The sequence below is a fragment of the Notolabrus celidotus genome, chromosome 9 (genome assembly GCF_009762535.1).
Source record: "Notolabrus celidotus isolate fNotCel1 chromosome 9, fNotCel1.pri, whole genome shotgun sequence".
In the NCBI taxonomy this organism is placed as follows: domain Eukaryota; kingdom Metazoa; phylum Chordata; class Actinopteri; order Labriformes; family Labridae; genus Notolabrus; species Notolabrus celidotus.
The window spans coordinates 18,690,324-18,807,584 of NC_048280.1; the positions used below are offsets into that span (position 1 = coordinate 18,690,324).

Genomic DNA, 117,261 nt, shown 5'->3' on the forward strand with positions numbered 1-117,261 from the left:
GTTACCATTAAAAAATAATGACACCTTGACTGAGTTTCACTTGGTGCCTTTAACTGTGCTGTTTGTCGTATCTCATTAAATACATCTGACACAGTTTGGGGTTTTTCGTTTGTTCTGGTTTCCTGGGTTGCTATCAGTGTCACACAGTACTATTTTCAACACATCACACTGCTGAGAATAACACACCCTTATCTTGTGTTTGTGCTCATTTCTTCATTCGTTTATAGGTGATGTGAACGTTCGTGCCCTGCAATAAGGATCTTTATTCAGTGGAGATGTGCTTGCATTATTAATTAAAGGCTCTAATTTCACATTCCTGCACTCTGTTGAAAGCAGGGTATACAGACGTTAAGAACAACTGTCATGTCATCTGAGCTAATTTCACAGACCAGTTTAATGAGATACTTGCTGCTGTTCAAAGGCCAAAAGCAAAAAGAACCAGGGAGGAACTGCAGACACTGACTAATGTCATCGACTTAGATGAGACACATACTTTCAAGTGTTTTTTTGTTGCAGTGCCTCACATCTGCCAAAAGCTCCATCTCTCGTCTTGGGTCAGCACTGTCTCTTGTCTTGTATTATGAATGACTGCAGCGTGAATGACGAGTGACTCCAAAGACAAAGGACAGCTGTAGAGAAGGGCTGTGTGTTTGTATATTTGAAAGAGAGATAGCCCAGAGAGCATTTATTAGGTTTGTCTCTTGCAGATATATTACATGAAGCCTAGAGACTAAGACAAAGTGTTTGGAGTAGGATTTGGCAAATATGACTAGAGTTCTGTCTAGATTAACTTAATATTTGAGCAGCTTTCATAGGAATTAAAATAGGAAGCAACTCTTTATGACGCCAACCCTTTAATGGTATTCACAGCAGGGGACATACGACCAAATGTCACACTGGCAAACACAGAGAAATGCAAAGGTCTCTTCATTTACTGTCAAAATGACTTCGTTTATTACTAAGTAAAGCACGCAGATTAACAATAATTGAAATCTAGCTTCACAAACCAACATCATCTGATTACTGACATCAACAACACAAACACTAAGTAACAACAAGCTTAACAAACATAAATGCAGTCTAAAATATCTTGCTTGTCTTCTTTTTTCTTTTTAAATGTGTGTGTCTTCTTATTGTGGTTTTATACGGGACCTGAGAAACAACATTTTGTTCCACCTCATGCGACAGTTTGTGTTGGTATGACATAAAACCTTAAATCCTTGAACCTTGAATTCTTGAACCAGCCCTTTAGTCCATAATAGAAAATGAGACATGGTTGGTCATCACTACAATTTGTTTGCATTATCATGCTTTAAGAAAATAATCCAACACTCTTTGGTGTTGCAGCTGTAACCAAGTGGTTAAAGTATATTGATTGAAGGGCTGGGCGATAATTCAATAACGATAATTATCGTGATATAATTTTTCTCAATATAAATATAACAAATGTTCGATAAAAAAATGTATATATTTAAACGCCTGTAATCCATAGTAACCTTAAACGGGAGTGCACTACTCACAACAATACTCTATAAACTGATACACAGCATACAATGTGATGTATCTTTGTTGTAAATTTAAATCAAAATATGTAAATAACCTCAATCTGAGAAAAATAAGAATCTACAAACTAAAACTTCACAAAAATCCTGTCTTACACAAAAAACCTGCTTCCTGTTCAGAAAAGAGGGATTCAAGAAGCTTTTCAGAGAACTAAATCCAGATACAAGCCAACAAACCATCGGATTTGTAAAACTGTAAAAAATCTGCCTTTAAATGTAAATGAAATAATGATTTGATATTCATCGTGATAATTATCAATATTGACTGATATGAAAAACTTTATCGTGATAACTTATTTTTCAATATCACCCAGCTCAAATTGATAGCAACGATAGTAATGAATAATAGCTGTCTCCAATACCAAAGTTGTGCCAGCAGTAACAGTACAGTATCTGCACAGGACTTTGGATACTGTCTAAAATGCTTCATTTGCAAGTATGCCAGCCAAATACAATGACCAGTGACCACATAATGACCTCCCCAACCACCACCCTCACCACCCCCCAAAAAAGGAAGATATCAAGTGGTTTGTGGTAAATTATCAGATGACAGCAGCACACAATGACAGTGTAATGCTAGCAGAGTGTAATGTAAGTCAAAGCAACCAAAATGTCACCAGTTAGCATTATCACATCAATATCACAGTGGTTTTTTTCATCTAACTGTATCAGAGCTGTACTCTGCATCTGCAAGTCAAGTCAGGGCATCAACCATCTGCATCAACTACAAGTTTAAAGCAGTCTTTCTTCAGCAGTGTATTTTAAACACCAAATTGATATATGTGCAAGAGATGTTACTTTGCACCTACCGTCATATAAAAATATCCACTCTAAGTAACTTTCAACCTTCTTTGAGCAATGCTGGTAAAAACCACCTTCAGTAAGAGAACACTATCAAGAAACACCTCTGCAACATTATCTCTGCCTGGGAAAAACACAATGAGGCTATAAAATACAATTACTTCCTGTGTTGTGAAAACTAATTACTATGATGCTTCCCAAATCAAAACCAGTTTATTGACTTTGGCACATTTGCCAATCCCCAACCTACAGTGCATAACCCTACTTTACAGAAACAGAACACTTTCTGTGATCATTGGCACATTTGATTGTTTTGCAGTGTAACAAAAACACTGCGTGTTAATTAGGCTTTTTGTCTCTTTAGGGAATTGCAGGGTGTCAAATTTTGTTGCCAGACCTCAAACAACAACCTTTACTTATAATTAGAATTCACTGAAATCATTAACGCACTCACACTTTCCCACATAGTGTGCCAATAAGATAAAGATTGCATTACAGGCATAGAAGTTGTGAGGTGTCTAATTACCATCTTTCAGTTTGTTCTTCTTTTTTTCAACTGCTTCTACTAAAAGTCTACATTTTGAACAGTCACATATAAGTTTTTCAAGGATATCTGTTTTTTATGAACACATGCTGAAATATTCTACAGCAGCTGTCAATTGGCAGCTCAGTGTTGCCACTATCATCCATTCTGAGCATGCCCAAGAGAGTTGACCCACTTCATGGTGCAATTCTTTGCAGCAACATCCTCCTTCACTTCTGTCTTTTCCTGCCACAGTCCCCTTAAATAAATTCAGATGACCTTAAAAAGACAAGGAGGTTAAATTAAGTATTTATCCATCCCTGTTGACACTATAACATGGTTAAATGTATACAGATCAACAAGAAACAGATCTGCTTAGTGTTTGGCACAGTTAATTGGTAGGACATATCCTGTGCTCAGGGCACAATGTCAACTGAAATTGCTTTTTTTTAATGTCTGCTACTGCATACTTAACTAATCTTTTAATCTGTCATTCTGTGTCGTCTTCTTGAGAAAAAAAAATCAAAAGCCAAAGGGAGAAAAACCTTTTTGTGGTTTCATGAATATGCAGATCTTGTTTCAAAACAGCCCACTAACTCTTACATGAAACAGTTTTGTCAACACTTTCACTGTCATAGTCTGAGCAGATGGTCACACTGTCAGTGACAGCAAACTACTATGCGCACCTACACTGGGGTAGAAGTTTTACAACATTGTTGAGTCTTTCTTTGTCGATCATTCATGAAATGTCACACTAAAGTCAACTGGGTGCATTAGGTGGTCATCTTAAAGTCCTCATTAGTTTTAATGCCCCCCCCCCCCCCCCCCCCCCATAGATTTACCTATGTATGTATGTATGTATGTATGTATGTATGTATGTATGTATGTATGTTTGTATGTATGTATGTATGTTTGTATGTATGTATGTATGTATGTATGTATGTATGTATGTTTGTATGTTTGTATGTATGTATGTATGTATGTATGTATGTATGTATGTATGTATGTATGTATGTAAAAGTAACTCTATGTAAGTGATGACAAATTAGGTATGGTTAGTGTTATAGTGTAGTTAATTCAATTTTCAGAAATTAGTTAATGAAATAAACAAGCAAACAAGGAGACAATATCTATAGAAAATGTAAGGTGAAAGTAACACGTCAAATTTTACCAGGATAGTGTTCTACAAAAATCCATTTGAATTCAAAAAAGGACAAGCAACACGATACTCAATCTATAACACGAGAAAATGTTGAAAGGCAGTCAGAAGGGGAACCAACCTCTGGGATAAATTCAAGTCCTTGCGTTCTTATGAAAGCAGAGAAGACTCTGAAGTTTCTGTACCTGAAGCAAAGGAAAAGAAAATAGAGAGATGAGGAAAAATAGTCTTCATTGTAGTGATAGCAGACATTTTGGAGAATTAAAGACAGACAGTCCCTTTGTGACTTTCTATACTTATAAAATGAATTCAAAACTAGTTCCATGCAAAGTCTAATGAAGTTCTTTATACAAAGTTATATTGAGTTTGCAGCAGCACAGCTGCAGTTTGAATCATCCTTCAGAATGCACAAGGCTAGACTCCAAAAAGTAATTAATTGGAAAGCTATCAGATCTCTGCAGTCCGGGTGTATTTGGTGGATCTTTCCAGACATGCCTTGACTCGAAATCTCCCCACATTTAAGTCTGAGGTCAATTGCAGACTCTTTTTTTGACACTCTAAATCTAATGTCCCTGCACTTATGTAAATAAGCTAATTCAATGACCCAAATGATACATGATAAAAGTAGTCTTTTTTACAAGAGCAGCATGTAAGGGATAATGACTAGTGAGTTAGTTGTTATAGCAGAATGGGACTATGACAGGGTGAGCAGGAACCCAACATGAATCAGAGGGAACTGTCCCCTGAAGGGGTTAGACAGGCCACTGTCAGAGACTGTAACATTGTCTTTCATTTATCAGTTCTCATGCACCACCATAACCCAAACCATGTTTTTGAAGTTTTAACTTAATGCAGCATCTTCAGTTTTGTAAATTTTTTTATAACCTGCAGCTTTTGTGTCTTAAACCTTGTAACAAAATACATTAAAAATATTGTTCAGTACTCAATATCCAAAATAAATCAGTGAGTCATGCTAATCTGCCCGCTTGCTAACATGTTTACTATGGTTATTATAAATACTCGGTGTAGTCCCTTGTATTGTGAGAAAGCAATATCAACAACCACCATCATTATTCCTTGAAAGAAAACACTGACTTTGCATGAGGACACAACAGCAGTTCAATTTTGGGAGAAAGGCCAAGCGATGCCCCCAGCTGTAGCCTCATTACCAGCATGGGGGAAGATCTATTTATGGGCAGACTTTATGTATGCACATACCAAACAGCCTCAAAGAAACCTAAAAAAAATCTCATTAAACAAAGCCAACTAGTGCAGCAGGGGTGCGCTGTAGCATCCAAACCTCAAAAGCTCTTATCTGCATATGAATAGTTGGCAAGATATGCTCATTAGCATTTTAATGGATTGAAATGGAAGACATAAATTGGCAAACATGTATATTCAGAAATGCTGGACAAATTCTGTGTGCATTGAATACATACACTGTAATGTTAAATCTTAGAATTGGCTAAGCATATGTAAGAGGTTGAAAACATTTAAATTCAGTGGGATTAAAGTCAACAGCAGTTTACATCCTTATTCTGTGAAATTGAATCCAAACATTTAAACCTTTGTTTTAAATGTTTTTAGAATCAGATTTCATGCTTCTAAATTAGTAAATACAATAACACACTTTTCAGATGTGTCATGGTTTGTTTTTGCAGAGTTCAAATGCAAATCATCAACCACAACGAAACTTGATAAGAAAGTACTCATGGATAAAGAAGTGAAATTTCAACAATACTGCACAAATACATGAACTTGTGAACCCTAAATCAGTCATGTGGATACATTTCTACTAATCTGTGTGAACAGGAAGTTCAGATTTGGATTGCAGGTGGTAATGTTTTTTCACACTACAACAATGTTCAGTTATCCTGAGAGCGTAGTTAAAGCTCAAGTAATGACACGTGCAGCCGAAGCTGGGAACAATGTTATTGTAACAAGTAAATGAATTCAAGAAGCATACAACAACAACCATGAACTAAATACTGGTCATCCCCCTATAGCATTGCTTTGGTTGGACACTACAATCATCTGGAGACCTGTCAGCTGTTCAATGAATTGCCTCTGGGAGCAACAGCCAACTTTCAGTGTAACCAGCAGTTAGCTATAAAGGACTTCAGCCCAAGTCTCCCTTCTTTGTGCACTGCCATTGTTTACACGTAAACTAGAAACTTGAGAGGCAAAAATCAAGGTGAAGGTGACAGGCAATGTCTGCGAGTTCATTGTTAGCTGAACTTGCTTACAGATTTCTGTTTATAAAATGAATGAAAGGCTAATTCATCATCAGATGATGTTTGATAGATTTTTGAATTGCATTATAGTGCATAAATTCCGCATCTACTTAGCTGGACTGTTTCCAAACATAGAGCAAAAGCCCTCTAAATTGTTTATGGCTGATACTACTTGGACTGCAAACAGAAACCAGAAAAACAAGTACATCCAAAAAATGTTGCCATCTGCCAACATTTTCTAAAGAGAATCTGTTCATACAGTTAAACTTTATGGCTTATCAAACATCAGTAAGGAAGCAGCAACGCACACCTCCTGCTGGCTAACAAGTGTAGCTAACCTTAGCCAGAGTAAAACAGCACTTGACTGTTATGCCTTACTTCCAGCACAAGACATTGAAACACTATACTTAGGCAGCTCAGTCACAGTCCTTGTCTTCATCCTCCTCGTTATCCTCCTGTCGGGCAAAACAGTGTTTCCACCGCATTAGCATCCTCACTGGTGGTCTGAATAACAACATGCAGGTCAAGATCAGCTGAATAGCTTTTCTCACAAGATCACAATAACTTATTCAACTGACTCTGTTTAACACTTTGAGTAACCTCCAGTCCAGAGAAGATTGGTGTCTGTTGTTCAACAATTGTGGTCAGGCTTGCTATGACATGAACCACCCAATCAAATCAAAAAATAAGCAGCAAGGGTCAAGGGTCATCATAACTGTCATTACTGTTATGTTATTCAATATAGTTTTTACTATATATGTAAGAATTCGAGCCAGAATGACTTCTTTGTATGTATACTTATTAAATACATACATTTTAATCACAACATTATTGGGGGAAGGAGGCTTTAGGGCTTTTTTTTGTGGTGTGTCTTAAAAACCTTTCCCCAGATGCGTTTGGCATCATGTAAGTAAGGGGAAAGGTCAGTGATGAGGTAAAACTCCACTCTTTAGATGTAGTTACTGACTTGATCATCCTGAAGCAGTGACTAGTGGCAGTATTTAGTCAACACTGATTACTGGATTGTTCAGACACATACACACACTCCAGATTAAAACAGATTGCATACGTGTCGCTTCACACGATACACTGTAAGTAAAACACAGAGTGAAGCAAGAACAGAGAACAGTAGGGTGGGAAAACCCCTGCTAGAAAGTAAAAATGTTGCTGTTTTGAGTTCCTGCACAGTCTGACAGTTTCATGTCCTCTTTTTAAATCACTGTTTTGTCATTACACTCAGGATAGTGTGTATTTGTTGAGCAGTGATGATTAGTGGATTCCCTAGACCACTGCACAAATTGCCTCAGGAAAGGTCAGACGAGATCTGAAACATTTCCATCACGAGGCTCAGCTCAGGTCTCACTGTTTGTCTGGCACATAGTCTTCACACACCACGACAGGAGTTAGATGATGACCAGTCTCCCTCTGCATTGCCCATTAAGAACAACAAGACACTTTTCGTCTGCTACAGAACCATTAATTTACTGCTGCCAGGGCTACACTGTCTATGAACATTGATTATCAGCACTCTCAACTCTAATTTACTGCCCATGATACAGTCTGTCATGACAGATGCAGGAAGGGAGTATTGATTCAAGTACAGTTCTGCACAGGGTGCTGCTGCAGCACCACTTTGCAACAATGATCTAATTAAGTTCCAAACCCCAATGCACTGCATTCAGATGTTATCTGGCTCTGCTCTCTTTCAGTCTGACTGTGTTTTGTGATTAATTGTTTACCACACTGAAGAGTTGATGGTTGTGCTGGTACAGTTCTCAGTGGCATTCAGTTCTTACATACATGAGCTGATGGAACTATTTGGCAACTTTAGTTTCAAATGTGTTGCTGTAAAATATTTTGTATATTTGAAAAGAAAAGAATAGAATATATATGTTTTGTTGCAAAAAACAAAACTCCCAGGTTTAATTTATGTTTAGAACAAAGAGAAGGGCCGGAAAGTCTTGGCAGCTCTCAGCAGTTGTCAGGAGGAGTTATTTAGTTTTAATTGTCAGAGTGATGTACTGTAGCTCAAAAAGCCTGAGACTGTTTCTGATTCTCTGCTGTTTTTCTTTTCTTTCTTTGTTTTTTGCTGCTATGCTGCCACCCAGTGACTCTCTGAGGAAGTGATCAGATGACGGACATATTAACCAAATCATTCAATGACACCAAGTTAAAAGATGTTTTTTTATTTTGAAAAAATGTTAGAAACCATGAATCTAAACACAGCAGAAACATGCTAAAAATGTAGTTATTATTATTCAAAAAACAGCATTAAATTTGATTCAGTGATGAAAGATATTTTGTTCAATAAAAATATTGACACAAACATGAAACATGAAAAAACTGACATTTCAGTCTTACAATTTAAAAGAAAGCTGTCATTTATTACAAATATCAAGTTTATTTGCATTGAGTCAGATTAACATTTCCATCATTATGAGAGATCTTTGCACGTTTCACTGTAGTTTGCAGTGTAACAACATAAAGCTGTAACAGCTTTAGTAAAAGCTTTGAGGCACAAGTTTGAAAAGTGCTATGTGTATTTTAAGCTGGTGTTTGTTCCCTTTGATGAAGGATGATCAGTCATGCTTGATAGAACGAGAGAGTCTGCATGTATTAATGCAGCAGCTGATGTTGCCACAGACAGGCAGAGCTGATCAGCTGACCAACAGACCAGAAAGTGTGATTAAATCAACATGGAACCTAGACTTTGTACATCTTGAGATACAGTTGTACCTGAATCACTCACAATTTTTAAAGCTATAAGATAATTTGTGTAGAAGTGTATGAGAATAAGAGGCCAAATTTTGTGCAATGCCATGTTAGTGCGAAGCACAATGTCCTGTGCAATCCATTTATGTCTATGTTAAAAGTCCATTAAGTTTGTTCCTATAGTAAGAACAACAAGTAAACAAAGGCTTCTTGTGTTGTTAAGGAACTTCTAAATATACCCTCACATATTTCAAATAGCCAATACAGATCATGAGAAAGTAAAACCAGTTGTTGATTTCAAAAAGATTATCACAGAAAATACACATTTTTCATGAAAGGCACACTGGAGATATGTAACATAAGGTACAAACTAATGTGTGAAGATAAAACATTTCTTTGGACTAAAGCTTTATTATTCTGCTGAAAAACAAACATGTACAAACCGGAGGAGTGATAATGTGTAAAAAAAAAAAAAAAAAAAAAGAAAAAAAAAAAAAAAACACCTTTCACACTCATGCATATCTGCTGTGATGTTTCTGTCACATCAAATATTAACCCCAAAGATTACAGGTCTAACCATGGCTGGACTTTTTCTTCTGGTATTGAATAGAACTTGGACTCAAATGTTCTGTAACAATCTGTGAAAACGTACAGCTCTCAGGGACAGGAGAAAGAAATTATCTGGCATCAAGGTCTCTGAGTTAAAACTTGTATTTAAACAAATATGTTCCCAAGAAAATAAACTCTTTGACTTGCTTTTCTGATAACAAAGTCGAGATACAACAGTCAGTGATTAACTGCTGGTTTTGGATCAATACGCTATTCAACTTTGAATGGAAAGTTTACAAAACACCAGATTAAGTGTTGCCCTACTGAAGACTATTTACCCTCCCAGCCCAATCCAGCTATATGTTTGTAGTTCAGAGGAATCATTTATAATTTCTGAAATCTAGGTGAGGTTAAATTGTTGCTAAATGTAAAAGAAAAAACATAGAACTCTTTCTTAACTGGCAAAAACCAAACAGACTCAAGCTCACATTAAATGTTGTCCGCCTGGGTGTAAGATTAACCTGCTGCCTTTATCACATCACTCACAAACTCAGTATTAAAGTGAACACATGATGGTGAAATGATTCTCTGTCTAACAGTGCATTTAAGAAACAATAGCAAAGTCTGAACAGCCATAATCTTAGATTTAATAACCTACATTTGTCAGGCCAGCTTTTAGGATCCTGAACCTGCTGCTCCAACAAAATGTCAAGACTGTCTCGCCTCGAGGTCAGAAGCATGGTACATTCACTCAGTACATGTTGAACGTAAAGTTAAACATTTCTCATTCTTGACTGAGGCTGCTGCCCTGAAGTGAACAATGATGTACAAATACCAGGAACTAGAAAGATAGCTAAAACGTTTCAGCTCAACACAGTACAGAGACCAACACACGGTTTCACAGAGGATTAGCCTACATATTGATTTTACTTCTCTTATTCTGCTTTGTCTTGGGAAGAGCAACACATCAAGGCTGCTCTCAATAAAAAAAAGAAAAGAAGTGATTATGTAGTGGCCAATTTGAGGTGATGAAGGTTGATGGTATGATTTGGGCCCTACTTTGTTCAGTGGTTGAATGGTCTTCAAAGTATTCAAACTATAAAGGTAATAAGCTAAAAAGCATGTAACCCCCTGATAAGCTTTGTCAGCCAAAGATGAGAAACCACTTTCAAATAACAGTCTTTGGTAAGTTGAAGTTGACATAAAACAAGTTAAGGAGAAATCTATATTATTTCAGACTGCCAGGAATGTTCAGATAGAGACCGTTTCCATGTTTTGTGACTTACAGGGACAAGTTTGTCGACCCCTAGGTCAACAGAGCTGGGGCTAGTACCAAAGAAGACAGATGTTAAGATAAGTTTATGTGTGTGTACAGAAGACCTGATGTCAACAGAAGTTTGTGGGTGTGAGTAGTATGTCACCAGCACTCAGATTATTTAAGACTGTCTTTAACAGCATTCGGAGAGTCAGCGGATTTGAGAGCTGTTTATTTATTTATTTATTTATTTATTTATTAATTAAAAGGACCATGCATATTAATTAACACTTCTGTAAATATGACAGAATTAGCCAAAAGGCTAGTTTACATCCGTAGTCCCTTGCCAGATGTTAACAAGGCTCCCTAAAAAGATCAAGATTAAACAAAGATAAAATAGAGTAAAATAAGATCAAAATAAGAAGGTAGTGGAGAAACCAAAATACAAACAAACAAACAAACAAACAAAAAAAGAGAAAAAAGAAAAGTACAAATAGCACCATACGATTAAAATTACTAAAAGCTACATAAGGACATGATATGACAGTCTTTGAGAAAGTGACCATGGACAAAATACATGGAGCAAGACAACAGGAAGCAGCAATAAGGAAATGTTAAAGAAGACACATGCAGACACAACAGGACAACATTTCTCCCGCTGTTCTCCCAAGCATTCCGGGTGCATGTTCGGTACTGGTGTTGTTTCTTGTAATAAAAATATTACTATGCAAGCAAGCCAGTGTCACCAAGATTCATTCTACACGAAACATCACGGGCGGTCAAGATATGACAAAGTAAAAACCTGTGTTATAAAAGCAGAGCACATGCTCACTCATAAATAGTTTTTAAAAGCTTCAGTTGTCTGACAAAAATCTCACATTTTCATTATAGGATATGTTGAAGAAGACTTATTATGAGTTTTAAAGTTCAATAAACGTACAGTGAGAAACAGCCCCATGGCAGAACATACAAAATACAATACAATATCATCACAAAAACTTAAAGACTGTGTGTCAGTGTAGATATAGTTCTTTACATCACTAAATACACTTTATTAAAACCCTCAGCACATGGTTTACTATGAAGAGATGCACACATTGATTTAGCTCAAGTCCCACTCAGGTCTTTGAATTAAATAAAGTTTCTGAAACCAGGTTGTCTTGGTTCTGTTTTTCCAGCAGGTAATCATCAGCATCAAGGTCTAAGGTGGAAGTCATAGCTGTTTTAAGTCTCTGATGATTACAGAAAAGCAGAGTTTAGTGACAGACACACTTTTTGGAAATGTCTGGTGAGCTAGAGCAGTCAAACAAAGAGAAAAAATAAACTAGCAAAGGTGATTACTCAGCTTTAGATATGTATAATTATTATACTATTACACTGAGTAACACAGATCTCACTCTAACACTTAAAGTAATATCATGAAATCTATGTGTGCTAAATATTAACATGTTAGCTATGTAATAATTAGCATGTTAGCATCTTTATTGTCCCTACTTCCACAGTCGTGTCAGAGGAATGAGTCATGTCCTCACCTGAAGAATGGAGCCTTTGTTGTTTATCATCTCTTGAATGGCTCCAATTGGGATCCAAACTATGGAGACCAGTGAGATGCCCCAGCCCACATACTCAGCCCACAATGGGTATGTGTACGTCCCATAGCGAGCAGGAGTGTACTGGGCAATGCTGGAGGTCAGTATACACTATGTGAAGAAAGGATAGTCTTTGTTAAACAATCATCATTAGGATTTTTGTTTTTGCAACAGATCTGTAAACCTCACCAGCACTAACATGGGACAGAGCACCTGCCAACAGGCACGGAAGAAAATGTTAGGAGTTTTTCCAAGCATCCTCTTCACCATTAAGGAGATTTTTGGGACACCTGACAGAAAATAAGAAATCGTATCAAACACTTGTAACCAGCATTCACCCTGAATACAGATGTCCTCGTATTACAGATATGCAAGATGATTAGAGTTTAGTTTATTAATTACCAAGCCAGCAAATCCTGGTGGTTTTAATAAAAAAAAACTGTTCCTCTTTTTCAGTTATGTTAAAAAGGATTCCTAGCTTTTAACTTGGGAACTTTGTGTTGATCTTACCAAAGATCCAGCAGACAGCTACAACTTCAAAGAAAGCTAGGAAAACGAGGGACACCACTGCAGTGTAATGGTCCATCAGCTGAAACACATAAATACCACCCTGTGCAGGATGGAGAGGGCAGAAAGAGGAGGAGACAGGAAAAAAAACATCAGGGGTAACACAACAGTCACTACATGTAGCCTACAAATTCTCCTCTTTTTGAAGTCAAACACTCTGTCACACACTGTACCTTTGTAATGTGAGGAATCCCCAGGATAAAGCCAACGATGCACACAGCCAGGGTAACCAGCTCTTCTCTCTTGAGGAAGCGAAGAAGGCTGGGGCCAAACTCGTCTTTTATGAACGTTACAGCGACATCCACTGTGGCAAACTGTGAAGATTATATTTACTATTTATAATACGAAATTCAATGTATTAATACCTGTCATGCCATCTGCTGTGTAAATATGGTTCTCTCTTGATTTGTTTTTATTTTAGATGGGTGGGAAGAGGCGGATAAATAGGACAGGGACAGTGTGTCACAATGTTAAAGATACACCATAATGTTGACTAAAATGTGTCAAATACATTGGTTTATAACCAAATATCTGTAAAACCAATGCCTTGTATGTCCACCTGAGAAGTTTGTAAATACTACCATGCTAACATGCTAAACAATGAAGAGCATTAGCATGATACCTGCAAAACATCAGCATTGTCATTGTGAGCTGCATATGTTGCAATTCAATGCAAATAGCAGGCTCTCATAGGTTTGATTGTAGAGGCTGTGTTCATTGGATAACAAAAAGCAAAATGACTGCCTCATAAGTCACCTCTACTTCTTGGATTTTATTATGATTCACACTCACTTAGGTGAGTATTTACAGCAGTGGTGTCCAAACTTTTTTCAAAGAGGGCCACATTTGATGTCAGAATACCTCAGGGCCAGTGGCTCCTACTAAGACTTAGGATCATAAAAGTTATATATGAGATCTCTATCTAATAACAAATTTTTTAATGTTTTTCTCAATAAAACAGTAACTAGGTAGTCCTCGGTTATCCACAAGCCATGTAAACATTAACAAACTTTATCTTCTTCTGGAGGAAAATGTTTTTCATTAGGGTCGGGCAATGTGGCAAAATATTGTATCATTATTTTTCTATGGCAGGATCACGATCTGGATTTCCTCACACTTCTTTTTCATGTTGTTTTTAAGACTTTTCTGACAAGCAGACAGCATTTTATAACTAAATAGTTCTTTTCCTGCTTTCTGAACATTTTTTTGGGCCCAAATGTTTGCCTTTTCTGTACAATTTCATAATTTTGATCTTGTTTTGTGTTCTCTTTTGTGTCATCTGAACTTTTGGTGTTCATCAAGAACATTTTCACATCATGATAAAAACATTAATTTGAAAACCTGTCAACTTTAAGAGTTCTTGTGTTTCTTCTTTATTGCCGAAAGAAACTGCAAATGTGCAGATGATTCAGAAGGTGATTCATTTCTTTGCTATAAATAACACAATTTAAGATGGAAGCTTGGGGCCATAAATAAATGGACCTTGGGCCGTGATTGGCCCCCTTTGGATATGCCTGATTTACAGGGACATGACCAGCCTGGATGTGAACAGTTGTTTCAAACTGGAAGATCTTTACTAACTGTTTTGCTTACAGTAGTTGAGTAATGAAACATCCGTTTTGCTCTATTTCCCTGTGTGCCTTCCTTCTGACCTGCTACAGTCAGAGAGAAAAAAACTCAGTTGTATTGGAGGTTAGAATTTCCTCCTCTCTGTAGTGTCCATTTATACACAGGGCACACATGGGCCACGGTCAGAAATGTTGTTATACTCAGATATCCAACAGTTGTATCCAATCCAAGGATCACACTGTAGTAAATACAACACATCATATCACACACACAAAATGGCATTAGATCATTAGATCCTTGCTGATCCTGTACGCATGTCTGAAGTTTAAAATTATCAAAAAAGTTATGCTGCTGTGCCTCATGCATAAACACACACAGTGTCTCTTTAAGTGAATCTGCACTTATTGTTTCTGCTGGGTTGGAGTCGTTGCATTGGATATTACTGCAATCTGGGCCTCAAAGTAAAAAAAAAAAATGTCAGTGGTCTTTGTGAGCTCTGGGTGTACACAGACTGAAAGACAAAGTTACATGTGCTGTTCAATTTTTAAAAAACTGGTTAAACTGGTCATATTGAAAACAATATACCATATTTATGTTTATAGCTGGCTTTCAAAGTAAAGGAGAGATGGAAACTCTGATTGGGTAATTGATGTTACACCCAAGACACATCTATGATTAACCAAGAAATTTTGTACAACCTGTTTTGTCTTGTGCTGTATTTAAAATCCAAATTATGCAGGATTTGATGAGATTGGATTTAGCCAGTCAGTCAGTCAGTCAGTCAGTCAGTCAGTCAGTTAGCTAGTTAGTTAGTTAGTTAGTTGAAATTCATCTTCACAGTACATATATCACAGACAAACAGTACCTATAACAAAGTATCCTTGGCGATCCACGGATGTGGGAATCAGGCTTTGTTCTGTAATGGGCCCTCTTGCATATTGGGATTTTGTACCTCCTCCCAGAGCTTAATAATGAAGTGGCAGTTGAGTGTGCGAGTGGTGTCTTGTACTATAGTGTTTGTAATGCATGTTATAGCCTTAGTGTTAAACTCTGGGCACTTGTGTCATGCAACTAAACTATAATTGATTGGGTTTTTTTCTTGTTTTGTTTTATTTTGCTGCCTTGCTTTTCTCTGCTTTTTTTTTTTGCACTGTTTTCCTTTGCTTTTATTGTATAATTTTATTTTCCTGTAAAGCGCTTGGAGAATCTTTTAAAGCACTTTTATAAATAAAATGTATTATTATTATTATTATTATTATTATTATTATTATTATTATTATTATTATTATTATTATTATTAAGCAAATAAAGAGTCTTTAGAGGAGTTTACCTGGCTGTCCAGACCCAGACACAGCAGCATGAAGAAAAACAGAGGAGCCCACAGCTGATAGACAGGCATGGTGGAGAGTACTTCAGGGTACACAACAAACACCAAACCAGGACCTGAAACACAACAGAGGAGAATTTTTTTTTGGTTCTTTAGGATGTCAATTTTCACAAATGTTAACTACATCAGCCAACAGCCTAAAACAACAACAGAGCATGCTAATAAGTGAGATTAAGAGGTGCAGGCAGGCAGCACTTTATTATACCTTTAGACACTTATACTAACCTTAACTTTTGTCAACGGACAGTAGAAATCTAAGCTTTTACAGAAGTACTTCAACACTTAAGGACAAAAAAAAGCATACAGCATACAGAAAATCCACTATTGACTGACAACTTTGTCTTTAAAAATTTCCATACAGCCAAAATGAGCCTGCGACATAGGCTCTATTTGAGTGTCATTCTCTATTTCTCATACATGACATCACGTCCATGATGCTGTCTTCACAGCTGTGATAACATGTGATTTTCAAACTTTGTGCTTACCATCTGTAGCTATATTGTCTACTGGGAGATTATGAATATGAGCCATGTAGCCAATGGCTGAGAAGATCACAAAGCCTGCCAGGATACTTGTAAATGAGTTGGTGCATGCTACAATTAAAGCATCCCTGAAAGAAGTAGAACAAAACCAAAAGTATCAGTACAGTTTTAAGTCTGAAAGGAACTGAAAAAATAAAGTTATGAAGCAGCCTTTTCATCATAAAGACACATTTTCAGTTTTAATTCTAGATAAAAATTCTCATCTTTGACAAAACTGGAAGAAAATGTCCGTGTATAAACACTGTAGGGTTGTAATTCCTGATTCCCTAGCTATGCTGAGTGGATGGTTGTGAGTCTGGGCTATAGGGTATATTTCACTGCAAGATGTGAGTGACCTTGCTGTAGAGCAGCTGGTACATGTATGCACACTGTCAACACAGCATATTTACAAAGACAGGACCAAAAATGGAAGGTTTGTAAACAATACAACCCTTTTTTTCCCCTCTGCAGCTGTTTGCATACAGAAGCTGCTTTTACAGCAAAACAAATTAAAAAGCTTTTGTTCAACTCATAAGATGGTGTTCAGGTGATGGATGATGCTAAAGTAATTTGTTTCAAAGGTACAGTACATTATAACGTTATTGTGAGGTATTGCACAGTCATTGTTTCCTTTTGCTCCGTAGGAATTAACTACTGACTCAGTCCATTAAGAGTACAATATAGACATGAAGGTTAAATAAAGTCATCTTTATCTGAAGTCAGCTGAATCCGTGCTTTATTCCTAAGTCTTATCTATTCACTGAAGTAACCACAAAAAAAAAAATAGCTGTGCTGTCATCATGTTAAGGTTTGACAGCACTCAATTATTCATTACCTGAGAATGTTGTTGTTAAACTTGTTGTAACTAGCCATGGAAATCATGGAGCCAAATGCTATTCCAATGGAGTTAAACACCTGAGCGGCTGCATTAACCCAAACCTGTGATAGATAGAGATAGAGGAGAGTATGACGATTAGTTCATCACAGTGTATTTCATTTGGTTAGGGAGCTCCAGATTCTTTTTTTCAATCAGCAGTGTCACTCTAATCTGATCACACCTAACATTATGATCTTGGGTTTTGAAAAAACTGTCTTATTTTAAAATGAGTTAGATGTTTACATTAATTAACAACTTTCTTTTATACAGCATTTTTCTTAATAATTACATTAAACATCCTGAAGATTGGACTTTTCTCACAATTTAAGTGTCCAGCTAACTTTTTTTGTGCTTTTAAGGGATCAAAAAAGACGAGAGCAGCAAAAGTATCAAAGTCCAACTGATCAAATACTTGGAAAAACAAAAATATGAGCAATATCAAAGCACAAACAAAAACAAAAAATATTAAATTTACAGCATATCAACATTATAATTTAACTTTAACTGCATATGTGTCTTTTGTGTGTGTGTGTTTAGTCATGTGTTCACCTGCTGTAGAGGCATTATCATTATCTTTTCTACTCTTTTGGTTGGCATGAATCTCGAAGGTTTCTGCTTTTCTAGTCTTTGGTCACTTATCTTTCTTAGATTTCATTCTGTGAAAGTTGAGAAATTTGCCACAAGTTTTTATTTAAAAAAAACAGCAACATTTATATTACTGTGGCTTTCAGTTTCCTCTTTCAAATATTCCAAAACAACTTAATTCACTTTGTGTTATCCTTGGATTTGCTCTGATCACTGGTTTAAAGGCAATTTTGTGATGAAGCTCTTGTGTGTGTGCCTGTGAAGGACCAGTGTTAGGATAGGGGGGCTTTTTGTTGTTGTTTTTTTTCAGGTCTGAGTTTGAGGAGCTTTAAGATAGAGGGTGTTTCAGGGGCATTAATGTTACATTCATTGCACCTTGTTCTCTGACATACACTAACAAGTTACATATTAAGATTGGTTTTAAACGGTGATTCCAACACAGTATTAAAGTCCTGTGTGTTGTCTTATATACTATCTAAGGTTACTCATTCACTTATGGACAGAGTCTCACCTTCACTTCAAACAGTTTGCTCCAGACCGGTGTCACAAAGTAGAGGATGCCATTCTTTGCTCCAGGAAGCCGCACATTATTAATGAGAAGGGCGAATAAGATGAAGTATGGAAAAACTGCCGTGAAATATACAACCTGTGAGTCAAAAAGAGAAAATGGTAGAAATGGATCTATGTGTTAGTTAGCTGTTAGGTGCGGTGCAACAGGTAAAACACTTTTTTAAGTGTATTTTGAGGTATTTCATGCCTTTATTGATGAGAGACAGAAGATAGAGTGGGAGACAGTGTAGAGAGAGGGGAATGACATGCGACAAAGGGCAGACGGAATTAAAATTAAAGAAGGTTTTGTCTTCTCAAATCAACTTATGGGACCAAAACAATGATAGTCATAGCATAAACTATATGCATAGTTTCGTTGAGCAGAGAAGCAGCATTTTTCTGACCTTGCCGGTGGATTTAACTCCTTTGAAAATGCACAAATACACAATGACCCAGGAAAGAATAAGACAGCCGAAGAGTTCCAAGCGAATACCACCAAGGTCCTCAATGCCACTGGTTTTCTGCAGAAGTCTATGGCTGGAAATAATAGAAAAGGATGTGTAAAAAGAATAGTAACTAGTGGTTTCCAATACTGAAAAAGTTATTTCAGGTCTTGAGCAATTTCTCAGAAACACAAAATATTTCTGACAAAACAAAACAACAGGTTTAATTTTTTAACTCATATTAAGGTATCATTTGTTAAGAATTAAAAAATCTAAAACTCATATCATCGACTCAAGCAGAGCTGTAGGGCAACATTTGATAAGATTTAAGACTGAGTCTTGCCTCTGAGATGGGACTGTATCTAAGCCTGTCTTGATGTTGGGTCTTATAAATAATATAACATAAAGTACGGTCTATACCTGCTCTGTTTTTAAAGTGTCTTGAGATAACACTTGTTGTGATTTGGCACTCTACAAATGAAGATTGATTTATTGATTTAAATGAAATAGACTAAGTATCAACACAAAAACAACTGCTGTCATCATATTCTGACTGCCATTTTATGAATCATCTGATATGTGTCTGAGCATTTATCATCACATTTCCTTGGCTAAACCACACACACTTTGGATTAACGATTAGATAAAAAACAAAATACAGAAACTGTAATATGAAATGACTTATCTCCAGCAGAACCTTGAGTGTTGTTTCAAAACAGACAGAAAGATTATTACAAACTTACAGCACAGGACAGGGATTGTGAACCAAATGCAAAAATATTACATTGGGCTCCACCAATTTACTACTCTAAATACTGTTTTCAGGGGCCCCTGAAAGTCATGGTCCCCTAAATTTGTCACATTTTTTTCCCCGGCCTTGCCCTGGCTGTTTCCTCTAGCATATATAAACCCAGATAAAAATGATCTAGAGGAGTGCTTAATAGTATAAATATATGTATGGTACAATTCTGCAGTTATAAAAGTTTTGCTCACTCAAAGAACTGCTGGCTGGCCGACTGCAGGTCTGTTGCATTGCCGGGGAAACCACTGGAACAGTTGGCGACAACATTCCAGGTGTTGTTGCAGGTGGTCCAAGGGAGGGTCGCTCCAAATGTGTTGAACAAATAGAAAAGTGCCCAGCTCATGAGCACATTGTAGTAGGTAGAGTACACGAAGGAGATAACAACTGTGGCCAGGCCGACACCTGCAGAGTGACATGTGAAACAGATTTTTAACGCCTGTGAGGAAGACGATGTTCATTTTACTTTCTAAAACTTATAGTACCTCATAATGCATACTTTGCTGGGAAATATCAAATTCTTGGGCCCAGTAATGGGGAGTGGTTATACATCTCATATTAAGATAGATGACAGAGAAGAGATAAAAGGCATTCCTGGAGATTATAAATTCCTCTGTGTCAGGTGGCATCTGAATACAACAGACTTCTGACTAAATGAGTAAAGGAGAGATCAAAGTTCTCCAACAGATGTTAGTTATTCAGTCTTCTAACATCTTTGGCTGCGTGTGTTATCACATTTAAGGTTGAGGTTTGTATTTCTGAGTTTACTATGTGCGTGCGACTGTGGTTGTTTTCAGTCTCCTCCTCAGAGGAATCACAGCAATGACTCAGCAAGGAAGCTTGGCCTCTAGAGCAGGTGGAGGAGCTTCATTATATAGCTTGGATATGTTTGCTGTGTGTGTGTGTGTGTGTGTGTGTGTGTGTGTGTGTGTGTGTGTGTGTGTGTGTGTGTGTGTGTGTGTGTGTGTGTGTGTGTGTGTGTGTGTGTGTGTGTGTGTGCGCATGTGCGTGGCAGTGGGAGTATTATCTTTGACCTTGTTAGTAAAGTAAAGTAACCTCAACAAGCATTTTTACAGGTTGTGCATGCTGGATAAAGCAGCTCAACTTTAGCTGTATCTGACAGGTATCATCAAACCTCACCTATTGACAATATACTTTCTACTCTGTGAAAAGACTGGAATGCCATGCCCCACTGATCCTAATGTCACTATCTGATGAGGGGAGGAGAGGTGACTGAAAAACAGGTCTGTGTCATCATAATGACAGACCCAAAGGAAGGTCCTCTGAGCTCTAGGATCAGCTGAAAGCACTGTGTATGCTCCAAGCTGAGTGTAACTTCCTTTGTGATTGTCTGTTTGCCTATTACCCCATACATGGTTGACTGCTCTGATACAACATACAAAGACCAATGGGGAAGTAATGTGACATTTCAAACTGCTATAAGCCAGCTGCAGTTAAAAACAAGCCAGAGCCAAGAGTGTGTTCACAATTGACTGGAGTGGACACTGACTCATGCTTCTGTGGCATAAAGTAAAGAGTGGAAATATACATGTTCAAGAAGTATTTATTCATCCTGTACTTCTCCAATAATCATGTCTCTTTTAGCCTTAAACATCACAGTATTGTACAGTATTTACATTCCTGCGTATAAAGGCTTCTGTGCTACATTCTTTTATGACTCCAACGGTCAATGTAAAAAGTACCACACATAAGAAAATATGTTGCAAAAGCTGATGCAATAAAGCCTAATACATCTATTTGAACTTTGGTTGCCTCTAACCAGGCAGATAGCCAATCAAAGTGTTTAGTGTGACCTAGGGTGGCTGATCAGATTTTAGGGGACCATTCCACCCCAGGCCACTCCATGGAAGTGCCCTTGGATAGTGTAGACAAAGATAGACATGATTAGTAAGAGCTATCCTCCTTTGTCTCTGCCTATCCATTCAAAAGCAGTTACCAACCCTCTCAATCACCTCAGTAGAAGAAATACCAGAATCAAAGTCCTCTGTGACAAAAAATGTAAGCAATCAAAACTAAATACATATATTCTGTGGTAAAGCATATCAAAGTAAGTAAGCATCAAACATATTAGTTGATTTTTGGGATATTTGTGGGAATTTAAATCATGGATCACATGTTAATCACAGAAAACTGCACTGAGTTGCACAGGGAAATACATCAAAAGAGCATACAGAGAAAAACTACCTGCTTTTGGCCCCTGTTTAGCACAGAGCATTAACCAGGAAGAAATGATCGATAAATCAAGTGAAGGAGCCATATGTTTTGACCGGGTAGATAATCTCTGTTTTTAAAGAGATAAGAAAACTATGGAGAAAAATCTTCAGTTAGAACAAGGCAGGATTTCATTTCAAACCCACAGGTGCTGGTTGTTGATGGCTGGGCTCTTGTTTGATTTGGTCAGTGATAGGTTTGATAAGCTCTCGGGTGACTGCCAGTGCCCTCTCAGCCAACACAGTTGAGTTTATTTGAATGTTTGATTACTATTAAACAAATTGTTCCTGTCATGCATGATGTTGCATGAGCAGTGTAAGCTTTCAACAAATAAACTTTGTGAGCATCCACATGATTTGTCTGCAATTCCCAATTTGAATTAAGGTGGACTGGGAGAGCACATCTTCGTTCACCCATTTTGACTTAATGATCATTCATATTAATCAAATTTAGGTCTATGTAGTTCATGGTTTATTAACCAGAGATTGTTAAAAATGAAAAAGACAACAGAATAGACAATGATTGTGGCTGTGATTGAAATGTTTTCTAAACAAGTTCTCAACCATCAACAAATGAAAACAACTCATTCATCAGACAGAAAAGGTCATATTTCATTCATAAAATAAATAAAAAGGATCCCAACATGCACCAGAGTCCTCAAAACAGATCAACCAGATCTGTTTTGTTTTAGGCTTTAAGCTTTTGAAAAGTAGTCTTAATAGTTATTCCTGGCTTATACCATCCAGGTCTCAAATGAACACTTTGTTGGACTGTAATGATGGCAGTGCAGGTTTAGATGGAGAAATGAGGGGGACTCTAAACTTTGGTGCACAGCATAACACAACAACTTTAGGACTGAATTGACTATGTGTACTGTGAATGAAGGGTACTGTATTAGATTATACAATTCATACTGTGCAGGAACAGCTACTTAAAAAGTTAGAATTGTTTCTCTTTCTCTATATTTTCTTTTTATTTTTGGGGGGGCATGTCAATTATTATGTGAAAGATAGACATTTGGCGTACAAGTCAAACAAGGAAGGGTGTTACCTGACAGATCAGACAAACAAGACAGGACAAGACGAGACCAAACATACAAGAAAAACAGACCAAACAGACAAACGAGAAAAGAGTAATTATTAAAACTAATATTGATGGATAACAAAACCAAATGAAATTATATCTGCAAGTGGCGATGAACGTGCCCTTGCACACCTGTCTCGACTACCTGATTTGCAGCAACTGCCTTATATGCAGCAGGATCTGCCTGTGCAGCAGGTGTTGCTGTGCTGCACTTAATGAGGCCTATGCTCAAACAGTGGGCATACAACCACAGTCATCTTGCATGTAAGTTTTGGTCCTGATACAACATTGTTTGTGAGAGATATTAAGGTTTAAATATACCAAAGGATTTTGGACTTCATTTTGTAGGTCTTGGCCTGGTCTATATAGGAAAACAATCTTGCATGTAGGTTAAAGATTGGAAGGGGCATCACTTTAAAATCACTAGGGGGCACTATGGACAGGCACTTTTGTGAAATCAATGAAATCACACATTTTTGGGGGCCTTTTCGTGCACATTCAGGCCTTCAAAACAGGGAAAGAAGTGGCAGGAAAAAGAAAAATAATCCTAAGAGTTCCAATAGGGCTTTGCTGCCACTGTGTGTCAGTGTTTAGGCCCTAACAATTAAAACAAATCAAATTTGTGAATGATAGCAATAGAAAAAGAAGGAAAGTATCGGATACATGGACATACAGTACATGACGAGTGATAGCAAAAGAGAGACTTTACATATTGGAGTGAAGGAAACACAGGGGACTGTTTGTGAAGACAAAGAGGAATCAGCATAGGAGCTGCCACCAAAAAGGGGGACTAGATATTTTCATTGGAAGTGATGTTATTTTCAAAAGATGCTGAGGTTGTCCAGATTTGAGTGGCCTATAAATTAAGCTAGTGAAATATGGATATTTTGGTTCTGTCTTCCCAATTCAGCAAAAATAACTTTTTAGCAATGGTTAATGATATTAGGATGAATGGTTTGAGTTGTTTGGGAATGGATAATGAAGAAATTTCACCAAGTAGTGCAATGATTGGACACATAGTGATGCTGAGACTGAGGATGTTTCTCTTTATCTTTTTGCTGGATGTGGGGACACTTTAATCTGAATGTACAAAAGTTGCTCATAAGGATAAGAACACCTGAGGTTACAGTTTAACACAGAATAGTACATGCATAATAATAATAATAATAATAATAATAATAATAATAATAATAATAATAATGTTAATAATGATTAAATTAAAAGTGTCTCTCTGTCAGACTTTCCAAAAAAAACCAAAATGAACGAAACCAAAGCAGATATTAACCCCCTCGCATATGGGGAGCCTTTGGTCTGGAGGTCACTCACCTTTTAACAATGGACAGATCCTGGTGAAAGCATGCACTGGCCCTATGCGAGTGTGCTGCCCAATAGCATACTCCATAAAGAGCAGAGGAAGACCACACAGGACCACCATGATAAGATAGGGCACCATGAAGGCACCTGAACCAGAAGAACAAAACAGAAGGAAGCATGACTGACACTTCTACTATCTCTTGAGCATGACTAACTTCCAGATAAATGAGAAATATAATGAAGAAGCGACTGTATTATGTTTTTATTATGCATTAAAAGTTTATAAATGCTGTTCAAATCTTACATATCTTTTTGCTATTCACATGCAAAGACGTGAGGTTCAAAGCTCACAGCTCGGTTAAAAAAATTGTGCATACATGACTTATTGTTTTTCTCTAAACCTGCCAGCTTAATGGCTTATTTCTGTACACCCACAACTTAAAAAACTGAGATTGAATCAATTCAGTGATAGTGACGGGTTCCAAAAGAGGTCAAGAGCTGAAGATGTTCTTGACAAAACTTTATCACTGTTATGCTGAGTCATTCAACAATCATCAAATAGTAGCCCCTTTGCACTTTTTTTTCCACAGTCTGAAGTCGAGACAAATGGGGCCAACGCTTAATTTACTGGAAGACCTTACAGTGAGTGCAAACCTCAGTCAGTATGTCCGTTGATATAGTTTGTAATGATATAGTAAATAAACACGTAACTGCGTGTTTTGGTCACTGTGATTATGACTGAGACTATTGTGCTATGCATAGTCAGGCACGGAGCATACAGCTCATATCAGTCCCCCTGCACATGACTGCTCTGAATGCTACAGACGCTGCAGGCTGCATAAGGGAAATACTTATCTTGGAAAAATCTTACAGGTCAAAATATGGAGCAAATAAAAAGTTTAGCTTTTGATTCAAAAAATGTAAACCCAAATCCATGCTTATAGTCTCAGTTAAGGCTTATGTTTTACTGGACTAGGTTTTTGGCTGCATTGACTGGACTGGGTGTTTTTGATTTCTTGTCCACCCTGTATTTAGAGTGATGCTGTGACTTCTGAATACAGTGGAGTCCTGTATATCACCATCACTGAAAACGTACTGCATCAAAACCTCACTGCTTCAATATTTAAATTCAGTGTGTTAAATGGACTATATGGGCGTCACTATTAATAGGCTACGATGAAAAGGGAAAACTTGTCAGTGCAGTTTAAATACACTCATCCTATTGTTGATAAAAGCTGCTTTGTGAAGTTATAGTGTGGTTTTTGGTGGCTTTCCAACCAACATCCTCAAGTAGCCTATGCAAAGTAGAAACATGATACACATAAACCCCATTTGTATAACATTTGAATCAGTAAAGCATTGCCTTCTGATTCACCCTTGCTGCAGATTATTTTGCAGATGGAGATTCTTACATTTCAGCCAACATCCTAAACCTCTTTACAGTCTTACCTCCACCACTGCTGTAGCACAGGTAGGGAAACCTCCAGACATTGCCCAGTCCCACCGCGTATCCCACCGATGCGAGGATGAACTCAAGCCGCCCACTCCACGTGGGTCTCTGCGCCTCCGTCTCCGCTGATGGCTCGGTCATCACTTTAAGGTCCATAGGTTTCAGAGCAAAATCTCCGTCCTCAGTGGGTTTCCTTGAATCTTCAGCTTCGACCTCCATTCTTGGATAAGAGTAAAAGTTTTTAATCATGGTAACATACAGTGCTCTGCTTCACTAGGTGTGTATGCAAACTGAAAATACATAAAAACGGATAAAGATTAAGTATACGATTCACAGCTACCGTTCAAACACAGCTTGGCCAGGGTCTCATTTACAATTCTGGTTTTTAAGATTAATTTATGATGATTATACCGAAAAATAAGTTCCTGAGTGTGCTGTACTTAATAATGAATGCTTCTCATTTCAAATGGTGTGCCTCAATGAGACAGACAGGTTCCCCTCCAACACGAACCTGTAACTTCTCAGAAGCCCAGTCCGTCTATCCCCCTGTCATCCAGATGAGTCTAAGGCACTGGCATATCTGCCACTGTCCTTTCCATTATCACCACTTCGGCTGCAGTCAAGTCAGCGAGTTTTACACCCGCCTCTTTCCAAAATAAAAGCCGTGTAGAATTTTCTTTTGGGTCTATGTAAATCGATACTCCCGTCTCAAGGACGAAAAGCCATTATATTCATTGTTTGTGCTGGAGGCAACCAAGCAATATCTTCTACAGGTCCTGCAGTGATCTGCGAAGCTTGCTGTGGAGTTGTAGTTCTTGCTCTTTCACAGTGGCATCATTTTTCAACTCTGAAGGTTGCTGCTTGGTTGTAGCCTTTCTAAATAGCAGTTGTCCGTGTTGGTGGTCCCCCTATAGCTTTTTGGCTCACTCAATGTTTGTAAAACATTGATCAGTGGCAGCCAACCTTTTACAAAGAAACCTTTAGAAAGTATTGGTATTACATTTAGCAGACAATAAAAAGAAATCAACAAAAAGGCAATTGCAGCTCGATCAACAAGAATTGATAATAAGGCTAGATATCAAAACATGGTTAATTTTTACCATGGTGAACGTGATCTATTCTGCACTGTGTTCTAAAACAAGGAACTACTCTTACCTTAGTCAAGATGAAGTGTATATTTCTGATTCTGATTCTGATTGTACAGTACACCACCATGTCACTAGCATTTCTGTCATACATAGGAGTTGTAGTGAGCCTAGGGTGAAGTTCAGTTCGGACCTTGTCTCATGAACGGGGCCAGTCAGGACGCTATGTACTCTAAACAGTCATTCTAATCAGACAAAGAGTTGTAGTATTGCTCTGAGGAAGACAGTCTGAGACCTGATTTACTCAGGTTTTATACCTGGCTAAAAAAGTGACCTAAGGATATTCTGTATCAAACCCAGAAAAAATGAAGGAAATGCGCTTCACAGTTTGAATAATCTCTTATTTTTACTCCCCTGTCAGGCAACTTTGATCTACCATGTAAGTTCATTGTGAAATATTTCCCTTGTGTTGTAAAAAAGATTGGTCATCCAAATGGCCACCCTAAAATCTTTAACAATGATTTGATATTTTGCCTTATTTGTGTTAAAATCAACTATGTGGGCAGTATTACAACAGGCTGCTGTGGGCTATCTTTGTATTTTAGTGAAGCACATTCTCTTTTGCTGGTGCTTTGGACAAACATCTCCCTTTTGAGTCCTTACAGATTTAGTGACCTGTTTCAATGAGGCAACTGGCACAAATATGTTAGACTAAGTCCCTTGAAAATTCACAAGTGTGTTCTGTACATAACATAAACCAAACCAATGAGAGTCTTTTCTCATTCCTTTTAAGGGTCAGGTGATCCTGCAGGCAGGTGTGATGTTGTCCACATGGCAAATTTCAGTCTTCTGCTTAAATAAACAGGGCCTGGGCCGATACATTTAATTCCTTTCCACCCAATCTTCCAATGAACATGCAGAACACACTGTGTGAATTATTCAAATGCATGGATTGAAGTTGTCTTGACTGAAACATCCCACTGCCCTGCTGTATAGACTTGATGACTTTATTGAGAAATATGAATTATTGAATTACCATTAGTATGGGTTTAAAAAAATCAATTGACATATTTAGGGGTAATTGATTTTGTAGAAAGTATAGCAATAGCAGTAGATAAAAAAACAACACATTTTAGATGTATTTATTGACTTACCTAAAGCGTTTGACACAATAGACCATCCCTCAATTCTACATAAATTGGACGGCTATGGTGTCAGAGGTGTTAGACAATGGTTAGGAAGTTATTTAGAAAAGAGGGTACTACAGGGGTTATGTAAAATTTAACGAAACTGAATCCCATTTTAGAAGAGTAACTTGCGGTGTGCCACAAGGATTAGTATTGGGAACCAAGTTTTTTATTCTTTATGTAAATTATATTATGGAGTTTCTGATAAGTTGAAATTTGCTATGTTTGCAAATGAAACAATTTTATTTTGTTCTTGGGAGAACATGACAGGGTTATTGAAAACAGTAGAAACTGAGTTGATGAGGTTAAAAACATAGTTTGATATAAATAAGTGATCACTAATTGAGGATAAAACAAATGTATGTTGTGTGGTGGTAACAGGGTTAATTTTGAAATAGAATTGAATTTAAATAGAGGGGAAATTGAAAGTGTACATGATATAAAATTTCTTGGAGTTGCTATAGATCATGAACTCAGTTGGAAACCACACATAGGACACATCAAAACTAAACTATCTAAATCTATTGGTATCTTTTTTTTTTTTTAATTGACAATAAAGCATCACATCTTCATCTTAATCACATATTACATAGATTTTACATTTTAGCCCACACACAAAATTAACACATCCATCCTTTAACAACCTCCCACCCCATCAACACATTTCTATAGACTTGTAAACAAGGCACAGCACAGTCTTAAATCACTGACTAGATGACTTATCAACATGGAAAATCAAACACACAGTAAACATAGATATACACACAGCGAGTAAATCGATACAGACAACAGAGCCTCTCCTTATCTTTCAACTATCACTCCTTGGTCTAGGAAGCACCCTCCAGAAAACATTACATAATCTTGGCCCCATATAATCAAGAAATGGAGTCCATACATGATTATTATTCCAATTTCCCCTTTGGACCAATATGTCAAATACTCCATGGGAAGCAGGTCAAAGATAACCTTGTGCCAGTCTGAGAGGGTCGTGGCTTTTGTGAAATCCATTTAACTAATAAACTTCTCTGTGCAGCATAGGTTAACACATTCAGCAGTTTTTGATTATGGGTGTCCTTGATTTGTGGATGTGGCATCCCTAACAGAAGGCATACTGGGTCCATTCTCAAATCCTTATCTATTGATATCTTATGTCAACACATCTGTTGAATAATAAATGTCTACATATCTTGTAGTGTTCACTCATTATGCCAGACAAGACATAGTGTGTTGAGGGAAATGTATATAAATCAAACATAGATAAATGTAAAGCTAGAACCAACGTAAAATGCAGATGTGTTTCAGTTTTGGGAGTCAAAATATGGAAGAGCCCCAGTGATGAGTTGAAATTGTGTAGTTCTTTGTGGGATTTCAAAAAAGGTTTAACATATAAATTAATTAATGAATACAATATGTAATGAATACGAATTAGGGAGTATATTGTATAGAAAATCAGCTTTTGTTACTTTCTTTTTTTTTTTTTTGTGCTGTTGTTTTGGGTAATATCATGGACACAGGATAGGCAGAAGTAAACCTTGGACTTCAGCCTATTCCTTTTTTGGTCATTGGTCATTTTTTGTGAATTTTCATTGTGTGAAACAAATCCATGTGAACATATAACATGGTGTTTTTCTATTATGTAAGACTACTCACACAAACTGTAGACTATGGTTCTTTTGGAATTAAATGACCGAAATATGTGTATAATATAAAAACATTTGTATGTTATCCGAGGACAATGCAACATTTATTTCTCTTTTCTGAAATCTGATAACTAAGACAGTAAAATGTGTTTGTTTAGTTCTGTTTGTCTCAGTGGTTTAGCCATTCCTGCATATCGTGCGTCTCCACAGTTGAACGTGGAGCAAACACAGAGCAATTTCACTCAGATCAGGCAGTTCATTTAGAGATGGTAATGATGGCTATAATTATTCACCTGAGCACCCATGGCCATATCTTCAGCCCATGTTAGAGGTTTTTAATATGCAGAATGATACGTATCGTTTTAAATGTTCTCCCTGTTTCCAACTCTGCCCAAACATACAAAAATTCACTGTCCAACCTGAGAAAGCGTGTTGAGCTACGTAACGTTTGTTTCATTCAGGATGAACATTTCAAACTAAGTTGTCTGTGCTTGGAGTAACTTAGTTTCTGTTTTTATTCTATTGTATAGTTTTTAGATATTTCAAGTAATGGTTTCTAAATAAACATGATGTAATAGAATGTACTTATATGCATTCTTGATTGCATTTATGTATTGTGAAAATACAATGTTTTGAGATTTTTTAAGAAGTACTTTGAATACTTAAGTATTTTTAAAACCAGGTACTTCAGGACTTTAACTCAAGTAGTAATTTGACAGAGCAACTTTCACTTGTACTGGTGTAATATTTGACATGGAGGATCTATACTTTGACTAAAGTAATGAAACTGTGTACTTTGTCCGCCACTGGCCATAGGTTGAATGTATAGAGAAAGTGCAGGAATGCAGGATTCAGGAAAACTAAATTAAAACAAATCTCTATATATGTCAAGTCTCTCTGTAATTTGGACCTTTTTGTTGTCATTAAAGTTTTTATTAACTTTTCAATGTATTACAAATAAAATAATAATGAAAAGAAAGAACAAAATAAAACAGAAACACAAAATACTGGGATACATTGCACAGGCCAGACAGATAATCACAAACATAGGATAAAGGATATACAGACAGGACAGGCATTCAAAGAGAAAAAGTCCATTGTATGTTGTGACTGGAATAATACAGTGTTAAAGTAATAGTTATACAGGAGATCCTTATACTGTTGGGATCTGCACAGTGTCTCGGAAAGTTATTATGTGAGCCCAAAAGCAGTCCCAGGAGGTGGTCCCACCTTCTGTATTACCTTTTAATCTGTGCAGCATGGATTCGTAAGATGCCGTCTCTATCATTGCATCTGCCCAGTCTTTCAGACTTGGGCTTGTATCAGATGTCCAAAGTCTTAAAATAATTCTGGATGCATCAAACCAACCATAATGACAGAAAAAGCACTCTTTGAAACATTCTGTACTTGAGATTTATCACCCAGAAGACATAGATCTGGGTGGACCTTTATATTTGATATAAGGCAAAGAGATTCAATTTAATTGATTCATAATATTTAAATTGAACATTGCAATGCTCTGATTTCGGCAGCAGGTGGCGCTGCTGTTGTTTCCTTCCAGTTTGGGACCAAACCTCGGGTTTTCCTCCTGCTTCCAGGTGCTGCAGTTGATCCCTTCCGCTCTCCGTACAGGAATTTGTTGACGGCATTACGTCAGTTCTCCTGGTCGCTAGCGGCAGAAAGCAGGAGGAGGACTGCGGTTTCTGTTTTTCTGTAGAGAATTAAAAGGGTTTGTGTTTTCCTTTTTTTATTATTCAAAGTCTGGATACCCGTGAAGAAGACTCAGAGGAATGAAAGTTTGAAGCCACACTTCACAGATCTTCTGCCGCTTCAGTATGAAAAGTTTGTGAAAGTTTGTGAAGTCGACGACGCGCTCAGAGAAGAGATGGAGGAACCAGAAGGTGAGGATTCCTTATTTTGCAGAGGTTACCGAGTAGTATAATGCTGTTGTATAATCAATGAGGTTCAATGAAGAGTTTAGAGCTTGTATTTTTCAGCGCCACAGCTTATCTAACTCACTTTCTCTCAACGACTCAGTTTAACTATTGAAGCTGTAACTTCAATCTGTCAGTAAATTAAATGAGTTGAAGTGTTGAGTTAAAATGTTGAGTTAAAACTTGATGATGTCTTTCAGTTACAGATGAGGGTTTCTGTGCAGGCTGTGGGGGAACAGTCCAGGACTCCTTCCACATTAAAGTCCTCCAGGACACCTGGCACAACGCCTGCTTTCAGTAAGTACTCAGTTTCTGAAACACGCCTGCAAGCACACTGAACTGTAATGAGCACAAGTCCAACAGAGTCTGAGAAGTATCTGCTTTGTTTTCATAGAAACAGTTTGCATTGATAGGCACAATTGTTGTTTTTCTGTTGGTCAACGTGTTGGCTGCTTTTTCAGTGGGAAATGGCCTTGCAGATAATCCTGGAAGCTTCTGTCTTGTAGCCTCTACATGGGCTTAGATGTGTGCTAACAATTCACCATTGTTTTTTAGTCTCCCTGCACAAAACACGCCATGTAGGATGTCATTCCTGCTACTGTCACAGCAGACAGACCTCTGTATGGGGATGCTTCTGGTTCTTGGACACAGATTGGTCAGTGATGGGGTCTAGCTCTCCTGGAGGACTTTGCCCGGTCCCTCTGAGGTTTAATGATTGTCACAGTGGTGCTGGTGGGAGCTCTCTGGTTGTCACAGGTCACTGCCTCGTAAATCTCTGCGTGGGACAGTGATCCTGTGACTGGTTGGCATAGCGTAGAGGCCATCATTATATAACAAACACAGGGTTTAACCCCTCTGTAAACTGTAACATTCACATGTTTAAATGTCGGATTTGATCAGAGGTGTCAAAAGTATTCACATTCATTACTCAAGTAGAAGTAAAGATACTAGGGTTTAAATGTAGAAGTTGAAGTATCAACTCAAGCTTTTTACTTAAGTTAAAGTGTAAACTTACTGATTTCAAAACTACTTAAAGTATAAAAGTAATGTAAGGGGGAAAAAATGTCATTAAGGACAAAAGCTTAGGCTGCGCCACAGGCAGGGGCCTATAGTGCACTACACCACCTCCCAAAAAACATGTTTCTAAAGGCCATAATGACTATAATGTTATATTAATATGTTAATGTTGAAATACTTGGGTTGTACCTGTTTCCGCCACATTTATGCCCATTGAAAATGAACGCATTTTAGTACAATGCAAACACATTAAAGAACCATATATGTGTACTACTGAGCACATATGTTAATACATGTTTCATGGAGCGGAGGATATGATGACTAGTTGCCTATAAGTACTGTAATGGTGCAAAAAGTCAAACTTCACAGGCATGTTATCAACAGCCTGTGGAGTGTTATTGGAATTTCAATGCTCATAAATGTGTTTTTTTTTAATGATGACAAGCCGGAATGAAAACAAGCCGAAATGAAATAGGAGTCTAACTGTTACAAAACAGCCACATGAGAGGTGATGGCAGATCACATCTAAGAGGATACCTTCAAAGGTTGCAGCACTGAGTTCCTCTTAAATTCTCATAAATACCCTTTAAGAAATAAGTCTGCATGTTGCTGATTAAAGCACAGCTTTTCCCTGAAGAAGAAATCCTTGCTTGTATGACAGAAGCCTGGCTCTGGGGGACTTCTGGCATGTCCAAAAAGCCTTAAAATAGAGCAAATTTAATGCTGACTGTGATGTCTGACTGAAATAGCTTTCTTGGAGTTTAGAGCCAGTATCCTACAGCATTTTGTCCTTACATAACCTGGGATTTCACTCTTTCCAAACTCTTGACTCCTCAATAATGCACACACAGCTTGTTGTGTCATCATCTTGAAGAGAAAAGTAATGTCCCAGCTGTGATACAGACCATCAATCCTCTACCTCCCTTTGTACTTGTTGTACTCCCTCACATTCTGTGTCATCTTTCTTAATGGCAGCATTTAAACATCAGCAGTAATGCTCTTTAACTTGCAGATATGAAGTACTTGTGTGTGTGGGAAGCAGACTGAAGTATAGTTTGATGTTTTGCGTTCAAAAAGGTCTTTTTCATCATAAGGTTTGAGATCTCCACACTATAATCTAAATCCAAATCTCCAAATACTACTCTCTGAACCTTTCAAAAATAAACTTGCAGCCAAAAATAACACGTCCTTGACAATGTGGTAGCTCCCCTGTGGTGCTCCCATTGTCCGTTGTCCACATGCTGCCACTCTGCCCTCCTTGTACCTCCACCTTGTGTAACATTCTTACAAGCTGACGTCACTCTTGTTCCAGTAAACCTGGCAGGGTTTTTGAGGCCTATAGGTAACGGCACCCTCCACTCTGCTGCCTTCTGCATTCCTAGACAACGATTCAGAGATGTGAGTCCGCTGTCTCAGACACAAACTGCAGACTGCTTTGGGGGTTTTTTTCTCCAAAGAAATGTCTTGTACTTGCTGCAAGTGAACAGTGCTGTAGGTGTTATCATCATACTTGTTCAGTAAAGAGGTTTTGCATTTAATTTCTTCACATACTAAAGGATTGTGTGATAATACGTTGATATATAATTTTTTCTTTATCTGCAGTGAAAAAAAAAAGAAAATACAAGTATGTCAGTTTGTGTGTGAATCAAGCGGCAACCTCCAGTCTAAAAATATGAGTCCAATGCGGAAGTGTTAAAAATTGTAGGTTCATCGAGGATCTGCTTGAGCTCCGGAAGAACCGGAAACCACATACACACTCACTCAAAAAAGCCAATCTTTACAGCAGAAATAAACATGTTTACAGCCTGGCACAAAAGACGAGTGTAGTCTGGATGGCTCATTTCTCGATCGGCACACACTGTACAGGGGGTGAATTTTTTTCTAATGCGACAATTTCAAAGATATTGAGATTACGAGTCTTCCAATGAGAGGCACAGCTGACTTGATTGACAGGCGGGAACAATGTAGCTGTTGTCTAGGAGGTTCAAAGCCCGCCTCTTTATGTCATAATCGCTCAACAGCAGCAATATGGCTGCCGTCGATGATTGGCCTCAAAGCAGTGCTTCAGAAACAAGTGGGTGATGTCATGGTTACTACGTCCATATTTTATACAGTCTATGGTGAATACACAGATAAATTCCTTATATAAATTTTTGACGAACTTAATATATAAGTACTTTTTTTTGCAACAATATGATAATTGGTGCCACCTCCTGAGACCTGTGCAATCAAGCTCTCAAATCGTGTGCAGTACAAAACCAACAGATTGGTTAGTAATAACCTATAATTGTGAAAAATTAATCTGATACAAATCAAAAGGAAACACATCGTCTCGCTGGTTCGAGCTCTTCAAATGTGCAGATTTGTTGCTTTTTTGTGTTGTTGAAAAGCAAATAAGAAGCACCACATTTTTCAAAGCTCTGAGGACAATTCCTTTGTTCCTGACTTGTTTAAAATAAAACAAAGAATTACATAATTGAGAAAGTAATGGGCAGGTTAATGGTTAATTACAGTATTGTGAGTATTGTGAGTTCTGCACGCCTTGTCACGTTCACAACACGTCGCCCATGTGAGAAAAACTGTCGCCTTACACTCCCTGTAAAGAGGTTGTTATGGAGAATATCCAGAACACAACAGTCACACACCCAAAGTAAAACACTCCCTTGCCAGGTCCTCAAGGCCACAGCTTAAGGTCACTCTCTCTTACTATCTCCACTCCATAATTCAACAAAGGAATTTGCTCCTGCAGGAATGCGGATTTAAGGAAATGAGTAATGTTTACTCTGTAGTGTTTGTGCAGCCAGTTGCATTGTTCATTGAAGAACCACCTGAGTCTGCTCAACCCCCATTCACTATTCCACATAGAAGGAAGTCAGGGGTTTTTATAAGCACACTTGCATCACTTTATCTCCATATATTATACAGACAGAATGGGCAATTATTGTAGCTTATCAGCTGGGTTTGACGAGGAATGCTTTTTGTTCAGAACACGGTGGACAAGGTGGAGGTTTTCGTTTTTCCTGCCGCACCTAAACAGATACTTAACGTCATACTTACCAGTTAAAATACAGCTCTTTTCATGAGTCTTTCTGTCCTTGTGCCCATTTGTTTTTTTCATTAGTTCATCTAATCAGTTTGGTCCATTGATATCCCCAGAAGGTATCAGTGCTGATGCTATTAATATGGGAATCTCTGTACAGCGTTGAGTCATTTTGTTAGCAATATTTTGGAATCCTGGTGTACTAGATCGGTATTATAAAGAATAGTGTTGTGCAGTGTTTTCCAAATCAATGTATGACATTAACCATAGTCCAACCTAGCGATGCCGATGGATGAAGATTTTGTTCAATTCAGATAAACTATTGGAATCCTTTATTTTCAGAAAGCTGGTATCATCACAGGCGTTACCGAAACCTGCTAATGAAAGGCCTTGTTGTGTTATGCATAATTTAAAACCTGGTGGCGTCACACATGTTGAGACCCCTGCTTGTGAACATTAAACATCTTCTATCATTATACATGTTTGCCCATGGTGGTGCTTTTGTAAATCCCCACTTGTGTCAATTTAGTCTTAAGATGTTTGTCATATATTTAACGCCTGATGTCATCACAACTGTTTGAACATCTTGTGGACCTTTTTGGACACAAGGTAGCATCACCCTTGTTTGAAGCTAGCTAACTTGTATCAAATGCCTGTTTGCAGAGGTGTCAAAAGTATTCACATTCATTACTCAAGTAGAAGTATAGATTCTAGGATTTAAAAAGACTTCTGTAGAAGTTGAAATATCAGCTCAAGCTTTTTACCCAAGTAAAAGTGTAAAAGTACTGGTTTCAAAACTACTTAAAGTATAAAAGTAAAAGTAATGTAAGGGAGAAATAATGTCATTAAGGACAAAAGCTTAGGCTGCGCCACAGACAGGGGCCTATAGTGCACTACACCACCTCCCAAAAAAACATGTTTCTAAAGGCCATAATGACTATAATGTTATATTAATATGTTAATGTTGAAATATTGCACCTGTTTCAGCCGTATTCATGCCCATTGAAAATGAATGTGTTTTCACACAATGCAAAATACATTAAAGAATCATATATGTGTACTACTGAACATTAACATTTTTCATGGAGCAGAAGATATGATGACTAGTTTGACAAGTATTGTAATGGTGCAAAAAGTCAAACTTCACAGGCATGTTATTAACAGCCTTTATTGGAATGTCAATTTTCATAAATGTGTTTTTTTTTTTAACAGTGACCAGCTGGAATGAAAACAAGCTGAAGTGAAACAGGAGTAACAAGGCTATATTCAAAATGAAAGGAATAGAAAGTACAGATATTTGCATGAAAATGTAAGGAGTAATTACTCCAGTAAAGTATAGATACCCAAAATTTCTACTTAAGTAAGGTAACAAAGTATTTGTATTTCGTTACTTGACACCTCTGCCTGTTGGGGTGGCCCATGTAACCTCTGGTGCCTATGCTATAAGTTAAAAAGCCAGGTGGCACCTCCTTGTGGTCATTATGTAATCTCTTTGTGACTTTTTTATAGTCTGCTAGTCTGATGCTCTCTGCTCTGGTGATGATGGTCTGTGAAGGCGGCTAAACCATTTCTATAGGCTGTGATCTTAGAACTAAATATAAGCAGATTGCACCCTTTTTTAGAAACTGTGAGCTTTTGGATGGTTTTTTTCGTAAAGATTTGTGTGTGTGTGTGTGTGTGTGTGTGTGTGTGTGTGTGTGTGTGTGTGTGTGTGTGTGTGTGTGTGTGTGTGTGTGTGTGTGTGTGTGTGTGTGTGTGTGTGTGTGTGTGTGTGTGTGTGTGTGTTGGGTGATGACATTTATGCCTTTTATTGATGGATAGCTGAAAAGGGAAAGAAAATATTGTAGTTAGAGGTTGTGGAAAGACAGTAACAGTAAAAAAAAAAAAACTCCCAGAGCTGTTTTCATTGTATGTGTTCAACCCTCCTGTTATGGTTGTTTCTCTGGAACAGCAATAATGTTCCTGGGTCAATTTTACCCGGTGCATATTCAATTATCCAAAAGTGTCCAAATAATCCGAATAAACATTTTTTAAATCTAATTTTTAACTCCTTTACTAACCATTTAAATCAAGAATTGGTCCACTGGGGTTCTTTAATTCTCACGGATCATGGTTCAATGAGGATAACTCACTCGGTGATCATTTTTTATTAATGCTTTTTTTGTCATTGCTAGATTATTGTTGTCATTGTTTTTTTGTAGTAATGAAGCTTACAGGAATGCAAAGAGAGAATTTATTAAAAAAGTGTGTTCTAGTGTGATAGAATGTAGTTTTTGTCTCAATGATGCTAACACAGTGGGAGTGACTGTAGATTACATACGTACATGATATGGTAACCTGCATTTGTTACTTAATGACACTGGGAAGAATGCACACCCCTTCAAAGCTATTCTGCGTAAAGAGTGTGTGACATCTTCACACACATACCACACAGATCAGATGTGTGGTGTTGGATGCAGCTGTGTCCCCAGCAGCACACTCATTACTCATGTAACCTCAACCTCAGCAAACTTTCAGCTCCGCTTCCCATCATTATGGCACGGTGCGATGAATCAGACTGGAGTCATTATTTGATACACTGACCTCGTGTCTGTTCTTCATATTTGCTGCTTTGATCCCAGAAGAACAGACCGTTTATTGTTTCTTCACATTATTGTTCTTTATGGATGTTAAAGACATGCAGCGCTTTCCCCTTTTTCCACTTTCCACAATAGACACAGAAATGTGATCTCCCTCTTTGAGACAGTTCCCTCTATACTAATGCCAGAAAACTTTGAAATATGTGAAATCTGTGCCAGAGTCAATAATAAGCCTGGATCAACTTTACCTGCAGTGCAGAGAACAACATGATGCACGGGGCTCAACTGAAGGCCGCTGCATGTTCTGCACAAGAAGATGAAAAATACAAATTAAAGAGCGACCTGAAACTACTTCTCCTGTTTTATTATTTTAGATTACATTCTTGAATTGGTTCCAAAAAAGTAAATGGAATCTTGATATCACCCCAGCTTGTCTGCAGAGCTCCTACAGTTCTGTAATGTGCAACTGTACAGTGTTCCTGCCTGTCAATCAAGTCAGCTGTGCCTCTCATTCGAAGACTCATTATCTCAATATCTGCAAAATTGCTGCGTTAGAAAAATGTTCACCCCCCGTGTGCCGATCGAGAAATGAGCTATCCGGATTACACTCTTCTTTTGTACCGGGTATTATATTATTTATTTCTGCTGTAAAGATCGTCTTCTTTGAATTGGTGTGTATGTGGTTTCCAGTACTTCCGTAGCCAGCCTCAAGCGGATCCTCAATGAACTGAAGTTTTTAGCACTTCTGCATTGGACTCATATTTTTAGACCGGATGTTGCCGCTTGGACTGTAGCCTTGAATTGAAAATTGTTGATGATCAGGAATTGGACATAGTGCGATTTTAAATTGTTTTATTCTCATAACTCATGAAAGAAATCTGTTTTTCTTCACATCTGCCTCTTTTTACTTTAGAGTTCTAGAGAATTTAATCCGGCAAACAGTTACTTTGCAATCCCATCAAACTGTCAAACAACATCCAGTGTTTCTTTTGTCTGCACTCCATCAAATTAATCTAAAGCCTCTCTCTTTATTGTCCTAATTACTTGAAAGCCAAAGTGAAAACTGAAAGGCTGAGGAACATTTGAAGCTGTTGTAAAGACTGATTCAAGCACCTAAAAACAAAAAGATCAGCAGCCGGTTGCCCCAGCTGTGCGCAAGTTTTGTCCTAAGTTAGGGTGTAAAGTCTACCCTAAACCGTACGTTGAAACTAGTTAGTTTGTAACTTAAGTTGTCATTCTTTGGTTTCATCACAGAGACGTAAGGTTCATCTTAACTAGTAGACCGTAACTTCCAAATTAGCCTCAACATTATTGCAGATATAATGTTTGCACTTCCAGCAGCCAATCAGAGGAAAGCACCAATTTTGATGCAGTGGTTGTTACATTTTCCTTTCGTGCCTAATCATCTCAGAACTGACCAACAGCTAAAACGAACTTCTGCCAACTGCCGCTACAGTCGCAAAACAACAACAAAAATTATGTAAATCTTGATAAAGTGTCATAGTGTGATAACTAAAGCCTAAATCCTTAATCTACCAATGATCTTGGTCATTATATTTTTCCGAAGGATGTAGGCTAATCTCTCGCAGATAATGTGTTACCATAGTAATATAGCTGGGAGAACCCTCTGTATCTCCTCATCCTCCAAATGATCCCACCTTTCAAAACGACGCACCAAGGCAGCCGATATACAGTACTCTACAGAGGACTTTACACCTACTAGGAGCTAAGTGTAAGAATTAAGATGTAGCTTAGGCTGACGTTGGAACTATCTCAGCTGGTGCAACGCCCAAAATCTTGTAGAGGGTAAACTCCATCCTAAATGAGAAATTGCGTTCAAACTAGACTACGCTTGAACTTACACACAGCTGGTGCAACAGGCTGCAGGACTGTTGACTGCAGACGTTTCTTTCACCTAATCCCTGACAGAGCAGCTCATCCATGGCTGAGTTCTGGCAGGAGAAACTGCTGCTTCCATTTTGCATAACCAGTGCAGCTTGTTCAGGGACTGCTCAACCTGCAGGTGTGATTGAGGCTGCTAGTAATGTTGGCATTCCTCAATCTGAACACATTGTCCCACAGTCACAGCCATGAATGTCCCTTTAAGTTGCCTTTACTCTGAGATGAGAGCTTGGATTGATGCATCAGAAGAAAAAGTATATCTTTCTAAAAGAATATGTACCTTTTTTTAAAATCTTTTATTTTTCACTTTGACAAAACGTGTGTGGTTTGCACCTTTGACCTCAAGGCAATAGATACCTCATTATTGTTTACATTGACGTAGATAAGAAAATGCACCAACTCAAGAGTAAGTATCTTTGAGTTAAAACTGCACAATCAACAACCAGGTGATTGAAGGACTTCGCTCCTTCAGAGTTTTTCAGCTGGGTTTTAACAGGCTCTGTTGGTTGTTGTCTAAGCCATAGTTCAGTTTTCCCTCAAACAAGTGGATCTTATTAAGGTGCTCGATTTGGGCAAAGTATTTGGCAGCTTATCGTTATTGTGCACAGGCTAAACAGCAAACGCTCCTCTAATCCTCGTTCTGGAAAGGCTTACAAGATTGTCCTCTGTCAAATATGAAACAACTGAATGTGCTGTCTGTCGCTGTGAACCTGCAAACATGCAGACCCAGCACATCTCAGGAATTTACTGTGCCCTATACACCGCGTTAAGAGAAGAGTACATTCTGCTGTCGTCGGGAACATGCCCCCAGCTAAAGTTCCTCAACCTCTCAGTTAAAAGTGTCTTGTTCAGCGGTGTGATTTATAGTTTCAAGGCTCGCTTTCATAAATCAATGCCATTCATGCAGTGTAATGTACGTAATATAGCATGGAGGTTTTGAGAGAATGTACAGAAATGTAACCTAGTTACATGGTTCAAATTTTGACCTCATCGAACTAAAGAGGCCTTCTTTTTCACTGTTTTTTGTACTGTTTTTGTGTCTCTAAGTTGTTACCAAGTCTGTTATATAATGCATAAACATTCATACCATTAACATATTTTTAGAGACTTAGTTAAGTGCTAAAAATAAATAATTGATGCCTTTTTAGATCCATGTGCTTTGCATACAAAGTGCTCGTGTTAACCTGTAATGAGACAGATTGAAGACAGAGAGGACCTATTATTATTCAGTGCTCCATGAGAATTTAGTCAGACATAAGCCACAATGCATACCTGTACAATTACCAACATGTCTTTGAAATAACATGCCAGGCCTTTTGAGTCTCTACCATAACACCTTGAAGCCGATCGTCTCCCATCGAAATAGTCCGCGCCCAAAGCCTCTCTGTCTTCTTCTTGTTTATTTATTCTGTGTGTCTCCCTTTGTTCTGCTCAAAACGTGACTCTGACCTGTCACTGTCCTCTTAGGTGTTCTGTGTGCTGCGATCACCTGACCAACTGGTACTATGAGAAGGACGGCAAGTTGTACTGCCGCAAACACTACTGGGAGAAGTTTGGCGAGCTGTGTCACGGCTGCTCTCTGCTCATGACTGGACCTGCCATGGTGAGTGTTGTTGTTCACTTTAATACCCAAAGATTTACAGGCCGATGTTGGCCCGAGGCGTTAAACTGTTGAATGGATTAATGATGAAACTTATCATGCTAATTCCAACCTGGTCAGCTTTGATTACACTCTGAGATTAAAGGCTGATTTTACCATCTATGTTATCTTTTAGGAAATGTTTTCCATGAAGGCTAAATGTTTATTGTAGAAAGTTACAAAGTAGGGGTGTGGCATGGGAGAGACATTGGTATTTACCATGAAGGGAGAAAGCAATGAAGAAACTCTCAGGTTGCATTGTGGGAAGTTAGGTATCCATTGCTTTTAAGTCTCACTCACATTGGGTCTGCTGCTTCGATGTGGCTGCAAATACAGACTACTGCCCCTGCCCCATTGGCCCTTTAAATGACTTCATGTCATTTTAATGGATCATATTTATTGTTGATGTATGCCTGTTGAGTATGTGGTTGCTGCTATCTGTACAACAATTGACTCTTTAGGAATAATAAAGGTATCTTTGACCTTTGACATTCCAAGGTCAGCTCATCTTCAACTATTTTTAAATGATAATCACTGACAAGTCTCTCATCTCTATAGCCTTTCCATATTGCCAGTTCAAGGTGCAGTCAGTGTCTAAGCCTCTGTAATGTCTCAGCTTGAGTATGAATGTCACAGATGGTGGAACAAAGTCATCCCACCTCTGTGCCAGCATTGGAGACAGTAACAGAGGTATTACAGAGGCAAGACAGGATCAGAGCAGCTGTGTGTGTGTGTGTGTGTGTGTGTGTGTGTGTGTGTGTGTGTGTGTGGTGTGTGGTGTGTGGTGTGTGTGTGTGGTGTAAGTGTGTGTGGTGTGTGTGTGTCTCTGTCTCTGTCTCTGTCTCTGTGTGTGAAGCTCCAAGTGTGTGTGAAGCTCCAACTGTGTGTGAAGCTCTCATGCTTCCGCATTGCTGTAACAATGTGAAATAGAGTGGTCCCACCAAGGCACTGACCTCTGTCAAGTCAAGTTTATCTATAAAGCACATTTAAAAACACAGCAGAAGCTGACCAAAGTGCTGTACAATACGTAAAGAAAGAAAGAAACAGACAACAAGGAAAGCACATCATTGGGGATTGAAACCTATTCGGGGCTAGAGGACTCAGTTGCTTAAGTATAAAAGTGTGTTTTGAGGTGAGTCTTAAAAGTCTTCTGTAGGGACAGCCAGGTGTGGTACACATTAGGAGCTTACCTTGATGAGGGAGGATTATCTCTGCTAACTACATCAACATTAACTTATAATATAAAACAATCAAAACAATGTTTTATTCTTGAATATCATTTTGAACTTTGAAAGGTAACTCAATAGAGTGGCGACGTCTAAATCTGCTGAACTCAACTCTCTAAGGAATCAAAAAGAAGATGTTTGCTCAGAGTCAGAGTTTAAAGTACCAACAAAAGAAAGTGTTCCACAGTAAAATGCAAAGCAGCTACTAGCAGCCTGCTGAAACTCAAAACAAACGGTCGATTTGAATTTAAGTGCCACCTCTGACGAGGCAAATAGCCAATCCTAGTTTAAGACCTCATGGGGGCCATCCCCCAGACCATACTTGAAGTTTTGTTTTATTCTCCCTCTAGTATATTTAGACACAAATATACAGGACTCGTCTGCCCAGTTTCCTTCATAATATTTTTTTATTTTTCTGGATTGTGATTGCGCGAGGCTTCAGTCTAATAAAGCCAGACAAAGGGTCAGAACTATTAGACCAATGTTGCTAGATGTCACTGCCAAACCTTTAAAGTCTTGCCTTGCCATGATCGTATAACAACAATTGCCAACAATTTCCTCCTCTCCTTAAATAATACCAGAAAGCCCACAGAGCGCGTTAGTGCTCTCTGTGTTCCAGTTTCTGCCCACTGCCCCAGATTTAGACTAATCTGGAGGGGGGGCATTATTGCATTTACAGAAGAGTGATACTTTACATTGGCTGCTCACTAACATAGCACATGGGGCTCTAGACCTCACTTGTGAATTCCCCCCTTGAGGCCCCATTATGTTCCCTCTCAGTACAGAAGTTCTCCACAGTTCACTTCCCCAAGTACACACAGGATCTAGTGGGGAGACGCTAGAACATGAGGCGGTTTGGAGCCCATCATGCGCAGTCCTCTGTGGGGATGTGGCTTTGGAGATATTACCCACAATCCACCACTCATATCATCATCTGTACTGATGCTGTTACACACATCTGTTGTAAAGCAATACTTTGGAACTTTTAAAGGAGAAAAAATAATTAATATTCTTTACAAATTAAAGCTTTGATGAATCAAATACAACTTCACTTAATTCATCACTGCATGGGGTTCTGTGGAAAGCTGTGCATGATTTGGTGTGACTAATAGCTTATCACCTAAGCTGGTAAACTCAAGCTAGACATTGTTATGTAACTGACTCATTTCTGCTTCTGCTTGTTGTGTATGCTGTGTTTAAGCTTTTAATTATGCTATACCTGCTATTGTCACCACAGTCTTGCAAAAGTTACATAATCTTGCTTTGAAGGAAATATCTTCAAATTCAATAATTATTCTTTAAAGTAAGTCAAAATCCTTTAAATTCGAAAACCTCATGTAATGAAACTTCTTAGACTGACATTTAGTCTGGGGTAGATTTGAAATACCCAAGAAATAACAACAGACGTCATTTGTACATGACTGAGCCTGGTGTGCGTTGAATTCAACTCTGCTTTGATTTAGTGTCTGCAAGTAGAAACATGAAATTCAGAGTGGCAGCGGCTCTCGCTCGTCACAATCGAGGTCACTTGAGTAACAAGGAGCCAGACTGAAGTTTTTCTTTTTGCCACCAAGCAACAAACACAATGAACTCTTCTATTTAGTATTGGCATCCTGCTTTATCAGCCGGTGAGGCCAAGTGTTTTTGGCAGAGCTGATTTGGCAGCGCAGCCCCCTCAGTCAGAAAGAGAATCATTGTGGGCCGTCAGCAGAGGAGGGTCATGCAGAGCTGCTGCAGCTTGTTTGGCATTCAAGTCGTGGACACTGCTGTTTTTGTCCCGCTTTCAGTTATTTATTTGTTTATTTATTGGTTGAAGAGGTTGTTTGTATATTAAAGTGACATTTTTGGTAAAAATGGTATGTAACTTGTCTTTATCTGCTGTCCAGCTTTACACTCAGTACCTTTCCAAAGTTAAACCTACTTAACAGTTCTCCCCCGTGGTCTTGTTTTGCCGGGAAATGTCTGTCTTGCTGTTCCAGCCTGAGGCAGGTCATGACTGTTTGGTGGAGGTGGTGGCTGTTCTCTTGGCTCAAAGGCAGGGAGTTACAGACAGACTCCTGAGATGTCACAATGATTTGGCTTACATCACACTTTTATCTCCATAGGAGCAGGGGAGCTTTTCTCGACACTGACTCACTGGCTTAGAGCTGTGGGAAAAATACTGCTTTCAACTTAAGATGTGTCAAAATAGCACAAAACTGAATAAAGACACAGATTTCCCAGAATGAATTGAAATTAGTAAATGGTAGGGGCATTCTGAAGCAACCATTTACCTCACTGTGAAACAGAAACTTTGCTGCTGAACACAGAACCAGGAGTCTACAGGGGAAAAATGTCAAATGAGTTTGCTGAGTGTGGCTAACACTAGCAGAGCTAGCACTGGTTCTGACCAAGCGGCAACCTCCGGTCTAAAAATGAGTCCAATGGGGAAGTGCTAAAAACTGCAGTTCATGGAGGATCTGCTTGAGGCTGGCTCCAGAAGTACCAGAAACAACATACACACTCATTCAAAAAAGCTGATCTTTACAGCAGAAATAAACATGTTTACTGCCTGGTATGAGTGACGAGAAGACAATCGAGTCAGGATAGCTCATTCCTCGATCGGCACACACTGTACGGGGGGTGAATTTTTTTCTAACGTTGCAATTTTGAAGATATTGAGATTCCGAGTCATCCAATGAGAGGCACAGCTGACTTGATTGACAGGTGGGAACCCTATAGCTGTTGGTTAGGAGGCTCAAAGCCCGCCTTTTTACGTCATAATCGCTCAACAGCAGCAATATGGCTGCCGACAAAGATTGGCCTCAAAACAGCGCTTCAGAAACAGATGGGTGACGTCACGGATACTACGTCCATATTTTGTACACTCTTTGGTTCTGACTAGTGATAGTAACGTTAGATCGTTCAGTTGATCCAATGCAGTGAAACAGTTCTGAGAACATCAAAGAAGAGACTTTATCAACAGGATATTATTTGGAACTACTTGCAGTTTTCTAAGGGGCTTTTTCATAATCTAAAGAGCTGGTGATGAAAGCATAAATTCAAATTTCGTCATCTTTCTTGAGGCTTTTTTAGAAGTTATAAGAGCTGTGGCTTTTAAAAATCTTATTTTGATTATGTTCTACAGTGTATAATTTACTGTTTATATAAAATGATTCAGCATGGTCTGGCAACAATGAACCTGCAAGAGCAAAATCTACTTTGACAATATGTGATTGATATAATGCTAAGATTTCTCTACCAAACACATTAACATCCACTGCCTCCTCAATGATGGAACAAGATTAGTTCAGGTGAGACGAATGTGTGGCATGTGGCACATTTAGGTTTGTAGTTCCACAGATTTGTACACCTTTTTTATCCATACTTGTACAATTTGCTTACTAGTTTCAAACTTAAGAAGACTATGTTCACACAGTGATGCACAGACAGAGTGTTTGCAGGTGGGGAGTAGCCAGTAGGTCTAATATGTAATTATTATATTTTCTCCAAATGAAACGATTGGAGATTGGACCACCTTATTACAGAGCTGTGACAAACACACAAAGTATTGGATTCATATTTAAAAACATTTGAATTAATCTGCTTACCCTAGGTCTAAGAATATGGATCTCTTATGCTGTATTTCAATATAATATATACCATAAAGGTTGAAAATTAAGTTTGGATACATTAATAGAAATGATGTATTACAATGCAAAGAGTTCTTGGTGTAGTTTTTGACTCCAATCTCACCTTTAAGGAACACATTAAAAAATCTCAAATATCATCATGTTCAACCTCTCAAATTTCCATCTTATAAGACCTTTTCTCACTTCAAGGTCAGCAAAAGCATATATGCACGCAATGATATTTTCTCATATCACCTATTGTTTTATATCTTGGTCACACAACAGCCAGCACTTTACAACCCATTGAGTCTCTCTTTAAGAAGACCATCACAATTTTAGACAGGAAACCTCTCAACTTCCATTATTGCAATATAGTCAGGAAGTATAATATTTTAGACATTAAACATTTTCAAACCTACACTGACATCTGTCTTGTTTTTAAAGTTTTAAATGGGCTCGCCCCTCCATCATTGCTCAAATTTATTAAAAAAAAAATATATATGATAAATACTAGAGCACAAACTAGAGGGGACTGTGATGTACCGGGACAAAAAAAAAAAATTCAGCCAAATGGCAGTGTCTGTCAGAGGCACACAGTCCTGGAACAAACTACCAGCACACGTTAGGGAGCTTGAGAACTATGGTACCTTTAAAAAGAACACTTAAACATTAAAAACAAACTAGTCATGCACACATGAATAATCTGTTTTCTCTCTTGATGCGCGTTCCCAGGGGCTTTGGCCTCACCTTCCATCCTGTTTTTATAATTTCACAAATGTTTTGGATGTATGTATATAAAATCTCTTTTAAGTCAGTTTGTGTAATGTCCTGTTAACTGTTCTGTGACATCCTGTAATTTTAAAATTACAACAAAAAGTTGTTTTATGTTTATGTGAGTACCTGCCTTAGGACTACAGATTAAATTTAGCTATTGTGCTAATTACGGCATATTTACATTGAGGCATACTGTTGAAATGTTAAATAATGTGCATTGTCCTAATCAAATAAACTCAAACTTAACTCAAGAAAGTAGGAACCCTAAAAGCTGTATTCAGAGTCCTCCCTACATATATATTTGTTTTTAAATAACTACATAACTGTCAAATATGAAACAAGACAAACCAAAAACAACACATAATATCTTTATAAAACCCAAAGAAGAAAAGAAAAAATTAAGACAACACACAGAAGAAAATATAAAATGTATGCCATCCTGGAACTATGCTTCATAAAAAAAAAAATCTGTTTTTCCCTCCTCACTTTACCACACAACTCAGGTGCATGTTTAAATGTTCCACTCAGCCGTGTTTGAAATGTAGCTTGAACACTTGAAGTACATAACCAAACCTGAAATCATCATGATTTGTTCTCCGGTATGTTGTTGAATTACCTCTTTTGTAATGAGTGAGAAAATGATCCTGCATTGCATGAGAAATAGAAAAGGCAGCATCAATTAGAGGGTAACACAAATCTCAGAAAGGGAAATTGCTCGGGCAGCACTAATGAGAGAGAAAGCACATAACAGACAGTGAGGCGGTTTCAGAGGGTTCAAAGAACGTCAGCGAGACGAGTGGCTCAGACCTGCTGAGGGAGGTGACATCATAGCAGATTCCAGACAGCGTGCGAGTAAAGCAGGTGTTAAGACTGTGTCAGAGCAGGAGGAGGGCAGAAAGCAACAGGCAGCCTGACACACTCATTTCAGCACAGAGCCAGACACGAGAACAACCATCAGCACATCACTTCTCTTGGCTTTGAGTCGGGTGAATGTTTTGAAGATCGGCTCGTTTTTGTTTGTGGTTCCAGGTGGCCGGAGAACACAAGTATCACCCTGAGTGCTTTGTGTGCCTGAGCTGCAAGGTGGTGATTGAAGACAGGGATACCTACGCCTTAGTGGAGCGATCGAAACTCTACTGGTAAGAGACCTGCTGTTGACCACTTTTACTATGACATCATGTAGTATGGAAGTAAAGGTTGTAAAGTTCTTCATACATCAGATAAATAAGGGAAGTGAATAATCAACATCTCCTTTTGTGGTAGTTCCAGTAAAAGCTTGATAGAGGAACCATTGTTACATGAATGAATGAATCACCCTTTATTGTAATACATGATACTGTCTTCATATTTTTTATTTTTTATTTGTTTCTTTAACTCAATCTGTAGAACATTTAGAGATAGAATCGACAAATAATAACGTCTTCTTTAATTTAGCGTATGGTCAATCATTTTTGCCTCAGTTGATGAGTTACTCAACCAGCCTCTCTTCTCTGTTGTGTACAGTGGGAAGTGCTACAAGCAGGTGATTCTTACGCCCATGTTGGAAAAGCGCTTGCACGACTCGGTCTTGGACTCTTACCCTCACACGGTAACTCTCATCTCGATGCCCTCTGCAGCCAACGGCAAGAGGGGCCTCTCCGTCTCGGTGTTGAGGGACGTCAACGGCTCAGCTACCGTTCAAGTGAAAGAGTAAGTGGGAGCTGATGGACACCAATTGCTGAGTCCATGTGGGAAAAGCAGTGATTAATGCTTTATGTAAGACTGATTATAGCTTTGCTAAATAATAGGACATTGGTGTTTGTGTTGGTGCATGTTTTTGTGTTACACTGCAGAAAAGATGATTATCGATTATGTGTTTGACCCAGTTTCCCCTCAACCTGCAGACTTGAAATAAGCATACCATTTGTACAGAGCTTATACTCACAATGAAGTGTTGCTGTGCTGCTGTTGCAGAGTCAGAGGGATGCTTATTAGTCCGGAGGTGAGAAACGCCATCCATGTCGGGGACAGGATCCTGGAGATTAATGGCCTTCCAGTTGGGACACTTATGGAAGAGGAGGTAAGTTAATGCCACACGCACACACGCACACACACATACCTTACACTGATGGATCAAGATGTGACGTGAAATTCCTCCAATCGGGTCAATCAATGTAGCTGTTAAGTGCAAGTGCATTCCTTATGTGCATTTTGCACAGCTATGTTCTCATTATACAGTGACTGCACATGTGATTTTTAACATTCCTCAAATTCCTCCATCATTTATTCATTCTTTGGGTGGGAGAGGACGGTATGTGGTATGACTGCACTTACGGCTCATTCCCACAACCTCACCCTATTGTATTCATACCAACTCTGTCATCATTCACTACTTTTTTTCTATTGTTTTGCTTCCGTATCCTGTTGCCCCTGTGATTCATTTTGATATCATATTCCATTTCAGAAGTTTCCATTACATTTCCTGCAGTTCCCATTGTTAATTCTGAGTCCTGCTAAATCATTGAACTCTGCTACTGTCTGACATTTGAGTAGAAGGGAATCTCTTGCCAGTTTATTAGGTACACCTAGCGGAAACAAATGCAGTCTGTACGGGATAGCCCTGCAACAACACACTTCCTCCATGAAGGTTGCAATGTTCAGTTTCTGTTGGAATTGACTGAATTAAGGTCTAACTTGTAGTATAATAGTACAGAAACTTGTTGACTTTAATAGAGAAGTCTCCATACAACTTACATATCCTGCTCTTAGGGCAGTTAAATCATGTCTCATATACTTATTATGAACTCCATCAGAGCTGAGTAAACATTTTATTACAACAATATGATTGATTTTACCCACTTCAAAGATAAAATACTAGAGGTAGTATTTTTTTTCATGATGTATGAAAATGAAAAAATGTGTGTATATATGTCGTAGAGTTAATTTGCTGCAGTTTTAAAGAGTAAAATAACTTGGAGAAATCAGCACTATCACTGCAAGATTATGGCATAATCCAAGGATCTAACTCCTAACTCTTGTTGTCATGTTCAGGTGGATGATCTTATTCACCGCACCAGCCACACTCTACAGCTGCTGATAGAGTATGACCCCGTCAGGCAGCGTCTGGACCGGCTCCGGCTAGGATCCCCAAGAAGCCGTCTAGGAGTCCCAGCAACCTCCCGCATGCGTCTGTCCTCACCTTCTGATGCAGTCCTGGAGAGGACTGATGTAGTTGATGAGGGCATACTGAAAAGAAGGTCTTTGAGGTAGGTTAGAGCAGCGAAATACCAAACCCCAGACATGTTGCATGGATGTTAGTGACATGTGATTATTGTGCACAATATTTAATCCACCACATTCTCTCCATCCAGGCGCAGTAACAGCATCTGTAAGTCACCAGGGCCTAATTCTCCCAAAGAGATGCCTTTTAGCACACAAGTTGGGCGCTCTGAATCTTTGAGGTCCTCCAGTAGCTGCTCTCATCGTATTTTCCGACCATGTGACCTCATCCATGGAGAGATCTTAGGAAAAGGCTTCTTTGGACAGGCTATCAAGGTGAAACTCCAGCTCACAATACATTTTCATATTGTCTTCACTCATTTGTACCACTGTGGTTCCTCTTAAAGTGACACATATATTGATTTTTAAACCTACAGGTGACTCATAAAGCCACAGGAGAGGTGATGGTAATGAAGGAGCTGATCCGGTGTGATGAGGAGACACAGAAAACGTTCCTAAAGGAGGTTGGTAATCGGCAACAGGAGGCCCTTACTTCCTTTGAGTAGAAACAGTCTTTTTACTCTGCAAAGAGCTGTGATTTATAATACAACTAAACACATGCCACATTTGACCACAATGTCCTCTTTGTACCTTTCTATTTTGAGGTTTGCATCCCAGTCGTGTGGGAAAGATTAGACTGACTTTTATTGTATTTAATGTGGGAACTGATCGCAGATTATCAGCTTACAATTATAATGCAAGATTCCCTTTAACTCTTCCTCTGTTTCAGGTCAAAGTGATGCGAAGCCTTGATCATCCCCATGTTTTGAGGTTCATTGGTGTGCTATACAAGGACAAGAAGCTTAATCTGATAACCGAGTTTATCGAGGGAGGCACTCTGAAGGATTTCATCAGAGACACGGTGAGTTAAACTAGTTGATTCACTTAACTCTCTCCCTCTCCTCTCCTACAATAGAGCACAGAAAAACCCTTCAGTGTTCACAGATGGCGGTTAGAAGGGTGGGAGGGTGCTGACCTGAAGTACACTCTGATAGACGGCTCTGTAGTGGGCTAGCTGGCATGTCAACAGGCCAAGATGTGGAATGAGAAAAGTTTTAGAAAGTGTTTCCAGGTGAAATTTAAAGAGCTGTGCTCCCCTCCTCCACAGCTTACTGTTTATGTGCAGCAGTTCAGTTAAACAGACGACCCAGTGAGGAGAGGAGTAGGCTTTATTTGTCTGTTTAAAGAAAGAGGGGGTGAGCAAGGTTTGAATTTTATTCATAAAGGATTCATTTTGTTATGGATTGGATACTGTTTCCTGTCTCTACTTTGGTGCCAAATCTTTAAATATTTACTTATGTTTGGCATTACAGCCTCTAAAGGAGCTTCTTTTCATTTCATTCTTTTGTGCTTTTTTTTCTTCTCTCTCTGCACTAACAGGACCCGTTTCCATGGGAGCAAAGGGTGAGCTTTGCAAAGAGCATCGCTTCTGGCATGGTGAGTTGGCCTCCTGCAAAGACAATTCCAGTAGTGAAATCGTTGGCTTCTCTCTTTCAGCTGCCTAAATGTGTGTAAATCTGCTCAGAGGCACATTTAGACAACTTGACACACACAGGACCCCTTGTGGGCATAGTGAACTACACATCAGGTCCTCAGATAAACCAAGCATGAAAGAGAAAATGTTACATCACTTTTTTTTATTATTTAACTTTCAAATGAAGTTAGTCAAATCATATGTTTTTATCTGAGAATGATAAATCAATCACAACTCTTAGGAGAGCAACTTTCATAAATTCAAATGTTTTGAAGAAATCTAAAGAGTAACGACCTGCATTGAAAAACATTTTAGATTAGGTTGCAGAGATTTGCTCTAATTTAAATTGAGCCATAAACTCTTAATTGAGACACTAGAGAAGATCTGCACATCTTAGAAAGTTTTACAAAATAAAAGGAGCACATGAATAAAAACCATCTTTGACTTTCCTCTTTTTCTCCAGGCTTACCTTCACTCAATGAGCATCATTCACAGAGACCTCAATTCTCACAACTGCCTGGTTAAACTGGTAGGTGTCAGAATATCTTCCAAGTCATTACACATCATAAAGTTTGTACAATAAATCATTCAAGGTTGGAACAATTTGTCTCCAGTCTAATGAGCCGAGTAATAGTTTGCATGCATGAAGCTGTGAGATGGAGCTGTGCCCCGCCATGTGATCCACCAAGTAAAGCATGAATTCAAGACAAGACAATCTTGAATAATTTAAGAGGACTTTGGTAGAACCTTGCAGAGCATTTAGTTTCCACAACCCTGATTCTGAAAGAGTTGGCACATGTGTAGAATGGTAATAAAAACAGAATTTGATGATTTGCAAACCATTTAAATCTTACGCTTAACTAAAAATACTGCAAAGATAACATATAAAATGTTAAATCTTAATTTTCTTTTTTTGTTTCATGAAAAAAATATATACTGATTTTGAATGGACCAGCAGCATGTTTCTAAACAGCAGGGATGTGTGTGCATTACCTCATCTTTTATCAACACTCAACACAGTGTCCCAACTTTAATGAAATTGGGGTTGTATAAAGATCATGTATTCTTCCTGATATACAAGTAACTGGCCAGTCATTGCTTGTTATACATGAGATGTTTACTTCTGTGGGCCTCTGTACTGATATTTAAGTTGAAATTAACCTTTAAATGTCCTCTTTACACAGGATAACACTGTGGTTGTTGCTGACTTTGGACTGTCACGACTCATCGTAGAAGACAAAGTCAAGCCTGCACCAGAAAAACCCTCCAACAAGAAGAGAGTGTTCAGACGTGTTGACAGAAAGAAGCGCTACACTGTAGTGGGAAATCCTTACTGGATGGCCCCAGAGATGCTCAATGGTAAGCTGCTCACCAGAAAATTAATTGTGAGCATAATTAACTGTGAATAATGATTATTTCAACTTATTATTCTTTAACTTTGTTATTTCAGGTAAACGCTATGACGAGAAGGTGGACATCTTCTCCTTTGGAATTGTGCTTTGTGAGGTAAGATCAAGCTGCTTTTCGAAGAGTATTTGTAGTGATATTCTAATATGTTTTGTGATTGCACTGCTGTTTTTACAGTTTATTCAATAGCCCTGAGGCAGTGAGTACATAGAGTCAAGATTCTTTATGTCAACTTCTCCTCACAGCTGTATCATCAGATTGTTACAACACAGTTTTGATGACATGTTGTGTAACCAAACAAGTTTATGCAACTCTACAATGTAATCGTATGCTTTGGAAAAAACGTCAACAACATGGAAAGTAGACACTTGTGTAGTCAACAGGCTCTAACATGTTATAGTCTGTGCTCAATATATTTACACTAATATTACTTTCTTTATATGAATGTATTGACACCTGGGTCCTCCTCCTGTCTTATGATGTAGATCATTGGAAAAGTCTATGCAGACCCAGAATGCCTCCCCAGGACTCTGGACTTTGGTCTGAACGTAAGAAAGTTTGTGGAGAAGTTCCTCCCTGAAGACTGTCCACCAGCTTTCTTTCCACTGACTGTAGCCTGCTGTGACCTCACACCAGACAACCGGTGAGCACCTGCTGCTGTTGTTATGTATTGCCTTGTCACATGTCTATAGTCTGTTTCATTAAACTTAAGAAACTGAAAGTAAATGACACAATAAGTTTGGAAGAACCGACACAGGCACAAGAAATAGAAAAACAAAAGCATCAAATATGTCAGGCTTGTGTGGAAGCATAAAAGATGTTTTAAAGATGATCTAATGATGTCACAATAGCTAAAAACCTCTGGGAGAAATGACCCATTTTTTCAGATCACTCATTGTAGAGGGAGTCTAAGGTAAATCATTTATTTTCCAGTCTCTTTTTCAGCTGCACTCACATGCAGATGTCTAGTCATAACAATTGATAATAAGCTTATTATTTAATAGACGATAGCCAGTGGGTTCAAGAATTGCATAACAGCTGATGCATTCTGCCTTTTACTTTTCAGACAAACTGTTTTCCAACATTTAACCAATGCCTGCAAAGATGCTATCAGACAATACTAAAACTCTAACAGGAACCAACACTAAATAACTTGTCTCTTGCCTATGTATTTTGTGTTCATGGAGATTTTATATAGACATTTACCAAATAACATAGACATCCAAACAAATGCTGACAGATTAAGTTGAAGTTTAGAAAAGGACCTGTGAGTGGAGAGACCCAAGATGTGGACAGGCACAGAATTCCATTGGCTTTAAGAAGGCGTATTTCCTGAGGGCAGATCTTGTATAAAAGGGATTTTTTTGCACAGTTGTGTAAAGATTGAGAAATGCAACATGTGATGCAAACTATGCACCCTCTGTGTAATGAAGACTACTCTTAGATGCCATGTAGACCTGCCAGCACAGGACCATGCCTCTGCTGCAAGATTGTTTCCTCATGTTTTCTCTCAGCCTTGTCAGTCAGATATTAACCTCCTGCCCCTCTGTGTGCCCTCCCTGCTTTCCCCCCTCCCCCTTTTCTTTCAGTCCTCCATTCCAGAAGCTGGAGGACTGGTTTGATGCATTGTCCCTGAACCAGGAACTGGGGATCCCCCTGCCTGCTGAACTGGATGAACTCCACCAGAGTTTGAGTCAGCTCCTCTGGCCTAAGAACAGCTCTCCATCACAGAGCAAAGAAGAGCCATCCACCCAAACAGCAGCCCCTACAGATTCTCCCAGCATGACGAACAATGGCACCTAGGACCTGGGCCTCTTTGTCTGCCCCCCCCTCTGAACTGCTGCACTAACACTGTGGATGAAAAAAAAGAGGAAAGTCGCTTTAAACCCAAGCCATGTTAGAACTGGATAACCTGATGTAGCTGGAGCAGTTTCCTTCTGTGAGGACCTTAACTCCTATGTGAGTCAATGAACTGCAATGTGAGTGGACAGACACATTTCAAAAAGACTTCAAAAAGCACCACTTAACATATGCAGGCTGATCTGTTTACTGTGCAAAAAGACGATACAAAACTTTTTTTGATCCTTTTCCAGACAGAGGACAAGCATCTTTATAAGGTGAGAGCATCCATATGACAGCAGTTTTGTTTTTCTGATTCTGAACTTGTTTGCCATGTGTGGCATGCACAGATCAGTCATAGATAATTAGAGCGCTCGCTTCAATGCTGCAACAAAGGAAACAAAGATGATGACAGTTTGGCTGATCGACAAGTCTAAGTGAATAGAGGGCCAGCTTGAAGAACACAGGTGTGACTTCAGGTACCAGCTGAAGAAAAACACACTGACCTTTAAGCTCCTTCAGATTTGACACAAGAAGGCAAAGGAATGTTCCAATTTTTTCTTTTGAGCACGAATAAACTTATTTTTGACAAGATGGTTACAAGTATAGTTCTGTACTTTGTAGTCACATGATGTAAAGAAATTTCTTAGATTGATGAACGAACACTTTAGATTTTTTTGTTTACCACACTGACATTTCGTTCATAGTTCCTCTCAAACATCTGATACAGGAAAGTTGGTGTTATTAGTACTCGTGAGACACAATCATGCACGACTTCACCATGAAAAGTTGCTTTGTACAGAAGAACTAGATTTGTTTTCTTAAGCAGTGTATATAGATGTGTAAATAGTCAACCTCCAACTGGAGGTTATTTTCTAATGGGAACTCCAGATTTGTAGATTTTTAGACATTTCGTCAACAATGGACGTTTTTGCCATTTTGCTCTGATCATGCAAGGTACTGACGACTAGTTGTAACCACCATTATTTATATCACTGTAGTGTTTCATAAATAAAGCTTCTGAAAGTTGGATTTTTGTTGTCTTCATTCAATTTTGCACTTCAATAAAGAATGCCAAGAATCATTCCTCCTGTTACAGTTCAAGTTCAAAGTTAATATGTTGGGGATCGGTGAAATCAGGTACCCTATGTACAAACGTTTAAGTCCTAGAAGCAGGCAGCTGGGTTCAAATGCAACTCGCAGCCCCCTGCCAGATGTACTGTAATTCCCTTCTCTCTCTCCCCAGCATCCTACTATCTCCACTGTCATAAAGGCATCAAACGCCAGAAAATGTATAACTCCACTACTACTAATACTATTGGTCTCATGACCTCTCTCTCTCTCTCTCTCTCTCTCTCTCTCTCTCTCTCTCTCTCTCTCATCCCTCTTTCCAACCCCAACTCAGTCTCAGAAGAAGTCTGTCTAACATGAGTCTGGTTCTGCTCGAGGTTTCTGCCTGTTAAAAATAAGTTTTTCCTCGCCGCTGTACCTAGCTAAATACTGCGAGGTGCAAAGCTCAAGGCAGATAATGATGAGATAAGACTGAGTCCCGTCTGTAAGAGGCAACTGGCTCTTATCCTGTCTCAGTGTTGGCTCTTTGTTAATAATTTAACATAGAGTACGGTCTCGACCTGCTCTGTTTGTAAGAGCAACTTGAGATAATGTTTGTTGTGATTTGGCGCTATAGGAATAAATATTTATTGATAATGATAATAAATGAAATAATTTGTGGAATGGGAAACAGGGTTTTATTTATTTTTCATACAAGATGACTTGAAAAATGTGCTGAGATGATCAAATTTCCTTTTTCAGGGACCTACATAAAAAAATGAAATTTTTGAAAAAAGGCTAGTTGCAATCAAAGGTAAATGAAAATATTCAGAATTAATTAATTCAGGTATTCAAGTATTCAACTGCACAATATCTTGATATCATATGGGATTTTTGGAAAGATATTTTGAAAACAAAATCAGATGTCACTTTTGATCATAAAACAGCATTTCCATTTTTTTCACATACTTTGGAGTAAATGAGAAATAGGTGAGAGGACAAAACATCTACATGTTTATAACTCATTGCCTTTTGAATAAATCTCATTGACTGTAATTTATATTGTCCTGAATTACAGCTGTGGTTCGTCAAATAACTTGAAAGCACACTATCAAATTAATTGTGCTTCAAATTTTGTTTCAATTCAACTCATAAGAGGGTGATTAAAAATGTGTTTCTGTTAAAGTATATGAACGACATCCTGAGATCCAAGCTCCTGTACAACAGGTTGTTTTTCGTTTTCTGTCAGATGTCCTTGAAGCCTCTTCACATCTCTTTGTTCTCTTGTTCTTTCTACTTTGTTACTGTAACCTACTTCCTCAGGTGACTCCAGTGAGTGCAGATTTACTTCAGAATCGCCAACAGAGGGAGCTGCTGCAAAACATTCCAACAGTGAACCAAACTTGAATAACAAGTTTGAAAGAGTTTGATGTTATAGTGGGAAAACCCACTTACTTATGATTCTAAATTCTAAACATATATAAACAACAAATTATATTGTTTGATTTTTTATTTCAGTCTCAGCAGTGAAAATCTGCATTCATACACATACTTAATTCAAACGCTGAACAACAGTTTTTCAAACACATTGCCTATGTGAAGAAACTAATGTTCACAACCAGCACACACGTTTAAAATAAAAGAGCAGCCAACCAAAGACTAACAGTGATTTGCATCCTGTTAAAACAGGATCATCTGAAGTGATAGGGTGATAAACAAATGTACAGAAAATACAAAGAGAAGTAACGATGCATCACGTGTAACAAACTGCACTCTGGCGTGTATGATGATTTCTATTATCAGGCAGGTATTTTCAAAATGTCATCTTTAATCAGTAGTTTTACAAAAAATGGCCCCTGAGGACAAACATACAGCAGGTAACCATGCACATGCATTCATATTTTGATTGTTTTCTGAATGAACATCAAACTTTGGACTGTTTCTATTCTACTCCATTCCTGAAGCATCAAGTGCATATTTCAATGGTCTGAATCTAATCGAAGACACCAGGCTTCTTCAGCACGTCACACACTCACAGTGCTGCTTTGCAAAGACAGGATGTCACATCCCGTCTGCTCTGTGTAGTGGCAGTGCTATTTTTTGTCCTGAAGACTAACTACCGTCTCTCATGCTTCCTGAGAGCGCTCTGTTATATTTCCTGTCACTACTTAACCTGTGGAAGAAAAGGGCAAGTCCTCTTTGATGTCTTCCAATGACCGTTGTCATGCTTTGCATCTGCATCGGCCCTTTAAGTTGAGTACAAAGAGAAAATGAACCATTGGGTTGTGATAACACTAATACATTCAAAAGTATCATGCTAAGGCAGTTTCCCTTGTCTTCAGTGGGCCTGTTCACCTCACATTCCTTCTTTCTGGTCAAGAGGAGGTGGATTCAATTGTAACACAACTGTTTCACGGAGATATGTCACTCTTTATACATAAACATTTGTCTGCATCTCCCTCGGCACAGCCAGCAAGTCAATACAAAAAATATCTCAAATTAATCATGTAACCTACACCTCCTGTGAAGAGCACTTCTTCACATGGACACACTAAATAATGAAAAAGTGATCCACTTTCTCCCTTTTTTTAAAACACCATCTCATCATGGAGACGTGGTGCATTACACACCATTTTAAACACACATCCATTTGATACTGTTTTTAAAAGGGGGGCAGCCCGGGATCTCCTTCCTCTTCTTACAAATATACCAGATATGAATATTAAAGACCTCTGAATTATCTTTGTTGTGATCTCTAGGTGTTTAGACAGTTTCGAACATGTTAGCTTATGTTTGTTTGTGCCTTCAATGTAAAGGAAAAAAAAGAGGACACAATGAACACAGCATACAAGTTCAAGTCTTTGGAGTCAACACTGTTCTCCTACTCCTTAAAAACAGAGCTGAGAAATGTCGAAAGGAGTGTTTTGGTCCACGAAAAATGTAACAGTTCTGTTGGAGGACTAGCTGCCTGCTCATGCACCAGGGGTTCCAGCTTGCTGGCCCATGAGAGGGTCCTCGCCCTCTACGCCCTCCTGGACGGGGGTCGTCTCGTGCTCTGCAGTGATAACAATGGTGTTTTCGTCGACCAGCTCACAGGTGGGGTTGGAGAAAGCAGAGAGGGGCAGGGTGATCCTCTGCATCTCACGCTCATACACTCGCTGCTCATGCTGCTTCTTCAAGTCCCGTCCCCTGAGGAAAAACACAACAGATATTTAAAATGCTGTCAGACACACCAACCAAGTCGACATGGCAAAACTGTGTTGTTAAAATTGTTAGTGATACAAGCAGCAGTTAAAAAAAATCCATTCATTTGGAGTACTATTTCAGACTACATAGCAACTCCCTGTCCAATAGTCACACATTTGTTTACTCTGTTTTGCTCTCCACCACCTCCTGATGGAAATATCTAGCTCTGTATCTGTTATATCCTCCCCCATGTTAAGTAGGTAGTTGTTTGTTGTGTCTAGCTGCTGTTGAGAGTTCAAGCAAGAATTTTTGATTGATGCCAGCCTCCGTAGCTCTGAGAGAGGCTAGAGTAAACAAAAATGAAAGTAATAAATCTCTGTAGGGGAAGTGCTCAAAGTATTCAACAGCAGTGATTAGGTTTAAAAAAAATTACAGTAGCACCTCAAGTAGCCTTGTTATAGTAGCCATATACAACCCTATTTTTGGAGACTACCCAAGCTTCAAGATAAGGAGCTTCAGATAAGATACTGTATGTAGAAAACAGAGCCTATCATAGGAGGTAAGTACCCAGTCTGCAACAAACACAAGTGGCAGATGGTGAAAGGGAACACATAAATGACACCCTGGCAAAGACTTTATCTACTCCAGGGCAACATAGAGATGGGACACGGCACGAGGTTGCCTTCTACTGATCTGGTGCCAAAACAGGGGAGTATATTTGGAGTCAAAACACACCCTCCTCCGGTGCAGCATATTGTGTAATTCTGTTTGCCTGTACATCACCATCTGTTTTCCCAACTGTTGGTTGTGGTTTCGTTTAGTTTTGAGCATATCTTGGGGTGTTATAACTCTGTTTTTATACATTTTCAGGGGATTTCTTCTGCTTATTTCAGCAGGTATACGTTATTATACCAATCTCGTATAGATATGCATTAACAGACTGTATTAGCAAGCCTAGTTCAGCAAAAGTACGGAAAACAAAGAGAAAAAGCCTGGCTTTATCCAAAGATAACGAAATCTGACTGTAAGAACCTTTGAGGTTTATGAATTAGCATGTTACAGCATTACTGTTAACCTGTACAAGAAATGAAGAGTAAAATTTTATTTGGGGTTCTGTGCCAGGCTATTTCTTGGATGGGATCAGACACTTTCAGAGGCTGGCTGTTTGGCCTTGTTTCTAGTATTTGTGCTAAGCTACACTTACTGTTGCTGGCTCAAGCTTCATATCTACCAGAGAGATATTAACCTGATATATTAGATTGATTTTCAAAGTTATGTAACAGTGCATTCATTTGGGCTAATTGCATGTATCTCCTTGCTGCTCTCTGCAGAGCCTCAGCCCTCTCAGGGGGCTATTTGCATGGGATCAGTGTCTTTGGCAGTTCACAACTTTCTCCTACTGGTTGGCCCAGAGCCTGTTCCTAAGGTAGGAGCAATATGATCCTCTGCATGCGTTACAACCTCTCTGGCTTGTACACGGCATGACTGAAATTGTACATATTGTCTCATGGTTGTTTACAACAGCTCTTGGTCTGAGGAGGGGAAGCTGGATTGTATTGAGGTGACAGATATGTTTGACACCCAAATATCACTTTACAGAAAGTGATGTCAGTGTAGGCTGAGGGGGAGTATAAACCCCTCTGACATAACATGCTGCTCCTAATTAATAATCACCCTCTAAAAATAGAAAACAAAGACTAATCAGATTTGAAGTCCCAACATCGATCCGAGAGGATATTTTGTGCTGAATGGAATCACAGTCTCTCCTTTCCTTATTTTGGATTTTACATAACTGCAGCAAATGTGAGAGCTTCTCCATCTGAACCAACCCCTCCTCTTCGCTCTCTTCTCTTTTAAGAATATCAAATAAAGATGCTCAAAATAGACAGCAGGCCTTTTATATCCTACCACGGTCCTCCCCGTGTTCTGCTGCGGCTGTCCTGATAAAGACTCTACAGCAGTTGCATTGCATTCATATGCAGCGACAGACGGCATGATCAGGCTATGTAAACAACAGCTGGAGCCCTGAACACAGAAGACTATTAACATGCACGTGTTTAGCTAATCATACTGGCACTTCTACTGTGTATCCTATTATTTGAAAATAATATTGTGTGCCTGGATGAACAAGGGGGCTCTAAAGTATAAAATTCAGCCTAATGCCAGTTACAGTAGATGTTCATACTGTCAGTAGGGCTTCCAAAAAACAGATACAATTATTTAAAAAATTCATCACATTGTATCTATTCTCTTATGATTTACTAATGGTACATAAAATGATCACTGATATGGCTTTGCTTCAGATACTGACCTCTTATAGAAGTAGCCAAGTGTGATGCCTACTCCCAGGAGGACTATGATGGCCATCATGAGAATGCCGATGACATAGCCTGAGAAGCAACAAGAAAACACCAAAGATAAATAGAAATGTAGAAGGTACATGAATTTAAACTGCAGTTTAGTGTGTATCACCCACATCACATTGTCAGAGTTATAACTACTGCAACATACCGAGCGTGCCAAGGTCCTTTTTCTGCTTTGGTCCTGTGCGCACTCTTTGGCTGATTCCCATCACCGGCTGCACTGCAGCAACTTCCCCCCGAGAAGCTCTCGACTTGGCGGGCTGGAAGCTCTCTGTTGAGGGAGTGGTTCCTATTTGGTTCAGGGATTCAGCCCCAGCTGGTGCAGCAGAAGCTTGTTCTACAGAGACAGTAAACAATGCATGGATCAAACACCAATGGTAATGAAGGTACTGTTAATAAAGTGTCACTATCAGTGAATTCTCAGGGTCTATTAGAATCTAGAGGGTTAAGATGTGTATCAACAAGCAGCTGTATGGTTGCAGCTGACTTCATTTTGGAAAATTGTTATGACATTATTCCCTCACTGTGATAAAGTACCTGTTTTTGTCAGTTATTGAATTTGCTGATTTAACTACAAAAAATGTGCCTCACAGATTTTCTTCTTTTGTTTTGTCCTGATAATTCCTTTGAGGGGACCAAAATCAAATCAATACATCTAATTAAAATAAGTTAAATCACTGTTAAAATATACACTCAAAGTATTTCTTATTACTTCCAGTGTTTCATTATCATTTTTCTAATCTTGTAATGTTGCACTTTAAATACACTTTGAACAGACTAGGAAATATAATTTCGCTCATCTGTACAATGCGCTTTCATGCAACCAAAGCAGCCAAACAAAAACCCCTGACAGACTCCCGTGAAGCTGTTGGAATGTAAACCTGTTCAAGGCAAGGATCACCAAGTGAGGGACTTTTCAATTTGTAACAAAAACAGGAACCGCAGTCGGGACTGCTTTTAAAGAGAGAGGAATGTTCAGCGGCAGATGTCAACATCTGCTCTGTAAATCTTTTTTTTTTCCATCCCGGCTATACAGGTTGTTGTTTACGAACTCTGTGGGAGTTAAATGGCATGAAGTCATAAAGGGAAGCAACCAATAAAAAGCTGTCTCTAAGGGTAGTCTGTTTTTCCCTTCCAATGAGCTCTGCTGTAGGGCGTGGTTAACGCTTTCCTTGAAACTAAACTTTCTGCCATGTGACTGCAGGGCTTTGTTTTTTTGCTACTTGGGTTGGAGTCAGGAGAGGAACAAAGGGCAAAGTAGACCAGGCTTCTCAGTGGCTTAAGCCTGACCAACTGACCTACAGTACTCTTACACGGAAAAACATAAGCAAGGTATCTGTCATTGATCCAAATCTCAAAAATCACCTGTAAATGGATTATTTGTGGAAAAAAAACATCTAGAAAAACCTTTTAAAAACTTTTGGATGACACAATAAGTTGGCTGAATTCTTGTCAAACTTTCATTTCGGTGTTGACTAATTAGAACATTTGCATAGAAAAAAACATCTCCCCTCATTATTTCCCCCAAGTATTTCTCACAGTTAAAAATAATGAGAGCTTCACGGAGAAGAACAGGAAAAGAAAGTAATTGCCAGTAGCGTCAAGAGGGCATTTCAATGTTTTCTGGCATTAATTTAGAAGATGCATATTTTATCTTTGCAGATGAATTATGTGCAGCTTCAATAGCTGTTATACTTAATTTATTTTCTGTGTCAGCCTACCTTTGCATAATTCAATTGCACAGAATTGTCTCTGGATTGTCCCATCTGGGCCAGCAATGTAGCACCAAGGCTTCTCAGAGGAGTCTGGGTTTCGGCAGTAATTGTGATCTCCAACACCTACAGAAGGAACGGAGGGGGAAAAAAGAGTCAGAGACTGTTATTGAGGTCTGCTGAAAACACAGGCATGACTCTATAAGTGTGTTGCCCTGCTGTCTGGATGAACCACTGGATTCATTAATCATTAACACTGCTTCATCACACTACAATGAACAAGCCACCATGGGCACAAAGAAAGAAAATGGCAGGGGAGAAGCCATTATACACCATTAACAGACAAATCACCAGCACAGAAGCAGTAATCAGAGCTGTAAATATCAACCCTATGATTATAATTCTGCATGACTGCAAGAAAAATCTTATCTGCATTTTTACTTTCTATCAACATCTCAACAAAGATGTAACTAGTCCTGGAAGGAAACTATTGTACCTATCAGCAACTATGATATTTCACAATCCCATCATTTATTTGATATGATATTCACTCTGCATAAAAAGTCAATTTAAGAAGTTTACCTGTCTGTGAATCAGATTGGCTGTTCACATCATAGTCTCTGGTAGAGTTTGTCCAGTTAAGACAGGACAGGCCTGAGGAGGAGCTTTGTTGTTCCCCTCTATAGTTCACACCATTGGATGTCATGCAGTCTGAGAAAAACAACAGAACAAGTGAGAACACATCAGTATGTCCTATTAGAAAGAACTGAGGGAATACTATAACTATTTGGCAAATAATTCAAATGAAATATAGGTATTTACTTTACAACTAAAGACAAATGCAAAAAAGAAAAGCGTATTTATTGTAATATTTACCTGTTTGACTTCCATTTGATGCACTGCTCTCCACAACCACCACGCTCAGAAAAACAACATGCAGGGAGAAGAACATTTTGCAGAGCTGGCGGGCTGAATTTACCGACAACATGGTGCCTTGATACGACTTTTCCCTAAAAGATTAAATTAGGAAATAAACGTACAAAATGGACGAAGAGCCTATGCTGAATGTGCATCAGACACACTGCTCCTGCCTGATGGAGTTCCAGCCCTTGTTTTTGTCAGAGGAGCTCAGCTTTCTTCGTAAACAGCCTTCAGTGGGAGGAGGTAGAGGAGGAGGAGGAGCAGCTCCTAGCAGGGGCAGGACACACTTCCTGGTCCTAAATACTCACCAGGTTTTCTCAGAACGCAAACACAAGATGCTGCAAAATTGCTCGAAATAGTTGTGGCATGCAGCCTTTAAAAAACAACACACGATTAAACAGTCCGCATGGAAATTCACCAGAAACTCACTCACATTTAAGTTCAAGCTGCAAATAGGGTCCTTTGCGATTTCTACCCTTACTTTTTCCTCATGCTTTTCCAGCAATAATTCTAGCTTTATTACTTTAAAAATAGCACTAATGCTTTCCTATTCCATTTTTAAATGCGCTGAGTCAAAACTTTCCACTCCATTTAAGTAGTCTTATCTGGCATTGAGTGCCTCGCTCCTGTGTGAGATATTCTACGGTCAGGGCTTCTTCTTCCCAGACTGGTCCCTGTACCAGAAGTCTGTTTTCTGCTGTGAACAAACATACTGTAATGAAGAGCATTGCAATGTAGAACTGCAGGGGGGGGGGGCTGTGTAATTGTTGGTGGACTGCTAAAGAGAACAGCCAACCACTGAGTCAGTCAATGTTCACTTTTCAAATAAATGCTTGCCCAGCTTTCAGGCTTTTACCAGAGCAAACAGAATCCATCCAGCATTTTCAATCTCATCCTGTGCTTTCAAACCAGTCAGAATGCTCCCAGCATGCAGTGTATGTAACTTCTGCTGCTAGACTGAACACAAATAAAGTTAACTGACTGCTTCCCCCACTACAGGGGAGAGAGAGATAAATTATAGAAAAAGTTTCCACAACATTGAATCTTAAAATTTAAAATTAGGAGGTTATATGTCCAAATAAAAATCCCGGTTTTAAGCTAAGTGTACTCTATATATGAATACTAATACTAATACTAATACTAATTATAATAATACATTTTATTTATATAGCTCTTTTAAAAGACTCAAAGACACTGTACAACTGTTAAAATCAATACAAGCAAGGAACACAAGTCAATCCAAATCAAACAAAACAAAAGAAAAGTACAATCACAAATTAAAAGCTAACTTCAAAAGGTGAGTTTTTAATAGAGACTTGAATGTTGAAGGATCTGAGCAGTTTTGGATATGAGTGGGCACTGGGGGTGAATTCCAGAGGGTGGGGGCGGCTATGGAGAAGGCTCTGTCCCCCCAGGTTTGGTGCTTGGTTCTGTGAGGTGGAGACAGGAGGTTGGCATGTGAGGAACGCAGGTTATGGGAAGGAGTGTGATGGTGGAAGAGGTCAGTGAAATATGAAAGGACCTCCATAATATAAATTTGTGCTAATGTTAGGTGTCTCTTCAAGGATGAGCTGCTCAAAATTAGTTTGCTTTCCCTCCGTTATAAACTCTTAAACAGGCTTCACTTTGTCACTGAGTGGCACTACTCGTGTAGAAAAAAAAATATCAGTAGTTAACTTATTATATTTTCTTTATTGTATTTAGAATTAACCATTTTGTTTAATGATAAAAAATATAGTTAAATTGGAAAAAAAAAATCAAAAAGCATTTCATGCATCTAGACATTTGTAAAAACATGTAAGTTGGACATTTTGAACCTACAGAGGTAGCCTTTAATGGGGGCATGATGAATCAGTGGAAAACACTCTTTCAGCTCCTACTAGTGCACACAGTCTGTATGCATGCATACACACAGTGAAAGTAAAAGTGGTTTGTACCTACTTGGCCTTGTTCCCTGTTGCCATAGTTAATCCTTTAATAAGCAGGATGCAGGCTTTAAGAGAGCACAGAGCCTCAGCAATCTCAGTAACAATAGCAGATGGTCATTTTCACAAGTTTTACACAAACTCAACCTTCAGGAAATACCCAGCCTTGTTTTTGTACTGACTTGACAGACATTGTTCCCAAGGTTGAGGCAGAAGACGCAACTTGAACTCAGTGTTCTTGCATAATCTGAATAGATACAACAATGACTTTTGTCTTCCCTTTAAAATCATGCATTTTTTCCCAGCATGCTGATAAGTTCTGTACTGACCTTAAGTCACGTTTCTCTTTCTTTTGATTCAAAGTGGAGTGAAGTTCAAGCCACTATTTACATTGTAAGGTGTTGGTGCAATGAGGCTCTCAAGTAAGGTTTCTTGTTTTTGCCAGAATTTTTATAAAGAGGGTTCAAGGTTTGTCTATAACTCGTTATCTATGATTCCTGTTTTTCTCAACATTTTCTGATGCAGGAAGAGCTGCAACACCAGAGGGACGAATTGTGACATTTTTGAAGTGTGTAAATTTAATAGAGGCACACAAGGAGTTAATTCAGTTGTACATTATAAAGAAACAAACTTCATAAGCTTTATGTCTGAATCATTAACATAAGATTGATTTCATAGCTGTTGAATAATCTAGATTAGAGCATGAGCACAACGCTTGATGCAAACAGTGGTAACCATCACAGAAATAAAGGAGCCTAATACTAACATATGAGGTTTGTGGATGAGTGTAAAAGTTATAAACTGTGACTCTTCCAGTAGCAAAGTAATATGTTGATCAACTGGTCATCTTTGAGAGAACATGTTCTTAGGATTGTGGAAAAGCTTTGAGGATACAACAACAAAACCTTTCATGTACATTTAATTAAGAGCTTAAAATGGTGAACCATAGTATGTATAAAACTCTTTCATGAAGTGTTTGTCGAATACTGAGAGACGCCCATCTCAAACAAAAGCAGAGAGCTATCAGATGATGTAAGACTGTTGTAGTGTGCACTCCGTTGCAGAGCAACGGTCAGCTCCCCATCAGTCATCATCTTCAGCCCACATGTGGTCTGAAAATGGATCCTCACCCAGTTAGATTGCCTCTAATGGAGCATTAAAATACACTATATTCCCCTGTTGAGCACCAAGCAGCCAGATCTCCTGATGCTGTTGGATTACATCACTGCATCAGTGTGAAATGTGTTACTGCTGCAGCTAAGACGTGACAAACAACCGATGTGGAAGTGAGAGTGGGTGATAATGCTTTTAGCGAAGATGATCATAAAAACAGACCTGTGCCTTTTGGGCGTCTGTACCTCTGCATTAAAAAGCATTATTCTAAAAATGAATAATGCTTCTGCAAGTTTTATGGTTGTGAATTTGTATGAACTCTGGTGTGAATGCATTGGCACTCCACCAGTAGGTCTCTTCTCTGTTTAGGTAATATGATGACAGACACATCTGACTGCAGCCTCTCAGCTCTTACATAACCAAGCCAGCCTACCAAGTGCCAGTGTACTGCAGCATCAGCAGTTGAGATATTCATTCAAGAATAAAGCTGCACTTGAAGATGTCACAAGCATTCTTGAAATATCCAGAGGTAATTTCATCCGACTGTGCTCAGTCAATGTGCTGTGCAGTAAAAGGCTGTCACAGTAGCAGCTCTCCAGCAACAGTAGCTGTTAAAGTGGCAGGAAAGTGGATACCATTCTGACTGAGAAGGCTGCAAACTTCCTGCAGACTCCTGTGTAACGATGAAGAATCACATAAGTGTTGCACATCATCTGATGTTTTTGAAAGCTGGAGGAGAATGATAGCCCTGGAGAGCAGGCCGGACAGGGTGTTGTGGAAGTTAGGCTCTCTTAGGAGAGCCAACCATTCAGAAGTCAGAGTCTCTGCTAGAAAAGGAACAAAGAATGGCATTGTTACACAGAAGATCAAGATGTCACATATGAGTCTCTTATTAGGAGTGACAGGAACATGTGTTACCTGGCTGGATCTCTTTACAGAAACACAGGCTGTCTAGCACCTGTGCAGCATTATCTTCTGCCCATGCAGTTAGGCTCTGCGCCAAAGCAGACGATTCTGAGTATTTTTCAGCCATCTGCAGCAGGTAAGGCAACACATGTGCAGACATGACAGAGGGCTCCGAGAACACATTGGCCTCATCCTGCTCGTACAGGCTGGAACACCTGAGTGAGAGAGCAACAATCACTGTTAAAGCAAATTTCAATCAGGGTTGTTTCATTTGTTCATGAGTAACAGGTGACATACGCTGTCTCTGAGGCCTCGTTCAGCACAGATCTGAGGTCAGACTGAGGCAGGTGACACAGCAGCACATCTAGTGTGATGGTGGTATCCCAGAAATCTTCAAGTAGAAGGTCCAGTAGGAGCGGCAAAGCCTGGTTCACCTGCATCACGTAGACACTCCTCCTGGGTTCACCTCTTTTCACATGGTGCATGTTGGAGGCAAAACAAGCTGCTTTCATCCTCACCTGCTGGTTTTGGTCCTGCAGCAAGTACAGACCTGTGCTGATCAACCTGAAGCAGAAACATTCAACTTTTTAATTTGTGCTCGTCAGGGTGTTTCCTTTGATTGACAACTGTATTTGACTTTCTTCGTACCTGATCATGATGACAGGCGGGGTGCTGTTTTCCCTCAGTAGTGAATCAACAGCCACACACAGAGCTTCAGCACACGCTAACCTGAGCACTTCAGGGGCGTCTGGGGACCGCTGGATTTCCAGGACATTACACCAGCGCTGGAGCATGGATATCTTTAGACTGAAGTGCATAAAAGAAAATAAATAACAGAGCTGCAGCTAGAAGTGTCAAGAAGTTGTTAGAAATTACATCAAAATATATAACACCTTGAGTCTGATAGCTGGGAAAGCAGCAGACTTGCAGCACACAGAGCCTGGGACAAAAACTCTGGCCCCCCACGCTGTTCCTCCAGATCATTGAGCAACAAATCCAGACACTCAGGCGTGACTGGTTCCTCCAGCAGGGCTGACTGAGGAAGATGTTGGGGTGAAGTAGAATCACTTCCAACTGTTACTGCCACCAGGGCTGTGAGGTAGGTTTTGCGGTATTCCACATTTTGACTCAACAATGCCCTCCTCAGGTTTGTCTGGGGATAAGGAGGATAAGTAGAGTCCTTTAATTGGCTTGTCAGATAATCAATGTGCTTTTAAATGCCAGACAGGTAAGCCCTAACTCAGTCTCACTGGGCATCACTTAGGGGATGAACAATTTGAATTCATGCATTACACAAAAAAATTAAAAACTTGATAAAAATGGAAAGAAAAGTATGTTTGAGTATGTTTTGAGAATGACATAAAAAAGGGTTTTCAAATTGAACGACATAATAAAGGCATAGACACCCATTTATTTAAATAACTAGACTATATAAACAGTAGTATCTAGACTGTTTTAAAGAGAGGTGATTAACACAACTATTTGTGGTCTAAATCAAGTAAGATACTGGAGAGCTTATCTAAATGACCTCCATGAACAGCAGGTAATAAAATGACAGACTGAACCGGAGTCTACAAAACTGCTTATAAATACTCCCTTTGCTATATCACAGGGAGTGTAAAGATCTCCAGACAGATCTCAGCCTGAGATTGAATTATAGTTAAGCCCATCTCTGCTTCCTTGGTTTCTCCCCATTGTGCTCTAAACAGGTTATCATACTGAAAGCTGCTGGACAGGTTTTTGTGGAAAGGTTGTCTTCTTCACTCTGAAGTCTGGGGAGCAGCTCATGTCTCACCTGCAGCACCCTCTGCATCACCTCTTTTAAGCTGGTTTGCTGCGAATACCACCCATCCACCACTAATGTGACCAATGAGAGCCTCAGATCGGGGCTCAGTGCAGGGAAGCTATCCCAGATCTCACATGCCCACTTTGGATCGGCACACAAGAAGTGGACGACTTGATGATGGAAGGATGACAGCCCGACCTGTGAGAGAGGACGTAAACAAAGCATGAGAAAAAATACATGCTTAGCATAGGAGGAATCATGGGGTTTACAGCCCTTGTCTGAGTTATATTTCCCATAACTTTTTCCTTATAAGTATACAATGTTCTGAAAAATAAGTTTGAATATAATTCTAAGCCATATTTTACGGAACTATACAATCTTGAGCATTTCTGGATGACAGACTCCTAATCTATTTAAATCCATATTAGAACTAAAAGAGAACAACAGACTGAAATGTCTACCTCATATGTCTTTTATGTATGTGTGTGTGATGCACCTGTAGCTGCTGTTGAGGTTTCTGGAGGTCATAAATGAGAGTTTCACTGAGTTTTGACAGGAAGGTCTCACAGAAGAATTCTCTTAGTGAGTCCACCACCTCAAGGTAGGCTGCTCTCACTGGGGGGCAGCGCTGAGCTTCAGTCACCAACCACACAGAGGCATCCACATTGCTCAGCACTTCACACAAGTCAGCTGAGGTGGCACTGAAAGCAGAAACACAGCATGATATTAAAATAAATCCTCACAGTGTCTGATGAATGGATAAAAGTTATCTTTCTAGTCTCACCTGTGTGTGTTGAGAGCTCGGTCTAAAACAGCTTTGATCTGCAGCAGCTGTCCGTGGAGACGGTTGTGGCAGATGTGCTCTCGTGGACCGTACAACTGAGCGGCCAGTTTGTTGAGAATGGTCATGTACTCTGAGGGGGGAGTCATGGCAACCAATGCCTTCGAAGCTATCACTCTCACACTGTAAATGGGGCTGGCGGACAGCTGGAGTAAAGGAGGCAGGAAGTCTGAAAGAGTTCTGGCATGAAAAAAAAAGAAAGAGAAATGACAATCACATGGTCAAATTATTCCAGTGTTGAGCATCAGCGATGAACAGATCTTAGTTATTCCTAACTGCTCTGTATAAATACAACATTACTCAGCATCTTGCGCTCTGTCTTACATAAGAAGATTGATGACACTTTTAAGTTTACCCACTAAATACAAAGCTTCTGCTGGCAGAATAAGACCTGAAATAGGGGTAAACAACAAGCTCTGCCAAAGGTAACATAATCCACATGCCAGCACCGCAACGGCTGATATATTACCACACTATATCTTGTTTGTTTATCTGTGTGTAAATAAACTAGTCATAATGACAATATAACTGTTTAATTAGGGTAATGTGTTGGACCATTTTTACACACGAAGCAGATTTGCAGTGTGAATATAACATGGTAGATTTTGAAACTTTTGCAAACAGCCAGGCGAGCTGTTTGCCCTCTGCTGTCAGGCTTATGCTCAGCTAAAACACACTGGATTGATCTTGCTCCTCTTATCATACTCTTAGCAGGAAAGTGAATGATCATGTCTCCAAAATGTCAAACTATTCCCTTGTATTCATTTGTATTTCAATGATCCTCAACCACATTGTCATGATTGGGTTCGTGTCACTTTGAATCAAACACCACAACCACTCATTTATCAGCTAAGTTCATTGTTACCAAGCAAAACTGAACAGAAAATATAATTTGTCCATAATGACTAAATACTGGTGAGTAAATGGTAGTAATTACTCTGTTGAGTCTTGGACACCAGGCTGGAGTTGAGCTAACAGAGTGAGGACAGGGTAGAGTGATGGTTGGAGGTGTAGCCTGGCCTCATTAGAAGGACCCTGGAGGTCTCGGGCCGCCCCCCTCAGCTCGCCCAGGAGGAATGTCTGGAGCTCAGGGTAGTGGATGAAGAAGGCGAGGGGGGACAAGCCATGCTGGGCAGACACCCCCTCCTCACCGCTGGGCCGCTGACCGAGCATACGGGAGCACAGAGAACCTGGACAAAGACTCTTTTAATGACTGTAGGATCAGAAGAATTGATTTAAGTTCAATCAGAAAGTCAATTAAGTAAAAGAAAATTACTGTAACTTCATTGCAACTACTTCAATGAATGAGTTAGTGTCAATAGTAATAATATTACAATAATAAAAAAATAAAAAAGAGCACACAGGAAAAGTAACCAGAAAGCAGTTCAGACAACAGATGCCCACAGTGATAGTTTAGCTTTTACAGTCACAAATAACCAAAGACAGATTCAAAGATGAACTGTCATTGTAATGCAGTTCTTCAAATTAAAGCCTGAAACAAATTTGTCAATGTCTTACTGTAAAGCTGCAGAGCAGCATTCCTCATGGCCCAGCAGGCAGAGCTCAGCAGAGTAAGAGACAGGATAGCAACTGATGGAGCAAACTGAAGGACAGCAGCACCCAGACCTGAACCCCGCACCAGAGCCTGCAGAGTGTGAACTGCACACACCTGCAAGGATAGAAACAACCAAGTGAGTACATTTGCCATTATAGAAACACTCTTTTGTTTCTTGTTACCATGTTAACAAACCTGTGGCAGGTCCAATGTTTGGTCCCAGTTCTCAGGCACAGGGGTTTTTGCCGTCTCCAGTAAGGTTTGCATACTGTGAGCTAACAGAGGTCTCGATTTAGTGGCTTCCTCTGCTGACAAAACACACAGGATGAGCATTGGCAGCCCTGCAGCCCGCCGGGTCACAGATGTCAAGCGAGGGGAACGCAAAACCTGCAAACCCTAGACAGATATAAGAGAGGACATACATCTGTGAACTAGTACAGCAGGTGTATTCACAAACATATAACAAAAACACAAAAGCATGGGTCAACACTCACTTGTTTCAACATGTGAGCTGGGATTTCCCTCAGCTCAGCATTACTGCTGCTAAACAGAGAGGCACAGAACCTGGTGAAGCCCACACAGCATCCCTCTACTGCCCCCTGGTGACAAGAAGTATTTTGTTGAGAAAAGAACTTGAGAGTTGTGGTAACTTAGACTAAGAGCTTCAAAATGGATTTATAAATATTACCCAGTGGCGGCATTTGAGAAGAATATTCTTAAATACTTTGGATGCTCTCATCAGATCCTCTTTTGTTAGAGGGCACTGGTCAGGTTTGGATCCGGCTAAAATTTTCTCCACCAGAGTGCCTAAAAAGATTCCTATTTCCTGATAGAAAAAATACAAAAGTATGTAAGTGAGGGAAGAACTATGGTGAGTGTCAAGTGTCAGCTAACTAAATATTAAAATCATTTAAAGATGTGTCTATTTTACTTTGAGTGAGACCCAGCAGCATGAGAGAATAAGGCTGTGCTCTTCAGACAGCAACACAACCTCCTCCCCGTTCACTTGGCCTCCTCCAGATGCCTGGGCTACCAGAGAGCTGATGGCATTCCCCATGTCATAAAAAGAAGGCGGGGCATCTATGACAGAAGACAGCCAATCACTGAGTGGTTCATAGATAAATCTGAAGTGTTGTGTACCTCGTCCCCAAATGTAGTGTAGTATCTACCCTTTTCATTGGCAGGAGCGTCCAGGTCTCCGTACAGAATGCCCAGCAGGAGCAGAGAGATGTTCTCCACCAGGACCAGCACCTTCATGGTTAGACTGTGGCCGAGTAAGTCATATACACGGCTTGGCGCCTCAAGCAAACACCTCTGAAGAGCGCTTAGAACACCTGGAGAATAATTAATGACAAGATTTAAAGAGCTGAACAACATGTTTGAGGGTTAAACATCCGTTATTATGGGTGTCAGAGGTGTTGATCTAAAAGAATCACCATGTATGGGCTTCGTTCTGGCAGCAAGCATCATGTCAGCTTTGGCTGTCAGATAATGCTCTTCCAGCTCTGTCACCAGGAATTCAATCATGCTGGAGGTCTTGGGGATACTTCCACTGCCGATGGAAATGTCACTGTTCAGCCTGCAGTCCTCAGGAGGCTCTTTTGATCTACAGGTTTAACAACAAGTGACAACCAGTCACCCTTTGGATCTACAGAAGGCATAATTCTGAATGATGATCTTAAGGGGAGAAGGCTTACTTGTAAATAGCAACTTTCATCATCAGTGCTCCCATCTGACCCTCCTGCACTCGAGGGCTGCACAGGAGCTGTCTGGTCCTCATGAGTAACACCGCAGCGATGTCATCTGGAAAACTGGGTGGGAAGAATCTCAACAATAACCCAGCTGAGAGTTCCCGAATCTGTAAAAAAAAATATCATCTATCCTGTAAAAATCTTCAACATCAAAATCAGGCTTGAGTTATATAAACCAAGCATGGGGCAAGGTAAGGCGACCCTACCTCATTTGTAGAATCTTCTAAACAGCCGATGAGGACCAGCTGTTTTGTCCTGCATAAAAAATCCCACTGTCCTCTTTGTCGGGCACAGCCAATCAGAGACCCCATATTGGCTGCAGAAAGGATTTCATGAAGCTCATAAAAAGCCAGAATCACATCAAAGAATATAAAAGAAAATCAATCATTTGAGAGAAAGTCCACAGTGCTAGCATAGGATAATATTACATGTAATTAATAGGCTTTTTTTGGCCCATATCTTCCAGTCATTGGTTTTTAAATCTGACCTGGAGGTTGTCCTTTCTTCTTGTCTGGGCTCCAGCTGTCTGTGCAGGTCTCCAGAACCGCAGACAGCAACAACAACACAGTCTTTTTCCTCTGATAGCTGTGTCCAGGTGCTAGATAGCTGTATGGGAGCTGACCCAACCATTCCACAAACCCTACATGGTAAACAGAATTAATGAGAAGAAAATTGACAAAATAAAAGATAAGTAATGCTATAAAGGCAGATAATATCAGGCTGGATATATTCATTTATATTTTTTTTAGTGTCCAGCTTCTTGAGATTGATCCCCTTGATGTGTAACATTCTTATTTTAAGCTATTAAATTTTTTGTAAAGGTACTGATTGTAAAACACAAAGAGCGTGATTCAGAAACCATTCTTAGGAAGAAACTTATACTAAAAAAATGATGAGTTTAAACAAAAAAATCAGCAGTTGACAACCAATCGGTGTACCACAAAAAGAGAAAACGGAAAATGTAACAAATGAGGCATGCATACTTTAGACACAGTTAGTATAGCAAATAATAAAGCAAACAAGTGCAGAGTTATAAATGTATGTAAGGCAGTACAGGTGAGCAGTCTGTTGTTGTGGTTTTAAAAAAAAAGAGCTGTAGGTTATCTCACCTATTCCCTGCCCCAGTGCATCCTCTGTCGTCTCTGAGTCTTTGGTATCTCCTTTCTTTTTGCTCTTCTGTCCTTTGATATATGCCAAACAACCGTCTCTGATACGAACCAGAAACTTCTTTAATCCAGCCTGAAAATGTTGACGAAAAGGTGAGGACTCGCAGTTGAGGTTTTGAGGGATAAACCTCCTCATTATTGACATCTCCTCTGCAGTTGGAGTGTCTTTTGTCTTTGGGCTGCAACAGAGGAGGTTGAGAGCAGCGAGGCGGACTTTGTCATCTGCAGATCCGAGAGCTAACTTAAGGGTCTGAAAAGTTGAGGTCCCCTGCAGAACCCAGGGAAAGCCTCCAGTCACAGCTCGGTAGGAGCTCAGGATGCAGGCCCAGGCGTAGAGGTGACCAGGGGTGAATGGGTCCAATGAACCCAGAAGGGGATCCACAGCAGAGGGGAAGACCTGAAAGGTGCAGGGTAATAAGTATGTCGAGCTGTTGTTCTGGAGAAGAGCCACATCAGATGTCAGAGCCTCATGGATGACAGACTGCCAACGCCTCGCCCACTGATTGGCCAGATCCAGCTCCGTGTGTGAGGCTTTACAAAGCTCTCGCCTCTGCTGTTGGATCAGACACCAGTAGAGCTCTGAGCCGCACGGTGACAGATGATTGGCTGACAGGCACTTCAGGATATGACTAGGTAATTCTGCGTATTGATCCAGCACCTGATTTATAAAGGAAACATATATCAAAGTCATCATAATGGCAACAGTACAAAATTATTAACATAAAGGCCTGCTGAATTTAGTTTTTTTAAATCAAGGGAAATCCCCCAAAAGATATCAAGTAAGGGTTGATTTTGCACTTGGAAGTGACAGGGAGATTATTTGTGAGGTATGGGTTTTCCACTGTCCATATTTAACCTCTGGTTTTATATTTTAATTCGTTCTCCAGATTATTATCTGAGATTCTCTGAAATATTATTATATATATTTTACTTTAGACTTAAATATAAGCCTTTGCTCAATACAAACCAAATTCGAAGAGTCATTTGACCATTTTGGCAGGATTAGAACAATAAATCAAACACATCCTTCCTAGCACCCTGTGTGCCAAGGAGTTGGCAAACAGCTGTCCCTCAATCCCACAACAAACCATGTTCCTCCTCCTCACCTACAAAGCCCCCCATAACCTAGCTCCCTCCTACCTCACTGACCTTCTGCAGCCATACAATCCCTCCCTCAACCTCCGCTCCACCAATGCAAACCTCCTTACCCCTCTCACCAAACCCAAGCACCGAACGTAGGGGGATAGGGCCTTCTCTGTAGCTGCCCCCACCCTCTGGAACTCTCTCCCCCAACACCTCAGATTCTCTCCCTCACTCACAAACTTCAAATCGGGACTCAAAACCCACCTATTTACAAAGACTTTTAACCTATAATTGATTTTTTTTGTTTTTGTTTTTGTTTTGTTTCATCTTGTTTTGTTTTGGTTGCACTATTTTCCTTTACTTTTCTATTGTATTATTTATTTTCTTGTAAAGTGTCTTAGAGAAACTTTAAAAGTGCTTTTATAAATAAAATGTATTATTATTATCATTATTATAATTATAATTATTATTATTATTATTATTATTATTATTATGTGTCATAGGAAAAGTAAACACGATCTGATGACCAAAACCTACAGCATAAGTGATCCCCAGTTCAGTTTTACTCAAGCTCTTGTTAGCATAGTGACTTAGCTTGTGACTAATACTGCCCAGCTACCGTTTTGGGTTTGGTTACAGGCCCTGTTATCACTGTATGACCTTTGACCCTCACCATGTCAGTCCCCAGGTATGGCAGTAGAGCACACAAGCGATGATATTTGGCTTTGGCTTCCCATGGTAGTTTGATCATTCTCTCAAGAAGAGTCAAATAAAGAGTCTTCTTTGTGTCACAGAAGTGCTCACAATCCATATCATAGAGGTCCAACAGAAGACCAAAGGCAGTGCGCACAGACTCTGACACACCTTCCACCTGTCAATATACAGTAGAATCAATTTATGCCCTTTAACTTTCATGTATATTTGCATTCTTTTTTCTAACTGTAATAAAAAAATGTGATTTTGACTCACTGGACTTTCTGCATTGGTCCAGATGACGTGAATGAGCTTTTGGAGTAGGCTGCTGTCATCATGCAGAAGTGGAGCACCCATCATTTTCCAGATTTCAGCCAGACATTCTTTAACCTTCTTCAGCCATAGTGTCAATACTGCAATAACATGTCATGTTTGTAGTGGATTTGAAAACTTAAGCTCATGAATGAACCACATGCACATTACTCACCTTCAAAGGCAAAGTAGTGGCAATCCAGCTTTTCCTCACATAAAGTGTAGACAAGGGGGAACAAACCTTTCAGTAGTAAACACGTCTGAAAAAAAGAACATGATAAGAGCAGACACAAGAAAAGTATAACATGTTTGTGATATGAGCTTTAACTAGATTTACTTCTGTCGTATCCTCATGTGAACTGAGGTGGATAGGAGGTCGACAGCAGGTCAGGAGACCCCTGCAGACAACCAGCCTGTCCACTCGGTCCTTCCCAGCAGGCTTGCAGTGAACCTGAAGAGCACCGACACTCAGAAGCCAGGGCTCTGAGGGAGAAGGGGTAACAACTTCAGTATCTAGAGCATTTATGATCTTTTTGGGGTGTCTTTTGCAGTATTGTTGTTTACCTACCAGAGTTTGAGACTTGTAACAGACTCCAGGCAGCAGCTGCACAAGCTCTGCTCTCTGGCGCTGAGTTGATCAGCATGGCCACAGCAGTGCCCGCCAAAAGACGCGTGTCCCTGTTGCTGCACTGCAAGAGAAGACACAATAACTCATGGAATAAAACGCAGTGAACAAACAGGTTCCTGTTTTCTGAATAACTTCTGGAACAATAGGAAACCTGTCCGAGTATGATGTCCATAAGAGCCTGCAGGATGTTCTGCACTGCTGGGCAAACGTGCTCCTTTTCCCATACTAAAGGAGCCACTTCACTGGACAACAGCTGAAATATTTGCAAGCACACCTGCAGAGACAGATCAGTAGAAGGGAATCACACTACAAGGCTTCAATAAGTGCAATGGACTGATTCAAGAAACGAATGGTAACTCATGTACCTTGACAGCCAGATAACACAGCTGTCCATCTCTCAGGGATTCTTGTTGCAACACAGCCACAAATAACTCAGACACTTTATTCAGGAAGGACATGCGAGACTCTATCCACACCTCACGACCAACAGTGCTGTCCTCCAGGAACATACAGGCTGTAAAAGGAGGGAAAATAGGTGTTGTTGTTGTTGGGAACAAAAGTAGAAAATACACATATATTTATCAAGATATCAAGTTTAGCCATCACCAACCTGTCTGTAGATCTTCAAAGCACAACATCTGAAAAGAAGACATGGTGATATTTAAATGTTGTGCTTTTAAGCAAATATATGAGGAACATCAGTGACCTGAGAGCTCCTCACCTGCTCAGTATGGAATATGTTGTGTAAGCAGTGTTCAGTTTCTTTGAAAACCAAGTTGTGGTTCACCTTTACCAACTGTAGCAACATCTGCAATCCAAATAAGACATTTCAGTGAGATTTACATGTATTTATTTTTTTACTTTTTACAGCGAACAGATATAGTGTTGGGCTGACCTGGTCCACTTTACGACAGGCTGTGGAGATGTTGATCATCTCGAGCTGCAGAGAGAGCAGCAGCCTGACGAGAAGCTGGAGTTGGCTCTCTTCTAAAGCGTGAAGCTGTTCCTCTGAAATGTGTCTCAAGAGCTGGACTGCCTCCTCTAAACAGCGCTCCTTGCATCTTTTAATACTATTCCTGTGCATACATGCGGAATTGACATTCATTGGGTTACCTCATCATATGTGTGACAAGTGTTAACTGAGCGTGTTGAGGTTAGAGGTACCAACCTGGAAGCTTCAGACAGTTTCCCGATGAACAACTTGAGAGTTTGGCTGACCTCTTCAGATGTTTGGTCCTCTGAGATGACACAGTCCTGCAGTCTTGTCATCAGCTCTCCAAACGACAACATTTCCTTAGGACTAAAGTGACTACACTTCTATGTTGTTTGACACATCGGCAACACGCTGGACCACTGGTCACGTGACAAAACTCTTTTTCTACTACTCCTAACCAGCAGTAGTTGTGAGTTCTTGTGACAAGCTGCCATCTGGTGGTAGGTTTTAAGATTTTAGATTTTAGGTATTTAATCTTTTTATTTTGGGGCATATTAAGTTTTAATTCTCTGAATAACAATCAGTTACAATCATACGGAAGAGGATTAGGGCCACTGAAAAAAAGGTAAATTTATTTTTTATTATTATTATTATTCTGAGAAAAAAAAAGTCATAGTTCTGGGGGAAAAGTCAGAAATCTGAGATTAAAGTCAGAAATCTGAGATGTATGTCAGAATTCTGGGAAAAGAGTCAGAATTCTGAGATTAAAGTCAGAATTCTGACTTTTTTTCTCAGAATATTAATAATAATAATTAAAAAAAAATGACCTAAACATTTTCTTTTTCTGTGGCCCTAATCCTCTTCTGTACAAACCCTTATTAATCAATGGCAATGAAATTAGATATGAAAAACTTATCTCTTCAGAAACCCTGAAATTCTATAGCCAGCTATAGTTCCCAACAGTTCTAAACATTATGTAACACTACCCCTCCGGACCTGAAGAGGGCGCTGTGCGTAATGTCAGTGTAACTTGGTTTCTTATATTTCCCAGAACAAGATCTCGTTGCTAAGACATCACAATGGTTTACAAACATGTCGGCTTCATAATCTGAGATGAACCAAATGGCTTCTGTGGTTAATATGATCTTTTTACGTTCAGTGTTACTGTTCACGTCCTTGGCTCACACTCAAAACACCGTGGGTAAGACCTTAGCAGAACTTAAACGCACTATTCTCTCATTGTTGAGTTAAAATGGCTAACTTTAGTTCACCTAGCTAACGCTAACCTGCAACAAATTAATTGCTGATTATATAACTTATAATAGAACTAACAGAGCAGGCCTGTAAATAGAAAGTATGCCTTGTTGTTGAACAGTTTTCCAGCCGTCATATCTCACTACAACCGGAACAAGTGTCACTGCACTCCTGTTGGGAAACACGGAGGATGTCTCTGTGTATGTGACGACTGTCTCTCCCTCCAACACAACAGGTAAAGATAGTGAGACTCCCTGATGATGTCTGTAACTACGAGCCATATCCTTTTATTAGACCCGTTTCTGTAAAACTGCAATGTAGCTTAGTTAAAGTAAGTGAACAAGACAATATTTTAACCAAAATACACCAGGCTCACAATATCAGACAGGGAAAGCAGAGATGTGGTAAAGCTGTGTTTGTGTCTTCTTAGGGGTGTCAAACTCATTTCAGATCAGGGGCCACATACAGCCTGAGTTGATCTGAAGTGGGCCGGACCAGTAAAATCATAACATAATAACCTATAAATAACAACAACTCCAAATTTTTCCCTTTGTTTTAGTGCCAAAAAGTCCAAGTACATTCTAAATATGTTCACACTTAATGAACTATCTTTCTACAAAAACAGCTGTTGTATTTTTCTCCATGATGAGTCTTAAAGTCGATTATGATATTCTTTAAGCCCTGAAACCTGCTGCAAACACACCAAACACACAGGCTACCCAGTCACCTGACACAGTGTGTAATGTTAACAGCAAAAGAACAGAGATTATAATAATGAAGAAGCAGGTAAAGTTGACTATTTTGGACCCCTCAGCTCCAGCATGAACAGTTTGCTTGCTGGACAGTGTTGTATGCAGGGTTGTAGTGCTAGTGTTAGTAGTGACGGAGCGCACCTATGACGTACTCACATGTATGGTAAGCATGCACACGATATGTGGCTCCCTTTGAAAATAGTGGAACCACCGCTCCTACCGAGACGAGTTTACATATAGGAAAACTTTAGTGTTGATTGGATCATGAAGTGCTCCATAAAGTCTATGAATTCCCATTCATGCAAACTGCAAATATTCTTTTTCCTCACTTTTGAGATAAAAAGTCCCGAAGCGCCGTTCCAGTGCAATCGGTCAGCACTATGATTGTATGTACCCCCCGAGGACACATTTGAAATGGCTGTTACTTTTATTGACAAATTGCAGTTAATCTCTTCTCTGTAATTTTTTCACTTTGAGAAGTCATCTCGCGGGCTGGATTGGAAACTCTCACGGGACAGTTTTGGCCCGCGGGCCGTATGTTTGATACCCCTGTTTAAGGCAAATTAACTGGCTGGTTCATTATCTTTGTTTCTCTGGCAGGAAGCATTGGTCCTTCATCATGTGAAGCTGAGGCAACACAGTGGACGCTCACAATGGAGCAGGTGGGAAAGGTAAGAAACCTAACAGATAGTGGACAGTCATTTTCCTCACATGTACTCATTGATAAAAAGTTCATGTTTAAAATACGTTGAAGGCAAAACGTGATGGATGATATATACAGGGTTCCCACGCGTCCTGGAAAACCTGGAAAACCTGGAAAACAGTTGACCAGTTTTCCAGTACTGGAAAACACCTGGAAAACGGAAAATCACATATAGTCCTGGAAAATTATTCCAACATGGCTGCGTTTGACCTGACCCTATTAACAAAACACATCCCCGTTCATTGAAAGTTGAGTGCACGCAGTGCTGGAAAAAACAGCGACACTGCGCAACTTTTTTCACATCTTTTCTCCTTCACTTCATAATCATGCATTCACAGAAAACGGGGGTATATTGTTTATGTTTTATGGTACATTTGGCTCAAATACCGTACTCTAGCTCAGTTGTTCTCAAAGTGGGGTCCTGGGACCCCTGGGGGTCTGCGAACCATAGCCTGGGGTCCGTGAAATAATTTGAATACATTTCTAGTAAATCATAAAATTGTGCTGTGTCATTACAAAACAACATACACCATTGTTATGATACCATTTGGTGGCTCGAAGGGATATGTGAGTCTTGTTACTGTTAATTTTCTGAAAGTGTTTAAGATCAATTACTTGAAAAGTATAAATGTTGTCATGTTGAGTCCGCAAGGAATGAAATGACCCTCTGTTTTAAAGTATTCAAGTGGTATTTACTTGATTCAAATTGAAGTGTTATCTGTTTTTCACTATGGTACAGGTCTGAAGTATTTACATTGATATGTTTTACAATACAAATAGTTCCAAGGGCAACTAAGAGTGCAAATTGTAGTAAGCATGTGCTTTAGTGATGGGAAGTCGGGCTCTTTTCAGAGAGCTGGCTCTTTTGACTCGGCCCCCAAAGAAGAGCCGGCTCTTTCGACTCCCGAACGGCTCTTAGTTTAGGATCTTTTGTAGCCGTATATTTTACCTTAACTTTGCAAAAACTAATGGTTTGTGTGTTGAAAACCCTTGTACGTAAGGTGTTTTTATGAGAAGCCTTATAATTGCCCAATTGTGTGCATTTATTCTGTTACAAAATCATTCTCACCCTAAACCTAGGGTTATGATTAGGGTTATGGTTTTGATTAGGGTTAGGGTTGTGATTAGGGTTAGGGTTGTGATTAGGGTTAGGGTTAGGGTATGGGTTGTGATTAGGGTTAGGGTTAGGGTTGTGATTAGGGTTAGTGATTGGGGTTAGGGTTATGATTAGGGTTAGTGATTGGGGTTAGGGTTATGATTAGGGTTAGGGTTGTGATTAGGGTTAGGGTTAGGGTTAGGGTTGTAATTAGGGTTAGGGTTAGGGTTGTGATTAGGGTTAGGGTTAGGGTTGTGATTAGGGTTAGGGTTAGGATTGTGATTAGGGTTAGGATTAGGGTTGTGATTAGGGTTAGGGTTAGGATTAGGGTTAGGGTTAGAGTTGTAATTAGGGTTAGGGTTAGGGTTGTGATTAGGGTTAGTGATTGGGGTTAGGGTTATGATTAGGGTTAGGGTTATGATTATGATTAGGGTTAGGATTAGGGTTAGGGTTAGGGTTATGATGATGGTTAGCATTAGGGTTAGGATTAGGGTTAGGGTTAGGATTAGGGTTAGGATTAGGGTTGGGTTTAGAGCCAGAACTAAACTTAAGCATACAGAACCAGAACCAAACTCATGCAAACAGAACCAGAATCAAACTCAACCAGAACAATCCAGAACAAACCAGAACCGAACCAGACCCGAACCAGACCCGAACCAGAACCGAACCAGAACCCTACCATAAGATCAGAACCGAACCAGAACAGAACCGGACTAGAACCGAACTAGAACCGGAACCGAATCGGAACCGAACCAGAACCGAACCGAACCGAACCAGAACCGTACCACAACCGTACCACAACCGTAACAGAACCGAACCAGACTTGAACCAGAACCTAACCAGAACCGAACCAGGACCGAACCAGAACCGAACCAGGACAGTACCAGAACTGAACCAGAACCGGAACCGAACCGAACCATACCAGAAACGAACCAGAACCGAACCGGAACCATACCAGAACCGAACCAGAACCGAACCAGAACCGAACCAGAACTGAACCAGAATCGAACCTGAACAGAACTGAACCAGAACCATACCAGAACCGTACCAGAACCGAAGCAGAACCGAACTCAAGCAAACAGAACCAAAACCAGAACCAAACTCAAGCAAACAGAACCAGAACCAACTCAGGTTAACAGAAACAGAACCAACTCAAGCAAACATAACCAGAACCAAACTTGAGCAAACAGAACCAGAAACAAACTCAAGTAAACATTATTTATGTCCTCAGTTGGCATTGAGAAAAATCAGATGCCTCAGCTTGGATGGGCTGATCCGATTTCTTCTCTCAGTGAGTATTTGCCCAGTCTTCAAGAAGACTCTCTCTGAAGGAACACATGTAGCCAGGATACACAGCCTCCCCTCCATCACCTGTATCCTATATCCTCACATATGATTGGCCGCATGGCCGCCATGCTGACCAATCAGAACAAAGTTCTGCTGTGAGCAGAGCTGGGGCTGAGCACTATAAAGCATCGGCTCTCAGAGCCGCAGCTTTTGATCATGACACATCACTAATGTGCTTAATCTGTGTTACAATTATGAGGGGGCCATGGTCAATTTTCTCACCTGTAAGGGGTCCCTGGCTCCAAAAAGTTTGAGATCCCCTGCTCTAGCTAGCAGGAGTGCAAACTCCCGATAGTGAAAACAAACGGAACAAAAAGAGCGACACAGCTGCACAGAAACTCCACGTTGTAGACATCGCTGATCATAATAGACATCGCCATGCAGGAAGACAGTTTACCTTTTTAAATCTCTGAGAGATCTTCAAATACAGAGTGCGTTTTTACACCGGTGCGATTTTTTCAGAGTTTACGGTAACTCAAATAAAAAAACGTAACATTTGCTTTGTTTCATATCGACCACTTAGCAGGATGAATATCATGATGAAGCAGGTATATTTTGAGTTTGAGTTGAGTTGAGAAACATTTGTGGCCATTTTTGTCATTCAGATCTATTTAGGTCATTAAAGCACTGATCCTCTGATCATTATTATTATTTAATTATTTCAGTAAGGCAGCTTCCAGATTCCTTTGCTGGCTCTTTTGTTTTTTTCTAAGCTCATTTTATATTTTTTGAGAAAAGAGAAAGCTGAGATGTTGCCCATCATTGTTACTTGGTTGCACTAATAAAGTGAAGTGCTGTACATCTGTGGTTGCATTATTCTATCATCAATTTGCCATAACTTTTAAGTATGTAAGAGATGATTTAATTGATAGCCATAGACTACATGTCTTTCATTGTAGACTTCCACTGAGAGGAACATATTAGGCTATTTAGGAACTAAATTAGGAACTAAATTTATACCAGCTTGATCATCAATGAAAATGTCCTGGAAATGTCCTGGAAAATGATCTCTGGAAAAGAGTGGGAACCCTGTATATAAAAAGTCCTATCATGCAATTAACTGAGTGTCAACATCCACTTTGTGTTTAATCCTCTTGTTTGATTCATCTGGTGTCCTAGACTTACATTCAGTTTCAGCTGAGACTGGATAGAAGTCTGCTTCTGTGTGGTGAGAATGAGACAGAAACAGACTGCTGTCCAAAGCCACTCTGTGTCCTGGAGACCCTTCAGGTATCTGCGTGTGTGGGCAGCACACCTCAGGCCTCAATGCTGATCCAGGCCAAGATACATGCCCTGTTGGTCCCTACAAATGCTGTGTCTGGTAATCCAAACTTATCCCACCATAATTGATCTTTATGCCCAGGAGGTGTCCCATTTTTCGTTTAAGCAAACTGTATTTCATTTCAGAAAACTCAACAGTCATTCCAAACCAAGTGTACCAACCACTAGGCTCTTGTCCCTGTGACCTCACCTTCAGAGCGTGTGATGTACGCTGTTGCTGTGACATGGTATTTACAGCTCCCACATTATTCAATTTTTTTGACAAGAGAACAGTGACTTAAAAAATGTTATTAACAAAAATTTGTTTTGTCTTTCACTCTGACAGGACTGCTCCTCTGAAGATTTGAAGCTGTTTGTGTCACACTGCCTCCCAGGGCCCTTTGGTGGGCAGCTCTCTACTAATCCAGATTATCAGTGCTCGGTGCAGTCCTCTGAAAACTCCCCAGATTGGTTTCCATTTTTATGTGTTAATTCTCCTCCTGAAAACAACCCTTACCTTGGGCTATTTTACCAGGGAGACACAATGTAAGATACTCTTGTACACATGTTTTTTAATTATGTGAGTTTTTGATACTTTGAGTCTCACATTTTCATCATTTATCTTTTGCTTTTTAACTTCTTTAGTCCATTTAAGCCTGGTCCATCTTTCCAAATGCCTGCCTTGTCAGCTCCAGTGCCAGTTATTTCTTATATTCAAGGAAGTCCAATTTTCACGTTAAATGACCAGTTCTTCACTATTCCCCAGGTTAGTTGTGTGTATTCTGTGTAGTTTACATTGTTTATGCTGTTAAAGCTGTAACAAGTAATGCTTTGTTTGTTTGTTTGTTTGTTTGTTTGTTTGTTTGTTTGTTTGTTTGTTTGTTTGTTTGTTTGTTTGTTTGTTTTCAACAGATGGTGCTTGGGCGATGTGTGAACAATGCCCCTGTAGCATTTTTGAACAATTTTGAAGTCAACTGTGTAACTCTGCTCCGCTCCTGTCCAACTGCACCTCCTCTACAAACACAAGCAGAGGATTTGATGATTCAAGTGAAGAATGGCCAAGGAGGTTTGTTTTGTCTGCTAATTCTCTTTTGCCATGCTTTGATAAACTCAGGAGATATTTGAATCCATGTGTTTGATCTTTGTTTTATTGTTTGGGATGTTTTCCAGGTGATGTCATGGTTGATGTTATTGATGAAGTGGCTGTTGACTTGAGTCCGTTTATTTCAAGCACAGATGCTGTTGCCTCTTTGGGTATGTATGTTACAATAAGTGTTAAAACAACCTAAAATGACGTGAAGACTTGATGTTGAAATGTGTTTAATATTCTTTAAAGATAACGGTCTGGTATGTGAGAATGTGACCTTAGCCCTTTACTACAAATTCTACTGGAAAGAAAATGGCATCACAAGTATTACAATGACACGCACTGTTGGGACCATCACTCTAAGTAAAAGTGGTAAGTCTCAATAATACTTGATTCATCACAGTTGTAGTGTATATGAGTTTCTGATGTAGTTTGGATTAATTTTTTCTCTGCTCTGTCTCCTAAAAAGTGGCGTTAACTACGAGGTATTCTGCTGAGTTTCTGAATGGAGAATTCCCAGGCGAACGTAACTCAGGGAACCCAGGTGAGAGCAAGATTACATGATTATTTCCTGAGAATGTGTGTGGAACCAGTATGTAAAGCTAACAAAAATGTGAAATGACAGGTTACCAGGTTGGAAGACCTGTCATTGCTGGAGATCTGGACCTGTTGGATAATAACACAGGCTCAATACAAAGAACATTGATCAATCTGTGGAAGCCAGGTAAACCAGCTCAATCATGCTGCTGATTACTGACGTCGTGCTTGGTCAAGTTGAATGCAAGTCATCACACTATTTTTGCTCTGTCTAACAGTAAGTGATGGACTCTGTTCTACTGTGGAAACAAAACCAATTCTGTTTGGAGAGAATTCAACATCAGGATGTCTGCTACATGTCAGCAGACAGAATCTGACTCAGTGCAGTCTCCTGAGGTTAGAAGATGAGAATACGTTTTTTTTTATCTTATCTTTGTCTTTCAGTTTTATGTGCTAAAGTGAAATATAATACTTTTTTTTCTCTTTTAGAGAGACTGTTACTTCTCTTCAGTCAGCTTTGGTCACAGCAATGTATGTAGCCAAGAGAGGTAATCCTGACCCTCTGATGTTGACAGACTGGGTGAACATAAGCTGTGAGTAAATGATGCAAAGATAAAACTATTGCAAAGTATTCATCTTGCATATGCATTTTGATGAAATAAGATCATGCAAATGTGAATAGTATGCACTATTTACTATTTTTTTATTTCATCCTATAATATAGATGATAAAATCTTCTGCCCAGTTTTTTCTGTTTTTTTTACCTAAAGGTCACAACTTTTCATTTCCAGATATTACACAAAACTCAAGCACACTTATGGAAGACAGCCCGGGTTCATGCTATGGGATCCCCTCTCATCAGCATATACATGTTTGGAGTCTTATCACTGGCACGAAAGATGGAATACCTCAAAGAGATATCCTTTCGTTGCAAGTCAAGTTAGTATCCTTATTGCAATGCACAGTTTGATTTGTGTTCTCCAAAAAGGAGGTACTGTTCAGTTTACACGGGGTCCATATTCTCCAATCTCCATTAGTTTTCTTTTTTGTTTTTAGCTTCAGCCTGTCTTCCTGGGCGCTGGATTGTGGAGGAGGGGATGCCTCTCCATGTGTTGATATGATGGAGACTCAGCTGTTCCCTATCACCTCCTCAGTCACTTTTATTAACATCCCTATCAACACAGGACCGCCAAAAACCAGGTACTTCCTTTAACAGCAAGTTTTTCCTCATGACTTTATGTATGAGCTGCCAGACTGATTTTAACCTTCATTATAATGTATTTTTGTCTTGACAACCCCTGACAGGTTTCAGATCAACTTCACTGAGTATGACTGTAATAGGAACGATGTATGTTGGCCTGAACTCGCCTTCCCTATCACCAAGTATTATACAGGTAATAATTTAGCTAGTCCTTGGAAAGTTTTTTTCAATCATGGGAAAATTGGAAGAATGAGTTTAACAGAGAAACAAAGTACTTATACAGATACAATGATATTAACATTTCCACTGCTCACTTGTTTTTTTCTTTGTCCTCCCCAGGTGAGCCATATTCACAGTCACTGGCAAAGGGCCTCATCTTGGTTTTCTTCTTCATCACTGCCTCGATCCTTGGAACTCCGTGGAGACAAATCCGACAGGCATGGAACTGACCCACACACTAAAACTCAGTGATTTGTTACAAATGCTTTGTTTTTATACAGTTTTACATGCTTATAATATATTTTAAAAAATGTAAATAGTTTTGTTTGTGTAGCATTTTATAATAAAGATACTTTTTATATAAAATTTCAAGGCTCTGTCGATCTACATACTTACATTTTTATTGACTGGTTTGAAAAGTGGGAAGGTCTTATGTTCAGTTGTAGTCCCACAAAGGTGTTTGTTTTCAATGAAAACAATTCAATATTTCAGATTCAATTTTAGGGGTCATCATCCACAAGCACAATACTGTTTTATTTGTAACATATCTGCTCCTATGGATTAATCTATACACCTTTACTCTGATCTGTGATTAGTATGACACGAAGCAGAGCAATTGGTTCCTGCTTTTATTCCTAAAAAAAGGGGGGGGATAGCCAATATAAAAATGTTGTCTCACCTCCTCTTTCCCTACATTTGCATATTTTTCTTAGTCCCCCTACTGACAGGAAAAACCTGTTTTCATGAGTTGGCTCTTTGTGTTTCTGCCCTCTGCACTCCTCTCTGGTTAAATGGTTCACTATGGAAAAGTAACAATATTTGCAGAATGCATACTGCTTCATGAAAATGAATATTACCTTGGAGAGGATGAAAAGACATTTCTAAATTGCAAGGTCATGCAGTGTTTCACAACCCCTTTGAAAAAAGATTGGTACTGAAGCGTATTGCGTTCACATGAGAAAAATCTGCTCTGTTTTTCTGAATTAACAAGTTAATTATCTCGGAATTATAAGAAAAGCGTTCTGTTTTTCTGGAAAAAAAAATCTGCTCTGTTTTTCTTAGAACGGGCCTTACGTCTAAACAGCTGCAGAGTCCTCAGGTGCCTGCGCAAAGTTGACAAGCTAATCACAATACCATCTATGTTACTGAGAAACACTAGTATCTCCCAATGTCTTAAACCCAAAGCAAAATAATACTGGATTAAACTGAACAACATGTTTACTTCCTTGTGTGGCAGCAGATTTTTTTTTATTTACAAAAACTTTTTATTTTTTAACTTTATATTTTTGGCTTTTTCGCCTTTATTGACAGGACAGCTGTAGAGAGACAAATGTGGGGAGCAAATGGTCGACCGGCCAGGAGTCGAACTGGTGACCTCTGCGACGAGGACTATAGCCTCCATACGTGGGGCGCTTGGACTGCTGGGCCACCAGTGCCCCATTTACAAAAACTTTTCTCATAATTCCAAGATAATTAACTCGTTAATTTAGAAAAACAGAGCTAATTTTCTTTTTTTTATTCAGAAAAACAGAACACTTCCGAGATAATTAACTCTTTAATTCAGAAATTCAGAGATGATTAACTTGTTAAGACAGAAAAACAGAGCAGAATTTTTTTTCTCATGTGAAAGCAATACACTTCAGTAGATAGTAAAGTTATATGACATACAAAAAAAGTCTTAATAAATAGTCTACTGGGCAGAGCAAGCTCAGAAAGCGCCTCTGATCCCTTGAAAAAATGAAGATTGTGCATGTGTGCCTCTTTCCATTAGTGGTGGATGTATTGATGCTGTGGTAATGATATATCGATTCTCACACACTTCTCATTAGAGTATCGATTACTCTAATAAAATATCAAAACTAATTAATAAATGCGAAATAAAAGCGCATGTGTCACTTCTGATTCTTTTAGGATACCTTACTCCAAAGTTTTGTACCGAAGAGGCTGTTTTAAGCTTTCCACTCAGATAATTTAAGTAAAGGGTGTTAATTATTTATGTGTTTTTCTAAATTTATTTCATTGTTTAAAAAAAGGCCACCAAAGGATTTGCATATTAAAGTTGTTAAATGAACAGTATTTGTCATTGGAGTTGTCTTTCAAACGTTGCATTTTATTATTTTTTTAAATCACAGAAAGCATTTGCATCGGTATCGGGTAGCAAATAAATTGCATAGAAAAGGTATTCGGTATCGTATCGAATCATAAAAGTCTGGTATCGCCCATAGGTATCGCCCAGGCAGCCCTGAGGCAGCCCTACTTTCCATTTGCCTTCAGACAGAGCTGAGGGTTAAAAGAACGCTTGCCTGTGTGAGCGTGACTGCGCAGACTCCTGAAGGCGGTGCTCATTGGTCGAAGGTACTTTCTCTATCGTGGAAGTTCATCGTATTCAACAGTGTGAAGTGACGTGTAGCACTGTGGATGTCTCAATCGGATGTCTGCTAAAACTTCTAAAGTGTAAGAAGAATCGTGACTGCGTCTCTGGATGAGCTCCCCCAGCTGCTTTGACTCGCAGCTTCATCTTCTACTTTGACGAGACAAGTTCTTCATCCAGGATCTGACAACACGGTGCTCCCCGGTTAGCCTGTTAGCTAACAGGAACAGCCTCTGTTGATGCGATAGATACCTTAAGTGTCCGTTATGTAAGCCAAACATCATTTTATCATCTCAGCAGAAAGAAACATGGAAGACAATAAGAAGGACTTCTCTGACCGTCGTTGACGTGCTTTTATTCACTTTGCTGTGACCGCACAGGTTAGCTTGCTAACATTAGCTCGTCGTGTGGGCAGGTAGGTTTGTGAAGTGTCAGGATGAGCTCGATGCTCCGAGGTGAGGAGATGTGTTTGGCCCAGCTGTTCCTACAGTCTGGATCCGCATACGACTGCATCAGCGAACTCGGGGAACTGGGACTTGCGGAGTTCAGAGACGTAAGTCCCGAAATACAACGATGTTGACCTCTTGAAACAAAGTAAAGTCTCACAATGAAAGTTACTGCTGAGTTTGCATACATGCAAAACACTCGTTAACTGCTTATCTACCTACATACATCTACCAGTACTTCTGAGACTCGTGTAACTGACTTTACTTACTTATCATGACAGTCTGAATTGTAGGTTATAGATTATACATTATTTTAGCAGGCAAATGCTCAGTGGTGGACAAAGTACACAGCTTCATCACTTAAGTCAAAGTATAGATACTCCATGTCAATATTACTCCAATACAAGTGAAAGTTGCTCCGTCAAATTATTACTTGAGTTAAAGTATTGGAGTAGTAGATTATAAAAATTCTTCAGTAGTCGAAGTACTTTTTAAAATATCTCAAAACATTGAATTATTACAAAGCATGATGACAGTCAAAAATACATAGAAGATACATTCTGTTACATTATGTTTATCTAGAAAACATAACTTGAAATCTCTAAACTATACCATGGAATAAAAACAGAAACTAAGTTACTGAAAGCACAGACAGCTTAGTTTGAAATGTTCCTCTGGAATGAAACAAATGTTACGTAGCTCATCACGCTTTCTCAGGTTGGACAGTGAATGTTTGTATGTTTGGGCAGAGTGGGAAACAGGGAGAACATTTCAAACAATACGTATCATTCTTTTCTCAAAAACCTCTAACACGGACTGAAGATATGACCATGAGTGCTTAGGTGGAGAATTGTAGCCATCATTACCACCTCTACAAACACATTTTATAGTCTTAGGGATCAGATTTCAGAAAAGAGAAGGAAATTCATGAGCTGATGTCAAAGCAAAAATAGTGAGTAACTATAGCACTGATAGAAATGTAGTGGTCTCAAAAGTACAATAATTGACCTCTGAATGTAGTGGAGTAAAAGTAATAAGTATCCCCCAAAAATAATACTCAAGTAAATTTACTTTGTTACTGTCCACCACTGGTTATAGATTACACTTTATATTAGCAGACCAATGCTACAGTTCATTGTCCCTTACTACAAAGTTTATGACCATTAGCTCTGGAGATATTGCCAAGTTGGCTCAATGATGAATTAGGGCGAGGATTGTTTATCTTTCTAGTCTTTACTGACTCTGTCTCTTCCTTCTCTTTCAGCTCAATCCCTCAGTCAATGCATTTCAACGGAAGTACGTCAATGAGATAAAAAAATGTGAAGAAATGGAGAGGATCCTTGGTAAGAATATGTCGACGTTTAACTTTCTGGCTTCCTGGACATTCATCAAGCTCAGAATAAAGTCAAGCTTTGGGCAGGAAGTCCATTGTTGTTGTGCCAGACAAATTTAAAATAAAGGTGTGTGGGAACACACACAGGCACTGAGAGCCCTCTCACTCAACTGAATTTAACATCACTTAACCTGGAGTCATGAGAAATGTCAGCTGGTTGTAGATTTGGTTGAATGAAATGCCATGCTTGGTTAACTGAAAGCTTTATTATCGGGTTAAGAGAGGAGAATAACTCTGTCGGACATTCAAAACAATCGAACAATTGAGTCAAGTGATATTCAAATGCTAGTCACAGTACAAAAATCTTGTCTATTATTATTGTTTTTTATTATGTCCTGGAAATGTTTGTTCTTTGTTTTGAACAGGATACCTCCTGAGGGAAGTTAAGAAAGCAGACATTTCACTGCCAGAGGGAGATGTGAACCCTGTGGCTCCTTTACCAAAGCATGTCATGACTATAATGGTTAGTCACTTAATTATGCTTCATCGTGTATTATTTGTTCTATTGTAATAAGTTAATGACCGTGTACCAGGTTAGTTTTTAAACCAGTGTTATGTTCATACCACATCACAGTAAATAAAGTGGAGTATTTTCTAAATGTAGAAACATAAATCATAAAGCTGCTCAAGCCTGCAACGTTTTGTACATTTTATTTGAAATGTGATAACCTTGTATTTATTTTATCACTGGGTGTCTCTCTGTGGGTTCACAGGAGCAGCTACAGAGACTTGAGGTGGAGTTAGGTGAAGTCACCAGGAATAAAGAGAAGCTTCAGAGGAATCTGCTGGAGCTGACAGAGTACACACACATGCTGCGCATCACACGCAACTTTGTCCAGAGGCCGGCAGAGGTTAGTGTGTCATTCTGACCTGCCGATACGCACACATTTCCCCGCCTCTTTACAGAATACTCTTCTTTTTTGTCTTTTTGACAATTTGTGTAACAGAATCTTTCCTTTGGATTAATTCACTGACCTTTTACTGTCCTTACTTTTAGCGAGAGCCCCTTCAAGTCCAGTATGAGGAGTTCCCGTTTCTAGAAAAGGACACGATAATGGACTACAGCAGCATGCAGAGGCTAGGAGCCAAACTGGGGTGAGGGATTAAGTTCTGCTAGCCATATAACCTTGATGCTCCTGCAGAAAGAGCTAATTGGTTGCACAGTTGCTGCTACATGTTTGAAAATGAACAAGCTGCTCTTTTATTTTCCTCAATAATCTTTGATCTACCCTCACTCACTGACACACTTTGTATGCACAGCACAGTAACACACACCCACATGCAAAAACTGAAATACAGCTGTGGCTCTATGCCAGCAACACTGCGCTTCTACAAAAGTTTCCTGTTAAATGTTACAGCTCATCAAAAAGTCAGTGGTGTGAGAACACTGACTTCTCAGGACAGAAGAGAGATTTATTAAATGTGACAGGACAAAGGAAACTGCAAACCTCATTGTTGCATTTCCTGTACTCAGTACACGAGCAACTTTATGCTGTTACAGTTTCAGAGCACAGAGTGAGTCCAGTAAAGTTAGACTGTTCAGGTTAGAGCAACAGGCTCTGGATTGCTTAGATGCACTGGATTGAGTGAAGATATTCACACATGTAAAACACACAGCCTTTCTCGTCCCTGTCTCATAAAAGATTAACCTAGTAAGCTCTCATGGCTGTTAATTATTTTGAAGCTATGGGTTTCAAAGTTTGAACACCACTGTGGAGTTGTTGGAGATAGTAAGAAGTCAACATGAAACCAATGATCTGTCTTATTCATGTGGAAGCTTTTTCCAATCCAAAATTGGGATTGTGAGAGTGATATAAAATGTTTTAGATAAAACTTTGATTAAATATGAAAGTAGTTGTTTATTATAAATGTTTTAGATAAATCTTTGATTAAATATGAAAGTAGTTATTTATTTTAAATGTTTTAGATAAATCTTTGATTAAATATGAAAGTAGTTGTTTATTATAAAAGTTTTAGATAAATCTTTGATTAAATATGAAAGTAGTTATTTATTTTAAATGTTTTGTCATGACAGTTTTACTTTAATTAAAAGTAAATAGTTACATTAAGGATTTCTGCTCCCTTGCAGACACATGTTGTAAGTTCTCCTTGTTCTCTTGCAGTTTTATTTCTGGGCTCATTCAGAGATCAAAGATCGAGGCCTTTGAGCGTATGCTTTGGAGAGTTTGTAAAGGTTACACTATACTCAGCTATGCCGAGGTCGAGGAGTATCTGGAAGATCCCAGCACAGTAGGTTTTTCTATTGACTTAGTCCAAGTTTGTGCTACAGCCATTACTTTTGTGAAGTCTTTCCTGCACTGTGAGAATCTGTGAGATCAAAGTATCATCAGAGCAGGCAGAAGGATATTTGCATGAATGACATGTATTGTCTTTATCGTACCTCCTAAGTTTATCTCTAGTCCAGTTGGAAGGTACTTATCTCTGCGCTACATAATATCAAACATAATCAATTTGAATTTTCTAATTTGATTCATTACACTGTAAATCCACTTTGATAACTCACTTTGGGTTTCATACAAGAAATGTTTGAGCACACTCAGTTCTGTGTTTGCACATAACATTTCTGGGATTCGTGTAAGTTATCTGTTTACAAAATCAAAATTGATGTTCAATGTGAAAAAGGTAGATGCAGATTAATCAAAACCTTTGGTGCCTGATTGTTTTATGACATTGGAAACTGCATAGAAATATTCCATCCCTGTTTGTATTTTCAACATTTTGACCATTTCTTGAGAAATAGTTTAGTTCAATAAAAGGAGCCCGTTCTTTCTTCATTTCACGATGCGGGGTCGAAATGATCACAAAAGAAGCATTGTCACTTCCTTTTTGTGCAATGTGTCCACAGAATAGTGAAGAAACAGTTCAGAGGGCAGAGAATTGTTGAGTGTTTGTCAACAACAACAACAACAAAATAAAGAGACAGAAAAGTCCGGAAGCATACTGTTCCCATGAGTGTTGTGATCTTATGCGTTCATATTGAATGACAGGACTAATCCACTTATCCATTCCCTCTGCTTGACCAGAGGGCTGGCATGCAGGGCTGTGACTGATCAGTTAGGGAATGTCAGACATACTTTCATTGACGGAAAATTGAGTCAATTTTTTAAGCAGTCATGCTTTACCAGTTTCCGTCTCCAGGGCTGCCAAGATTTCCTTCTGTAGCAGATAGCACGATTTTATAAAGAAATAATATTAGTTTAAGGTCATTTTTAAGGAATCTGCAGTTTGTGACATGTGGTTTTTTTTATTCTAAATTTCACATCCTCATCTTGTTATTGATCAATAAATCTTGCTACGTGTTACCTACAGGGTGAGCCCACCAAAAGCGTGGTGTTCCTGATCTCCTACTGGGGAGACCAAATAGGCCAGAAAGTGAAGAAGATCTGTGACTGGTAATGATTTAACATTTCTTTATGCTGTGGTTGTTCTATACAAAGCAGGATACAGACCTGATCTAGATGTTAAAATTGAGTTTTTGTGTGTGTGAATTACATATTTATTCTTCCTCAGCTACCACTGTCACTTGTACCCGTATCCCAGTAGCAATGAGGAGAGGAATGATGTCGTGGAAGGACTGAAAACTCGTATTCAGGACCTGCATACAGTATGTTTACACTTTATTCAGTTATTAAATTACTTAAATGTTAATTTGTGACGGAAGATGTAGTTATTATATTCTGCATTATCTGCAACAACACATGGTTAATTCCACCAAAATGTTGTTAGTCATTTCCCTATTTAGATATAATCTCAATTGTGTGTTGTTGATAAAGGAACGTCATATTTTCCTCCCGTCTGTTGTCTACAGTGAGTCTTGTTACATCCACTGCAGTCTTTCATGGTCAGAGAATACAGAACAAACTTAATGGCTGACATATTTTCTGAAAGATTAACCTAGTTTCTTTTCTTCTTGTGAGTCTGTCCTGGCGGTTCGGGGGCTGGTTAAGTTTCAGTCTGGGGCATTGCAGTGTGAAAGATTTGGTAGCTTGAACCTGCTGTGACTGAGAAACAGAATTGCTCTCACCCCCCTGTAGCACATGATCAACATGAGGCCTCAGCTGAACGTTGAATTGTTGTTTTTCTCTCTTCCATGCATGCTTTTTTTCGTGCCCTCTCTTTTCTAGACTGTTTCGCTTCTCTGCTTCTTATTCGCACACACAAACACACTTTCTCTCTTGTTACCACATAAATATTTATATCTGTGTGAATTTTCCTTATGTAATCATTGAAAAAAAAGTGATGCTCCTCTTTTGAAAGTCTCATATATCTTATCCACATCGCACCACACTGACAGCCCTTTTCTCTCTTACTGTGTCCAGGTACTTTATAGGACTGAGGACTACCTGAAACAGGTCCTGATTAAGGCTTCAGAATCTGTCTACACCTGGGTCATCCAGGTCAAGAAGATGAAAGCCATCTACTATATTCTGAACCTGTGTAGTTTTGACGTGACAAACAAGTGTCTGATTGCCGAGGTGTGGTGTCCTGTCAACGATATTCCCACTCTGCGTAGAGCCCTGGAGGAAGGATCGGTGAGGAAACTCTTTGGCTTCACTGCAGGCTTATTTTTTGCTGTTCAGTTGATTCATTGGCATCATTACAACAAGCACTGTATTTAGTGTGCAATAGTGTGCCCTCCTATTGTTTGAGGAAAAGGGTTTTGCTTGACTCGATGAGGGAACTGAGAGGCTACTGTTCATTCAGTTTGTTGGCTGAGAAGGACAGTGTGTGTATTTGGAGTAGAGAAATACACAGATGCATCAATTGAATTAACTGTTGCTACAGAGGTTTATTTGTCTACTGTCTAGATCTCTGAAAATGACATTATGCCACAACCACTGAATCACAAGGATGTGTTTTTCTTGTTAACTTGCATGTGCTGCCTGTTTTTTTTTCACAGAGCTAATTAAATGTATCAAGATTCTGCCATGCTTATATTTTCATTTTGCATCTATTTCCAGAGAAAGAGTGGAGCCACTGTTCCTTCCTTTGTCAATCGTATCCCCACTACTGACACTCCCCCCACCCTGATAAGGACAAACAAATTTACCTCTGGCTTCCAGAACATTGTGGATGCCTATGGAGTGGGCACTTACAGAGAGGTCAACCCAGGTCAGTGTGATCTTTAATTTTCTTTAAGTTCCTTTTCCCTCTTTCTTGATGTTTACCCACGCCTCATCCAATAAGGCTCCGTATATAAAATGTGCATAGAGCCAAATGCAAATCCAGTAAGCAGTTTAGAGCTTTTCAGGTATCATGATTCTGTATCCAAGTCAAAGATGTTTCAGCAACATGCACGTGTTGCACAACAGCTCCTTTTATTGTAATAATAGTGCTGATACGGAGTACAGATTTTTTTAAAAGGTGCTATATAAATAAAATTATTAAGTGCTTTGACAGTAAAAGCATGGTAGAAACTCAGGAGGATGACAAAATAAACCTTTAACACACAGTGAGAAGTGTAGAACATTCTAACAATGCAAAAACAAAATACAACGCTAAAGGTTTACCAGAAATAATGCAAAATAAGATAAGATAAGATAAACTGTATTGTCCCTGGCGGGAAATTTGTCGTGGACATAAGTGCAGTGCTGCTCACAATCGATACATCCATTCAGCATACCAACATACAATAACATGCCCACTGTCAAGATAAGAAACCATGTCACTGAGGCATACCAATGACACAACAAATACCAATAATACAATAAATACCAATAAGATACCAGTGTGGCAGTAAAAAACAATATCATATTAACATAAGTGCAGAGTAAGTGAACCCTAATACTCATACAAGAGCATTATGTTAGTGCAAATTGTTTGTTGAGTAGAGAGATGGAAGTAGGGAGGAAGGAGAGCTTGAAGTGATTACTTTTATATCTGCTCGCTGTGAACCGTCTTCAAGAGGGCAATAATTCATATTCTGAATAAAGAACATGAGAAGAGTCCTTTGAGATTTGTTGTGCCTGATTGACAACAGTATTTCCAAAGATAGTTTGAAGAGACAGGTCATTTTTCTTACCAATCACTTTCATATAGACCAAATAAATCATTGTCAGTATAGAGTTAATAAATAATTAAAGAATAAGAAAAAGGTTTTAAGAAGAAGACATCACAATGAGACAATAGAACAAGATTAAAGGAAAGGGAGAAATGAGATAAGAATAAACAAAGCAGTAAATTGATAAATAAGACCAATAAGGGAATCAGAGGAGGTCATTGGAACAAATAATAGATTGAGAGCATTAAAATAATAAGTGAAAGGGAAAAAAACAATATCATGAACAAATTAAATGACATTAAGTTAAATTTGATTGCAATTAAAAAGATGAAATCACATAAAAGAGTCTCCAAAAGTGAATTTTAAGAAGTGAATTAAAAGATGTCACTGACTCTGTAAGCCGTATCACTTATAGGAGGTCGTTCCAAAGTAGATGGAGAAAGCACTTTCAGATTTCTGCCTCGACTTTGGAACAACCAGAAGAGCCCCAACAGAGGATCTAAGGCTCTAAGATGGCTCATATGGTGTCAACAATTGTCCACATATTGTAAATGTGTAATAATCCCTCCCATGATAATATCACAACTATTTCAGATTTACAGCTTGTAAGACTTATCCTCACAACACCTGTGATGTTTATGACTGAAGAGCTCTGACTTTCTTATTTAAACTGCTTTCTCTGGAAAAGTTTTGCAAAAACAATTAAATATCATCAACTTTCCTGTTTCTATTGCAGATTTTAATCATGTTTTTCTATTTGCAAATTATACAAATGAATCAACAACAATCCTTTTTTGGTTTTGGTGCCTTTTGCTATTGTTGTTATCTTCTTATCTTTGAGATGTGCCTTGATATGCAATGTTCTGTTTCTCATCTGAAGCTCCTTTCACAATCATCACTTTCCCATTCCTGTTCGCTGTGATGTTTGGGGACCTGGGTCATGGAATTATCATGGCTCTGTTTGCGTTCTGGATGGTGCTCTATGAGAACAACCGCAAATTAAAAAACACAAGGAATGAGGTGAGCTTTGTGTATACAAATACTTAAGTCTTATTGTGTCTGAAGTTCAAATACTTGTGTGTTACAAAGTGTTTGCCTGAAATCTAACTGAGTGATGTGATGTGTGTATGCAGATCTGGAACACATTTTTTGAGGGGCGTTACATCATCCTGATGATGGGCCTCTTCTCTGTCTATACCGGCCTCATATATAACGACTGTTTCTCCAAGTCTCTTAACATCTTTGGCTCTCGATGGAGTGTGAAGGCCATGTTCAATGCAAAGGTGTGGAAGTAAGTATTCAATGACTAAGAGGGCTGTTGTGTCAGTCCTTCAGGCCCTGATGTGCATAAGTTTCATATCTGCTGGTGAGAAATGTAATGCACAAACTATTTTGCGTGTTAAAGATATATATTTAGGACAAATATTTCTGTTATACTTCATGCTAAAACACATTTAACACACTCTTGTGCTTTAATTTGTGCCTAACAGGGATTCAGATATCCATGGAAATCGGGTTCTTACTCTTGATCCAAACATCACAGATGTTTTCAGTGGACCGTACCCATTGGGAATAGACCCAGTAAGTGATGAGGACTACATTTAATCATTGCTTAAAGGGTAACTAAACCACTGAGTTTCGACTGAAGAGCATCTACCCAGGTATTTCAAAAAATGCCACTGGAACGTCAATGTATACATTTGGACAGGGCTGGAGTTTGTGGAATGTGGTGAGGTAGGTTAATATAGGGTACGATGGCAGATGCAAGTACCAAATACGTCACCATGAACTCAGCCAGCCACTAGAAAAACTCTATTGCAGAAGTCAGGTTTCGACCTGCAGATGGCAGTCTCTACACACTGGGAACTGCTGGGATCAAGACCCACATTTATCAACAGCACCACTAAAAAAAAAAAAAGTGGTTTGGGGTTTAGTTACACTTTAACATCACTGTTGTGGTTTTACAGAGTAGTTTTACGGACTCGCATTGACAGAAGAGTTGACGCTGCTCTCTGAACCAGGTGTTAAAATAGTTGCCTCCTTCTGATTCTGTTCCCAAAACTTGGCTAATACCAGCAAACAGTCTAATGCATTACAGTAAAACATGTTAATACAGTGCTGTATTAGGATTGTTCTCAATGTCTGTGGCCAAATGGTTTATACTAAAAGCTCTTACCTAACAGGAGGGACTATTTTCCTCAAAATTCCTCAGAGGCTTGTGTGATTTGAATCATAATATTTTAAAGTGTTTTCAGAATTCTATTATATTTGTGTTCAATGTTAAAAAAAATTGTCTAGATTTGAATGTTGAAACCAAAGTAGCTCTTCTGATTGGCTCATTTTGAAAGTCCCTCGAGTTAACACTGAACTGGGTCGATCAGCATTTTCCATTGATGCCCCTAAATCATGGTATACCCTCCAACAGACTTTAAAGTTAATATCTGTTCCCTCTTTTGCTGAATTATAAGACTTTGATCTCAGAGTACTGTCTCAAATTGTATCAGTTTTAATTAATGTATTATTTTGTGAATGATTGTGTGTTTGTTTGCTGATTCTAATGTGCCTGTGATCTCGACAACATTGGAAATGAGGGAAACCTCAATGTCTTTTCGAGAACAAATAAAGGTTTTGAATTGAATTGAAATTAGGTTGAATTCTGGGATTTAAAGTTTTAAATAGCTTTAGGAAAATTAGATCTTCTCCAGAAACAACTGTAGCATCCTCACATGGTTGAATGATAAGATAATGAAATGATGTTTAAATGGGGGTCTTTAAAACTCTTCTAAAAGATCTAATCTCTGTGTCTCATGGTGTTTGTTTGTGTCTTTTCTTTGTGTAGATTTGGAACTTGGCAACAAACCGGCTGACATTTCTGAACTCCTATAAGATGAAGATGTCAGTGATACTGGGTATCTTCCACATGAGCTTCGGAGTCATCCTAAGCACTTACAATCACATGTAAGAACTAAGTAGTTTGTATGTTTTGTTCCATGTCTATTTGTTTGACCTTGTGAAGCCCTAAACTTTAGTGTTTCATCGGCATGCTCTGTTATTTTTTTCCAACAATAACAGATACTTTAGGAAGAAGTACAACCTGTACTTGGTGTTTCTCCCTGAGCTTCTGTTCCTCCTGTGTCTGTTCGGCTACCTGGTCTTCATGATCACATACAAGTGGCTCGTCTTCTCTGCTAAAGATGCCACACGAGCACCGAGCATCCTCATCCACTTCATAAACATGTTCCTCATGCAGGGTGACGCTGTGCAACCCCTCTACCCAGGACAGGTGAGACGCTGATTCAGAGCTATCATCACTCAAACAGTCAATATCAACATTATCTAATGTTGTTGTGCTTCTTCCAGACTGGCCTGCAGATATTTCTGGTGGTCATAGCTCTCCTTACTGTGCCTGTCTTACTCTTGGGAAAACCAGTCTACCTTTACTGGCTTCACAACGGAAGCCAACGGCTGGGAATGTACAGGGTGAGGTTGAATCCCACGTCTGTCTTTCAGTGGGTGCTTGGATGAGAAAAAGGCCTCCAGATATTTGTCTGCTGACTGTAATTATGATAATCTGATTGATGTCCTCGTGTTGGTGCAGGGATATGAGCGTGTGCGGCGCAACAGTGAAGAGGAGCTTTACCTGATGAGGACTCATGACATGGAGGAGGGCAGCAGTCACAGTGATCTCTCTGCCAGTGGAGAGCGCCACACAGAAGAGGTCAGCCCAGAAAGTCAACTGTATAGTAACCCACTAATATCAAACCAACATAAAGGATACTGTTGTGATTTTTTGGTGGTGATTCTGAGTTCTACCTTCTTGTTGTCATAGTTTGACTTTGGAGATGAGTTCCTTCATCAGGCCATCCACACTATAGAGTACTGCCTTGGTTGCATCTCAAACACAGCCTCCTACCTGAGGCTCTGGGCTCTGAGTCTTGCACATGCACGTGAGTATTGTGATTTCAAATACAACACAGAGGTAGCTGATCCATCATTCAGACACACACACACACACACACACACACACACACACACACACACACACACACACACACACACACACACACACACACACACACACACACACACACACACACACACAGATGCAAATAGGGCTTATAAGATTCAAAATAACTTGAGTAGTTAAATGATACTGAGGCTTTATTAAACCTAGGGATGCACACAAGTAATTGATTATCGATTAATTGATTGTTAAGAAATTACTCAACTCCCATTTTTGTTATCAATTTTCACGTGGAACAAACATCATGTAATCTCATATTACACTCAGCTATCAGGGAGGTGTTTTAAGTTTAAAGCATGTTTCGATGTGAATCAGCTGTTAAAGGTGTTGCACACAGCGGAGACGCTCTGCTGGCGGCTGCGGCTGTGTGACAGGTCTCTGCTTTTTAAAGACGATCAATACGCAACTGCTGCCAACAACGACATGGACACGAAGGTTGACAACTTTAAACAGAACATTTCCCCACCTTTAGATACAAAGCCAACAGACTGGTGGGGATTTCTAGTGCGCTATGTTTGCAGACCAGCAACATCGGAGCCGTCTGAGCTTTTCTGCAGCTGGACTGATTATGACCCAGTTGCGCTCCCGGCTGACTCCTGGTACACATGTTTATTTTTCTCAATAAGAACGAGTAGACAGAAAACTGGACTCTGTGAGTCTGAAGTACGTTTCTGTTAGTATTATGAGCCTTCACTTTATAAGACTATGTCACTGGAGAATATTTTTATGAGCCTGATTGTTGATAATCAGTGTTAAACATGTACCCATATTCAATACCGTCAGTTATATACATTTTGTTGCTGTAGAAAAAGGAATTTTGGTGTAAAAATTTCCATTGTTTTTGACGTAGTAATAATAATATATATATTTTATTTATTATTGTTTAATCGATAATTGATCATTAACATTTCCAAAAATCGATCACGGAAAACACTTAAAATGTACATCCCTAGTTAAAACTCAAACAGTATGACATGTACTGTTAAATACTATGTAGTTCTTTCTTTCTCCAAAAGTCAACTATTATTATCATAACAAGACATTTTCCACTGTTTGTTATTCTATCTTGTCATTCATAAAAATATAGTAATTTCTTGCTATGCATGACTATAAGGGCAATAAAAACCTTGCATGAGAGTAATGTAGTGTTCCATTATTTAATCAGTAGTGGGCTAGACACAGAGTATAGATCCAGTTCCCACAGTAACATGCTGATGTTACATGTATGAATTCACAGGGCTGAATTCTATATGTCCCATGTACAGTATATTTTCTCATAAATGTAATTATTTACCAGGTTTCACTTGATCTCTGCAACCTGGTACTATTCAAAATCATGTTTGAACGTATTGGGGAAAAAAGTGTTTGAGACATTTTTCAATATTTTGAATTTAATCATGCACATTGTCATTGTTAAAAACAATATAGATTTTTTAAATTACTAATATGTGTAAATCTGTTTATGCGCTGCAGTCTTTCTGACAACTGTACTTCCATTTATGTTTGAACTTCAGCTAATAGATAATCTCTACTCAGATTAATGACACAGACTAGAAGGTCTCTTTGTTGTGAAAATGTTTTTCCTTTTTAATACTTGTCTAAATAGATTGTGCTCTTTCTCTTGTTTGCTCGTCTCTGCTCTCACAGAGCTCTCAGAGGTGCTGTGGACCATGGTGATGCGAGTAGGACTCCGAATGGACAGCCTGGTTGGAGTGTTATTCCTGGTACCTGTATTTGGCCTGTTTGCAGTTCTCACTGTGTCCATCCTCCTGGTGATGGAGGGTCTGTCTGCATTTCTTCACGCCCTCCGGCTGCACTGGTAAGAAAAGTATTTATGCTATTGACTGGACCAAAATGCTTTAAATGATCTTAGTGTATTAATTGAGCTTTTTTTTTTTCTTCCTCTAGGGTGGAGTTCCAGAATAAATTCTACAGTGGCAATGGATTCAAGTTTTGCCCTTTCTCCTTCTCCCTGCTGCCCTCCTGCTTTGAACAGGAAGGCTTACTGTGAAGGGACTGTCTGCCTATACTGTTAATGGTAAATGGAGCCAATTCAGCAGGCAGCTTGCTATGATTTTTAATACATATTAAAGACGTGTTCAATTTTTCTTTTAATCTTTTAACATCTTTTCATATGATAACTCACCTCACAAACTTTGGACTGAAGCATACTGCCTTACTTAAAGAGACGTTTTTTAACAGAGATTCCTTGATATGGGCACACAAATATACTCGCTTTGCTTCTTTTCAAAGATTGTAGCAATGTAGTGCTTTCCCATCCTGCCAGCTCGCCCATTGAATTGACTTTATCACAAGCTGTGAAACAACCCCCCCACACACACACACAAACACGCACACGCACACACACACACACACACACACACACACACACACACACACACACACACATACACACACACACACACATTTTGTCCTGGTATCTTTTAATACAGAGAGAGCTTAAAAGTATATCAGAGTAATTGGGACTAAAACACGGATAGTATAGTGTATTGTTGAAGAACTGCTGTATTTGTTATTGAAAATTTATGCAGAAAGAGTATTTTGTACCAAAATCAGTATGCTAAAATAGAGAAGTTTGTCTGACATGCAAATGTAATGTGTAATTCAACTATACCAATAGTTTTCTCATGAGGCTTAGGTGAAAATTTGAGAAAAATAAACTTCCAAAGTTAGAATACATTTAAAAAAATTAGATAATTTAAGTTAAAGATAGTTTTAAAGTAATAAGCATAATGAATGGATGGCACCATTGTTTGTCTGCACAGACAACAGTTGTTAGGTTAAGTAACTTTTCATATTTAATCTCAGTGTCTTTCAATATCTTTTCTGCTGTGTCTAGTTTTTTTCCCCCTAAGTTTGACATATTTGTGGAGGTTAATGCAGTTATTTTGATGGCTTCACTTCAGCAGATCTGTTTCTCATACTCTGGGTAGCGAGCCACCTTTCAGTTACAAAGTTGTAGCTCAAGTTTTTGTTGCACTGACGGCCTTACAGAAGTACAACCAAATGACAGCATACTGTATCGTTCTTTACTCTCTCTATTCTATTCTTTGTGCTACCAAAGCGCAACAAGGAATGTTGAACTTTTCAGTACTTAAGAAGTACTCGGGCAGGTGTTTTAAGATGAGATGTATATACTTACTGTATGGAGAATTATTTTTTAATTTATTATGTTTTAAAATGTTACAGCAGAATTAAATATGAATGTAAATAGCATATGATTTTACTTGTGTGCATTCACAGTGTTGCCTATGGGTCTGCCACTTACTGTAATAAGACTTAACATTCCTCTCTTGGAAAACTTCAATCATTTATTTTGTTGACTCAGCTCTTCTGATCCAGATCCCACTCATTAAACATCTCACATCAACTTCCACACAAGGGTCAGGCTGTATTGAATCTTATAAGGTAGAAATGATGGGCATTTGCAGTATTTGTTAATTTAGTAAATTTGGTAGTATTGTTTGGAAACTGTCCTTTTTTTTTTTCTAAGGAAAGGAGATTTAGTTTGAGTTATCACAAAACGAGATGTCAGCACTTTTGCAGCAGTGAGATACTGCCACAGTATAAAAATCTCAATTTTGTGCCTGAGGTTCTAAAAATGAACAGTATGTTGTAAAATATTAATAATGCATTTAGAAGCAGCTCATTTATTGAGTTGAGTAATGGTTGATCAGCGACTTTTGCCTTTCGCTAACACTAAATGATTACATGAGTTGGTTAAAATGGTTTCAGTTTTTTCTAATGCAGCCCCAATCTTGCTGTTCATTTTAACATGAACAATCCCCTTTTTATTTAAAAACACTCCATGCTTTACTTATTTTGGGCAAATCACTGTCATGTCAATAATAAATTGAATTCTTTGTTGAGTTATTTGCGTGGTATCTGAACTAAGAGAAACTACACTGAAACAAGACTTCACCTACCGGTTCTTAATGTATGGATTTTATACGTTTTTTTCTTTGCAGCTTTCGGTACATAATGACTCAGCTCGTTAATAAAACACTAGTGTGAATTAACATTTTCAAAGAGTGCAATCTATAAGCCTTCCTCTGGAAAGATTTTTCTTGTTACAACAGAAGTGTTACAAATGATGAATTGATACACAATTAAAACAGAATAAAACTAATTTGCAACATTTCAAACTACAGCACAGTTCTGGTTTGTCTTGAGCCATTGTTTGAGATTGGTCTGAAAACAGAAGCCACTTCCTTATTTCATAAGGAATTCTATGACAATACTTACTTTCCTCTCCAGATAGCAGTTTGTCCAACTCACAGTGCCCGCTTGTGGTGGCCCTTGCGCCAAAACCAATAAAGCCATTGGTCCACACCATAGAACCATATAGAACTTATTTATATTCAGTCTATGGTCCAACATGCATATTAAACATTTTCAAAATGTGTTCAAGTATGAATTTAATCTATTGAATATATGAAAATGTATCAATATTGACAGGACTGTTTCTACGAAAACTCGTGTATTTTCTGTTCACCAATTCTTTTGATTCGAGTGTTGTTGCATCTTGAGTAATCATTTAGTAAAGCAATTGTGAGTTGTGGAGAAAATAACTGATTGTAAAACTAATCGAGCTCTATCAACTGACAGAAAAACAGGAATTATATAAAATTGTAAATTTAGTGTAACATGTTGGACATCTCTAAAACACGACCTTTCAATATTTTAAAATAATTGATCTCTAATATTTGGTCTCACACTAGGTATCCAGTTTACTTGTGTAAAGTAAAGGTTCTACGGTGGCCCTGAAGGACAAAACAAATTTACAAAAGATGAAACACTTTTACAAAGTTGGAGACAAATTTACATTTTGGAAAACATTTTTACATTTTATGAAACAAAATTACATCAGCAAAACACTTTTACCAAGGCCAAAACAAATTTACATTTAAGAAAACAAATTTACAAAATTAAAAAAAACACCTTTACAGGTGGTGAGACAATTTTACAAAGAACAGAACACTTTTACCATTTCTGAAACAAATTTACATTTATTTTTAACGGGAGGGGAATGTACCAAATTAATTGTTGTTGAGTTTTCTCTTACAGGCTACAGTTTCAGTATACAGTCAAGTAAGCTAGGCTGTATAATGTTGGTGGCACTGTTAGAATAAAGTGGTATAGCATTAGTGATCATCATGTTAGCTGTAGAAAGTAGCTGTTTGGAATGGAACTGATGTTATGATGGGCTCATTATGACAAAACAACTGTAGAATTCCAAGGGGTATGAATAAGACCACCAGTCAGTTAAACCTTCACTGCAATACTATTCACTGACCCAGTTAGTTGAAGATCTCCTTGTGGTATATTTGTTTGGAAAAACCTTTTAGTTATTGAAATGTCTCGGAGTTCAGCCTCATCCCGCTGTCTGTCGGCAGATACAGACTGTGTGGTGAGCGACATCATCATCAACAGCACCAGTTCTTACCTCGTCCAGGACTTCATTGGCAAAGGACGCTTCGGCAAAGTTGCCAAGTCCGTGAATTTATTCACAGGAAAGGACGCAGCTCTTAAGATTGTAACATCTGAGGACAGCAGAGCCTCAAAAAGAGAGGTATAGATCCTTCAAGTCTTTTAAGTCTTTTTTAAGCGCTATGAGTGGTCAGACAGACTAGAAAAGCGCTATACAAGTCCAATTTACAGAATGATGTTTTGTACTATGTGATTTATTTTAAACAGTGTGGTTAAGATAGAGTCATTTTCTTTTCTGTAACAGCTCAAAATGCTGGAGACTATCCGTTGTCTTGACCCAGTCAAGACAAATATCGTTCACTTCTTTGAGATGTTTGAGCACTGAGGTCTGACCTGTCTGGCTTTTGAGAAGCTGGACAGAGACCTGTTCCAGCTTTTGATGGACAGACATGAGAACCCTCTGTCGCTCAATGAGATAAGACCAATTGCACATCAGGTAAAGAATTTGTGGCTAAAGATGAATAAAATAATAAAGTCAAACAGATTTGTACTTCATAAAGATGTACTTTGCACCTGTAAACCTCTGCACAGTTGTGTCTGTAAGCCTCTTCATGTCCTCTTTCGTCCTGCAGCTGCTGACAGCTTTTGATGCACTCAAAGGTATTGGTGTCATTCATGCTGACCTGAAGTTGGATAACATCATGCTGGTGAACCATCAGAACCAGCCCTTCAGAGTCATTGATTTTGGTCTGTCACTTCACACCAGTGAAGTGAGGCCGGGTCTGATGGCACAGGGTATCGGGTACAGGTAGGGGCATTCTGCAAACTTCATGTTTGTGCAGATGTTTATTCCAGCTGTGGATGATCAGGCAGAGGTTATTTCAAGCTTTCTGACACATGTATGTGATGATGTACTTTCAAACAGAGTACCTGAAGTCATCCTGGGCCTCCCCTTCACAGAGGCCATTGACATGTGGAGTCTGGGTTGTGTCCTTGCAGTCCTGTACCTCTCCTGTCACCTGTTTGGGGTACTCTGTGAGTACCAGCAGGTAAGTGACTCATTACATTGTCATTTGATTGCACAGATGGTTAAATATTGTCCCAGATAAGTCGAAACCCAACCACAGACGTGATGTATCATGGTTATTTATGATCTGTTTTAGATGAGGAACATTGTTGATGTCCTCGGTCAACCAGCTGACCACCTCCTTGATGCCGGCAGCTTCACTAATAAGTTCTTCAAGCTGAACCGGCATTACGATTACCCAAAGTGGTGGCTTAAGGTATTCTGCTTGTCCCTACGCTGTTGCATTATTTCAGCTGTAACTGAACAAGATCTTTTTCTTCAGAATGAGCTTGAAGGACAAAGTATCTGACATGTAGTGTATGTTTTGTTCCTGTAGACTCCGATGGAGTACAAGCTGACCACTGGGATTGAGCCCAAAGAATGTGAGAGGGCTCTCAATCATCTGGATGAGATTGTTAGTAAGTGAGACATTTTAATGAGTGAAGAAAGAGTTAATAATCATTTACTCTGCATAAACTAAGCTTCTGATTTGGTTTCAAATGTAGATCTTTCCAGACATAAAGGAGTTCATAGAGCTAGAGGATAAGAGAGCTTTCCTGAGCCTCTTAAAGTGTCTCCTTCAAACTGACCACGAACAGAGGATCAGTCCTGACAAGGCCCTGAAGCACCCGTTCATCTCAATGGTGCACCTACAGGAGGAGCTGGACACCAGCATATAGTAAGTGACTATTGTGCCAGCCAGGTTGCATAGACGCTTGCCTTGATGAACACTGGCACTCTGAATACTAATCATTGCCTGATTTTCATGTTTTTCTCAGTGTTGACGATTCATTTGATAAAATGAACACCAGCCAGAGTAACGACTCCGATGAGAAGCTGATATTTGACTCTGAACCAGAAGAGCTGAATGCTGGAGAAACTCCAGCCTGTCCTCCTGCAGATGCTGCAGGATCAGCCTCCCCTGGCTCCTGTGACGACACCTCTGATGGTGCTACAGGAGCTACAGATGCCCCAGCTGAGGACCAATCAGCTGTGAGCTGCTGTGCAGCACAGGTGGACAGTGAGGAGGATAAGGAGGAGTGGAGGTCGGCCACTGATGGGTCAACAGTCAAAGTAGAGACTGCTGAGGTGAAGAGGAGCTCTCTGAGGAGAATCAGGAAGTTCTTCAGCCGGGCCATAAGGACTGTGTTTAGGATCAAAAAGAAAACTTAAACACAACACCTCTGACAGCCTCTGCTTCTTTTACTAATGAAAATTGTTGAAATACAGCTTTCACATGTTAAGCTGAAGTCAATAAACAAAAAAAAACATGAATTCTTTGTGTGACATTTGATTAACTGATGAATTAAAAAACAGATGTTTAAAGTTAAAGGTGACATATCCTGCAAGATCGACTTTTTAATGGTTCTCTGCCTGAAATATGTTTCCCTGGCATGTCTACAAATTCCCCGAAAATGAAAAAAATCCATTCTGCCCGTTTTGATTTCTCCACCTTTCTGTAAATGTGTGTGAAACGAGCCGTTTCCGTTTTCTGTGTTTTTGTTACGTCCCAACGACATCCGGTCTGTAACGGAAGTCAGAGCTCGGGGCTTGTTCAGCCCATAGACTGTATAAAATACAACTCAACTCCCCCTCCGTTTTTCATTACCTGCACAAATGTGTGCTAACAAGGAGCTTAGGAGGGAGGCATGCTAGTTGTAGGCTGTCTTAATAAACACAAAGGTCGGTTTCACTCCCCACGTCTGCAGATTTGAAGATCTAGTGGATGATTTTTATTTTTCATGGAAAAGTGCTAGCGCTAGTTAGCATAGCCACATGTACCAAGACACACGTCCACATACTGACAAATAGAACAACAAGAAACACTAAATCTGTGACCAATCGTTCAGAAAGGTCCTGCTGCAGGCGCCTCTCCGTCAGGATCAGATCCTGCATCAGATTCAGAGGGTTGAAGTAACGCGGGTCTGTGAGCAGCCGTGTATATTCAGCCAACATGTAAACATTAGATCAACGTGTTAGGCCACATCCACTTCCTGAGGGGGCGTGGTCAGAGAGAAAAACACCTGTTCTGAGCAGGGCTGAAAAAGAGGGGTTTTCAGGCATGCCAAAATCTGATTTCAAAGTGTTTTTTTGAGCAATAAACTTTGAAGACATGTTTTGGGGACCTCTTAGACCAATATATATTGATAAAAAAGGACGTAATATGTCACCTTTAAAGTTAAGTGTCACGTGATGAAGAGACATGAAGTGATATTTGCGCGACTCTGTTTTTTCAAAATGGTGACTGGTTGGCGCGATAATCCTGTCTGAGTGATTTGTCTTCATGATAGAGTTTAAGGAAGTTTGATAGAGAGCTATCTGTGTTTGTGAGAGTTTAAAATGTCCAAAGTCCAAACAATGAGAGGTTTAGTGAAGCAGAGACTGACTGCAGCTGCTGAAGAGATATTTGAGCTGTTTCATAGAACGATAGCAGAGTACGAGGAGCAACTTAGGGGATCAGCAGAGGAGAACCGGCGACAACAGAAACTACTGGACGCTGTTTACAACCCGGAAGTCCGTTTACACAGAGCAGGTCTGTCCTCTCTCTTCTTTTACTCTCATTACTTTGTTTTTTATTTGTCAGGTTATCTATCTCTGTGCAGTGTGAGAGTGAAATCCTCCCGGACCGCCACGTTTCTATGTACCGATCATTGCGCATGCGCTGCTCTCCAGCGTACGGTGGCCGACAGGGGCCGTCGATCTGCTGCTAGAGTAGAAAGGATGCAACTTTATAAACTCTGCATCAAATACGTTAAGAATGCATTGCAGACATTGTTTGATACAATTTAAAATGTTGCACAGACTGCACTATTCAAAGTCTAAATTGCACAGAGCATTCCCTGACATTTCACCACACTGTGATAAATGCATTTCAACAGAATCAAATTTAACACACAGTTATGCCCAGTGTCCCAGCTTGCAGAATTTCTGGATTGGAATCTTTAATTTTCTTTCAAGGGTTCTGTGGGTTAAGATTAAACCTGATCCCATATTGATCATCTTCGGGGTGTCGGAGGGGCTCAGGAACCTCCAAGTCTCTGAATGCTGTCTTTTATCTTATGGGCTGCTTACTGCTCAGAAACTGATCCTCCTATTTTGGAAGAAGAAAGAAGCACCTACCCTCAAATTATGGTTAACAGAGATTACAGACACACTTCACTTAGAGATAATTAGATTTTTTTATTAATAACAGACTTGAGAAGTTTGAGAAAATTTGGCGCCCACTGATCTCCTTTTTGCAGAACTGAAATCCTCAACTTTTTGTACATTGTTAGGTAGCACTCCTTGGGAGGGTTGAGGGAGGGGGGAGGGTGGAGGGTGGGATAGTTCTAGTTCTAGTTCTACTGTCTACTCTCTGAGGAAGACAGTTTTGCCTGATAATAAGGAATGAATAATCCGAATTAGTGATGATGTAATGTCTGTAAGACCAGGCCTTTGATTTACACTGTTACATGAAAATTGAATGTCAATGTGGATGCTTTGTTGAGATCCTGTTTTCCTTAATAAACATATTGAAACACAAATACGTTAAGAACAGAAGATATTTATACTCAATCATGATTATGTCATGAAATAGTGCAAACAAACAGACTGACCTTCACTCTAACAGAATATATCACTGCTCAAGCATTTCCTCTGGCTGAATGGAGTCATGGCTGATCCGTGGACGTTTGTAGCTACTAAGTGTAAAGGATGTGATTAGGGCATGGCAGGAGCTGACACGAGAACTGGTTTCCAGCACATATTCGCTCTGTAGAAGACAATAACACAAATGGCCTTCTTTTTCTGGGCTTTCTGCACCTCTGCTCCCTCAGTGTAGCATAAAACCACTGTGAGGGACAGACAGGGGGAGCTACTTGTGTAAATAAAACATATACAATAACATTTGAAATACTGTACACTGACTGGTCAAACAGTGATATCTAGTGGACAAAGTAAAAACATACATGCTGCATATTCTCTGAACACAAACAACGATCCCAACCCCTTTGAGGGACATACCTGTGTCACTGCATTAAAAGCAGACATGACTCTGTAGTGGAAGTCACTGCATTAAAAACAGACATGACTCTGTAGTTGAGATCACTGCATTAAAAACAGACATGACTGTAGTGGAAGTCACTGCATTAAAAACAGACATGACTCTGTAGTGGAAGTCACTGCATTAGTTGTTCATGCCACCTGTGTTGTTGTATTTTAGTGTTTCCTGCAGACGTCCAGCAGCTGTTGGAGAGTAAAGAAGAGGTTCCCTCTGAGCAGCAGGAGAGGACCTCCAGTCCAGACCAGGAGGACCCACCAGAACCACCACACAATAAAGAGGAACAGGAGGAACTGTGGATCAGTAAGGAGGGAGACCAGCTTCAAAGACTGGAGGAGGCTGAGACCACCAAGGTCACATTGACTCCTGTCCCTGTGAAGAGTGAAGATGATGATGATGAAGAGGAACCTCAGTCCTCACAGCTGTCTCAAGTACAAACTGAACAGATGGAGACAGGAGCTGATGGAGAGGACCATGGAGGACCAGGACCAGACAGGAGCGGGGATCCAGATAGTAAGGTCACGACAGAAGAGTCTTCTGAAGCTGAGACTGAAGACAGTGATGATTGGGGAGAGATGACAGAACATCAGTCAGGGTTAGACTCTGTGAAGCAGGTAAATAACAAAATAAAAAAGACGAAGAAGAAACCACACAGCTGCTCTGAGTGTGGGAAATGTTTTAACGAGAAAGGGAATCTTTCTAGACACATGAGGGTTCACAAGTCAGAGAAACCCTTCAGCTGCTCTCAGTGTGGGAAAAGGTTTACTCACGAGGACTATCTGAGGAAACACATGAAAATTCACAAAAAAGAGAAACCCTTCAGCTGCTCCGAGTGTGGGAAACGTTTTACTCACAAGGAATGTCTGACGTCACACCTGAAAATTCACATGGGAGAGAAACCCTTCAGCTGTTCTCAGTGCGGTAGGAGATTTCTCGAGAAACGAGATCTACAAAGACACACAGCAGTTCACAAGAAAGAAAAACCCTTCAGCTGCTCCCAGTGTGGGAAACACTTTTCTCAAGAGAGATATCTGCAGTTCCACATGAAAGGTCACGCAGGAGAGAGACCCTTCAGCTGCTCCGAGTGCGGGAACGCATTCTTTCACAAAATGCATCTGATAGCTCACAGCAGGATCCACAAGAGAGAGAAACCCGTCAGCTGCTCTGTGTGTGAGAAAACATTTATAGACAATTGGAAGCTGAGCAGACACATGCGTCTTCACAGGGAAGAGAAACCCTTCAGCTGCTCTGTGTGTAAGAAAAGATATAGCTACAACCAAGGTCTGCGCAGACACATGAAAGTTCACTCCGAAGAGAAACCCTTCAGCTGCTCTGTGTGTAAGAAAAGCTATAGCTACAACAAAGGTCTGCGCAGACACATGAAAGTTCACTCCGGAGAGAAACCGTCGAGCTGATCTGAGCGTGCATAAAGATTTACTCTTCAAGGAAATCTGATCCTGTTGGTTCACAGAGGAGAGTAAGCTAGTTCTGACAGCCACATGGTTTGTTAGGGACAAACCTTAGAGCTGCAGTGTTTGTAGGGCTGGGTATTGTTCAAAAATGTTCTATACCGGTACCGATACCTTCATTTCAATACCGGTTCCTTAACGATACTTTTTTTGATACCAACTTTATAAAATCAATTGTAACAAAAAGAAAATCACATTATCAATAAATGTTGAGTTTTATTGTTCAGCTGTTATTCTTAGGGATGGGTACCTTTCACATCTGAACCAATACGGTACTGATACCTGACTGACTTTCGGTCGGTACCTATAAAAGTACTGAATTCGATACCCATCCCTAAGTGTTTGTGACGGACGACTCTCTTGGTATAAACAGTTAAACACAAGTGAGTCAGAGTCTCTAAAGGTTATCCCCAGAGATGTTAGGTACAGCTGAGGTCAAGATTATTATTCTGGAACATTTTCCTAGTCGTACCTAAAATCTCTAAAAGTAGTATGGGAGGTAGAACCTTCAGTTATCAGGCCCCTCTCCTTTCATATCATCTACCAGTCAGGGTCCGGGAGGCAGACACCCTCTCTCCTTTTAAGAGTAGGCTTCAAACTTTCCTTTTTGATAAAGCTTATAGTAAGAGCTGGATCAGGCTTGGACCAGCTTTTGTTATGCTGCTATAGGCTTAGACTGCCGGGGGAACTGGCGCACTGACACACTGGGATCCTATCTCACCCCCTTCCCCCCAACCCCCCCCCATTACTTACTTTAACTCTGCCTGTCCCATTAAAGTTACTAACCATAGACCTTTCTGGAGTCCCTGAGCTCCCTTATCTCGTAGGTCCCTCTGAGCTGCCGTAGGCATCCTCCTGCTGTTCATAATTTGACATAGAGTGGTCTAGACCAGCTTTGTTTGTAAAAGAGTCTTGAGATAATGTTTGTTGTGATTTGGCGCTATACAAATAAAGATTGATTGATTGATTTCCTTATATTCTTCCCAAGGTTTGCATCATTGATAAAACTTGATATAATCAAATATTCACCAGTGTTCTTTAGTAGCTTTGGTACAGTTTGGAATGTGGAATACATTTTTAGGTTTGCTTTGTATCAAATATAGTGAAAAATGGGGTGGTCAAAAATATAAGCCCCCGTGTGAATTTTTGCTTTCAAAACACACCTGTGCAGTCAGCTGGTTTCCTAACAACACCTGAGAATCCAATCAGCATTGAGATTCACCTCAGGGACTCCAAACAGGGCGCTTGAACACATTATTGAGAGAGGCTGCTGTTACTCACCATGCCAAAGACAAAGGACATCAGTCTTGAGCTCAGAAAGAAGATAATAGAGGCTCATAATAAGGAGGAAGGCTATACCATCATGTCCAGGGGTGCATCTCAAAGCTCTAAACGTCCATCCTCGCGTCTCCTCCTCGCGTCTTTGTCCCGCCCACCAGAGATGCGAGGAAATGAAACCAGAGGAGAGAGGAGAGAGGAGATTTGTATTTAGAGAAATGAGACGTCCTCTCCTCCGGAGCGTCACGTGAAGCGACGTCGGTTTGTGATGAAGGCTTTAACAGCTGTTTGTGTCTGCACAGCTGTTCACTGTAATAACTCTGATAAATATAAACAGTAACAGAGCTCTGTCTCTGTGTTTACCTGTTTAACACACACCTGCACATGAAGAGAATCAGCTCTCTGTTTATTCTGTCCTAAAGCATCACGGATCGATTCACCGGTAAAATGCCTAATTATTAAATTATTTATTACTTCAAGGGAAAATAGAAACCATGCAACTCTCCCCGTGCTCATTAATGATCAGCCTCATATGAAACTGTATTAACCTGATAGGAAACATAAAAAGTGTTTTTACTAACAGACAAACTTTACTGTCAGACTTCTCTTCATGAAGAAAATGAGAACAAATGGGGAAACTAACAGGATATATATTCTATCAATGATATTAGACTCTATTACTCTATTTCGTTAGACAGTGAATCTGACAAAAACAATCAGATATAACATCCATCCTCTGTAATGTTGAATTTATGATTTTGCGATCAGTATATTGTTTTTAAAACTCACATCAAACACTTTTTAATCTCAGCTCATCACATACAGACTGTTTCAGAGCACCCTTAGTGACTGTTTTAAGGTCCGTCTTTTCTCTGTTATTAAACTCAGCTGATGTTAAGTTTCGGTTAAGTCCGAGCTGCTGCAGCGTCCAATCGGTGAGTGATATCCG

The 117,261-nt window shown here is 39.3% G+C and overlaps 8 protein-coding genes across 11 annotated transcripts; 5 read left to right on the forward strand and 3 right to left on the reverse strand.

The window, feature by feature from the left end:
* Nucleotides 1-11,455: 11,455 nt before the first annotated feature.
* On the reverse strand, nt 11,456-26,504 carry si:ch211-225b11.1 (uncharacterized protein LOC561694 homolog). The gene is made up of 14 exons (XM_034692148.1): nt 26,272-26,504; nt 25,760-25,980; nt 24,323-24,457; nt 19,876-20,086; nt 18,844-18,976; nt 18,402-18,536; nt 17,264-17,367; nt 16,393-16,517; nt 15,851-15,963; nt 13,125-13,265; nt 12,895-12,994; nt 12,574-12,674; nt 12,328-12,495; nt 11,456-12,027 (listed from the first exon to the last, which is right to left on the reverse strand). Exons 2-14 carry the CDS (start codon nt 25,977-25,979, stop codon nt 11,914-11,916), a joined length of 1,800 nt encoding a protein of 599 aa, XP_034548039.1. The 5' UTR covers nt 25,980; nt 26,272-26,504; the 3' UTR covers nt 11,456-11,913.
* Nucleotides 23,207-56,404, forward strand: limk2 (LIM domain kinase 2). Its single transcript, XM_034692147.1, has 17 exons — nt 23,207-23,260; nt 31,433-31,573; nt 31,807-31,903; nt 41,612-41,747; nt 48,424-48,533; nt 48,898-49,083; nt 49,348-49,453; nt 50,425-50,639; nt 50,745-50,928; nt 51,030-51,116; nt 51,383-51,514; nt 52,033-52,089; nt 52,590-52,655; nt 53,311-53,485; nt 53,577-53,632; nt 54,019-54,176; nt 55,123-56,404. Exons 1-17 carry the CDS (start codon nt 23,212-23,214, stop codon nt 55,334-55,336), a joined length of 2,169 nt encoding a protein of 722 aa, XP_034548038.1. The 5' UTR covers nt 23,207-23,211; the 3' UTR covers nt 55,337-56,404.
* A 1,826-nt stretch (nt 56,405-58,230) lies between these two features.
* On the reverse strand, nt 58,231-65,049 carry pik3ip1 (phosphoinositide-3-kinase interacting protein 1). The gene is made up of 6 exons (XM_034692606.1): nt 64,560-65,049; nt 64,266-64,394; nt 63,693-63,809; nt 62,120-62,308; nt 61,920-61,998; nt 58,231-59,611 (listed from the first exon to the last, which is right to left on the reverse strand). The coding sequence occupies exons 1-6, from the start codon at nt 64,669-64,671 to the stop codon at nt 59,395-59,397; spliced, it is 843 nt and encodes a 280-aa protein (XP_034548497.1). The 5' UTR covers nt 64,672-65,049; the 3' UTR covers nt 58,231-59,394.
* Nucleotides 65,050-66,276: 1,227 nt separating this feature from the next.
* On the reverse strand, nt 66,277-79,747 carry si:ch211-225b11.4 (thyroid adenoma-associated protein homolog). 2 transcript variants are annotated; one of them, XM_034692126.1, is made up of 31 exons: nt 79,532-79,747; nt 79,259-79,439; nt 79,085-79,171; nt 78,974-79,001; nt 78,729-78,877; nt 78,515-78,637; nt 78,304-78,424; nt 78,073-78,218; nt 77,911-77,995; nt 77,700-77,836; nt 77,404-77,601; nt 75,591-76,305; nt 74,969-75,121; nt 74,688-74,797; nt 74,428-74,588; nt 74,167-74,336; nt 73,900-74,064; nt 73,662-73,810; nt 73,419-73,556; nt 73,225-73,329; nt 72,926-73,126; nt 72,694-72,844; nt 72,113-72,365; nt 71,119-71,355; nt 70,831-71,035; nt 70,344-70,532; nt 69,442-69,701; nt 69,197-69,355; nt 68,846-69,112; nt 68,561-68,763; nt 66,277-68,466 (listed from the first exon to the last, which is right to left on the reverse strand). In XM_034692126.1, the coding sequence occupies exons 1-31, from the start codon at nt 79,651-79,653 to the stop codon at nt 68,222-68,224; spliced, it is 5,613 nt and encodes a 1,870-aa protein (XP_034548017.1). In that variant the 5' UTR covers nt 79,654-79,747; the 3' UTR covers nt 66,277-68,221. The 2 variants fall into 2 exon arrangements, with proteins under 2 accessions (XP_034548017.1, XP_034548016.1); XM_034692125.1 differs by having other exon boundaries at nt 66,277-68,469.
* Nucleotides 79,748-80,336: 589 nt separating this feature from the next.
* On the forward strand, nt 80,337-89,119 carry tctn2 (tectonic family member 2). The gene is made up of 18 exons (XM_034691981.1): nt 80,337-80,498; nt 80,673-80,786; nt 81,904-81,974; nt 85,569-85,770; nt 85,857-85,957; nt 86,056-86,255; nt 86,355-86,475; nt 86,622-86,775; nt 86,880-86,963; nt 87,046-87,168; nt 87,266-87,340; nt 87,422-87,520; nt 87,612-87,729; nt 87,823-87,926; nt 88,125-88,272; nt 88,390-88,533; nt 88,639-88,727; nt 88,874-89,119. Exons 1-18 carry the CDS (start codon nt 80,411-80,413, stop codon nt 88,981-88,983), a joined length of 2,145 nt encoding a protein of 714 aa, XP_034547872.1. The 5' UTR covers nt 80,337-80,410; the 3' UTR covers nt 88,984-89,119.
* A 1,958-nt stretch (nt 89,120-91,077) lies between these two features.
* Nucleotides 91,078-106,901, forward strand: atp6v0a2b (ATPase H+ transporting V0 subunit a2b). 2 transcript variants are annotated; one of them, XM_034691937.1, is made up of 21 exons: nt 91,078-91,392; nt 91,505-91,677; nt 92,835-92,913; nt 93,329-93,426; nt 93,677-93,814; nt 93,961-94,058; nt 95,087-95,213; nt 96,294-96,376; nt 96,495-96,588; nt 97,304-97,516; nt 97,946-98,096; nt 99,866-100,005; nt 100,119-100,276; nt 100,476-100,566; nt 101,825-101,943; nt 102,058-102,268; nt 102,346-102,465; nt 102,584-102,703; nt 102,815-102,932; nt 104,657-104,828; nt 104,918-106,901. In XM_034691937.1, the coding sequence occupies exons 2-21, from the start codon at nt 91,561-91,563 to the stop codon at nt 105,018-105,020; spliced, it is 2,550 nt and encodes an 849-aa protein (XP_034547828.1). In that variant the 5' UTR covers nt 91,078-91,392; nt 91,505-91,560; the 3' UTR covers nt 105,021-106,901. The 2 variants fall into 2 exon arrangements, with proteins under 2 accessions (XP_034547828.1, XP_034547829.1); XM_034691938.1 differs by having other exon boundaries at nt 91,540-91,677.
* A 1,188-nt stretch (nt 106,902-108,089) lies between these two features.
* LOC117818373 (homeodomain-interacting protein kinase 1-like) lies at nt 108,090-110,783 on the forward strand. The gene is made up of 8 exons (XM_034691226.1): nt 108,090-108,602; nt 108,765-108,956; nt 109,093-109,268; nt 109,386-109,509; nt 109,624-109,743; nt 109,864-109,945; nt 110,033-110,205; nt 110,306-110,783. The coding sequence occupies exons 2-7, from the start codon at nt 108,900-108,902 to the stop codon at nt 110,071-110,073; spliced, it is 600 nt and encodes a 199-aa protein (XP_034547117.1). The 5' UTR covers nt 108,090-108,602; nt 108,765-108,899; the 3' UTR covers nt 110,074-110,205; nt 110,306-110,783.
* A 984-nt stretch (nt 110,784-111,767) lies between these two features.
* LOC117818371 (zinc finger protein 501-like) lies at nt 111,768-115,580 on the forward strand. Of its 2 annotated transcripts, none has more exons than XM_034691224.1 (2): nt 111,768-112,059; nt 113,728-115,580. In XM_034691224.1, exons 1-2 carry the CDS (start codon nt 111,867-111,869, stop codon nt 114,978-114,980), a joined length of 1,446 nt encoding a protein of 481 aa, XP_034547115.1. In that variant the 5' UTR covers nt 111,768-111,866; the 3' UTR covers nt 114,981-115,580. The 2 variants fall into 2 exon arrangements, with proteins under 2 accessions (XP_034547115.1, XP_034547116.1); XM_034691225.1 differs by having other exon boundaries at nt 113,740-115,580.
* Nucleotides 115,581-117,261: the final 1,681 nt, after the last annotated feature.

Coding starts and splice junctions, on each gene's coding strand:
- limk2 (XM_034692147.1), top strand. CDS start 23,212: ATGAGGCCTATGCTCAAACAGTGGGCATACAACCACAGTCATCTTGCA. Junction 48,534..48,897: donor GAGCGATCGAAACTCTACTG/GTAAGAGACCTG, acceptor TGTTGTGTACAG/TGGGAAGTGCTACAAGCAGG. Junction 50,640..50,744: donor CTGAAAAGAAGGTCTTTGAG/GTAGGTTAGAGC, acceptor CTCTCCATCCAG/GCGCAGTAACAGCATCTGTA.
- si:ch211-225b11.1 (XM_034692148.1), bottom strand. CDS start 25,979: ATGGAGGTCGAAGCTGAAGATTCAAGGAAACCCACTGAGGACGGAGAT. Junction 24,458..25,759: donor GTGCTACAGCAGTGGTGGAG/GTAAGACTGTAA, acceptor CTTCTGGTTCAG/GTGCCTTCATGGTGCCCTAT. Junction 16,518..17,263: donor TTTAACAACAACATTCTCAG/GTAATGAATAAT, acceptor TACTTCTTTCAG/GGATGCTTTAATTGTAGCAT.
- pik3ip1 (XM_034692606.1), bottom strand. CDS start 64,671: ATGTTGTCGGTAAATTCAGCCCGCCAGCTCTGCAAAATGTTCTTCTCC. Junction 62,309..63,692: donor TGCAATTGAATTATGCAAAG/GTAGGCTGACAC, acceptor CTGTCTCTGTAG/AACAAGCTTCTGCTGCACCA. Junction 59,612..61,919: donor CTTGGCTACTTCTATAAGAG/GTCAGTATCTGA, acceptor GTTTTTCCTCAG/GGGACGGGACTTGAAGAAGC.
- si:ch211-225b11.4 (XM_034692125.1), bottom strand. CDS start 79,653: ATGTTGTCGTTTGGAGAGCTGATGACAAGACTGCAGGACTGTGTCATC. Junction 74,798..74,968: donor GAAGAAAGGACAACCTCCAG/GTCAGATTTAAA, acceptor TCCTTTCTGCAG/CCAATATGGGGTCTCTGATT. Junction 69,356..69,441: donor TCCCAGCTATCAGACTCAAG/GTGTTATATATT, acceptor TATGCACTTCAG/TCTAAAGATATCCATGCTCC.
- tctn2 (XM_034691981.1), top strand. CDS start 80,411: ATGAACCAAATGGCTTCTGTGGTTAATATGATCTTTTTACGTTCAGTG. Junction 86,256..86,354: donor TTTTACCAGGGAGACACAAT/GTAAGATACTCT, acceptor TAACTTCTTTAG/TCCATTTAAGCCTGGTCCAT. Junction 87,730..87,822: donor ACTCAGTGCAGTCTCCTGAG/GTTAGAAGATGA, acceptor TTTCTCTTTTAG/AGAGACTGTTACTTCTCTTC.
- atp6v0a2b (XM_034691937.1), top strand. CDS start 91,561: ATGAGCTCGATGCTCCGAGGTGAGGAGATGTGTTTGGCCCAGCTGTTC. Junction 93,815..93,960: donor TTGTCCAGAGGCCGGCAGAG/GTTAGTGTGTCA, acceptor CCTTACTTTTAG/CGAGAGCCCCTTCAAGTCCA. Junction 94,059..95,086: donor AGGCTAGGAGCCAAACTGGG/GTGAGGGATTAA, acceptor GTTCTCTTGCAG/TTTTATTTCTGGGCTCATTC.
- LOC117818373 (XM_034691226.1), top strand. CDS start 108,900: ATGGACAGACATGAGAACCCTCTGTCGCTCAATGAGATAAGACCAATT. Junction 109,510..109,623: donor TACTCTGTGAGTACCAGCAG/GTAAGTGACTCA, acceptor GATCTGTTTTAG/ATGAGGAACATTGTTGATGT. Junction 109,946..110,032: donor TCATCTGGATGAGATTGTTA/GTAAGTGAGACA, acceptor TTTCAAATGTAG/ATCTTTCCAGACATAAAGGA.
- LOC117818371 (XM_034691224.1), top strand. CDS start 111,867: ATGTCCAAAGTCCAAACAATGAGAGGTTTAGTGAAGCAGAGACTGACT. Junction 112,060..113,727: donor AGTCCGTTTACACAGAGCAG/GTCTGTCCTCTC, acceptor GTTGTATTTTAG/TGTTTCCTGCAGACGTCCAG.